This window comes from Mizuhopecten yessoensis, unplaced genomic scaffold (genome assembly GCF_002113885.1).
Source record: "Mizuhopecten yessoensis strain PY_sf001 unplaced genomic scaffold, ASM211388v2 scaffold25, whole genome shotgun sequence".
In the NCBI taxonomy this organism is placed as follows: Eukaryota; Metazoa; Mollusca; class Bivalvia; order Pectinida; family Pectinidae; genus Mizuhopecten; species Mizuhopecten yessoensis.
In genome coordinates, this window is record NW_018403340.1 from 144182 (window position 1) to 258822 (window position 114641).

Here is a 114641-nt window from a genome sequence, read left to right on the forward strand (position 1 = left end):
CCGTATGAGCCAAAACATACGGATTTTGATATCACCAAGCATTGATTCTCTGTTAAAAAGGAAAAAAGGAAACCGGAAATAATATTTCGAGGTTAGGTCATAAAAGGCGAAAAAGATCACGCTCAAATACAAATGATTTCAGTGTATTAGTCCATATAAAATCGTCTATAAAATACAAAAATGAAATAAAAACAATCAACTGCATTTACTATTTTTTGCGTGCGACGAACTGCGTTGCCACTCTCTGTCTTTCATACTTGTACTGTTGAAGTGTGCTAACACTTGAATGAAACATTAAATCACCAACGTTATTGTATGGTAAACACATTTGTCAGGTAGACACTTTCTGTATTTTATTTCGGTTCTTATTACAATACATTGCTAAATCTTGAAATAAAATGAAAAGGAATCACTTAAGAATCTTCTGTGATGAAATTTTGTCTGAGATTGGTTTCCTCTGACTTTCTGCAAACTTTAATTAATTGATAACATTTCACTGGTTTCATACAAATATGTTCTCATTATTTCATTAGCGTGTTCCCATCCTATCATATAATATTAAAGCTTTACATAGAATGTTTTCTTTAAGATTTTAGCATTACATTCATGTTTTAGGTGAGTTCTACATGTCAATAAAGCTTATGGGGAAAAGGACATCCTTATTGTATCGTATTTTTGACAACTTATCCAAATTTTCAATTTAAATCGGGTCTTCATTTATTGCTTAATCTTCTCAATTTCATTTTAGAATTCCATTGTCAATTCAAAATCTTGAATTTGGTATATAAATACTATGATACACATAAGTCGAAATGAAATGGACTATTAAACCCATTAAAATGTGAGGTATACTAAATTCATTTGAGGTTTACAAAGCAATCTTTATCACAAGGTTTTATAAATATAAATAAGTATTTCCGTAACACTGAAAACTGTGTTTGTACTGTTTTAACACTTACATGGTTCCTCTCTTCTCTGCTGCTCATGTGTTTACTAATTTTTCTAATGTCAATAGATGTTCTTACTTCTCTAACGACAGCATTCTTACTCTTGTCTAACGTTAATATAGTTACGCACTTGTCTATCATTTCCATAGTTATTCACTCCTCTGACGCTAACTTGTTTACTCACTCCTCTGACGCTAACTTGTTTACTCACTCCTCTGACGCTAACTTGTTTACTCACTCCTCTGACGCTTACTTGTTTATCTTACTTCTCTAACGTTAAGTTGTATACCCACTTCTCTGACGCTAACCTGTTCGATAACTTCTGTAATGCTAACATGGTTAATCATTTCTCTGACGTTAGCCTTTTTTAATCACTCCTCAAACGCTTACTTGTTCTATTCACTTCCCTAACGTAAAATTGATTAGTCACTTCTCTGACGCTTACTTGTTTACTTACTTCCCTAAAAATATATTTTTTTGCTCATTCCATACAAAGAGTATCGCCGAGGAGTTTTTTTAGGGCATCTCTAGGGCAGGAAAATCATACCCACACTTAGTAAGAAACATCTCTATGGTAAGAACATAAAACCCTTTTTGCTTTATTAAGACATTAAATTTACTGATGTAATAATGCACAATTAAGACATAGCATTCTTCCACAATCATTTGCATCATTACAGACCCGGACACGTTCGCTGTTCCACCTTAAACGCAAACGGTACGGAAGTGCTATGCAAGTGCTACGCAAACGGTACGGAAACGGTACGCAACAAGTGCTACGTAAACGGTACGGAAGTGTTACGCAGAAGAATGTTTTAAATTTTGCCATTTAGGTTGCATAATGGATGAGTGTGAAACAAACAGAAATGTCTCGTGATTTATAAAGATAAAGGTCGATCAAATATTGGTACATGTAATATATCCATCAAAAAGACCTGACGTACGCTAACAGATAAAAGCGACACACAGATAATAATAAGTTATGGTCAGAAGTATTTCCACCTGCTTACCTGCTTACCGAATAAAACACTAATTAATATTGACAGTAAGTAAACTTGTTACGTTTTTTAACGAGAAACGTAATAATTAATAAGCCTAATAATAAAAAACTGATATCATTTCAGATTCCTGTGTTAAGGATCCAGTACCTCTATTCCTATGTTTTATATCGTCTTTAATACTTCCATACACTTTTAGATTTTTCGTAGGATTTGGAGAACGATAACGTGCTTAATTATTAGTACATGCAAATACATGCATCGGAGATTTGAAATGTATACATGTTGTACAGTGTACAATGTCTATTCTTTAAATTTCATTCACAGATAAATAGTATTTTTTGTTATACATCTTTTATTTTATTATGAAAATGTATTTGATTCTTGTTTTAGTCTACATTGTACGTGTATATTGTAACGGGAGTTATTATATATATTTTTTAAGTTTGAAAGGCAAGCTCGTGCATGTAGGAACCTATTATGAATAAGAAAAATAATATGTACTATATATGTGTAATTTTTACATTCATAATATGCACCTCTGGTTTTAATAAGAATATAGGTTTTCTTTATCGATCATAAAAATGTAGGTATCTATACTGACTTTTCTACAGTTAAATCTTACCTGTCTGAATCCTGGTACTGGAGAAGCTATGACTGCCTGGCACACCCTGAAAGGTGTGCACTGTAGAGGGTATAGGGGTCTGATGTCAGATAATTATAACATAGGGACTGAGACCACAGTCAAACTTCAATATATCTACAATATGTATTTCTCAGGCGTGGATCAAGGAGTGTGCGGGCTTAGGGCGATAGCTTCCTGATCAGGGTCCAGGGGCAATTAGTCGTGGTAGAGTAGAGCAAAGTAAAAGGGTGTGGGTAGGGGGAGGGTTTTGATTTAATAGATACATGTATCACTCATTTATAAAAAAAAATTCATGTTTCATGTTCACATGTATATCTATGTGAGGATGCTCACAATCTCTAGTCTCTAGTTCCACATGAAAACGTTATTGGCATTGAGGGAAGATGATGTCATTTTCCTAAAATTTCCAGTTAAGGAGTCTCCATAATTAAGTATTTTTTCGTGAAACTGGTGATGGGGAATGGTACAGCAAACAATTTTGTTGATCTGTGCTCAATACATGTAAGTGTATAACTGCTACACTATTTCATATGTTGACATGCATGTACGTAGCCTCATCGCCAGGTTCAAGTTCTCTATTACTTTGAGTCGTTCGACTCACCAGTTACAAAGTAACAAAATTTGTGATATTTTCTTTGCAAATTACAAAATAATACTATTATACAACATTACACACACTCACAACACAATTACAAGTGCAACTATATCTATTTATAATAATTAGTTCTTCTCGAATTTGCAAATTTTATATATTTCCCTAAGTTCGTTATTTCTTTTGTATTTTTCACGCTCAGTAGTCCTTTCAATTTAAACATGCTTGGCTTTTTAATATAAAAAAGTTTTCAAAACAATTGCTCGCAAATCAGAATAAAATGATCTTCAACATCATCTAAATTACAAACATTTCACACTCGACGATTCATTGTATTGATATCGTCCTTTTTCTAATTTTAAGTTATGAGGAGACATTTTCTTTTAATTTCTTTCAGATATTCTTTGTGTGTGGGTTTACGCAGGTAGTTTTGTAGATCAAAATGATCGTAAATATATCTTTTCTGCACATTCTTTTCCAAAAATAAAATCAATAAACCTTTCTTTAATTAATTAATAATTTTTGTTGTCGTTTATATAATATTCCCAAATATACCCTAGGTCAGGTTAATCCCAGCCTCTGTCCACAGTGTAACTTGCTTAGGGCGCTAAGTGGTACTAATTGGTCAGCTGAAAAAGGTCAGTTATCTTTTTCATTGAACTATGCATGTAAGTTCATAAGGTACACTAGCCTGGAACCGATTGACTGATTTTTCACATCTTTATAATTACCACATACAGGGAGGGCACTCCTTTAACAAACTTCCTATAGACAGAGACGTATTGTAATATATACGTCTCTGCTATAGACAACAAGGAAGCACACTCAATTTTTTTAGGAACTCAGTCACATGATGACAATGGTGACAATAAAGTTATCTTCATAATCTAAATATCCTAAAAAGGGACATAATTTTTGTTTGCATTAAATTAGGAATTTCAAGTGAAATAACATGGAAAGGCAAAGCCTTTAAAGAGCGAAGCTTTTGTTGATGCCTGATATTTACTGATTCCCTATGAGATAATACTGCTATCAGAATGAGGCTAAATAAAATTTATCTAAATTCGGCTAGTCGAGGGATAACAATAAAACAAACCCTAATGAGATTAAGACCGACATAACAATAAGGGAGACCGGGGCAAATTCGGCCCATTTTTATTTAAGTCCGTTCTGGGAAGTATTGCAGCACGTCCGTTTTTGAACATTATTTAATTTTCCCTGTCGGATGATCGGATGGCCGAAGGAGCCCCGCAATGGGATAAGTTCGGACAGGCATTCGGGCAAGTTCGACCCCATTGGAGCTTAATTATGACGTTATAAAGCGTGCAACGTCAGATTTTACCTCCAATTTTAAGACTTTTTTGTGTTACATGGGCCGAAACTGTCGGACCAAAAGTGATATTTCAATAAATTCTTATCGTATAGCAATATGGTAGTGAGTGCTTGGCTTTGCTTTTATATATATCATTTGAAGCGGTCAGTGTGTTACACGCTTGACCGTAAAAACAATGCAATTCCGTTAACAGAAAGTTTGCATAACTAGAAGCGATATCATGATTTTCTTTCTACCCTCTCAAAAGTAATTTTCTCCTGTTTAGTAATTTTACATTAGAGTTTTCCTCGCCATTTTTTTGTGTGAATGCACAGCCAACTAAACTGCTAAGATCTTTAAAGTTGTACATATTACCTCAACAACAAAAATATCAGGGTTGGCCGAACTTGCCCCAAGATGGCCGGATTCAATCCCGGTTAACTGCCCGACCACGCGGGTTTTCTCCTGATACTCCGGCTTCCTCCCCCATTAAGAATTAAATCCTCTGCGTCCTTCCGTCAGGTCATATATAGAATGATTGAAATAAGGTGGGAAAAACTGTTTGGTAACTGCTATAGAAAAAACAGGCATATTACATATTTTAACACGATTCGTTTGCAACGCGTGTTTTGATTGAATACGGACCATCTTCTAATCTGCGATAGAATAATGATAAATCGTGTTAAGCTCCTCCCATAGCACTTAAGCCAAGCCCCGTTTCTAACCAAAACGATATGGCGTCTAGCTCGCCTCTTAGCGAAATCCCGCTGTTAATGCTAGCAGGCAACATAACAGAAACGACCGATGAAATGTATTTGTTGAATGTATTAAAAAGTTAAAAAGAAGCATTCCTTGTATCTTACTTCCTTTTATTATTGAAACGTTCGTTCCATCCGTGTGAAGGCATCTAGTTAGATCCGAAATCAAATGAAACATTTCACATACATGTACGTGTCGACGGTATGAATTTACACAAAATCTTCACAAATCTATACAAATAGTCACCGATTTTGTCGATAAGCACAGATTGGTATGCATACTGACATCGAAATGTAAGAGTTTGGTCAATATTAATCCAAATGTGCCGTATAAACTTTGGTAACAGGACGTTCACGAACAATCCAAATATTCCACCTCGTCAACATACAATTCGAGCGCTCGCCAGTATGGGCGGGGCCAAATGACCGACTTTTGAAAGCTTCTTTAATTTCCGATTGGTCAGTCCGCTGCAGAATGGCACGTCGCCAGTTCAGGTCACAGAGTACTTTACTACGTACTTTGTACAAGGAAATATATTGTTTCTAAACATATTAGCGTAGTATATTTGTTAGGGTGTGTTAGAATGGGGATAGTACGTTGTTTTTCGTGTCTATACTGGCAATTAGAACATGATTTTTTGTTTGAAACTCTCGACCTAACGGTCTCGAGTTCAAACCAAATTTCATGTTCTAATCGCCGGTATAGCCACTCAAAACAACGTACTATCCCCTAATTTGATGATAAGCCTATAGAAGTAAATGTATAAAGATGTTAGTTAAAAAATTGATATTAAAAAAGAAAACATTGTAATACTTTGATGTAACTGAGATTGGCGTTATATCGATATTTATTATTCCTGTTCCATCCTGAAACACCGGATTGAATTTCAAATTTTGTCTCTGTCACTGAGGGTTGACAGGTAATGATGCCAAATAAAATTAAACAGTTTCTGTCTGTTACTAGATATAAATCGGCATGTGTTGTGAAAAAGTAATACGTTGCTGAAAAAGGGCGTTGAACTCGGGTTTGTTGTCTGGACAATTATTGTTGATTTCGACATAAATTCATTATCCATTGGTTTTATTATGAGTGGTGATGCATACATAAATTATGTAAAGACTATAACCAGACTTTCAAAAATGTTAATTATTTCGTTCATAATCTCAACAAAGGGAAATCAAAAGCTGATGAAATGTTAGATGATGAAAAATAAATGTACACGTTGACTTATAACTATAGCTACATTTAATAATGTTTAAGATAAGTTATGATACATGATATATACATATATATGAAAATAATACTGTCTTTATCTGCCAGGGGTGACCCGGTTTGTTTCTTCATTATTCATTGTATGGATATTTCATAATACTGTGACCAATCAACATTTAATTAGTTATTATACCAACTCATGACATTCTTACTTTCATGGTTTCACATTGCACATGTATTTTAATCTGAATGTTATGGTTTAAATTTCATAATTGTAAAATCCATGGCCATGAATTGATCGAATCACTGACCAGTCATTCACACACATTTCATGGCCATTATCAACGTAAAATTCATGACCAGAAATTCTTACCAGTTTCCTATGTAAAATTCATGGCCGATATTTGTAAACAAATGCCCATGAACTACTACCAGTTATCTATTCTAAAATTCATGGCCATTATTGACATATCAATGGCCATGAATTAAACATGAAATATGATTGTAGCAGAAGTTCATGGCCATTAACCTAGCCTGAATCCCTTCCCTGATTATTTTCATAGATAATTTATTGACTCACGGTATATACATGGCCATGAAATTGATTTTCATGGGATTTCTAGTAATTCATGAGTACCCATGAAAATATAATTGACGAAATATTATTGCCCAATTCATGGTGTTCGGTTATTTCATGGCATTTTCATGTGTATTTCATGTATTTTCTGATGGTATTTACTTCATGTAGTGTAGGACATTTACAACTGCATGTACATAATCCATTAAACGTATCATCTAATTAATCTATACAGCATGTGTATGTCTGGTCTCTATGTTAGTATGGGTGTATGCCCTCTCTCCAAAGTAACTATGTGGCAATTTAAAAAAAAGAACATGCTACAATTTTATTTCTTTAGAATTTAAGCAGGTGACCGTTTATGCCACTGGGCCTCTTGTTATAAGCCACTAACAAACGAGGATAAAGTCATGTTATTCAAAATAAAGTGGGCGCAGTTATCAATATAGGCGTATTTACTGTATCTTTCGCGACACAGTGTATGTTCCTATAAAAAAGATAGTTCTTACATGTATATGTTTTTGCTTAGTCCTGGTCCGCAGTTTTAGGTCATAGCGTTTAAATCTTAAGATATAAGAACATATTTTGAATAATCAAGAAGTATTTAGCATACTGAAGTGAAAGGTCATTAAGGTTTTACAATGAGTGACCATGATCAACTTGCAACACAACATGGGTAACATTTACTAAAACATAAGCAACTTCATCTGAATAACCAAAACTGAACAACCACTAATTTTCGTGTGGTTATATCTGATTTCACAGAAATACCAAACAAGTGATACCAGGACCGTTTCCGTTTAAGCGGTTGAACCGGTTGGACCACAGTTGTTTGTTTGTTAAATAAGGTCGGACCTAGTAATCTGATGGTGCTTACGTACCCCGATTATATGTTGCAGTTTTCGGTGTCATACAGGTAACCTGATTAATAGAATTTTCTCACCTTGCGGATAAGACAGACAAATTTCCTCCTAATGGGTAAGATTCGTCAATGCCGATGGCTTCATTTTAAGAATCATACCTCAAGTATGGAAATTTTGAGCACATCATCCTCAGTTGGTGCGCTGTAATCGCTATTCGGCAGATAACTCATGGGAGCATTTCACCAAGGATTGTTTTTTTACCAATTGGCCAGATCAGGACCAGATTGTCTCCGATGAATCAATGTTTTTGATCGGCCCGACTGTCGACCTGAATCGCCTCCAATCGTCCCCTTTTTTGACAAGATTTAGTCCCGACCAATGGACTATGGCAGGGAGCCGAATCACGGACGCTCCTCGCGTGATCGACACGTTTCCGGGGCGCAAGTATGCGAAAGTACGCGCAAGTACCCGCAGGTACACGGCAAAGGCCCGATAGAGACCCGCTTCTCGCGCGCAAGTGAGCGATCTTTGCGCGTTGTTCGGCCGATCGAGGCCGAATGTAGGCGTATGCTGACGCAGGGAGCTGTAGGAAGCCAAAAGTAAACGGTCTTCGGACGATTTAAACGATCTTTGGACGTTTTTCGGCCGACTAAATTTGCCTGGATCGGCCGGAGATCGGTGTTTTTGGGGCCCGACTGTATAAATCGAGCCAAATCGAAGCCTTTCATCACTTTATGACCAGCCAGGGTCGGTCGTCCGAGGATCTGGTGAGGGTCGGATGCTTACACTCCGCCCACACTACGCACGACCCTCGGCGTATCAATGGTTACCAATACAGAAAGTGCATTTTTTGGAAATTTTCATGATATAAATTTACATTGTATTTACACTTTATTTTGATCGATATAGTCTACAGAAACATTTAGCGAAGTGTGAAATGCCGATTATATTCAGTTAGGTTATATCAGTGGCAGGAAAGCAGCTATTTGTGGCCAAATTGGCACAGCATACAGTTTCCAATGATCACTGTCATCAATGGGTAGGGACGGTAAATAGAGATGGCTAAGGTGTTATACGTCTGCTGTTCCGGAATTGCAGACGGCGTGTCACTGTTCATCGCCTACAGTATTTCATGCATAATGATTGCCGACCTTCATCCTCTCAATTGCACGTGTCTCATCTTTGTCACAACAAATTGTGCGTTAATGTCGACCATTTGTCTTTAGAGCCATGCAACATCAACAGAGATAGGAAGTTGTGTATGCTTGATAGAGTATGTAGAGGGCACCGAGGCAGTGAACGAACTTGCCTTGTATTGTAATGCACAGATCCATTCTGTGTGCTATGGTGATATTAAGGTTGGTCTGTAAACATGAGTGTGGTGTAAATGATTGGCACAGAACAGACAGAGATTTTAGTGATATTATTATGATTTCATTTTGTGTGTTAGCCAGGGTGCCCTCTACTTCCCTATCAGCTGCAGCAGGTCTCAGCTTTGAAAGTACCGTTCCTTCCGGTCCTTGGTACTGGTGCTGTATGGCATCCACCACTTTCTTTTGGGACCTCCTGATCTGGCCGGGTAGCACAGTTTTAAAAGGTGAGAAATTGGGGTCTGATGAGCTGCTAGGTCTTGGTTCAACATTACATGCAGTAGGTATACGTAATACTAATTTGTGGTCCCTCATTTTTGCAGTAGCAATTCTCATACTTCTTCTTTTGTGCAAGCTGTTTTTCCCCATCATTAATTCACTTCACAGTGTAGTTTATAGTTGTTTATAGTGTGTTGCTATGAACAAGTAATATTATGCCATTATTGAGCATTGATGACATCATAGATAATGACATTGATGACCTCACAGCTTTGATGACATCATATTACCTGTGATGTCATCAATTTAGAAACCCTCATCACAATAGAATCACCATACTTTTGTGCTATTTACATTACATTAAAATTACCTCCCTTGGCATTGTTTTGAAAAATGGTGCTCATAGTGATTGGTGCTTTGTTGATGTAATTTACAGTGAATTCATGTGATATTCATAGCAGAAATGGGTTTAAAACTATTGTTTACTGTTTAAACCACTTCTTTGATCATATTTTGACTATTATAATTGCAGGAATCAGGATGAAATTAGTATAAAATAGCATTTTTTAATGAAATAATTCCCATTTCTAAGAAAAAAAATAAAAGTTAGACATATTTGTAGTGAAAATGCACTTTATTATTTCAGAATGCAAATACTGATAATAAACCTCTGTGGAAAGTGTGAGGGAAAACATATTGCAGTGTAGCACACGTAATTATTACAATCTAAAATACATTACAATTTGCACATCTTGTGCTAAATTGTAAAGTAAAATTGCTAAAAAGGAGAATGCATGTTATTCGATCACGTTTATAGATAGAGTGAATACGGATATGTCGTTGTGTTCATAATTTCATTTTCTAGACATCTAAAGGGTTTTCAGAGTTTTTTCAGAACAAATAAGTGATGTATAAGGTAGCAGTGTACAGTAGAGGGTTGTGGCCATGGGTGACATTTTTGTTAAATGGCGAACCCCTGTAAAATGATATGTAAAAAAAATATAAAAATAAAACTGTACTAAAATTGGTATAAGCATGATGAAGTGGGCTATGTGAACTTCACATTTGTAAAAAAAAAATATGTTTTTGGTTCGAGAATAAAATTTTGGCCATAATCCAAAGGGGACATGAAAAGCTAGTTTTACAGGAGGTAAAATTTTGACAACAGCACACGACGCAAAATTGCAAAGAGTTAAGTTTGACAACTTTACTGGGACCCAGATACTTCTGCAACCAAATAGGTAATCTTTAATTTCAGATAGAACTTAGGAAAAAAAACTAGTTCTGGGGGTCACATTTTGGGTCAAAATAGCATTTTTTGGTCATTTTTGATGTGGTAACCATGGTTTTCACACAAGTGGCATACATAGAAAAAAGACGTTTATACACTTCTCAATGCTTTATATGTATTGTAAATATAATGTAGTTTACAAATATATATACATGTATATGTGTGTTGTGTAGGGTAAATCCGCTGTTTTTACATTTCCTCGACATGTGCCTTGTTTTTCAGAGTCGGGCCATTTCTACTGTACACTGCTACCTATACGAAAGCTCCAGAGGGCGGGCGAGACAAGGGGACCTTCAGGAGACCCTCGGACGACCAAGACGACCACGGGCCGACGGTTTTTGATCGGTAACTGTTCAGAACATGTTTAAAAACAGTAGCCGATCACTTTTTCGGTACCCGACCCTCGGAGGACTGAGGCGATCGCGCCAGATCTTCCCCCGAAGGTATATGAAAGTGCTCGACAGTGCTCGCAGGTTCCCGACTATTGTCGCAAAAATGCGGCCGATCGACGAAAAAAAGGATCGGTTACTATCGGGACCAAAACAATCCTTGGTGAAATGGCCGCTTCAAGCCGCGCTTTATTGACTTTGTGAGTCATATTATAGCTACGTTCAATGGACATCTGGACTGACGTGCATAGACTTACAGTCACAAGAGGATAATGTTCATCTCTTTTGGACAATCTTGCTACTGGTCATTCCAGGTTAATTAAGCAAATGACACAGATACTGTTTGATATGAACAAAGAAGCTTAAGTAACAGGATGTATTATAAACACAGCGATCGGTTGGGATACACTTAAAAGTAAGATAGCGCATTTTGACAAAATGATGTTTGGCCGTGAAACCCAGAATCAACTTCATCTGAAAAGGATAAGATGACATATGGTTCTGAAAAAGAATTAAATGGTAGGGAAGGTATTACTCGTCTGAAATTCCTCCTTTAGTTCACAAAAGACGGTTGTTTCCGTTTGAACGTTGCGGACGTACCAGGAGTTATCAGCCCGGATGGAAGCTGTCGAGTCTCCCGGTTCGAGGATGCAGATAAAGACTTATAATGTAAATGTCCTTACCCTCGCAAAACATTCACCACTCTTGTACGTTATGCATCACCCAAATTTTATGTACATGCAACGCAAGTAATTTGCGAGAGAAATTGTGTGAGGATATTCAAAAGTCATATCTACGGTGGCCTGGATTCAATAAGATTAATAAAGATTTCCGATGGAATAGAAGGGATCAATGCAAATAGTGATGAGTTCGTGACCGATAATGTGGAATTGCTTATTGATATTTCATCTTTGAATGATTCAGCGTGTCGAAAAGTAAACCATGAATGTTCGAATTAGCCATGCTCCTTTCGTAAAAAACAGCGAATGCAAATGTGGTTGATTTTGATATGATGTTGGAATGTCGACACGACCTCACAAGGGGCTTAGGAAAATAATACAGTTTAACAAGAACAATAGCTACAGAGTTCATGGTTTCATGATATCTGATCTTGATAGAAATTATCACACAGAACATATACGCTCGATCCCTATAGCATATGCAATGAAAGGATACAGTATGCCGACTGAAAATCTAAGATACACGTAGAAACATGGGTTACACAAATGCACTGAAACAGAATCATATGTTCTAGTGTGTTTATGTGATCGACAATGGTACATACTAGTTGTTCTTGATAGAGAAAACCAGTCCTTGAAATAGATTCTTAATAATTTTCCCGCTAAGGTCTATGCATTAGTATGTACTAACTTCAGGTTCTCCTTTGCCCATATGTTAAAACCTTTTTGGTGTCATACATTGGACATATGTGTAAATGTGTGCCTTAAGCCCCCTGGTGTCTGTGATGGACATAGGTGGTTTTTTAATAATACCTAAACAAAAATGTTCACATCTAAGTAGGCAAAGGATCATGGCGATTTTCATTATTAAACCAATTTGTTATATATGTTACTTGTATTATGATAACGATCAAACATTATTTTTAATCTCATAATTCAACAAGAGGCCCAATGGACCTGCATCGCTCACCTGGTATAAATCTCACACTTGTAACATTAAAAGTGATCTAAAATAAAGCTTCAGGCAAAATATCAATATTTTTTTTTATTAAAATTCATTCAAAAGAACCTGTTATTTTTTTTAAAAACATTTCACCCCTGTCATTGAAAGTCGAACAAAGTCATTATGTTGAACAAATTTTATAGCCTTTCATCTCAGGATGCAACTTGCAAAGTATCAACATCCTGGGACCCAAGGTTATTCAGAAGAGGTTGTTTAAAGATTTTAAACAAATTTGACCCCTGTGACCTTGAATATAAGTCAAAGTCATTCACTTTAATAAAACATAGTAGTCCTTGATCCCAGCATGCTATTGACCAAATATCAACATCCTGAGCATTTTGGTTATTCAGAACAAGTTGTTTAAATACTTTGAACATATATGCTCCTTGTGACCTTGAATATGATTCAAGGTCATACTTTTAAAGAAACTTGGTAGCCCTTGATCCTAGTATGCTACTGGCTAAATATCATACCCTGGGCATTTTGGTTATTGAGAAGAAGTTGTTTTTAACATATTTGACCCCTGTGACCTTGAATATGGGTGAAGGTCATTCATTTGAATAAACTTTGTAGACCTTCATCTCAGCATGCTTCTGGCCAAATATCATTACCCTGTGCATTTTGGTTATTCAGGAGAAGTTGTTTAATGTTTTTCACATATTTGACCCCTGTGACCTTGACTATAGGTGAAGGCCATTCATTTGAACAAACTTGTTAGCCCTTTACCCCAGCATGCTACTGGCCAAATATCATCACCCTGGGCATTTTGGTTTATCTGAAGAAGTTGTTTGATGTTTTTAACACATTTGACCCCTGCTACCTTGAATATAGGTGAAGGTCATTCATTTGAACAAACTTGTTAGCCCTTTATCCCAGCATGCTACTGGCCAAATATCATCACCCTGTGCATTTTGGTTATTCTGAAGAAGTTGTTTAAAGTTTTTAACATATTTTACCCCTGTGACCTTGAATATGGGCGAAGGTCATTAATTTGAACAAACTTGGTAGCTCTTCATCTCAGCATGCTTCTGGCAAAATATCATCACCTGTGCATTTTGGTTATTCTGAAGAAGTTGTTTAATGTTTTTAACATATTTGACCCCTGTGACCTTGCATATAGGTGAAGGTCATTCATTTGAACAAACTTTGTAGCCCTTTATCTCAGCATGCTACTGGCCAAATATCGTTACCCTGGGTATTTTGGTTATTAAAAGAGGTTGTTTAAAGTTTTTAACATATTTGACCGTTGTGACCTTGACTATGGGTGAAGGTCATTCATTTGAATAAACGTTGTAGCTCTTCGTCTCAGCATGCTATTGGCCAAATTTCATCACCCTGGACATTTTGGTTATTCAAAAGAAGTTGTTTAAAGGTTTTTTAAAACAATTGACCCCTGTGACCTTGAATATAATTGAAGGCCATTCATTTAAACAAACTTGTTAGCCCTTTACCCAAGCATGCTACTGGCCAAATATCATCTCCCTGGGCAGTTTGGTTATTGAGAAGAAGATGTTTAAAGTTTTTAACATATTTGACCCCTGTGACCTTGAACATGAGTGAAGGTCAATAATTTTAACAAACTTTGTAGCCCTTCATCCCAGTTTGCGTCTGGCCAAATATCATCATCCTAGGCTTTTCGGTGATTAAAAAGAAGTCGTTTAAAGTAAAATATTGACGCCGGACGACGGACGGACGACGGACGGACGGGTGGACGACGGACGCCGCGCCACGGCAAAAGCTCACTTGGCACTTCGTGCCAGGTGAGCTAATAATATTCTAGAGATAGTGTTGCATACAAATTAGTGTGAAGCTGTTTGTTGGTATTTTGTTGTTTATTCGTCGACCTAATATAAGGAAGGCACAATGTCGTCAATTTTGTGATTATACAGTAGGTTAAGAGCGGATACTTCAAATATGCCGTGTCTTTTATTGTCTTTTCAACATATAGAAGACACAAAAGTGTTACTGATACATTTGCGTCGTTTTGGTACCAAAGCCTAAGTTTGCGATAAAAATTATCCGGCACAGAAACTGTTCAGGAAATGGTACCGTTCAACAACGGCGACAGGGTGGAATACATTCTCACTGTATAGTAAAGGAAGTGATTGCTGACTCCCCACCTTATATGCAATAAAGAATTGATGATCAACAACGTAGAGTGAAATGCTGTTTAATTTCCCTCAAATTCGTTTATTCGGCAAATTCTCATTAAGTGCTAAGAAACTGGTCATGACATGGTACCAGAGTCGTAGGTCTGGCATATTTGATGTTCCTGAATGCCATCTGTATAATACACCTCCATCACACACGCATGCATACACACATAGGGAGATAGTAGCCAGGTGGCATAGAACTAGTAGTTCGCGCCTGATAAGGCAGCTCCTGCGAATTCCTCCAAAATTGTATTGATTAATGTATATGCTAATTGTATTAATTATATATCTATCTATTGTAAAGCGCTTTAGAGTGGCATATGTTAGCTAGATAGGGCGCTATATCAAATTTTGTATATTATTATTATCATTATAATAATGTTATCTTAGCATAATCTAATCACTCAAAACTTACTTAATTAGCAATCTGAGACTGTATGGATGTTCTCGCCTATTCCTTCCATATGGTGGTTGCTACAGGCGTTGAATTGTGACGTCACAGTAAATCGTTCTAATTAGTAGTAGAAGGAAATGTGAAAATCAAACACACACCTCACACGTTAATTTATCGGCATTGGATTGACAGATTTTTATGCGGTTTTCGACATTCTACATTATGGACCATATCGAATAATAATAATAATATATTCCTGACTACTTTCGTTCAGGGTACACTTAAACTGTATTTCAACCGCAAAAGGATGTCTATTCCAAGGTCGGGATTTTATCTAAAGTACGTCAAATTAAATTCAATATTAAAACGTCCACTTCAAAATAACTTTTTTTTTTAGTTTTGCTATTTTATCATATGCTTTAGGTGTTCTCCCTTTCGGTTGCGTAATATAAAAAATCCCCCTACCGCATTTTCTTTATCTAAAGTAGAACTTGTTACAACGATTTTCGTTGCGAATGTTGTCAACTCCAAGGAATCTAACGATCTCAAAAAGGATGATTTTTCAGATAACACAGCACGGTTTAACTATTGATGGTCTGGTAAGTAGTAAGCCGTTGCAGATATCTCGTCATATATCTGACAGTTTGTCAACGAAAGTATCAATAACGTTTTCTGAAGAGAAAAAATATTAGAACGAATGGCTAGAAGCGAATACTTTTTTAGTTCACTACGACAGGACTATATTATTCAAACAAGTGACGAAATTCTAGATTCCGTCATGGAAAAGGCGAAAGAAAAAAGTGTACGCACGACATTCTGATGAACAAGACTTGAGCGAGAATTGTATTTTATTTTCAGTAATAATAAAACCGATGATGTCGAAGTAGAAAACTCAAGGTCACATTGAAACCGATCGTACCAAAATTAAAAGAGGTTAGCATAAAAGTAAACGTATCATCTTCAACGCATTGAAGACACTGGCTAAAACAAGTCTTCAATCAATTTCAGAAGAGCACTGTTGTAAACATTCCTTAACTGCGAATCGAATATACACATGTCCATGCATATTTTGCTCTACTGAGCGATTCTTATCTAAATGATTCATAATAATATTAATAATAATATACAACCTTTGATACATCGCCCTATCTAGCTAGAGTAAGCCAATCTAAAGCGCTTTACAATACATAGAATTACAATTTATATCATCAAATACAATTAGCAATATACATTAATCAACACATTATTCATATAACGAGATAACACTAACTTCAACTAGAATGCCTTACTACGTTTGCACATACAGCATACTAATGGCTGATTTTCCGAATCTGGTGGTGAAATCATGTTGCGAGTAAAATGGACACCGGACATTTGTATTGAACCTAAATGATTTTTTCTTTTCTGAAGTTCGATACAAGTCCGATTACTCATTTTTGGTAAATGCACAGCTTAAAACTTATACTACGAAAACCCAACGTTAACGTATGTTACTGCTCTACAGTAGTAGCAACAAAAAGAAGAATAATGAACGAAATATGTCCTCTTCGTACATTTTGGAAACAATTTGAAACAACACCAAACAGTATGCCTAAATGAAGGAACCTGTGAGGCTTTTCGGAATCCAACTTCTGATACCATTTATAACATTTTTAGGCATTACACCCAGACACCATTTGTAACATTTTTAGGCATTCCAGTCTGACCCCATTTGTGATGTTTTTATGCTTCCGCTTCTGACACCATTCCTTCCTTTATCTGTTTTTTCCGTCGAAACTAAAACTAACAAGTGCAGTTCAAGTTAACTGAACATTTATTACAGAATCAGCAATATCTCTAAACTTCTCACCAAATATCTCATGTCTAACTTGCTTTCAATCTCAGTCTATCTTCCTAAAATCACAACCACTATCTCCACACTCCAAGAGCTCTATTGTTTAGGTCCTAGACTTCCACTTCAAACCAAGACATCTCCTCCCATCCACTCTCCATGTGCTCCTAAACCAAGTGTGTCATCTTCTCCTCCCGGAAGCCAATTACAGCCCCTTTTATAAGGTCTCAAAATAAACCACTCGCTCACTTAGTTTAGATACACTACATTTATATTTCCTATTAATACTCTAGTCTAAAGATAGAACCCTCCTAAAATACTAAAGGTAGATATCAGGATGCCTTTATCTAAAGATAAATCCTGGATATCCCATTGACCACTCCTATTTAAGACTCTACGGGTCACCACGACTTCATCTAAATATAATACAATCATGACACCCCTAACCTTCCAGCGACCTCCCATCCTTTTCTCTAAATATATCTCCAAAACTGACCTATGAACTCATCTAAAACAATACTGGTCCCTACTAAAGATATAACTGCTCTACTCTATGTATACATATACACTGACCAGTGCCCTAGCTATTTATACACATGTGTGCCGTCCACAGCAGCCCCTACACTCCTTTATCTAATATAGCCTAGCCCTAACTCCCAAGCTGGTCAGTGCTTGTCTAACTACGAATCAGTTAACCCTACTGATTAGCTACCTCTGTTTACAACACATTCTTACCACCAAAAGAATAAATCGCCACAAACCCTTGTGAATAAATGTTATAGTCCAAGATAAGTTAGCAGCCACATAAATACGAATTGAAGCAGACGGACGTTTTACGTCTTGTCATGGTACAATATGTCTGAATGGGCATAGTTTAATGCGTCAATATATACCTGCAAAAAACGCAAAGCTCAGTATGAAGTTCTGGATGCATTGCAAAGCAGCCGGAAATGGTAAACAAATGAGTGTTCGCAGAGGCTGCCAGTTTGACATAACCCTTAAAGGCGAACTTTAAGGGACAACATTTGTAGTTAAAAGACAATCATCGCTGTTGAACAGAAGAAATTATGCATTCTGTGACATTTGTTTTGCTTCGCTTAATCTGGCTTCAGTTCTTCCGAGACAAAGCACTTACTTGACGGGTGCGATAAGAAAGTTTGACTGATGCTGAGTTTTGTGCAAAATGCAAATCATTGGCCCGGAACTGCTGTTAACATGCGAAAAGGGGATGGTTTGCACGGATTTAGACGACGCAATCATGAGTGATTTCTGTGGCCTTCATCAAAACAAGAAAGAATTAAAAAGTCGTTTTGTACCTAATTAAGAACAACACAGGGACCTTAGTTGTTTTTGTACACCGGGAATTAATCAAACTCGTAATTGAAGATTCGGAAGTGTGGAGCACTGTTTGATGCAATAAGACAGAGTAGACTTCACGCAGATGTCCTTACGTACCGCAAGGAGAAATATTGCTGTGTCTGCTCCATTCGCTCGAATATAAGACGACGCAGTCGAACCTCATGTAGACTACGTAGGCGTTCCATTTCACCAAAGCATTGAACTGTAAAAGGAACGTGATGAAAGACTAGGGGCAACACATTTAAAAGTGTGCCTTTATGAATTAAGGTATTCCTTTCCGATATAATTACTGGGTACGCATAATCTCAAGATTCATTAAAAAAGAAATGCTGTGTACGGTTGTATTAGTTAGAATAAACACACATGATTCAACATGGTTTTAATAATGTACGTTTATCTCGAATGAAAACACATTACAATAATTTCATGCTATCAATTACGCAGCACATTATGAAAACTCAACAATTTTGTGACGTCATAATGCGGTAACGTTGTTAATGACGAGACAGTTGTAGACTCAATTTTGCGTCGTCAAAAGGTTGGCAGTCTAAGTGTTTTTACTAGATGGTTTTTTTCAATTAATGATTGTTATATTTATTTTGTTGGACATCTTCTTTGTGTGCCTCTGTTTTAGATTTATTAATTGCATATTACTCATGGTGTTTGAAGATACAACGTTGTTTCTTCTTGTGATATCAGTTCTGGTTCTAAATTTGTTGTATACTTCCTGCATGAAAAACTTAGGGGTGAAAGGCCGGATAAAATAGTTATCTCTTTCCGATGGTGCCGTTCACATTTCAAAGAGTCCGAACATTACAACTGTATGCACATTTCTGCGTTTTATTCTTTGAGTTGATTTATTTCCAGATATCGTTATGATTGGAGATTGTTTTTGTAGCACCATTAACGCATCTGATGGGCTTGTTTCTGATGCACATCACTGTATTTTGAGCTTATCCCCGTAGTACCATCTTGCCAGTGTGTCCGGATGAACTCCAAACTTGTAACACGTGATAATGAAATGATTGGTTGCTGTTACCTATAATTGAAATAAATTAAATTTCAAAACTCATATTTTGTCTGTTCAAATACCAGAAATATACAGATACAATAATAGTGACTGCTTATCACGCACCAACGCACGCACGCACGCACGCACGCACAAAAATGAAATCATATAAATATTAAAAATAAAATCAGAGCAGCTCCAATGCGCTTTCAACTCATCAAAGGATATGCTTATTTTGAAACAATCACGTTCACCAGACAATAACACAATATAGAAAATGATGACGTCATGGTGCAGTATAGCAACACACCTGTCACAAATATTACTTTTATCCATTTATCCAATGCTCTGTGCTGTTAGAGTAATTTAAACCAGATTTTGATATCTTGCTAATTATTTTGAATACTACATTGGACAAACTGGTTTTTAATTTTGACATAGCATTCCGCTTCATAAACAACAGAAAAAACGTGACCAGCTTGGATATTTCACTGTAAATAAACACTTGTGTTGACCTTAATTTGAATTTGTGCGGTTTGGACATTCCTTGATATAGGACTATTTACGTTTGGGACTTTCTGTGTGAGCCTTTCTGTGTGAGCGGTACGGTAGGAACCGCATCCTCACACGAAAATAGGTGATCGGGGAAAAAACATTACTACATTGTCGCTTGTAATTACAGATACATAAAGTCACTAATGAACAATGGAGCTGCACTATTACTACAACTTTAACTTTTCGAATGAAGACCACTAAAGTGTCATGTACCTGTCCTCGTTCAGTGATTAGTCATGAAAATAACTTCCTGAAAGTCAGAACAACAACACTTGATTCTGTCACCCAAAGCAGGCAACTCTGGATCATTCAAAGATCATCTAGAGTTACTACTTCCGGCCATGGACTACAGGAAGTGATTTCGACAGGTGAAGGGATTTACTGAAAATTCTTCATTATTCCTCAGATGTGAATACTGATTAGATGAAGACATTCCTCTTTCATTGGTAATCATAATTATCGATAGAATGAAGCTTCATGAACTTACTGTTGCCAATATTATTTGAACATTTTATTTGTCTATACCTATCGAGCTGCACGAGATTCACGAAGCCATATTGAGCTACACGTACATGTACACGTACGCACTACACATACTCTACAGTTAACTATATATAACAACTGTAACAACTATGGCTACGTCAGAATTGCCTCATAAAGTTCAAAAAGTATCGACACATTGAGTGCAGTCCGAGATCCACAACAGGTGGATGAAATTGTGAGACGACTGTTAGATAAAGACTTGTACAAAACATCTCTACAGTCTGCCCTCGGTACATGCATCTCGGACCTACAACTCCAGGTTAAAAGTAGGAAGCCCGTATGGACGACCTAGAGCAATATTCAAGGCGTAACTTCTTGACGTTTAGGGGTTTGCCGGAGTCTAAAGGGGAATATACTGACCAGCTGAAAATTAATGCGTATAATGAGATTCTATGCCTTATGATTGACAGCGCTGACATTAGCGGCTCTCATAGGGTAGGGAAGCCTAATCCCAATTACCCTCGGATATTACAAAAATTACAAAAGTTGCACATGTGAGTTTCTTTATGTGTAAGTGTCACATATAGGTTTTTGGCTAAGTCCAACTTAAATTCCATTTTGCTAGTGAATTGTAGAATTGTTGCAAGAAGTGTTTTATATAAGTCTGTATAATTGATAGCTGATCAGTTAAGATGGATATCTGTTAACCCTTTATGACTCATGTTTTGCATATAATTCTAAGTGTGTTAAATTGTCAAAATTCTATCAAAATTTCTAAAACAAAGTATTTAGTTACTAAAGTTACTGTAACAATAACAGAAATAGAGGTACACAAATTTCTTTTCAAATATATGTGAATCGTACGGGTAATAAAATCTATAGATATTGATCTTTAGAAAAATGAATAGTTTTAGTGGATTTTAAAATGTGATGGCGGATTGGTATAGGTTCAAATATCAGGGGGTGTTCACGTCCCACTTCACCTGTTTGGCTTGTAAGCTTCCGGTTGTCAAAAACAGACGTATGTAGCGCTCTTATATGCCACTAAACTCACCAAATAATGCCTTTTGAAGCCTTTTTCAGGTATGTATCTGTGAATCTAGACAGTTGTAACTAGTGTTGAACTTCAAATAGTAACGACGCTATTAGCTCAAAAGCTAAGTAATAACATATAGTAAATGATTTAGTTGTGTGAGTCCTGTTTTGAATTTTGACAACGCATTCCGCTTCACAGGCAACAGAAAAAACGTGACCAGGTTGGATGTTCCACTGTAAATAAACACTTGTGTTGACCTTAATTTGAATGTGTGCGGTTTAGATATTCCTTGATTTAGGAGTATGCACGTCGGGAACTTTCTGTGTGAGCGTACAAATTGTACGGTAGGACCTGCATCCTCACACGAAAATAGGTGATCGGGAAAACCATCACTTCATTATCGTTTTCTTTGTAATTACAAATACATAAAGTAACTAATGAACAATGGAGCTGCTAAAACTTTAACTTCTGTAATGAAGACCCCTAAAGTGTTATAAGTATACCAGTCATCGTTCAGTGATTAGTCATGAAAAGAACCCTTTGAAAGTCAGAACAACAACACTTGATCCTGTCACCCACAGCGGGCAACTTAAGATCACTCAAAGACCAGCTAGAGTTCCGCGTAAACGGGACCATCAATGATAACTACGGTCCAGGAGCAGCGCAGAGCGTCCTTATAGCAACCGCAACCAGTAGTAAAGGCCGTGTTAGGGCAGCGGCGACAGTAAGAAGTGGGCTTTCGTTCCATGCACGCACAAGTGTTAAGCCATTAGCTAGAAGAATTATTAGGTAATATGTGTTCTCGGGCCATACAATTGTATCAAACAGTTAACGATTTGGTAATGAGAAGTGCTTGAAATATGTTAATGTATGTGAGGAAGGGTATAAATGAAAGACTTTCAAAAAACTATTTGTTCTGTATAAATTATGTAACTGTAGAAATGGTTTTCTTTCATTTCTAATAATCTCATCGGACGCTAGTTCCGCATTAAATTGAAATTGAACAACTTTACAACTAAACACGCTTATCTGAAAACTGGGTATAGGCTGGTAGAAGAGTTGTCTTTATAATAATGAAAACGTGTTTCATTACATGAGCGGTATGATTATTACTTTGATAAATCCCGATTTTTGCCAGCGTCTTGCTGACGTCGTGAGCGGGCTCCTATCTGCCATTCCAATGTGACCATATTCTTTCAATGTATCAACCTAAAACAGACAAACAATATGTGTACTTTTCTATATTTGTTACAGAAACAAATTCTTCTGTACGGAAGTACAAAGTTTATCTTAAAGGCTTAGAATAGGATGTAGATGTACATAAAATATTCAAAATGAACTTCGATAAAAAAACTTATCAAATGAAACTTTGTCTTGAATAGAAGAAATCTCACTCCGCTTTGCAGAATAACAAATAGTAAAACACAGCTTATTTCTAAATTTAACTATCTTTTTACTTCTCTTTCTAACCGAGAGGATGAATACATGAAACACGTCTAAAGTGTACTATAATAATTTCTGTGGTATGGAAAGTGAAACGTGATGTTACAGTCCAACAAACAGGACTGTTGGAAAATGATTCCTTTTAAATCCCTCATAATAGCACAGAAGTTGACATAGGTCAGAATGATTTACAAAGGAGTGGCAATTAGAACATATATTATGGAAAATTATTTCGTTAAGTCTTCTTTAACAAATTTTGGAATTAATAAATTAACATGAAATCTTAAAGGGATCTTGGCGCCGCCACTCGTTCCATCTTCATAGCTTTCTCCTATTAGTTAGACTGAGTCATGCAAACAATAAATACACTTCGTGGTAACATTTGCTATAACCTTCAATTTTAATGCTGTGTGTGACAATTTTCTTTCAAAGTGAAGTTGTCGTTTGACCTACTTACTATTACAGTCATTAATGTGAAATATGGACAATCTAAATTTGAACTTTAGATACATCTGTCTTTTACTTTTTAGGAAATAGTGATCAAAACTGGAACTGTTGAAGTACAAGATGACTGCCTGACCACCAGTTTGTTTTTCTAATAAGTCTCATAATGAACATGCACAACTTTAGACATATGTAAATCAACATATGTTATTTGATATAGATCTGTCCAGTACTTCTTGAGAAATAGTGGAAACATTATTTAACTGTCAGAATTCAGTATGGCTGTATGGTAGCCATCCTGTTGTTTAGTCAGTCTTTAACATAACGGACAATGGGAACCGACATGTGAAATTAGACAAAGATTATTCCTGTACGTTTTAAGAAGTAGCTGTTACGAGCTCTAATTATCAAAATTCAAGATGGCCGCATGTTCCCAAAATTTTGTGTGCACAACAATGAACCATGGTGAACCTTCATATCAGATCCCTCCAATACTTTCCAAGAAACAGTGATAACAAAGTTTAACTCTCAATAATGAAAATGGTTGCCTGTCGACCATCTCAGTTTTCTGATGTTAGAAGAAATATCTGATAATGAACTACAGAAATCTTATGAGTAATATAATGATAATATTATTATCTTATTGGGAAAAAAGCCTACTTCACAAAAATGATATCTTATAATAATAATTATTATTTTCTACTATGAAACCATTTACATAAAATACAAGGTAGAATAGATATAAATAGCACATAAGCTATGCACATTTCTTCGAGGACAAATCTTGCTAGTTCACGAGAATCACTCAAAAAATGTGTTAATGTCAAAGATAGTAAACGGTGTCTTGAATATGTAAAAGCTCATCAGACGATCTATCATGGTCAACCCTCATTTACATTATTAATTCAAAAATAACTTAACTGATTGGTTTTTTTTCGCATAATTATAGTATAACTTAAATTAGGTTCATATGTATTTTTGAAATACATATGAAATAATGATAACAAAATTGAACTGTCAAATTTCAGCATAGCTTTATGGTGGCAATCCTGGGTTTTTTCTCTCGCCAAAAAAACAATATACATTATTAGGGACTATTTGAAAATTGCACAGCTATTAATCTCGTCTTTGTATTGCTCAAAATAATTACTCTTTACCGTATGGTTGTTGCGAGGAAGTTGTTTGAAACTTTTGACATACAGTCAAATTGCAATGTTTTGTTTCGAACTTTGCAGGACCATAGAGAACAGATCGGAAAATATGTATGTCAAATGTCAAATTTGGGAAAGATCTCTCCAGTACTTATAAGATATAGCGCTTTCAAATTTCGACTATCAAAATTCAAGATGGCCATCTTGGGTTTTAAATCAGTCTCAAAATTGGATATGCGTACCTAGGGACCATGGAAAACCATCATGTGATTTTGTTAAAACCCCCTCCAATACTTTCTGAGACAAAAAAGCTATCACACTTTAACATTCAATATTTAAGATGGCCGCCTGTCAGTCATCTTGCTTTTCCGATCAGTCCCAAAATTAGAAATGCATAGGAAAGGACCACGGGGAACCTTCATGTGCAATTTGAGAAAAATACCGGACGGACGACTGACCACGGACGAATTGGGATTCAAACAGCCTACCATCTAATGAGAACCACAGTGACAGTTAACAGTCTTCCCAACTTAAACATTTATCAACCTTTACACCAAGCAGTTTAGCAGACTGTACCAGGTCAAGCTCTGTGTTTTTTAAAGAGAGATCTAACACATAGTCATTTCTACTGTGCTTTTGTTTTGTAGATATAAGCATACAATTTGTTTTATCTGCATTTATTAATCTATTGCACATATCCATCTGTATTTGCTATTCTGTTCATTGATATTTATTCAATATAGAATATGATTATAGTCTAGCTCATGAAATATATATATTCTGTGTATTTTATGTGTTATTGCCAATAATGTTGATGTTATGGAGCAGTATATGATGACCCTAAAGTATTTTTAAATTCAATCTTCACCAATAAAACGTAATACTTTGATGTTTTAAGTTCAGAACATACCAAACTCCTTGAAACTGGAAAGTCTTCTCACCAACGTATGCATATTTATCGCCTGTCACACTGGTGGATTTTCTGCATTACTGTGTCATGAAAATCAAGTGAACCTTCATTGCTCAAACAATGAGCTTATCGGTATATTTAGTTATACCTTTCAATTTTATTTCAGTCTACTTTTTAGTGTTTTCTTTCCGCCTCGACATGTAACAATTAAATATATTCGCCTTCTTTAAAACAATTGATCGGACCAGTTGAAATCAAACTTGGTACTAGTGTTTCTAATGATTTCGTCAGCATGTGTTGGCATTTTCAAGTCTCTCATATTTGCTACCATACTAGTCCCATTATTGGCCGATACATTTTCAATTGTTTCTCTAAAATTACTGCATCGATATTCTCCAAAATTGAATTTTCACTAAAAAGTTGAAAATCATTTATTGCCACTATGAACGCCATTTTGACATTAAGCAAAAATGTACTTGGCAAACTTTTAAAGGGCCTGTTTCCAGTAATGTTAATTCTCCATAGGAGCCTGCCCCCGTATAATTTCTTATCCAGCTCAACTACTATTTTTTTCTTTTCCGAAGAATAATTTTACACCTTTCCGACACCCAGATTTCATAATTTCAGTGAAAATGTATTTTTATAAAGTTGTCAATTTCAGCATCAAAGACATAAGTTCGTAAATAAAAGAAGGTTATCTCGAAATTGTAATTCGCAACATAGTATAAATTTCTTTTGATAAATATTTCCAAAACATCGTGTTTATTCATAAAACATAAAAAAAANGTCCGGATCACTTGACAAGAGAACAGTTGCTCGGGCACAATACTGTCTTTTCAGAAGCATTTTTTGGAGATAAAGCCACTGCCATATTAGATGGCACCTATATTTATATCCAGAAAAGCTCCGACCACAAGCTCCAGAGAATGTCCTACTGTGGCCAGAAGAAGAGAAACTATCTCAAATTCATGAGCATCGCCTTACCAGATGGCTACATTCTGGACACAGTAGGACCATTCACTGGCAGCGAAAATGATGCTACAATTACAAAAAAAGTCATGGACAAGCTAGTTACTTGGCTACAACCAGACGACAACGTTGTCGTTGACCGAGGTTTTAGAGATGTCCTACCAGTTCTCGAAGCCTCTGGCCTCAATGCTAGCATGCCGTCATACCTGAAACCCGGTCAAAGTCAACATTCTGACGTCCAAGCAAATCTTGACAGAACTATCACCAAATCGAGGTGGATTGTGGAATCCTATCATGGTCGTCTGAAACACTGGACGTTCTTCCGAACGCAATTGGTGTCTAACAGCTTTATCAATGTCATCGAGGCTTTGCTTCGAACCGTCACAGCCTGTCTGAATGGTATTAGAGGACCGATCTACCAGAGATCTCCAGAGAGAGATGCCAAAGATAGGCTAATGGCTGAACGTATGAAGGACCGTTTGACAACACCGAATGGTTTAGCTCAGAGAGTCAAGACAGATCCGGATCTATCTAGACGGGCAAGGTCCGAGTTTGTCAAGATGGATGCATCTTCCGTACTGTTTCCCCGTCTCGATCTTGATTACTTGAGAACCATTACGTGTGGAACGTATCAGATATCTCTGGCTCCTGGTTACATCGCCGAACATTTAAGTGATGACGGAGACTATGAGGTGTGGCTTTACCAGCACTCCCCAGACCTTCTCCGATGTCAAATACATTCTCGACACAAAAGCCAAACGAAATATAACGTTTGGATACGGTTCACCGTTTCACCCGATGTTGAGGCCCCAATAAAGGACTACTACTGCCAGTGCCCAGTTGGAGAGAGAACGATGGGAATGTGTGCGCACATCTCCAGTATCTTGTACTACCTTGGGTATTACAGGACGCTGGAAAACCCTCGACCATTACAACCACAGGTAAAGAAATTCCGACAAAACTTGAAATAGTTTTCCATGCGGCAACGGAGTGCATATGTCGAAAGTATGTTTGGGGCTCGATATGAAAGATCCCCGTTACCATGTGACTAACCAAACTTATAAATATAGGTATTATACAATCGCCCGTAGCTATGAACACTCCCGTAAATGCGAAAAACAACCAAAATCATAAGGAAAACGTTTTGTTTGTTGTTCTGTCTATTTGTCAGCAAATGTCTTCAACCACGGGGACTTGTGAAGTAGCCATCTTAGGAATTTTTTTATGAAAACGTGTTTCTCTCACTTTTTTTCATATCTGTGTACATATTCTCAACATACCGAGCAAATGCTCTCGTTTTTTTGTTAATTATCTAAAGAAAGTCGAAAATCGGCAATTCAACCATAGGCTAATTCAACCCAACATTTGAAAATGTTCCACCGCTTACATTTTGATGATTTTTCCTCTCATCAATAGCATATTACGTACTGTTTAATAGGATAAAAATTGGTTTGCATCCAACGCCCATAAAAGGGTGTATTCTCTAAAAAACACAGTTTTTGTGTCTAAAATGTTATCATCGAAAATGGCATTTTTGAGATTGTTTCTTCCATAAAACAGCCAAATGGCGCGATGGAAACATGATTTTTTGTCACAATCATGCCATGAATGTATTCTTTACGGTGACCATCATTTGATTAGATTTTCATTAATATTTTACATAACATGCACATTTTATCAACACTTAGACAGCTTCTGAAAGGTACAACTTTGAGGAGCCATAAAAAACAAACCAAGTGACCTAAATCTTTATACTTTATAGATTTGTGACCACAACGGCATGGGCAATGCACCACCAACAGAAAATTTGAATCAGAGAAGGGGTCGTTTTGGAAACCGGCCCTTTGTAAATTGATTAGGGCATACATTATTGTTTTCATGTTGTTTCAATAAATCACATTGACCTTCATTCAAAGTTAGTGGAGTTAAATACATTCAAACTTCAATAAATCGAACTATGTAGATTCGAAAAATATTGGTTATGAAAACGTTGGAAATTACAACTTATAAATTGATGCAAAAAATAATTATATATAAACACGGGCACAGGCTTCGGAAATGTAATTGACAAACGAATAAATGTTGAATTGGAAAAAAATCACCACGCAAACTACAGCGTCTTAATATACATGTTGTTTTCATTACTGTAAATTCTATATTATAGATTTTAAGTTAAATTCCTTAGCTTGTGTTTAAGAATCACTTTAGGTCTTATATACAGGAACTCAATGATGTTCGATGTTAAATATTCTTGAGTCGAAGTTCCTATGTTTCGATTTTTTCTCTATAGTCCCGCGAAATTCGAAACAGAACACCGAAAGTGACCGTATTTAAAAAATCTTGTTTATGTAGTATTAGGAAGACGAGATTGGTGGCTATAAAACTTGTTTAAATCAAAAACCTCGACCAAATTCACGTTCATATTTAAGGAGGCATGGTTGTCTAGTGGTAGGACGCCGGGCTCGTGACCGAAGGGTTGCGGGTTCGAGTCACGTCACGGCACTGTTTTGTATCTTTGAGCAAGATACAATACTCCGCTTATGCCAGCCTACTCAGCTGTAAATGATGAGTACGTGGTTAGGCAGTGCTAGAATTGTTGAATACTATCTGTGAGCGCCGAAATGGCCGCACCGACTGTATGCTCCCCAAGGAGTTGATAAAGATATTGGCTGGTTGCAAAGGCCCAATAACCACGGATAATAACTTGTGAACCGCTTTGAGACGACCTGCGAACTATGCTTTGATAAAGCGGTATATAATAACTTCGAATTATACACAAGGTTCTTATATGTTGAAATCTTCAAACAGCTTCTTCTGAAGAATAATAAATCTTAGGGCCATGATATTTAAATAGTGTGTAGCTAGAATGCAAATGTATCAATTGTTTTTTAGATATACATGCGCAGTATAACTTTGGACTATATTCAAGAATTTAAGCAAAGTGTTGTGATTTAAAGGCAGCTAGTATGAATGAAGGGTTATTATGATTGTTCAAATAATGACCCTCGCGTCTTTTCGTGGCCCTAGAATGGAAGGCCGGAGTGTTAACCACTCGACCGATCCGCCCATAATGGTTTATCACGACTGTGCGTCAACCTCTGAGGTTCCATCATTGTAAGTGAAAAGAAATAAGAAAACAATATCGGAGGGGATACAATTTCAATTTCAAAAGAAAGTATGACGCCAGCACTGAGATTCAAATTAAATCGGCCTTGGCTGCGCTCAAAGTCATATGACGTAAAATATACGCGGCACGCAAAGAGTTAAATAATAACGTTGAATGAACAAAATATCATGTACATATTTCTCTCACCAAAATGAAATCCTCCATCAGGTAGACCTTATGATACCCTCCGGACTTGTTGTATATTTCACGACGCATAAATAGACCCTGGTCTCCGAAAGGAAGTTCTGTAATGTAATGAACATTAAGCTTACCATTACTCGGACTTCAAAAGAATTTCATTCATTCGATGTTATGCATGTATTTTTAAAAAACATAAATAAATAAAATAACGATATTTACTTTAATCAGACCGTACGCAATACTGTAAAAGTTGAATTTGTTTGCGGTATAGATAAGTTCGCGTTTACATAAATAAATTAAAAACAAATAAATGTCCACACCGAGATCAGTTTAAGGGCCACAACGCGAACATTTCCTCGAGCGATTTTCTCTTTTTCAGTTCGCGCAAAAATACTGCGTATAAATTAGCGTATACGCAATGAAAAAAACCTCGGGTTTCAAATTTGAATTGCATTTCTATAACAAAAAAATGTTTTGAAGATAAGTATGACTCATAAATAATATTTAAGAAAAAAGTTCAGTTTAACAGTGTTAGTTTTTATATATTTAGGATTTTCTGTAAAGGAGAGCAAATAATTGCTTTATGTTCATTTTGTCAATCATTAATTTTTGACAAATGTGACCTTGAGTGAGGACAAGTTGTTCTTATTTAAAAAAAAATAAACTTAACGAAGATAATATGAAAACATTTGTGGGATATTAAAGATATAAATCATTAACATTTTAGAAAAATTCAATCGGTTTCGATGCCCAAGTTGTGTAAATGAATAATTTCTCGGACAATAAACACATTTTAAGTCAATAATAGCTTGATTATTTACTTTACACGTACATAAGTAAATGATTTACCAAATAACACGGGGAAAATGACAGCTTTTTTTGCTCACATTGCTGGTCATAAGAGAAACACTTTAGCCACGATGGAAAGCAACGTACGTAACAAAGCAAAGGCAATGTGATAATGTCGTGCCACGCCCAGCGTCATGTCAATTTCGTGTGTATTGCTGAATTATATTGCGCAGTTCAAGTATTTTATAAACAATTATTGCCATTTTATATATATTGAAAAGTTTACACATTTAGTCTAAGCAACCAAAATTGTATTCGTTATGACTAATGAACAAAGTTCCTTGAATGGGGACGGAAAAACCGAAGGGCCAATTCTGATAGCATGGGGGACTAAAAATCCCGTCTCGTTGCCCTTCATTTATACAACTATGAATATCCTTGGCCAAAAGATGCTTAGACCAAATTTGAAATTATGCAGGACAGGAATGTCCGAACGTTGGGTACATAATTTGGGTTAAATAACCTCGGTAAGTCTCGGTTTTCGCCGAATGTTCTGTAACCACGAGTGGAATATTTCTATCTTGGATATATGCATATGTAATAGTCGTTGAAAGTACGCGATTCATTCCATCCAGACCGTGATACATGAATGAGGATAGATTTTATCGGTTAGGTTTCGTCACTCCATGCGCAAAGCTTTCCCAAAATTTCGCAGTGTGACATAATCTCTCAGTGTGAATGTCGCCACACTTTCATTACGACTTCTAGTTATTGTATGACATATTAGTTATAGAAAATAAGATATTCAACTCGAGATGATTTGGTGAAACTTAAATCAATTTTCCCATGACGAGAATGGATAAAAATACTGTTCAGGCATTACCAATTTTATACCCTCTCTACATTTTGTTTACCGTTTTTATTGAACTGTATCTGAGACGCCCTTTCTTAAATATTTGTTATTCATAGTGTATTCAGTAACAAAGGTCTTAATGTATCTGAAATATCGAAAAAGAAATAAATACATGCGAAAGTTACGAACCAGCGGGAGAACCACAGCGCCAGGACACGAATTTCTCCAACCAGTAGAGTTTTGTTCTCATTGATCTGTCTTCCGAGGAAACATCTTTACTGAAACAGTATTCGTTTAAAAAAGTGTTTCATTATAAAGGATTATAACTGGCTGTGGTAAAGCTTATTATGTAGCAAACTAAGACGACTTTTAACGCAGTCCATATTGAAGTTGTCTCGAGGTCGACCTATGATCGCATTTTCATTGCTAACGTTCTTTAAAACCGCGCATTGCTAACAATCTATTTGACTGTACATTACTAACGTTCTGTTTTACTGTACATTACTACCGTTTTGTTTTACTGTACATTACTAACGTTCTGTTTGACTGTACATTACTAACGGTCTGTTTTACTGTACATTAGTACCGTGCTGTTTTACTGTACATTACTCACGTTCTGTTTAACTGTACATTTCTAACGTTCTGTTTGACTGTACGTTACTACCGTTTTGTTTTACTGTACATTACTAACGTTCTGTTTGACTGTACATTACTAACGTTCTGCTTGACTGTACATTACTAACGTTCTGTTTGACTGTACATTACTAACGGTCTGTTTTACTGTACATTACTAACGGTCTGTTTTACTGTACATTACTAACGTTCTGTTCGACTGTACATTACTAACGTTCTGTTTTACTGTACATTACTAACGTTCTGTTTGACTGTACATTACCAACGTTCTGTTTTACTGTATATAACTAACGTTCTGTTTAACTGTATATTACTAACGTTCTGTTTGACTGTACTTAACTAAAGTTCTGTTTGACTGTACATTACTAACGTTGTATTAGACTGTCCTTTACTAACGTTTTGTTTTACTGTACATTACTAGCGTTCTGTTTGACTGTACATTACTAACGTCCTGTTTGACTGTACATTACTAACGTTCTGTTTTACTGTATATTACTAACATTCTGTTTGACTGTACATTACTAACGTTCTGTTTGACTGTATATTACTAATGTTCTGTGTTACTGTAAATTACTAACGTTCTGTTTGACTTTACTTTACTTACGTTCTATTTGACTGTACATTACTAACGTTCTGTTTGACTGTACATTACTAACGTTCTGTTTAACTGTACATTACTCAAGTTCTGTTTGACTGTGCATTACTAGCGTTTTGTTTGACTGTACATTACTAACGTTCTGTTTGACTGTACAGTACTAACGTTCTGCTTGACTGTACATTACTAACGTTCTGCTTGACTGTACATTACTAACGTTCTGTTTGAATGTACATTACTAACGTTCTGTTTGATTGTGCATTATTTTACCGTTTTGTTTGACTGTACATTATTAACGTTCTGTTTTACTGTATATAACTAACGTTCTGTTTAACTGTACATTACTAACGTTCTGTTTGACTGTACATTACTAACGTTCTGTTTGACTGTACATTACTAACGTTCTGTTTGACTGTACATTACTAACGTTCTGTTTGACTGTACATTACTAAAGTTCTGTTTGACTGTACATTACTAACGTTGTATTGGACTGTCCTTTACTAACGTTCTGTTTTACTGTACATTACTAACGTTGTATTGGACTGTCCTTTACTAACGTTTTATTTTACTGTACATTACTAACGTTCTGTTTGACTGTACATTACTAACGTTCTGTTTGACTGTACATTACTAACGTTCTGTTTGACTGTACATTACTAACGTTCTGTTTGACTGTACATTACTAACGTTCTGTTTGACTGTACATTACTAACGTTCTGTTTGACTGTACATTACTAACGTTCTGTTTGACTGTACATTACTAACGTTCTGTTTGACTGTACATTACTAACGTTCTGTTTGATTGTGCATTATTTTACCGTTTTGTTTGACTGTACATTACTAACGTTCTGTTTTACTGTATATTACTAACGTTCTGTTTAACTGTACATTACTAACGTTCTGTTTGACTGTACATTACTAACGTTCTGTTTGACTGTACATTACTAACGTTCTGTTTGACTGTACATTACTAACGTTCTGTTTGACTGTACATTACTAACGTTCTGTTTGACTGTACATTACTAACGTTCTGTTTGACTGTACATTACTAACGTTCTGTTTGACTGTACATTACTAACGTTCTGTTTGACTGTACATTACTAACGTTCTGTTTGACTGTACATTACTAACGTTCTGTTTGACTGTACATTACTAACGTTCTGTTTGACTGTACATTACTAACGTTCTGTTTGACTGTACATTACTAACGTTCTGTTTGACTGTACATTACTAACGTTCTGTTTGACTGTACATTACTAACGTTCTGTTTGACTGTACATTACTAACGTTCTGTTTGACTGTACATTACTAACGTTCTGTTTGACTGTACATTACTAACGTTCTGTTTGACTGTACATTACTAACGTTCTGTTTGACTGTACATTACTAACGTTCTGTTTGACTGTATATTACTAACGTTCTGTTTAACTATTTAACTGTACATTATTAACGTTCTGTTTTACTGTACATTACTAACGTTCTGTTTAACTGTACATTACTAACGTTCTGTTTAACTGTACATTACTAACGTTCTGTTTAACTATTTAACTGTACATTACTAACGTTCTGTTAAACTATTTAACTGTACATTACCAACGTTCTGTTTGACTCTATATAACTAACGTTCTGTTTGACTGTACATTACTAACGTTCTGTTTAACTGTACATTACGAAAGTTCTGTTTGACTGTGCATGACTAGCGTTTTGTTTGACTGTACATTACTAACGTTCTGTTTAACTGTACATTACTAAAGTTCTGTTTGACTGTGCATGACTAGCGTTTTGTTTGACTGTACATTACTAACGTTCTGTTTTACTGTACATTACTAACGTTCTGTTTGACTGTACATTACTAACGTTCTGTTTGATTGTGCATTATTTTACAGTTTTGTTTGACTGTATATTACTAATGTTATGTTTGACTGTACATTACTAACGTTCTGTTTAACTGTACATTACTCAAGTTCTCTTTGACTGTGCATTACTAGCGTTTTGTTTGACTGTACATTACTAACGTTCTGTTTGACTGTACATTACTAAAGTTCTGTTTGACTGTATATTACTAATGTTCTGTGATTCTGTAAATTACTAACGTTCTGTTTGACTTGACTTTACTTACTTTCTATTTGACTGTACATTACTAACGTTCTGTTTGACTGTACATTACTAACGTTCTGTTTAACTGTACATTACTCAAGTTCTCTTTGACTGTGCATTACTAGCGTTTTGTTTGACTGTACATTACTAACGTTCTGTTTGACTGTACATTACTAACGTCCTGTTTGATTGTGCATTATTTTACCGTTTTGTTTGACTGTACATTACTAACGTTCTGTTTTACTGTATATAACTAACGTTCTGTTTAACTGTACATTACTAACGTTCTGTTTGACTGTACATTACTAAAGTTCTGTTTGACTGTACATTACTAACGTTGTATTGGACTGTCCTTTACTAACGTTCTGTTTTACTGTACATTACTAACGTTGTATTGGACTGTCCTTTACTAACGTTTTATTTTACTGTACATTACTAACGTTCTGTTTGACTGTACATTACTAACGTTCTGTTTGGCTGTACATTACTAACGTTCTGTTTTACGTTATATTACTAGCGTTCTGTTTAACTATTTAACTGTACATTATTAACGTTCTATTTGACTGTACATTACTAACGTTCTGTTTAACTATTTAACTGTACATTACTAACGTTCTGTTAAACTATTTAACTGTACATTACTAACGTTCTGTTTGACTCTATATTACTAACGTTCTGTTTGACTGTACATTGCTAACGTTCTGTTTAACTATTTAACTGTACATTACTAACGTTCTGTTTGACTGTACATTACTAACGTTCTGTTTAACTGTACATTACTAACGTTCTGTTTGACTGTGCATGACTAGCGTTTTGTTTTACTGTACATTACTAACGTTCTGTTTGACTGTACATTACTAACGTTCCGTTTGACTGTACATTACTAAAGTTCTGTTTGACTGTACATTACTAACGTTGTATTGGACTGTCCTTTACTAACGTTCTGTTTTACTGTACATTACTAACGTTGTATTGGACTGTCCTTTACTAACGTTTTATTTTACTGTACATTACTAACGTTCTGTTTGACTGTACATTACTAACGTTCTGTTTGACTATTTAACTGTACATTACTTACGTTCTGTTTAACTATTCAACTGTACATTATTAATGTTCTATTAAACTATTTAACTGTACATTACTAACGTTCTGTTTGACTCTATATTACTAACGTTCTGTTTGACTGTACATTACTATCGTTCTGTTTAACTATTTAACTGTACATTACTAAAGTTCTGTTTGACAGTGCATGACTAACGTTTTGTTTGACTGTACATTACTAACGTTCTGTTTAACTGTACATTACTAAAGTTCTGTTTGACTGTGCATGACTAACGTTTTGTTTGACTGTACATTACTAACGTTCTATTTGACTGTACATTACAAACGTTCTGTTTGACTGTACATTACTAACGTTCTGTTTGATTGTGCATTATTTTACCGTTTTGTTTGACTGTATATTACTAATGTTATGTTTGACTGTGCATTACTAACGTTCTGTTTAACTGCACATTACTAACGTTCTGTTCGACTATGCATTACTAACGTTCTGTTTGACTATGCATTACTAACGTTCTGTTTGATTGTGCATTATTTTACCGTTTTGTTTGACTGTATATTACTAACGTTCTGTTTGACTATACATTACTAACGTTCTGTTTGACAGCGCATTACTAACGTTCTGTTCGACTGTGCATTACTAATGTTCCGTTTGACTGTCAGTTACTAACGTTGTGTTTGACTTTACTCTGCGGTCGTCCTGTTGGTTTAAGTATCATTGACGTCCTATCTGATTTATTTTTAAATGCTGACATTATGTTTGATTACACTCTGCTTATGTCCTATAACTGTTTAACTTTCCATTACTTACGACCTTCTGACTACTGATTTCCTGTTGCTAATTGATTTCACATTTCTGACGTTCTGTTTGATTTTACTTTTCTGACGTTCTGTTTGATTTCATATTGATGTATTTGTACTTGACCTCACATATCGACCTCACCCTGTTGAAGTTTTCACTTCCGATGTCATGTTTGAATGCACACTTTTGACTCTTTCTTTGGTTGGCACTACTGACGCCATGTTACTTTTGTTCTCTTTGACAGTATATTGCTTATGCTTCATAACCTGTTTCATCGTAGGTTGATGGTAATCTGTTAATGCTTCGCTGTTTATTGTTGCGGTCATCTTAACCTTACTGACGTTTTGTTTGATTTACGGTACCCGCATGGTCCTTTGCTCCACAATGCTAACGTCATATAGCCGTTTGTTGTCACTGCTGACGTTGTGCTTGACTTATTATTGCTGACAACATATCTAATCTCACACTGATGACTGAAGCGTTTTAATTGCTTACGTCTGTCGAACTGTTTGATTAACATTGCTGCTGTCCTGATTGATTTCACATTGCGAACACCATATTTAATTCACATGGCCGATATCCTATTTTATTCCCATTGCGGATATCTTATTTGATTAACGTTGGTGAGTGCAATGTGCTGAAATCCGTCTAATTCTACATTGCTGACGTTTTGTTTGACTTGACATTGTTGAGAACTTACTGAATTCCTGTTGCTTGATGCTTTACATTGCTTACATCCTGCTGTTATTTGACATTTCATTATTGAAGTCCTGTTTCATATTACTGTGTCTATTTCCTTTTTTACACTCCCGACATACTGTTCGATTTTACACTGCCAACATGCTATTTGCCTTTACACTGTCGACGCCCTGTTTGATTTTACACTGCCGACATGATGTTTGACTTTACACTGCCGACATGCTGTTTGGCTTTACACTGCCGACATGCTGTTCGACTTAACACTGTCGACATGCTGTTTGATTGTACACGGCGAAATGCTGTTTGACTTTATACTGCCGACGTATCGTTTGACTTTCCACTGTCGACGTGCTGTTTGATTGTACACTGCCGAAGTGCTGTTTGACTTTACACTGCCAACATGCGTTTCGACTTAACAATGCAGACATGCTGTTTAACCTTACACTGCCGACGTCATGTTCGAATCTACAATGCCGACATGTGTTTGACTTTATACTGCCGACATGCTGTTTGACTTCACACTGCCGACGTGATGTTTGACCATAAATTACAATTGTCGTGTTTGACTTTACACTGCCGACGTCTTGTTCGACCCTTCATTAATTACATGCCATTAGACTATACACTGCCGACATGCTGTTTGACATTACACGGCCGACATGCTGTTTGACTCTATACTGCTAACGTCCTGTTTGACTTTCTACTGTCGACGTGCTGTTCGACTTTACACTCACGACATACTGTTCGACTTTACATTGCCGACGTGCTGTTCGATTTTACACTGCCGACGTGATGTTTTACCTTATATTGCAATCATCCTGTTTGACTTTACACTGCTTACATGATGTTCGACTTTACACTTCCGACGTGCTGTTCGACATTACACTGCCGACGTCCTGTTCGATTTTACACTGCCGGCGTCCTGTTTGACTTTACACTGCTTACATGCTGTTCGACTTTACACTACCAACGTCCTGTTTGACTTTATACTGTCGACGTGCTGTTCGACTTTACACTCACGACATACTGTTCGACTTAACACTGCCGACATACTGTTTGACTTTACACTGCTGACATGCTGTTCGACCTTACACTGCCGACGCCCTGTTTTAATTTACAATTCCGACATGCTGTTTGACTTCATAATGCCGACGTGATGCTTTATCTTACATTGCAATCGTCCTGTTTAACGTTACACTGCTTATATGCTGTTCGATTTAACACGGCCGACGTGCCGTTTGACTTTATACTGCCAACGTGCCGTTTGACTTCCGTTGTGCTATTTGACATTACACTGCCGGCGTCCTGTTTGAATTTTGCGCTGCTTACATGCTGTTCGCCATATAACTGCCGACGTGCCGTTTGACTTTACACTGCTAATGTACTTTTTGAATTTAAACTGCCGACATGCTGTCTGACTACACTGCCGACGTGTTGTTTGACTTTACACTGCCGACATGCTGCTTGACTTTACACTGCCGACGTTATGTTTGACCTTACGTTGCTGACATGCTGTTTGACTTTACACTGCCAACGTCCTGTTTGATTGTACACTGCCGGCGTCCTGTTTGAATTTACGCTGCCCCTACATGCTGTTCGACTTTACACTCACTACATACTGTTCGACTTGACACTGCCAACATGCTGTTCGACTGTACATTGCCGACGTGCTGTTTGACTTTACACTGCCGACATCCTGTTTGATTTTACAATTCCGACATGCTTTTCGTCTTAACAAGGCCGACGTGCTGTTCGACTTTACACTGCCGACGTGATGTTTTATCTTACCTTGAAATCGTCCTGTTTGACTTTACACTTCTTACATGATGTTCGACTGAACAAGGCCGACGTGCTGTTGGACTTTATACTGCCGACATGCTGTTATACTTTACACTGCCAACATGCCGTTTGACTACACTGCCGACGTGTTGTTTGACTTTACACTGCCGACGTTCTGTTTGACTTTACATTGCCGACGTCCTGTTCGGCTTTACACGGCCAACGACCTGTTTGACTTTATACTGCCGACGTGCTGATTGACTTTACACTACCGACGTCCTGTTTGACTTAACACTGCTGACATGCTGTGTGACCTTACATTGCCGACATGCTTATTGATTTTACACTGCCGACGTCCTGTTTGATTTTTACAATTCCGACATTCTGTTTGACTTTACATTGCCGACATGCTGTGGGACTTGGCACTGCCGACATGCTGTTTCAGTTTACATTGCTGATATGCTGACTTTACGTTGCTGACATGCTGTTTGTCCTTACACTGCCAACGTCCTGTTTGATTGTACACTGCCGGCGTCCTGTTTGAATTTACGCTGCCGCCTACATGCTGTTCGACTTTACACTCACTACATACTGTTCGACTAGACACTGCCAACATGCTGTTTGACTTTATATTGCCGACATGCTGTTCGACTGTGCATTGCCGACGTGCTGTTTGACTTTATACTGCCGACATCCTGTTTGATTTTACAATTCCGACATGCTTTTCGACTTAACAAGGCCGATGTGCTGTTTGACTTCACACTGCCGACGTGATGTTCGACTTTACACGGCCGACGTGATGTTTTATCTTACATTGAAATCGTCCTGTTTGACTTTACACTGCTTACATGATGTTCGACTGAACAAGGCCGACGTGCTGTTTGACTTTATACTGCCAACGTGCTGTTATACTTTACACTGCCGACATGCTGTTTGACTACACTACCGACGTGTTGTTTGACTTTACACTGTCGACGTGCTGTTTGACTTTACATTGCCGACGTCCTGTTTGATTTTACACTGCCGACGTCCTGATTGACTTTACCCTGGTTACATGCCGTTCGGCTTTACACGGTCAACGACCTATTTGACTTTATACTGCCGACATGCTGTTTGACTTTACACTGCCGACGTCCTGTTCGACTTAACACTGCTGATATGCTGTTTGACTTTACACTGCCGACGTCCTGTTTGACTTAACACTGATGACATGCTGTTCGACCTTACATTGCCGACATGCTTATTGATTTTACACTGCCGACGTCCTGTTTGATTTTACAATTCCGACATTCTGTTTGACTTTACATTGCCGACATGCTGTGGGACTTGACACTGCCGACATGCTGTTTCACTTTACACTGCTGATATGCTGTTCGACCTTACGTTGCTGACATGCTGTTTGACTTTACACTGCCAACGTCCTGTTTGATTGTACACTGCCGGCGTCCTGTTTGAATTTACGCTGCCGCCTACATGTTGTTCGACTTTACACTCACTACATACTGTTCGACTTGACACTGCCAACATGCTGTTTGACTTTATACTGCTGACAGGCTGTTCGACTGTACATTGCCGACGTGCTGTTTGACTTTATACTGCCGACATCCTGTTTGATTTTACAATTCCGACATGCTTTTCGACTTAACAAGGCCGACGTGCTGTTCGACTTTACACGGCCGACGTGATGTTTTATCTTACATTGAAATCGTCCTGTTTGACTTTACACTGCTTACATGATGTTCGACTGAAAAAGGCCGTAGTTCTGTTTGACTTTATACTGCCGACGTGCTGTTATACTTTACATTCCCGACATGCTGTTTGACTACACTGCCGACGTGTTGTTTGACTTAACACTGCCGACGTGCTGTTTGACTTTACATTGCCGACGTCCTGTTTGATTTTACACTGCCGACGTCCTGATTGACTTTACACTGGTTACATGCCGTTCGGCTTTACACGGCCAACGACCTGTTTGACTTTATACTGCCGACGTGCTGTTTGACTTTACACTGCCGACGTCCTGTTCGACTTAACACTGCTGATATGCTGTTTGACTTTACACTGCCGACGTCCTGTTTGATTGTACACTGCCGGCGTCCTGTTTGAATTTACGCTGCCCACTACATGCTGTTCGACTTTACACTCCCGACATACTGTTTGACTTGACACTGCTTACATGCTGTTTGGCTTTATACTGCCGACATGCTGTTCGACTGTACATTGCCGACGTGCTGTTTGACTTTACACTGCCGATATCCTGTTTGATTTTACAATTCCGACATGCTTTTCGACTTAACAAGGCCGACGTGCTGTTCGACTTTACACTGCCGACGTGATGTTTTATCTTCCCTTGAAATCGTCCTGTTTGCCTTTACACTGCTTACATGATGTTCGACTGAACAAGGCCGACGTGCTGTTGGACTTTATACTGCCGACATGCTGTTATACTTTACACTGCCAACATGCCGTTTGACTACACTGCCGACGTGTTGTTTGACTTTACACTGCCGACGTTCTGTTTGACTTTACATTGCCGCCGTCCTGTTCGGCTTTACACGGCCAACGACCTGTTTGACTTTATACTGCCGACGTGCTGATTGACTTTACACTACCGACGTCCTGTTCGACTTAACACTGCTGACATGCTGTGTGACCTTACATTGCCGACATGCTTATTGATTTTACACTGCCGACGTCCTGTTTGATTTTTACAATTCCGACATTCTGTTTGACTTTACATTGCCGACATGCTGTGGGACTTGGCACTGCCGACATGCTGTTTCACTTAACATTGCTGATATGCTGACTTTACGTTGCTGACATGCTGTTTGTCCTTACACTGCCAACGTCCTGTTTGATTGTACACTGCCGGCGTCCTGTTTGAATTTACGCTGCCGCTACATGCTGTTCGACTTTACACTCACTACATACTGTTCGACTAGACACTGCCAACATGCTGTTTGACTTTATACTACCGACATCCTGTTTGATTTTACAATTCCGACATGCTATTCGACTTAACAAGGCCGACGTGCTGTTTGACTTCACACTGCCGACGTGCTGTTCGACTTTACACTGCTTACATGATGTTCGACTGAACAAGGCCGACGTACTGTTTGACTTTATACTGCCGACATGCTGTTATACTTTACACTGCCGACATGCTGTTTGACTAAACTGCCGACATGCTGCTTGACTTTACACTGCCGACGTGCTGTTTGACTTTACATTGCGACGTCCTGTTTGATTTTACACGGCCGACGTCCTGATTGACTTTACACTGCTTACATGCCATTCGACTTGACACGGCCGACAAACTGTTTGACTTCACACTGCCGACGTGCTGTTCGACGCTACAATCACAACATGCTGTTCGACCTGACACTGCCGATATGCTGTTTGACTTTACATTGGTGACGTCCTGTTCGACTTTACACTGCCGACGTGCTGTATGACTTTACACTGCCGACGTGCTGTTTGACTTTACACTGTCGGCGTGCTGTTTGACCTGACATTGAAGTCGTTCTGTTTGATTTTACACTGCCGTCGTCCTGTTTAACTTTACATTGCCGACATGCTGTTAGACTTTACACTCACGACATGCTGTTCGACTTTACACTGCCGACATGCTGTTCGACTTTACACTGCCGACATGATGTTTGACTTAATACTGCCGACGTGGTGTTTGACTTGACACTCCCGACGTGGTCTTTGACTTTTTATTGCCGACGTCCTGTTTGATTTTACACTGCCGACGTCCTGTTTGACTTTACACTGCTGATGTCCTGTTCGACTTTACACTGCCGGCGTGCTGTTTAGTCTAACATTGAAGTCGTCCTGTTTGACTTAAAATTGCTGTCATAATAGCTGTCCTTCAGTTATTTATTAAATTGACATGGATGACGACCCTTTTGACTGCAAATTGCTGTCGTTCCAGTTTGATTTCTTTTGCTGTAATGCAGATTTACCTTACATTGCTGATGTCCTATTGCTGTTTTAATTGACATTGGTGAAGTCTTGATATTAGTTGCCCTAACAATGCTGTTTGACTTTACATTGCTGACGTCCTGTTCGACTTTACACTGCCGACGTGCTGTTTGACTTTACCCTGCTTACATGCCGTTCTACTTTACACGGCCATCGTCCTGTTTGACTTGATACTGCCAACGTGCTGTTTGACTTTACATTGCTGACGTCCTGTTCGACTTTACACTGCCGACGTGCTGTTTGACTTAACCCTGCCGACGTGCTGTTTGACTTTACATTGAAGTCGTCCTGTTTGATTTTACATTGCCGACGTCCTGTTTGACTTCACACTGCTTACCTGCCGTTCGACTTTTCACTGACATTCCTGACGTTCTGTTTTGACTTCCGGTCGTTCAAATTCATTTTACATTGCTAACGACCCAGTTCAATTGCTACTGTTTACATCTATTTGGTTAAACATTCACATTTCTTAAGTCAGTTTGCTGTGTGATTTTACTACGGCAACGTCTTGTTTTTTACACATTGTTTACGTTCTGTTTGAGTTAACATTGTGTGGGGCCGCGGTGGCCAAGTGGTCAAGCCGTCTGATCGTCTTGGTTACTCTATTCCTCCACCACCGGGTCGCGGGTTTTAGGCCTACGTGGGGGAGTCGCCAGGTAATGGCCGCTGGTCGGTGGTTTTTCTCCGGGAACGGCTTTCCTCCACCACCAAAACCTGGCACGTCCCTAAATGCCCATAGCTGTAAATAGGACGTAAAACACAAACAAACCAAACCAAACCAAAGTTGACATTGTCGATGTCCTGTTTGGGTTTACATTGCTGATGGTCTGTTTGAGTTTACCATGCTGAAGTCCTGTTTGACATTTTAAATTACGAGTGTCATGCTTGACGTTTACATTACTGGCCTCCGGTTTGAGTTTGATTTGATATTGCGGACGTCATATTTGAATTTTACATTAATAGCGTCCTGTTAGAGGAACATTGCTGGCGTTTTGTTTGAATTTACAATTATGAATTGTTGCTTGACTTTACATGGCTGTTGTCTGGTTTGGTTTGACGTTATTTTTTACTTTTTGATTTTGCATTTTAAAAGTTCACCTTTACATTGTCGACGATCGCCTTTGCTGCACATTTCTGACGTCCTGCTAGGGGTCGTCTTAATATGCTTACGTCCTACTAGTGTTTTATTTTACGTTGTTGACTTTCGGGTGTTTTTTTGCTGATTTCATGTTCCACTGAATAATGTCGATCTCCTGTTTGATTTTCATTACTGAAGTCCTGTTTGACTTTTCATTTCCGACATCCTGTTCGAATTAACATTGCTGACCACCTTTTACTATTTTAATTTTGATTTATGAAATCTGTTTGTAGTGACATTTCTGATATCCTGTTTGATATTACATTGCTCATGTCCTATCTGATTTCACATTACCGACGGTTTATTACCGTTTTGCTTTACCTTTCTGACGTTTTGTTTGACTCTACATTGCTGACTTCTCGTTTGTTTTTACACTGTTGACGTCATGTAGAGTTTTACTTTACATTTCTATCGTCCTTTATCTGTTTAACACTGTTCGCGCCATTTTACTGTCCTACATGTACTTGCATTATTACTATACAAAATGTGTTTTGTAGTTTTAGTAACAGAGTTCACAGATTGCTTACTAGTAAATCGGCCTCATGGAGGCTTAACGATGACCAACTTTAATAAAGCTTCAGTAATCATGGACAGTCTTAAGGAAAAAAAATAAAAAACTATTTCTTAAGAAATTAGCTCGACATGAAATTAACATGACCAAATTAGAACGTGTGTAATTGATGCCCTTTTGGTAAGCTTCATTACTTGTATTCGTAGCTTACCTGTTGACCAGATCAAGTGCGAACCTGAACGCCCCAGCCACCACTCCGGGCCGTTGAAGACATCGGAAGGCAGACTCGTTATATTGTTGTGGTAAGATACTGTCGCCATGTATAAACATGATACATTCACTCCGAGCCTCGTTAGCCCCCGATCTTAGTTGCAACCCTCGACCTACAACACAGATCGCAGAAAACTCGGCATCACTAAACGAGTTGTAAAAGGGGAGGCCTAATATGCAAAACCACACGAACATCATATATGCTACGCTTGTTTTGAACACACAAACAGTAGTTGTAAGCTTTCGAAAACGTCTGTTTCTTTTATTTGGAATAAGATTTATTAGTAAGGAATGAATAATAAAGGCTAAGTTTGTTTTAAACACAAACAAGAATTGAAACCTTTCCTTTGTCATTGCTCTTTGCCAGAAGTGTAAATGACCGATGTATCGACATTGACAACAACTCACTAAGCCACAGCAAACCGAATCAATAAAGTTAGCTGTCAAAAATCATTACCGATATTTCAGGGAGTCATGGGACGGGAAACATATTAACCCATTTTTGGGCAGAAATAGGGAGCCCAGTATCATCCAAAGTTGCTAATTTATTTAAGGAGCATCTGGAGCAGGAAGACATCACAACTGATCCGATGGAGTGTCGTCCTGAACTATTGAAAACATATGTTGAAGATTTCTTGGAAGAAGTCAATGAAGATGAGGTTAACAGCCAATCAACTCACCATTACCAGGTAGATGATGCACTATACACTGTACAGGCTCCATGAAAAGTACATCAGAATAAGAACAAGATGAGAAAAATCTTTGCTTGGCAACCCTTATCGTAAGAAGAGCTGACGGTTCCATCATGTTGCTGGTATACATAAAACAACACACACAGATCATTACCTCAAAAACATTTGGACAAGGAAATTGAAAAGCGACATATAAAACAGGCCCTGACAAAATGTTGATATCCCGAAAAATCGATAAGGAAAGAAGAAAAAGCAAATGAAAAATAAAAGCAATCCAAATGACCCCTAGAAACAAAAGCGTACAAACACAGAGAGATAAAACTAACGGCATGGTCACTATTTTCTACATTAAAGGGTGTCTGAAGCATTTTCAAGAGTGTTGCGCAAACACCATATTAGCACGCCTTCCAGTAGCTATTAATTCATCCGAAAGACAAATTGCCGAAGGAAGACCAAACAGGGGTGGCCAACCACATTCAATATAACAGCTGCAATCTTACATACATCTCGGAAATTTGGGACATGCCTAAAAGAACATCAGAGTGACGTTGAATCCATGAAACAGCAAGTCTACACTAGAAATACAAGGAAGACATCGGAAACACAATACAATATATCAGCCATTACAGATCATGCAAACACACACAACCACATCATAGACTGGAACAACTGGAAAATGTTTGAATGGATGAAAACTGGAAAATCAGAGAAATAAAATAATAACTTTGGGTTAGGAGGGAAGGGGTATCCATGAACAGAAACGAATGCCCGGGGCCACCAGCTGAGTCATCTTTATGACCTAATTTTAAATAAAAATAAACTTTATTTATTTTACAACAATTATGATATAATTTTATACAACTTATATTAATCACTCTTGTTGGCCCGAATGTTAGCGCGCGTAGAGTCTTAATGTGGGAGGAAACCGGAATACCCGGAGAAAACTCGCTTATAAGCACAGCAGTGGTCACGTCCGTGTTAACTCGCTGCCTAACCCGATACCTACCCTGACAGACCTACTCAAGCAGCTCCAAGAGACAATACAGAAGTAGGAGACTGTAATCACCCACCAGAAATTTTCTTATTATTTTATTAGTGAAAAATGTGCCCCACTTGAGGAAGAACAGTGCAGGTTGTGTGCTCCCCTTGACAATAAAGCAGGCTTGGTTGATGACAAAATAAAGGAGCTAGAACAATATGGTAGACGGAATACACTATCGTGTCACAATGTGTCCCTTAACGCAGATGGGCAATGATTCTCCGACGCAAAAATCATTGAAATGTGATGATCAAAGCTCAATGTGAACATTGGGAAAGACGATGTATTCAGATCGCCTGTTATTGGGAGAGAAACCCATGATGGTAAATATCAGATGATCTGCAGATTCCGCAGCTGGAGCGTTAATAATGAAGTTTTTAGGACAAGCGCAACCTTAAACACAACCGGGGAAAATTTTTCTAACCGAAGACCTCACAGAGACCCGTCAGTCCATAGTCAAGCTACTAGCAAGGGCCAAATGGAGTAAAACCATCGATACCTACTGGACCATGGATGGACGAATCTTTATAAAAACCTTAACTACCGCTGACAGAATTCTTATTTATCTCATCTGTTGTAGAGGATGCTGCGATATCTGACAGTCACTTAGTTACATGTACCCTTCCAGTGTAGCAAGCCAGACAGGCATGCATAGCTTGTTTCTTGGGTCCCATAATAAAACAATATATATGTCAGTCACATACAAAACTTTTCATGGTTTCGCTTAACAATTATCAAATGACACAATTAAAATAACTGCACATATATATATAGTCAGAATAAACAGCACTAGCATGCATAGTCACCAACTTGAAAGTGACGATGTTGAAAATAAAAGAGAAAAATATATCTCCTTATTCCCTTTTCAATTTTGCTAGATAATTTAATAACTGTAAACGTTAACGTGCACTGATGAGTATAACGAAAAACAGTTATGAATATACATGTTTAAATACATAAATAGATTTACAAAGAACACATACATTAAATGTATTTAGATGTACATATTTTATGTGCGCGAATAGGAATAACTGGTAAGTCTGGATGTTCCACCATTTATAAATCAACTCCGGTCAACAGCATGAATTTATATAACAGTATCAACCTGCGGAAAGTCGATAAGTAAAACGTTTTAAATTATAGAAGTTGTGTGTACATAACAAGTTAAAAATACATTTTCATGGCACCCGATATACGAGTGCCATGATAATGGAAATACCTCATGAATGACTACAATGTACACACAATGCCTATATTTTCTCTTAATATTTACTGTCAACATATAAAATACAACATGTACTGATCTTGTGGTGTATACTGGTGTACCTGAGTACTCAGTTTTATTTCTGTTTTAGCCATATAATTCTACACCTATGCTTCAGAGACCCGAATTGACCAATCAAATAATAAATGACTGTTTAACAATATGTAGTTACCATATGAACGTTGTTAGGTTTGTTAATTTTCTTTCCTATTTTTAGCACTCCATCCGGTCACAATTGACTAATTGATAATACCTTTTTTTTTTTAAATTTAGTACATACCCTGGACCGTTTTTATTACCGAAAGTGCGTTTCCGTTGCGTTTCCGCTTAGTCTGCGTTGCGTTTGCGTTGACCGTTTGATGTGCGTTTTAACTTTAGCGTTGAATGTGCGTTGAACATGCGTTTTACTGGTTACGTAAGAAAACGATCGATGGCTATGTACAGGTTATTTTAAGAATATGTGAGTGCTGAAATGTTTTTTATATCCCAGAAAAAAATAGTTATATGCATAATAAAGCTTTCAAATTAAAAATATATATATATTCAAATAAAATAGATCAATACATGAAATAATCGTTCGGTAGTTTAGCAATGACTTACATTTATAGTCGAATATTTGGGCAGCGTCGTGCATGCATGCATGTCTATACACGTACCTCATTTGGTCAGTAAAATTATCAGTAGAAAATAATTGAGTAATTACAGACCCAGGACCGTTTTTCTTGTCCGTTTAAACGCAAACGCAACGCAAACGCAACGCAAACGCAACGCAAACTCAACGCAAACGGAACGCAAACGCAACGGAAACGCAACGGAAACGCAACGCAAACGCACACTAACCGTTTGGTTAAACACGCTCCTAAAACGCAGTTCATAAAAGACCAATAATGGACTTATATTTAGATGTACTTGCTGGCGGAAGCGTGTCGGTCACTGACGCTAACTCTGACCTGTATTAACCTATACAGCGCTCGCGTGTAGTTTGCACAGCGGCAGATGCAGATATACTTATAGGCAACATTTTCCTCGTCAGAACCAAAAAAACAAATTGGAATGACGATTTGTCCGCTGATTTTTGGTGAATATTGATAATTCGTTTTGAAATTACACTTCTAATGGCATCCGTTTGGAACTCAACAGTACATTACATTTAACATATAATTAGTTAATCTACACGACGCCGAAACACATTCCTTTTTATGAATTCATAAGATTTAAAGTATATTTCATGTTGGTGGTTTCTCACTAATCTTTTTAACTTCTATATTTCCCCCAAATATTATTTCAAGATGAAGTTACGGGAATAATCTTGAACAATGGTTCTTCGACATCAACAATACATATGGATACGTCTAGTGGGTAGTTGGCATATTCACTTGGCTGATATAGATGGGGCGTCACCTGGTCTGTCTACCATCTGAGTACTTTTCTTTCAATTTTTTGTCTTTATTCAAAATTATAAATGTTCAGAGAAAACATATTTACAACAGTATACCATATCAAACATAATATATATGGAGTACAAATCATTATACTTTTTAAACAACATTTTGATAAATTTGCATCAATTTCTTCAATGTTTAACATTGTTTGTATTCATTAGTTCTGAACTTTAAAATATTCGAAATTACAAAGTAGTATTTGTATAAATACAACTTCCTTTCTGCAGACAGAAAGGAACATTTTAACAAGTAGTGAAATTCGTCACCAATGTCTTGGATATGTGCATTTTCTTGTTTCGGTAATCAACATTATTCCATCTTCCAGTTTCCACTATAAACTTATGATTACTAGTTCTAAATTTACACAATAAAACTCGTTAATTGTCAGTCAACAATTCTAAATAATTTTCAAATTACAATTTAAATGCTCTGTAGCACACTAAGAGGAATTAAAAAAGTCATTACTCCAGTTTTGTAAAAACTGCTCATTTAATAATTGCTGTCTTATAAGTTTTACCCGTAGCGGGTAACTATGTTCCAAAAACTGGGAATTCCATATATATACTAGTCCACATTCATTAAAAATACTTTGTATAAATTTCAAGTAGGGAATTAATTTGTTTTCATTATTATAAACATGATATAGCACATTATACAAAACAATATTCAATTTACTCTCTTTAGACTGTAGCATTCCTAACCAATAACTAATCATTCTATTTTTATTTCAATCAAAAGGGAATATGTACCGAGTTCACCATAAACCATTCAATTCGGTGTATTCTTTTTTAACCCTAATATCAATTTACAGAATTTTAAATGAAAACGTTCCAAAATCTGAGTGTTTATGTAACCCGAGACTTCACATCCATACAGCAAGATAGGTTTTATTATTTTATTAAAAATATCATAAATACATTTGATAGATAAGTTCAGTTTTCTACTTTTCTTTAAAACATCATACATAGCTATTGTGAAGTTTTGAAAATTATGGTTTTTGGCATCATTGTTTTACTAATATTTACTTTTAATTTTCAAATTTTACAGTATTCGCTAAAACTATTAAACTGATTTTGTAAATCATTAGGACTATAAGAAATTAAAATGGTAGCATCTGCATATCAGAGGATAAAAGTGTAATATATATGTGAAAGTCGGTTTCAATTTTACTATTGATACATTTAACACCCTTAATATCATTTCGAATCATAAAATCTTCTACATCATTTAAATATAGACTGAAAAGAAGGGGAGATAAATTTCCCCCTTTTCTCAATCCGATTTCACAAGGGAAATAATTTTATTCTTGACCATTCAATACAATTTTAGATTTATTCCTTGATACAGTTTATTCCAGACACCATTTCGCTACACTTTATCAAACGCTCTTTCGATGTCAATAAAAAACACAATAAAACTTATTTGTCATCATATTTGTTAGAGAAATGAATGAGTGTAGCACACAAATATTATCAAAAGTAGAATATTTTTTTCGGAAGCTCTTCGATTTTAACATATGCATGTAATGTTATAAGTGGCATATGTGTTCCTTTTGGGGCGGTTTGCCGTTTGGGGTTTTTCCTTGGGGGCGGTTTGTCCTGAATGACCTCTGTTGACGTCATACTGATTCAGATGACGTCACGAGGGTTGTCTGGAGGGGTTGTCTGGAATGCAGGAGCAGTAACATCTGGGTCGTGTTGAAATAATTTAAGTGAACAATGTCTATAGTTTTAAGATAGAATTGAAATTCAACATAGTTGTAATGATATATGTAGCCCTTCATCCAAATATCATCATTCTGGGCCTCATGGTTATTCAGAAGAAATCGTTTAAATTTTCTAAACAAATCTGACCCCTGTGACCTTGAATATAAGTCAACGTCATTCATTTGAACAAACTAGGTAGCACTTCATGCAAGCATGATAATGGCCAGATGTCATCATCCTGGGCCGCATGGTTATTCAGAGGATGTCGTTTAAAGATTTTACATATATTTGACCCCTGTGACCTTGAATGTAAGTCAACATCATTTCTTTGAACAAATTTGTAGCCCTTCTTCCCAGCATACTACTGACCAGTCATCATCACCCCGGGCCTTTAAGTTATATAAAGTCGTTTAAAGATTTTAACATATGTGATCCTCTGACCGTGAATATGAGTGAAGGTCATTAATTTTAAAAAAACTTGGTAGCCCTTCATCCCAGCATGCTACTGGCCAAATATCATCACCCTAGCTAGGCCTTTTAGTTATTCAGAAGAAGTTGCTTAAAGGTTTTTAAAAACAATTGACTCATGTGACCTTGAATATGAGTGAAGGTCATTCATTTGAACAAACGTGGTAGCCCTTCATCCAAGCATGCTACTGACCAAATAGCATCACCCTGGGCACTTTGGTTATTCAGAAGGAGACGTTAAAAAATTATAACATATTTGACCCCTGTGACCTTGAATATGAGTGAAGGTAATTTATTTGAACAAATTTGGCAGCCCTCCATTCCAGCATGTTAATGGCCAAATATCATCACCCTAGGCCTTTTGTTTTTTAAGAAGAAGTTGTTTAAAATAAAATATTGACGCCGGACGCCGGACAGACGGACGCCGTGCCACGGCATAAGGTATTCAGGTTGAGGTTGCAAGGATTATTAATTGGTTACCTTCTTACTCAAGTAGAGACTCATTGTGTCTTACCGCTTTACTTTCCCCTACAGTTTCCGATAACCTCCGTATTGCTGAAAATTACAGTATACCTTATTCCCGACTTCAATTAACAAAATCGAAGTGGTTTATGCACATTTCTTAACCAAACACGACCCTCATACGACCAAAACCGACCTTCATACGACTGAACACGACACTCATACGACCGTCATAAGATATTCATACGATACAACACGATTTAACCTCATTTAACACGACCCCAATACGACCACTTCATACCACCAAATACGACTGTCATATGATGCCCATACGTGGGATATGTAGTATATAAGCTGCATTGCAACAGCATTTCTGTGTCAGTCTTCACAATGTTCAACAACGTACAAGACCCGCAAGAAGCAGCTTTGGAGGAGGAGGAAGTACATCTGGTAGCTTTGGCTTTGATGGTGAGGGGTTGGAGGCAGCGTAGGCGTCTCAGAGTGAGGTTCGGGAAGAGATTCTGGGTTCGACCATGGTTGTTGAGGAGACCTATGTATGGGCAGTATGAACACCTAATGCAAGAACTGTATCGTGAAGATATGAATACATTTACCAACTTCTTGCGTGTCACTCAGGAGATGTTCATGGAACTAGAAGAACGCGTTGGTCCTCGTTTTGAAAAAAGTACACCTTCTGGAGAAAGGCACTAGAGCCTGGGCTTCGCCTAGCTATAACACTGCGTTATACAGCCACTATTACCGATTACTTCAATGTGGTTTTAAAGTGCTTGCTAATACCATATCTACGATTGTCTACGGAACATGTGAGAGTATTGCACAAGAGGACACAGAAGAGGTAATGCCGACACCAAAAACCCAAGAAGCTTGGAAGGAGGTGGCTGATGAGTTTTCAACGAAATGGAACTTTCATAACCTGGTGAAATAGATGGAAAACATGTAGCTATAAAATGTCCACGAAATTAAGGCTCTTTCTATTATAACTATAGGGGATTCTACTTTATCATACTCCTCGCAATAGTTGACGCTGCATACAAGTATCTGCAAATGGTAGTTGATCAGATGGTGGTGTCTTCAGGGACTGCGACATCTATCAGGAACTGGACCAAGGCACTGCAGGTCTTCCAGAACCACAACCTCTTTTCAAAACGAGGAAGATGTAACATGTAACATGGAGATGAAGGTGGAGGTGGTGATGATGGAATGTTGAATGTTGATGGCTGCTCAGATGGCTGGATGTCAGTTTCAGTTGTTGTTTTTATTGTTGTTGGCGATTTTGGTGGTGGTTCAGAGGTTTCAGCTGGCTCATCTTGTCCCTGGGTACCGGGTGGATATTCATCCATGGTTGATGGTGAATGATGTTTCCCTTTCGAAGGTTTTGCTTGGAGGAGCTTCCGTTTCTGCCGCCTGAGGCTGTTGAATGAGTTTTCACTTTCAGGGGGTTTCCCACGTTCTCACTCAGTCACGTGATGGGCGTTTCCGGTCGTATGACAAACGTATGGATTTCGTGTTCAGGCGTATGGGAGTCGTATGAAAGGCGTATGAAAGTCGTGTTGACTGAACGCGACTGAACACGATCTGCATACGACTGAACACGATCTTCATACGATTAAACACGACTGTCATACGACCTTCATACGACCTTCATACGACTGAACACGACTTTTCAGCTCGGCTTTAAATCGTGTTATACATGTTTGCATTGCAAAAAATTATAACACAATTTAAGCCGAGCTGCGACGTCCATACGACCGCGCGCGACCGACCACGACTTAACACGAATGAGTGCGCGACCGTCATACGTTCTAACACGATTTAAGGAAAAACGTTAAGTCGTGTTCATTCGTGTTCAGATTCGTGAATGTGAGATAGGGGCTTTAAATTCTATACGGTAATAATACATTTTCCTATCTAGTAAACATATTCAAAGCAAAACAGTCGCTACAATTTATTCTAAATACAAAAAGATTTTCAGTATATTTTCTTGCACTCCAACATGTTTACCAATAAGTCCCATTTAGTAGATACATGTATATGATAATGTATTTCATTATGTATTTCTATATTGCTGTGATATTGCTATGGCGGGTACGCATACAGCGGACGACACTATAGCGAACTATTAGGTGACGTCATAGTTTATGACGTCATAATATCTACTTCAAATAAACAGCCTGAAGAATCTCATTGAAGAGATGAATGTACGAAAGACTCATTGTTGAGATATTTTCTTTTTAGATTATTTCTTCGTCCGTAAAGATCATTGTTCCTGCTTTTATGATATATATATATAAATATATATCTATTAAATCCAATATAAACATAAATATAAACATAATATGCCACCTTTAAAATGTGTATTAATATATTGTAGGGAAAGGGCTTAATATAAGATGTGCTCAAATCCCATTATATATAAATTACAATAAAATATGTTTAATCTAAAATGAAACTAAGCATATCAATACATTCCTTCATTATTTTTTTGAAGTCACAGAGTACAGTACCTGGTGGGCTGTGAATAAGTCTGATCCTGATAGGGGACGTCCGCCCAAATGCAGTGATGACGTCATGGGTGTTGTCGGTACTCCCTCCGTCACACACGAGAACCTCTTTAATGCAATTTATGTCACTACAATTCTGAAAGCATTGATAAGAGTCCGAGAGATGACTTGATGAGGAAAAGCCAATGCAAAAACAGATTGCAAAAACGGCAAACATCAAGTTTGAGATAAAAATATTTGTATTCAAATGCTAACAGTATTGTGTTATTTTCGCCGGGTCGTCCAAGGATAACACAAACTTACTCGAATAACTTATTTATTGAAAACGCTCTGTTTCTTTTGCATGCACAATCAAACTCGAAAGACATCATCTAATCAATTTGCAACTGTGAACGCCTCTGTTGATTCATTGAATTTTCATCGAAATTGAATCGAAGTTTCTCTAGAGTTAGGTGATGAGAATACAGACAAATAACGGAGTAGCAGGTCACTACGCAGGAATTCGTTTTATTCGCTATAAATTGTAAGACAGGAAATGTACTTTTTATCTATTTTACCTAATAGCAAGACCCCATTTTTCTTCATGTGTGCGAGAAAACGTATTAGGAATGAACGAACCGCGACTGAACAGAGAGTTGTCCAACGTACATGTTTTCAGACGGAGGTTGTTTCTATTGGAAAAGATTTCGTCTCAGTAATTAAAATGAATTAACTACTTTGATAATTAAATATCGCTTCTTTTTTGCATTTCAAAATTATGAAATATACACAACGTTTATATATATATATATATGGGGTATTTCTGTAACTATTTATACGATATATTGGTGTTTGACATTTTACTTTCACTTAGGGAGTTCACATAGCATATATTTTATTTGAACAATAATGCAACAACGCACAGGTTCAAAGTGAACATAAAGGAAGAATCTGATCATTTCAGAAATTTGAATGGACAATGATATACGACATAATGGAATTAATGTTGTAGATAGCGTAATTTAAGAATTAAAAAAACATTTTTTATTTTAATAATATGATTACACGTAGTTCAAAGTCAAGATATTTAAGAACTGTATTTAAAATATAATAACCTGGACGACAGATTCAAGAGTTTTCCTTATTCCAAAAGCCTCGTTTAGGACAGGTATGACGACACTCCATGAGCCACCTGCAATTTCTGACCTTCGGACCCCAACCTCTTTCTCAAATATGTGCATTTCCAGTTCTGTGTCCTATATATCAAAAAGAAAACGTATTATTTCGATGGCAAGGGTTTCGAACAAATGTCGAAATGAATTTTACCCAAAATCTAGCCTGGAGTTTATGTGCATTGCTACAATTAGCTCGAAGACATGTCCAGGCCCTGCTATGCTACGCTTTTAAACGACATATGCATTACCTCGAACAAAATATTAAATGAAACAAGCAAAATGTGTTTAACATGTGAAACGTTAAGAGGTTTACATCAATGATTAACTTCACAATATTCGTTTTTGTATATTATGGTTGCATATTTTGACCGTTACACAAATCTCCCTTATAGCTCCAGTTAAAAATCTAACATAAGAAAGAAAGAGCAATGTCATGATACACATGCACACCAGATTGGAGCAAACTCGGACTCTATCTAAATTTCTACCAATCGAATGCCGGTATACGTTGGTCATCTTGTCCAATCAGAAAACAGATGTCGCAGTGCCATAATACACCTACGTGTTAAATGTGATCGAAATCTGACAATATCAAAAGCTCGGACAATCAGAAACTCGTTTACGGTGGCCATCTTGCCCAGTTGGGTTCGAATTGCCATAATACACCTACATGTACCTACGAATGAGATATGGCGCAAAGAGTACGCTGAACACCTGTTTCAGTTCAACGCATTGACATGGTCTAAAACACGATTAATGACCATACATCTAAGAATAGTATTTGTACGCCCCCTGTCGGATCAGGTTTGTTGGTCAATACATATATACTAATTGAAAAAAAACAATTGTTAAGCATTAATTTAAATGATCAATTAGTGTTTATGTTTTATAATTATATAATGTTAAAGGTAGTTAACAAATATGTGAGATAAATAGTATGGTTTAGGTATTAACGAACGACATTGATTCGAAGTCTATTAATAAAAGGCAGACAAATCGGGTGTCCGTTCTGTTATATCGGATATCAAATTATATAAATCTAAACTTGCAACTTCATTAGTTTTATACAAATTTAATGAAATTTTGTCGTAATGTTTGGTTTTAATTTCGTATATCAGAGGGCAGAATTTTAGCCGCTGGGCGAGTTGTCTACAGTTTTGTTGTTGTTTTGACGAAGTGACGTCTGTACATTTTTTATATAATACATATTGCAAAAGTTTAAATACAACCCGTTTCGTCTCTCGCGAACGCACACTTGTCCAGGTTTTTTTCTGAATTTCTAGTCAGTTAATTAATATAATATAATATAATATACTATTTTTAGTTAAGTACATTTATATTTTTTAAACATTCTTTTCACATTTTTCACATAATACGCTTTTGCAGTGATACAAAAACTGTAATAATCATTTGATGTCAATATTAACTGGGCTTGTATAGATTTCTGATTCTATTTGTAGTAATTTTCTGATGACATTTGTAATGTGAGTCCCCTTCCAGAATCGGAATCAGAAATTTGGTAGATATGTTCTAGACATTTTGCACTGTTGTACTACTGTTTTTGTTTGACGTTGTTTCGCATATGTTGTGAATACTAGAAATTGTAGGATCATTTCTAATATATATCATCTCGGTACATGCCATAGAGGAAGCGACCTATGTGGGAACCCCTGCAGCACCTTGAATTTCCACGCTGTGATTTTGTCTTCCATTAGCGGAGATTGATATCACAGTCATATATAATTAAGTATAGTAGATCTGTTCTCCTGGCACTTAGACCAATGAGTCATGATATTACTACACATCTTTTAGAGGATTATAAGGAATCAAAGTAGGAAAAGAACTTGCGCACAAGACGTGGGACACGGACAGGAAAGGCTGCTGTTAGGCGAATACCAATTGTTATCGGGGTTAAATTAAACGGAACCAGCGGTTGTACCTGTTCTGTCATTGCTGGCGATAAACATTTTATTTTGTGTATAATTTACAGGCCTCCTCCATCTAAACAGAATGCTTTTTGATGAATGTTATACCTTTTTAGACCACCAAGTTGTTGTACTACAAGAGATTCTTATCACGGGTGATCTAAAGTTCCACTTAGACGATCTATCTAATGTTGATGCTCGCCAGTTCTCTGGGCTACTAGATTTCAGGGGTCTGATTCAGCACGTGACAGAAGCTACACACATTCATGGCCACACACTGGATGTGGCCATAACGAGGGAAGATAACTCAGTCATTGATGGAGCAGTTTCAGTGTCTGATCCATATATACGTGATCATCTTGCTGTCCACGCATCACTGAATTGTAATAAGCCAGATCGTGCAAGGAAAGAGGCGAGCTTTAAGATTTCAACAATGACATCCAGTCTTCTTCCGCCCTTCAATCTACTCAAGGGGGGGGGGGGGGGGGGGGGGGGTTGATGATCTTGTTGAAGCATAAACATCTGGTATAGAAACCCTTATAGAGAAACACGCACAGCTGCAGACTAAGGTGATAACTGTGAGACCGAATGCCCTGTGTTATAATGAAAATCTCCGCGTAGAAAACAGAACCGTAGAAAAGCAGAGAGACAGTGGCGACCGACCAAATTAACCGTTCACCAACAGATTTATAGGGAACAATGTCGGCTAGTTGGTTCACTTCTCATTCAGTCAAAGAAGGCTTATTATTCGGAAAGAATCGAAGTATGTGGTAAGGATCATAGACATTTTTTTAAACTCACCAAAAATCTAATGGGCCAGAAAGGTGAAATTATCCTACCAAACTGTAATTCAGAAAAAGACTTATCACACAAGTTCAGTGATTACTTTCTGAATAAAATCAGCTCAATCAGGACAAATTTTGCTGAAGTGAACTCTTCTGCTGACAATGATATTTCTGTCATGACTGCTGAAATTGCTCTCGCCAACAAACCAGGACGAGTTGCGCAATATAATCATGACCTCGCAATCGAAGTCCTGTGAGCTTGATTCACTGCCTGCAAACTTATTAAAGCAATGTCTTGAAGCACTGCTTCCTTTGATTACCTCAATCATGAACAAATTAGAAGGTTGTGTCCCGGCGTTCAGAGGTTAATCTCCATGCAAACAGTCTCCATGACAACATGTAATCGGCTTACCGCATGGGACACTCTACTGAGACGGCCCTCCTACGTATACATAATGACACAGCTTCTGCCTTGAATAACAAGTGCAGAGCGGTGCTTGTCATGCTGCATTTGACGTCATCGACCATGGCATACTTTATAAACGTCTGTAATACTCTTATGGAGTGACTGATACCGCGCTATGCTGGATACAGTCTTATTTGAGTGAAAGACGACAGTGTGTTGACATCGGATCAACCACCTCCCATGACAAAGTACTAGATTTCGGGGTTCCTCAAGGGTCGGTGTTAGGACCACGAAAATATTGCCTGTACTCCAAACCGATTGGAGAGATATGTCGTCGCCAAAGTCTTCGCTATCATTGCTATGCTGACGACACACAAATTTACAGGGCCATCAAACCACAGGGCAGTTGGGATACAGTTTCAGAAAATCTGGAAGCTTGTCTGACAGATATCAGTACCTGGATGAACTCCATTATGCTAAAGCTTAATCAGGAAAAGACGAAACTAATGGTCTTTTCCCCAAAGTGTCATCAAACAATGGCTCTCCAGCTCAAGGTCGGTGCCAGAACTATTGAGACTGTCCCAGCTGTTAAAAACCTAGGGATATACTTTGATAGTTCAATGAACATGGAGCAACAAGTGAACGCTATTGCCAAAACATGTTACTACCAGATCAGAAACATCGGCTGTTAACGGCAGTTTATAACTGAAAATGCATGCAAGATTTTTGTGCATTCACTCGTTACCTCTCGGTTGGATTGTGGTAACGCCCTGCTCTGTGGTTTATCTGACAAACTAACTAGTCGTCTGCAGAGAACAAGAACACTGCAGCACGGCTGGTTACTCGTACTCAAAAGAAAGAGCACATCACACCTGTGCTATATTCATTGCACTGGTTACCTGCACGATATAGGTCGCAATACACAATTTTGGTGTATACATACCAGGCACTGAATGGAACAGCTCCTCAGTACCTACAGGATTTTGTTACCCTGTATCAGCCGTACTATGACCTATGGAAACCGGTGCTTTGGGAGGGTGTTGGGTACGTTGTGGAAAAGCTTACCATCTGCTATTAGAAAGTCAAATACCCTGAAAAAATTCAAGAGGGACATCAAAGCTCACCACTTCATGCCTGCATTTTAGGATCTCTGCAAAGACGTCTTGTAAATACCACCCTTTATTTGTTCAATTATGTGCACATTGCTTGCTTTAATGTTTAAATGTGATTGTAACCTTTGTTTTTGTTTCACAATAATAACTATTACTATTATCCATATGTTGTAAAGCGCTTAAGAGTTATTTTACAAATGATATAGGGCGCTATATAAATGTTGTATATTATTATTATTATTCTTACATATATAAAATGCATTGCATTTTAAGGAAATGTACACTGATATAAACGTTGTCGTTATCAAGACACATTCTTTAAATTACTGTAATCATAAATTATAGAAAAGCATATTGCTAGCACGTGCATAGTAGGAGTTGGCTTACCGGCGATGCTACTGGTTTCTTTACCTTAGAATTCACACGGGGCTGGCATTAACAACGACATTTATCTGGATACTATGGATCCAATATCTATTGTTGCTAGCCCCTTTTGTATAATGGTATAAAAATAGCCAGACCACTATATCACAACTGATCACTGGTCTATACTGTAAACCAAGCAAATGTTGGTAGGTTGTACGTAATAACTCGCATTTAGTGAGAAATAGCGTTAAACTGATATCGCATTAACGAAAAATACATGTCACACAACACATGGTTGAAATCGGGTAGTAAAGCGAATGTATACCAGTTAAGTTAGACAGTTTCGAATATCTGTCAAACTTTACTTTTCTGTATTTAACGCTGAAAACATCTGTTGATAACCTGTAAGTTAGTAAGCAGCCGTCTATTACAATTGCTCTTATATGACACTTTCGCTGGAGGGCGCGCACATTCTGGTAGCAGATAATTCTTTAGAAGCATAATTTGAAAATGAAAATACTCCCTTTCAAGAAAAGTCTCAACAAATAATTTTAACGCATTAATATTTTTTCCAATGGCAAACAGTTAAGATAGTACAAAATATTGGTAACCTTTCTTTCGTTTGTTGATTACCACAAATTTTCGAACAGCGGCGCTGAATTCAAGCTTTATTCGGCAGTTGTTTGGCTAAACAGCTTTTTTAAAGCACGTTTTATCTATTGAAATGTGTTTAACTACGTATGAAAGATGGTCGCCGCAACCTCTGATTGACCACAATTGTGAACAGTCGGTTCTAATGAACCTGCATTAATATCGGACGGCATGTGTAGATGAACAATTGCGCATCCACGAAATTCAGACAACTTGCTAGGTGGCATATACGCCACCTAGCGTCAGTTCCTTGCTTGACGCTACACCCGTTAGTCAAGAATTCACAGCTCCAATGGCTTCGGATCTAACGAGGGTAATTGAAAAACTTAACATCATGTGAAAGCGAGGATTATTCGCGAAGTGGTTTTCTCGCAGGACAACGTGGATTACAACATGGCGCGGCGGGCCAATTTAACACCAACCATGAGGTCCGAAGAACGAAGTCGCCCGGTCCCACCCCCAAATATGGTGCTTCTGAGGACATAAAGGATATTTCGCTACTACAAACGACTCTGTTTCAAAGGTAAAACTGTCCGTTGATCTCCGTGTGAGTGAATCAGATCGAGATATAAAGCGAGGTAACCAACCGTTTGCTAATGTTGTTCAAAAATGTGGACTCTATGCTGAAACTTCTACTGACAATTAAAGAAAACGAGGTGAGTGATGACATTTTAACAGACCTATGGAATGTTCAAGTCGCTCATATTCGGTATTTACAAGAGAAATTTTCGTCAATTCTTGTACAGGGTCAATTCAATCCGGAAGTAGCTGGTCTATATAGAACAATCTAGAAAAACACGACCGGGTTCTGATCACGTGCTCTTGATATTTTGGAAAATGCTACGACGATCTCGGCCGCAAACACCCGTGGTCAATCTTCTCGCGGACGGGGATCATACGGATACGGACGAAATTTTAATTAAGAGAGGTGGACGGTCAATATTTTATCATCGTGGCGATTTCAATCGAACTGATACACAGACCCGACACTCCTTAGAACACGTGGTACGCTCATGTACAGCAGCGGTGAGTTGTAAACATTGTTCATGTTGTACAATGTTTTCACATTTACTAGCTGTGTGAATATAAGAACACGTGTACTTTTAGCTCAGATTTTAAACAATAACATTACTGCAGAGTTGTGTTTCTGAAAGTACAGTTACTTGGCCCATGTAACAAAGTAACTCAGTGGGTTTCCGAAGGCATTACAATACCATTTAGTAAAACGAGCCAGAAACATTTCCTCTCCAAAATCAGGTACTTACCCCTTCTCAGGTTCGATTTGTGAACGATTGCTGGTCAAGCAGTTGATCAGTTTAGTGGATTGTGCTCCATATTGTGTCTCTCCTATCGGATGTGTCAGTAAAAAAAGGAGGAAATTTAGCTCAGGCTTATTACAGACCTTAGATTGTTAACCTCTGGTAGTGTCACGCCTACGTTTCGGTATTAAGATGTCAGGGTGTTACCCCAGGTAGTACGAAAAGGGGACAAACTTGTAACAATAGAAAACGGATTTTTTCACATTCCGGTTCATAAATAATACAGGAAATATTTTGGTTTTGCTCTAAAAAACTATATTATGTATGGACGTCCTACCCTTTCGGTTACAATCCAGCCCATATTACTTCTGTAAAATATTACGCCCAGTGATTGAACATTTCAGAACCCTGAATATTCGTCTTTTAGCATATGTTGATGATATTTATAATTTGTGCAACATAATTGCACACCGTGATTTTGTATTTGATACACTCAAAACGCTTGGATTCCACATTAACGAGGAGAAATCTTGTTTAACTCCCGACAGTACAAAGGAGTTTCTTGGATATTTAGTTGTCACAGATAACGACTCAGCAATTCTCAAGGTTACAAAGGCGCGTATAAAAAAAGTGCGTGCAGATATACGATAAGCGTTATCTAAGCCGTCGATACGGGCTCGAACCCTTGCTCGTGTGATTGGACAGTGTGTCGCCACGACAAAGGCAGTATTACCCGGTAAACTAAAATTGCGCGAGGCATATAGACTTCTCCGTACTAAGACAAACTGGGATTATATTTTTGTATGGTCAGAATCAGCACGTTTTGCTAATTAAGTCAATTAAACAGGACAGTATCATGTGACGGACAATATTTTGATTGTTATACGGGGATTAATCAGTTGATCAATGTTGTATTGTTTTACTTGCATATCAACATGCAGCGTAATTATGTTACAATGTGTATTAAATTCGTCTTAAGAGTCAAATGGTTTAATTATAGTCACGCCAGTTTGACTTTAAATAGAGTTATAATGTTTCATATTTTCTCAATTCCTTAACGTGTTTAAATCTCACTATAAGGCAATTGTTCATAAATAATATGTTTTATTATTTATTTATTTGTTGTTGTTCCCCTATTTGACGTAGGTTTAGGTAAAGCGTAGTCAAGGGAAACAACTCTAACTTACTTCTTGCTAGGCCACCTAGCGTCAGTTCTTTGCTTGACGGTTTTGCATATACATCCACTTGATTGTTATTAAGGATTAGGGATTTCTATTTCGGATGGAAATACCTATTGTTATTGTTATGATTTTTCTTCTTATTATTATTATTATTTCCACAGATCTTGTTAACACTTTATCCTATGAATGAACAAAGATATAACGTTCATATTTCAGTACATTATAAAGGTCAACGATCTCATGACACTCTAAGAAAATCATGGTCATAAATTTAAAGGTCAAGGTCACAGATCTATAAATAGAGATTTTTAAAACGTTTTTCGAACGTCTATAACCTCAAACTGTTTGTTGTATTGTGATTTTGTTTCCATATTTCATGTAGATCTTGGTCGGGGCTAACTTTTTTCTATGACATGTTTTCAGAGAATATGTCAAGTTCGAGGCCTCGCTACGCGGTCAAATAAAGGTCAAAAATTAAAATATCAAAAAGAGTTGTTTTCCTACTGATCGTAAAGAGCACGATCTCAGGAAGGTATGTGATAAGTTTCATGATCATTGCATGACAAATGACGACGATATGCCACTTTGAAAAATGTTCATTTTCCCGCCCAAATTCAAATTTTCAAAAAAGTACACTTTAATTTCTTCTCCTCCGTTTTCCTAAGGCCTACAGTGTTGATATTCGGCACATAGCATGTATCCTTGACTACAAAATGAACACATATCGTTGACCTTGACCTTCATCCAATGTGACAGGGGTCAAATGATAAAAAAAACTTAAATTTTCAAATTCTTTCAAAACAATTTTTTTTTACACTACACCTTTAAGATGGCCCTCTTAAGAGGGTATTTTTAAAGTTTCAAGGTCAAATCATCATACTGCACATTAAAAGATAAAAGGACAGATGATTTCTTAAAGAATGGTCAAAATGCTTTCGTCAAACTGTACAAAGGGAAGTGTAACCATCATCAAACCTACTGTTGTTTGGTGTAATGTGTCCAAATAACAGAGCTGTCATTCACCAGGACTATCACTGTGTGTACTGAGGTTTGGTGTCGCTTGGTCCAAATAACAGAGCTGTCATTCACCATTGACCCAGGACCATCACTGTGTGTACTGGGGTTTGGTGTCGCTTGGTCCAAATAACAGAGCTGTCATTCACAACTCAGTAAGTAACGTCCCTACAAAGGGGAGGGAGACAGGAGAAAGAACACTGAACAACTTTCTATCAATGCTGACTGTTCAGAAATAACTTGACCCTATGGTAAGGTTGGTCAAAGAAGGGAAGCGAAGGGGAGCGAGGGGAGGCGTTCGTCAGTCCGAGAATATATCTTTGATCAATTTCCTGTTGGAAATCCCGTGTTTTGATCATGATCAAATCTAGTTGTTATTGTTCCGTTTCTTCCTTATTAAGTCACCCCGAACGAAGTCGGGTGACTTGTTGTTATTGTTCCGTTTCTAACTTATTATTCTTATTATTATTACTCCCCCCTAAAAAGTTTCCGCGTTAAATCTCAGGAACTGCAAATGGGAATCTTATCATACTTTGCATATATAATCAGTACAATTTGTAGTTGTGCATCTGACTCTTATTTTTCCGCGTCATCCATCCAAGACGGCCGTCGCTGCTCTGATTGGCCGAAATCATATCCAATAATAACATTCATTCTATTTGACGGAACTTAATGAAACTTGGTGAAAGGGATGATAACCTCACAGCGCTCGTTTTCGACAAACAATATTTCACTTTGAATTCAAAATGGCCGCCAAATCCAGGCTTCTGATTGGTCGAAATTTTAATATCGTCCAATTTCGATTAAAGTTAGTATGTAGGTGAAGTATGGCACTACGAACAAAACTATCGTGTTTGTTTTGTAAAAAAAAAAGATGACTGCTATTTCCTGGCCTCTGATTGGTCAAAATTCCAATATCGAAGTCATATCCAGTAATAACATCCGTTCTATTTGATGGAACATAATGAAACACGGGGAAATAATGGGGGAAATGATGATAACGTCACAGCGCTCATTTTCGACAAACAATTACTTGACTTTGGATTCAAAATGGCGGTTAAATGCAGGCTTCTGATTGGTCGAAATTCAAATCTCGTCCAATTTCGATGAAATTTAGTATGTAAGTGTAATATAGCACTACGAACAAAACTACGGTGTTTGTTTTGTTAAAAAACAAAATGGCTGCTATTTCCTGGGCTCTGATTGGTCAAAAATTCAGCGCAAAATCATATCACCAGTAATAACATTCGTTATATTTTATCAAACATAATGAAACTCGGTGAAAGGGATTATAACGTCACAGCTCTCGTTTTCGACAAAAAAAACAATTGATTTTGGACTCAAAATGGCGGCCAAATGCAGGCTTCTGATTGGTCAAATTTTTAATATTGTCTGATTTTCATGAAATTTGCTATGTAGGTATATCATGGGACACCGGTCACTTTAATTTCCTACCTCAGTTTCACTGTTCGACAAAATGGCTGCCATATTCTGGCCTCTGATTGGTCGAGATTTTAATATCGTCCAATTTTGATGAAATTTGGTATGTAGGTGTAGTATGGCACAACTGCGGTGTTCATTTTGTGGAAAAACCAAATGGCTGTGTCCTAAGCTGGGGAGGGGAGACTTCCGCTATTGCTCGCAAATGCAATTCTAGTTCTTATTATTATTCTTCCGCCGCTTTTATCCGCGCTTAACTACAAATGGAATTCTGTTCAAACTTTGCATACATAATCAGTACGATATGTGGTTGTGTATCTGACTCTTATTTTTCCGTGCCAACCATCCAAGATGGCTGCCGCTGCTCTGATTGGCCGAAATCATTTCTAGTAATAACATTCGTTCTATTTGATAGAACATCGTGAAACCTGGTGAAAAGGAAGATAACATCCCACCGATTGATTTCGACAAAAAATATTTCATTTTGGATTCAAAATGGCGGCCAAATGGAGGCTTCTGATTGGTCGAAATTATAATATCGTCCAATTTTTATAAATTTTGGTATGTAGGTGTAGTATGACACTACCAACACAACTGGGGTGTTCGTTTTGTGAAAAAAAATAGCTGACATTTACTGGCCTCTGACTTGTCCAAATTAAATTCAATATGTAGGTATATATCATTGGACACCGGTCACTTTCGTAAACTGAGTTTCGAAATGTTATTCAAAATGGCGGCAAATGCAGGCTTCTGATTGGTCGAAATTTTAATATCGTCCAATTTTGATGAAATTTGACATGTAGGTGTAGTATGGCTGCGTACAGGGAAGGGGTGACTTCCACTATTGCAATTCTAGTTATGTTTTGATTTGTATGTGCAGCTCAAGTAAAGGGCATAGGCAATTGTTTATATCTGTTGTTGTTCCCCTTTTTGATGTAGGTTTATGTAAAGGAGTTATCACCATATAAATGTTGGAGAAGAAAATGTGATGTAGGTATACCTTCCTCGAAATTCCAAGGATTACTCTGACTAACATTTTCTTCATGATGATCACCTCACGACTATCTCATTACGAATTCGAATGCGGCTAGTTTGTTTCTTGTATGTATATCAAAAGAATCACCCGGCAGCGTAATGTTAAGTTTGACTGGTTTTGAAGTCAAGTGCCGCTCCTCTGTAATCTGCAAAGGTCAACCTAGCGATTGGTTACCTTTTATATCATTCAAATAAATAACCTCGTTCATTCCATTTCGCCATGACATATTCCAGGGGTTTAGATAAAGTAAGTGAACGTAATTCCTACAATTTCGAGGATGCAATTATGTATTTATGTGTAAAGGAAGTTCGGCTATAGTTAAACGAAAGTCTGTAAGTATGTGATAGCGATTTAGTTCAAAATATAAATGACTGACGTGAAGCATTTATTTCAAACTTCATTTTAGAAATTAATATAACACCCAGTATAGTACGATATGAGGTGATCCACACATCCAAAAGTGAAGGTAGAAAGTGGAAGTGAGTGTTGACATTTCGCAGGATGTTGTGATTGGTCAGAAAGCAGCACATTTAAAACTAGTTTTCATTTGATGTAATAATAGGATCGCTTCATTTATGAATCAAATATAAAGATCTGCAGTTAAAATATTTGACGTTAAAGGACAATGATGCAAATTGCGGTCAGTAGGCACAACAGAACAGTTCCAAATTGATTCGAGCAAACGAACATTAATGCTTGTTTAAAAATGTAAAAAAACCACATTTGATTTATAACCTGATAAGTTATCAAATCGAGATATATATGCAACTGTATACGGATGTGTGTTAATGCTATCTAAACAAAAGCAAATTATAAATTTGATGCGTATTATTGTTTTGATGACCACGTGCTTCGTATACGTACCACATCACTTAGGACCGTTGCCAGAATCCCAAGTTTGGCGCCACACAATTTGGCGTTCCTGACCTGTTGTTGAAACACCTTACACGTACCCCATTCAATGTTCTCAAATATGGTCGCTACAAGAAAAAGAGTTAGCCCATCAACGTACCATCTTCAAAAGCTTTTTATAAGATTGATTTTTCCTCTACTTTTCTCTTATGTGCTGGATTGAATCATGTTAACAGTAAATGCATCTTGTGGCAACATACTGCTGTGTATAATATTGTTCTTTCAAACCAAGGTTGTCGTTTGAACTACTGACTGGCAAAGAACTTAATGTGTAGAAAGGGGAACCTTAATTTTGAATTTTTGGTAATTTAAAAATCAAAGGTGGCTGTCTGGCGACCATTTTGATTTTCTAATCAGCCTCAAAAGAAGTATGCGCAACTCGGGACCTATAAAACTCAACACATACAATTTAATGAACATCTGTCAAGTACTTCTACAGAAATGATAACAAATTGAAGTCAATAGTTCCAAAAAATAATATGCATAAGTAAGGGCCATGGGGAAACTGACGTGTATAATTCGTGAACGATCCCTTCAGAAATAGCGCTTACAAATGTTAATTATCAAAAATTAAAGATGGCGGCCATATAGGGTTTCCTATAGATGCATAGTAGAGTAGTATCATGTGGAATTTGAGACATTACTTTCCGATCAGTCCCAAATTTCGGTATTCGTAACTAAGGTCCATATGAGAATAATCACTCAAGCGCTTGCTTGGAAATAGTGCTTACTTACTTTAACTCTCAAAATTCAAGTTGGCCACCTGTCGGGCATTTTGTTTTTCCGATCAGTTCAAAATTTCAATATGCGTTGCTAGGGACCATGGACAACCTTTCTTTGAGATAAAAGAACGATCCCTTCAGGATGTTTTGAGCAATACCGCTAAAGGGAATTGTATAAGGACAGGTGGACGGAAGACGACGGACCTTGGACGAACGTGATGATGGTGGGAAAATGAAATGACAATGCAAACAATGGCTAGTTTGTATTCTGCAATTTATAACATTCTCTTAAAGAACGGAGTATAAGCCTGCTTACTCATGCAAGTACATATCCATGCTGTACCTTTAAGTATAAAAGCTGCTATAGCAAAACGAGGGGCAACAACAGTATTATAATATCTTTAAATGGTCTTTAAATAAAATTCAGTTTTTTTTCTCTCTTTTCCCTGTGTGTAAGATAGAGCTGCCAAGGGTAAGAAAGGGTTGTAGGAAATTTCTATCTGACACTCCATTTCACGTGAGGGCTCAACAATGACGTGTCGTCACGAATTTGGAACTCTCCGATGTCGCAATGCGGAAAAGGCGACGTAAGGAAATTAAAACCTTTAACGAAATATTTAATGTAAACGTTAGAAAGGTGAAATTATTTTTTCTGCGCAAATATGAGATATGCTAAATCTGGCTGGCTGATTAGTTTTCGTCTAAAAAGCTTACTTGAAAAATTGACATTTTCAAAATGGTGGCCAGTCCAAACGCATTTTCATGGTTTCTGAGCTTATTTTAGTGGTTGAAATGAGTGAAAAATACTCGTTCATGCTAAAGAGTGTGAAGATAGGGAAATTCCACCCGAGAGATTTTCAAATTTGGTAAAACCCGAGGCTTACATAATAATAATATTAAACAGCATTTATATAGCGCCCTATATAATTTGTAAAATTACTCTAAGGCGCTTTACAACACATTTCAACCACTCTTTCATTCCAGTCCCATCGGGATTTTCAAATTTGGCAAAAACCTCGGCAAAGCCTCGGGTTTTACCAAATTTAAAAATCCCTCAGATGAATTTTCCCTATCCTACACCCTTGAGCATGAAAGAGTATTTTTCTCTCATTCCAACCACTCTCTCATTCCAATCCCTCGGGTGGAATTTTCCTATCCTACACCCCTGGACATGAAAGATATCTTAAAGAAATATTTAAAACATTTAATGTATTGTCTGCATACAAATGTAATACATATTTGGCTGTTGTACAGAAAAAGGGGATACTTGCCTTGCAAGTTTGACAAATTCCTTGTCTGCACTGTCGTTATAACGTATTTGCTCATATACACTCAAATATGTATGTTTCAATATACACATGCATACAGGTCTCGATAGTTATAACGACAGTATAACTAATCCAATATTGGCACTAAACAAATGCTCGTTGGAGAAGCAAAGAAGTTAGTTGTCAAATTTTCAGTGCATTCCGACCCTTTTTCAAGACTGAAACATGAACACTTACATATAACAACATATTACAAAAATAAACGGTCCCTATAAAACAATAAGACAACATAAATGCATAAACAAAACCTATCTATCACTTATGAAATATGCTGATGTTAGTTTAAACAGCATTTATACAATAATCAGGCAATAGTGTTATATACAAGTTGTTTCAGGTAAATTAAAAGAAAGAGGTGAATAAGGGAAGTGAAAAAAATATATAAACGTAATTGTTCGTGTGAGCACGGCGTAAAAAAAATCTGCAGCCAATTGAAAAAATATGGAATTTTTCTAAACTATCTTAATCAATTGGAACTATTTTTAAATTGAGGTGTACTGTGCAGCTGATAATGCTCTACAAAAGTTATTTCAGCATCACACGATGAAAAAAAAAAAGACTTTTTTTCAGAAAAATACTTTCAAGCTGATATTCCAATTTTCGACCACCATGCTGTGATTAATAAAATAGAAATGTTTCTTAAAAAATAAAAGACATATATTATTGAATTAAATACACATTTAAAAATGTAATAGAGATCCCCATACATTTAGGATTAATGATATATCTGTATTGTTGACGAGAAATTTCTCAAATAAACGGAGACATATCTTGAATGTATTAAACGATCAATTAATTTCCATACAAAACCCATAACCCTCCACGCTATTAAGACAGCTCCCCACCAAAGCCATAGTGAGGTATTAAGAAGTAAGGCATTCAGAAACATGTCAGAATGACATGAAAGTCATCCCATCATTCTGTATGATCATTTTCCGATAAATCATTGACCAAGCTACAACGGACATATTTCCACCTGTCAATCAAAATGATAAATAATGACCAGCTGTTAATACATACATGCTGTTCATGTAACCATGCCAACACAAAGAATTAATAAGAAAGTATGTCGCAAATATAACGTTAGCGTTGACTGACACCTCGAATACGGGGAGATCTGCGCGCTGACACGGTCATCTGGCATGGGCAGAACAGGTAATTGGAATATAACGATGTTGTTTTCACAACAATAAGTTTCAGCAAAGATTCAATCTTATATACGGATAAATCTTTTGCATTTTTTGTTATGAAATACACTTTTCCAAGTAGTTTTCTGATCGTCTGCAAATCCGACTAAATCGATCATCGATATCGGCAGAATGTGTACGCTTTAAGGCAGTCACTCAAACAGGTCTGACGAGGACCGCCAACAGCCGAATTCGCGAGACATGAAGAACACTAAACAATTGTGATTTCAGCAATTCTCCTTTAAAAAGAAAGATCGGAATGTATCTGCGCGCTGACACGGTCATCTGGCATGGGCAGAACAGGTAATTGGAATATAACGATGTTATTTTCACAACAATAAGTTTCAGCAAAGATTCAATCTTATATACGGATAAATCTTTTACATTTTTTGTTATGAAATACACTTTTCCAAGAAGTTTTCTGATCGTCTGCAAATCCGACTAAATCGGTCATCGATATCGGCAGAATGTGTACGCTTAAAGGCATTCACTCAAACAGGTCTGACGAGGACCGCCAACAGCCGAATTCGCGAGACATGAAGAACACTAAACAATTGTGATTTCAGCAATTCTCCTTTAAAAAGAAATATCGGAATGTATTTGGCTGTTTTGAACCCGTTAATGTTTATTTTTCAAACTCAAACTTTTATCATTATCGGTTCAATTCGCATGGATCACCTTGTAAATTCCTGCCGGTTAATAGTATCACGCGACCTTGACATCTTTGCGGTAAACAAACTTGCTAACTTCGCCACTTTACCCGTGTCGTTTTGTCACATTCCTACTGTCAAGATTGAAGAGTTCATCATGATTTTACCCAAGAACGGCATTTTAACCACAGAGTGATAAATGCGATGCAATTCTTCGTTATGTTTCCTGATGCATGGCATTTATCAATTTACAACGTAACGTCCTGAAAAGTTGGGCCTACTTTACTCGAGTTTATTTATCTGATTCTATCGTATACTATGACTTAACCTTGCATCTTTTCGTAATTGTTAAATTGGCAATAGAATCAGGGATTATTCAACGAAATCTAGCAATTTTATTGCTGCGAGCATATTTAAAAACATTTCCGAAAATCCTCGAAAAATGTACGAGAATTGGTCGCGACCAAGGACTGGTTTTGGATTGTTCTTGAGTATCGTGTACACCCGTTTCTTGACAATTCACTTTTCCTTAAATAGTGCGCGCTATACTCAAATATTAACGGTAGTCGTTGGTCAGACATAAACTATCTAAATCAGTCACAATTTATTATACGACAGTTTACTCGTTCGGGAACCTCAACGGTGCCTGATTCATATTCGGAACATCTTTAGGTTATATGTTATTCCCGTGGGAAATTTGGAACGCCTTTAGGTTTTATCCTATTCCTGTTTAGAAAGGAAATCGGTATCTGAGTTATCCAAGAGCTTGTAATTAGGGCCTGGTATATTCTGACAGAAGCAAAACATTTAACAGCCCAAGACAACAGAGGTCGAAATCTGGGACTGAAACCGAAATTAATAATCCCCACTGGGGTCCCCCAGGGGTGACTAAAAAGAAATTAGAAAGGAACGAAAATATATAGATCTTAAATATTGCAGTTAGATCAGCAAATTCAAACACAAATCAACAATTCTGAAAGGGGTCCCACTTTAGTCATCTCTTACGAATCATGCAGTAAATCACGGTAGGTATATATTCATTTTCCAATCCCCGACCCGATGGGGTCATACATACATTTTTCGGATGTTCATGATATACGATATATAACATATATCATCTTTTTCTACACATATACTTCCTGGCTGTGCTTCAAAGATTTGTGTCGTTACTACCATATGTTTAGTTTAGATGTATAGATACAATTAAACACATATTTCATGTTTATGTCTACACATATTTCCCGGTTGTAGACAAACGTTTATTTACACGGTGAATATAATTTCCCGAATACATACACATATATTTGCACGCTGATCGATGGAATCCCACCAAATAGTAACCACCATCCTCTGCTTGTCCTAGTACCATATTTTGGTCCTCTCGCAGTTTGGTGAAAGACTCAAGTAATTCATGCTTCGTAATTCCTGGGATGTCTCCTCCTGTTAATGAGAAACTTGTGGTATTAACTAAAAACGTAATCACCATATTACAGTTGTTTCTTTTAAATATGTTGATAGATAATGTACTCTTTTACTCTTATATACAATATCAGGTCCAGTGTTTCACCCTGGGAATAAGACAACAGTTTGTACGACACCTACAGCCGAACTCATTTGTGGCTGGAACTTATCGGTTGTTATCCACCGATCAAATCAAAGCATCGAATCTCAGATTGCAACTCTGTACTCGTTTATTGCAAATGGAACTTTTTCATTTGGGCTTAAACTCTCGTAAAATATTTCCATGCGCGCACTGCATGTGTAAATTTTTATATGAAAGATGAAACTGTATGTGTGATATTGCCTTTTTATTAGCCAACTATCAGAATGTGGACTGTTCAAATCGTCGTTCCATCATGGTCCGTCTGTCGACCGTCCTTAAAAACAAGTCTTGCTAGTTGAGCGTGTTTCGTTTTGAAGCTGATCGGAAAAACAAGACGACCAACTGGCAGGCATCTTGGTTTTTTGAAAGTTCAAGTTTGTTTTCACTATTTCTCAGTAAAAGGCCTTTCTCATATTTTACTTTTGTTTTGTTTTTTGTCTTAAGTTGTGCATGCTTCATTTTGAGACTGATCAGAACAAGTTTCAGGGTTGCTATTTATCAAGAAGTACTTAAATAAAAGAGTCTATCTTATAAATACAAATAACATATAACACAGCTCTTATACATACCAATGCTTTCCACAGAAGCTCTCTTAAATACCATTACAAATACAGTAGCTCTCAAACTCTCAAAACTCCCAATACTATAAACCGTAGCCCTCAAAACTACCAATACTTTAAACCGTAGCCCTCAAAACTACCAATACTATAATTCGTAGCTCTTAAAACTACAAATACTATAAAACGTAGCCCCCAAAACAACGACCAATAGCATAATCCGTAGCCCTCAAACCTACCAATACTATAAACCGTAGCCCTCAAAACTACCAATACTTTAAACAGTAGCCCTAACAACTACCAATACTAAAAACAGAAACCCTCAATACTACCGATTATATAATCCGTAGCCTTCAAATGTACCAATACTTTAAACTGTAGCTCTCAAAACTACCAATACTATAAACCGTAGCTCTCAAAACTACCAATGCTATAAACCGTAGCCCTCAAAACTACCAATACTTTAAACCGTAGCCCTCAAAACTACCAATACTGTAAACAGTAGCCCTCAAAACTACCAATACTTTAAACAGTAGCTCTCAAAACTCACAATACTATAAACCGTAGCTCAAAAAGCTACCAATACTTTAGACCGTAGCCCTCAAAACTACCAATACTATAAACCGTAGCCCTCAAAACTACCAATGCTTTAAACCGTAGCTCTCAAATCTACCAATGCTTTAAACAGTAGCCCTCAAAACTACCAATACTATCAACCGTAGCCCTCAAAACTACCAATGCTATAAACCGTAGCTCTCAAAACTACCAATGCTTTAAACCGTAGCTCTCAAAACTACCAATGCTATAAACCGTAGCTCTCAAAACTACCAATGTTTTAAACAGTAGCCCTCAAAACTACCAATACTAAAAACCCGTAGCCCTCAAAACTACCAATCCTATAAACCGTAGCTCTCAAAACTACCAATACTATAAACAGTAGACCTCAAAACCTCCAATACCTTAAACAGTAGCTCTCAAAACTACCAATACTATAAACCGTAGCCCTAAAAACTACCAATACCTTAAACAGTAGCTCTCAAAACTACCAAAACTATAAACAGTAACTCTACAAGCTACCAATGCTATAATCATAGCCCTCAAAACTACCAGTACTTTTAACAGTAGCTCTCAAAACTCCCAATACTATAAACCGTAGCCCTCAAAACTAACAGTACTTTTAACAGTAGCTCTCAAGACACCCAATACTATAAACAGCAGCTCTCAAAACTACCAATACTTTAAACCGTAGCCCTCAAAACTACCAATACTATAAACCGTAGCTCTCAAATCTACCAATACTTTAAATCGTAGCTCTCAAAACTGCCAATACTTTAACCCGTAGTCCTCAAAACTACCAATGCTTTAAACCGTAGCTCTCAAATCTACCAATACTTTAAACAGTAGCCCTCAAAACTACCAATACTATCAACCGTAGCCCTCAAAACTACCAATGCTATAAACCGTAGCTCTCAAAACTACCAATGCTTTAAACCGTAGCTCTCAAATCTACCAATACTTTAAACAGTAGCCCTCACAACTACCAATACTATCAACCGTAGCCCTCAAAACTACCAATGCTATAAACCGTAGCCCTCAAAACTACCAATACTATAAACAGTAGCCCTCAAAACTACCAATACTAAAAATTCGTAGCCCTTAAAACTACCAATGCTTTAAACAGTAGCCCTTAAAACTACCAATGCTATAACCCGTAGCTCTCAAAACTACCAATGTTTTAAACAGTAGCCCTCAAAACTACCAATACTAAAAACCCGTAGCCCTCAAAACTACCAATACTATAAACCGTAGCCCTAAAAACTACCAATGCTATAAACCGTAGCTCTCAAAACTACCAATCCTATAAACCGTAGCTCTCAAAACTACCAAAACTATAAACAGTAACTCTACAAGCTACCAATGCTATAATCATAGCCCTCAAAACTACCAGTACTTTTAACAGTATCTCATAAAATTACCAATGTTAGAAATGTTGCTTTGTTAACCACTAATACAAAAAGAGTAGCTCTCATTACTGCCAATACTATACGTTTAAGTTTTTTTAACTACCAATACATAGAAAGCAACTTTCAAAACTTTAAATACTATCAAAGTAGCTCCCATACCAATATTATAAACCGTAGCCTATAAAACACACCCTACCTGTAACCTTTTATAGCAGTGTGTATACGCTCCCTATCGATAGGCGAGATCTACACCCTACCTGTAACCTTGTATAGCAGTGTGTATACGCTCCCTATCGATAGGCGAGATCTACACCCTACCTGTAACCTTTTATAGCACTGTGTATACGCTCCCTATCGATAGGCGAGATCTACACCCTACCTGTAACCTTGTATAGCAGTGTGTATACGCTCCCTATCGATAGGCGAAAACGTCACGGTCGAGCGACATACAAAATATGTAAAAAAAAAAAAAAAATACAAATCGCTCCCTCAGTCATAGCTTGTCAAAGGAACCAGTCTGTCTTGAAATGCTGCGTCACACTTAATACGTACATTGTTTGTGCATAAAGTAAAATGTTGATAGCCCTCCAGTAGTACTTCATGGGATTAGCGATTACAAAATGTAACTGACAAATCCATAATGTCCTCCTGTCAACCATCTTTTTCTCGCTATCATTCTTAATATTTAACATGTGTAACCATGAGGTATCTTGATGGGAAATTTTAGAGTAATAAAAAGAGACAAGACACTTTAACATTCAGTATTCTAGATGGCCACCGATCAGCTATTTATTTAGATGGATCTCAATATCAAACTTGAATAAAAAGGATAAAGATGAAGCTTTTTGTGATTTAAATAAAAAGAACGTTCGAGCGGTTAAAAAGAAATAGCGAAAAACCTGCCAAAAACTAAGATTTCTCCCTTGCAGCCATGTTGTTATTTTGATAAGTCTCAAAATCAGCCCACAACTGATGACCACGGGGAGCCAACACATTGTATATTTGAAACCCGAGAAAGATCGTTCATTTCTTCTAGCGAATTGTAGGAATTCTATAAGGACATATATATAGCACACTTTCTAAACATATCTCTCAGATTAGCACGATCTATTATTATTATAAACCTTAACTCTTATACTGACACAAATTGACCATCATAGTTACTCATTCAATACTTTAGATAATAGACAATGCATAGGCATAGACAATTATTAAATATTAATCAATTTAATTTTGACCGATGATGACGACGTTTTCTTTGCCCTGTGTGAACTTCCTAAGTACTGCAGTCTTCATCTTGTTGCCAAGGTCTCCATCAACCTGCTCCACCCACACAAGCCCGGGGATGTGGCGCCGCCGCCATCCAAGCCAGTACTCCATGTCCTCTGGGGATCCGCCCCGGTACTGAACCTCTACTTCACAGCCTCCGGACAGCGAGGAAGTGGACATAAGGTCTGACAGCGTGTCCAGTATGTGATCAGTCTGTGGAATAAACATGATCTAGGGTAAGTAAGTAAGTTATTTTCCATGAGCCTTACGGTAGATCCATGAGCCTTACGGTAGAAAGACCATATTGGACGACGGCTTGCTAAAAGTGACATACATTATACGCAGCAACCTAGAAATATCGGACACATTTATAGAGACACGTAAGGAAGTGGCATATCATATACAGCAACATGCATCTATCTGACATATTATACACCCTAACCAATCTTTCTGACACATTTATAGAGACACGAACGCCGCGACATATTTTCTTCTTGTAATTTTGAACTGTATCAGACATTTTTAGAAATACCAATGCCGTGATATAGTAAACGAAGAAATCTATAACTTTACGACTGATTTATAAAGACACGAACGGCGTATTATACAAATCAATCTAGAATTTTCTGACGTATTTACAGTATTTCATAAGATGCCGATATCTCCTTCGACAAGATGTTAGGAACAAAGTAAGTCTCCTTTTTTCACATCAAAATACTGTGCAGAACATATTTTTTTTTTATTACAAACACAATATATACATACATATCCCTTAAAACTCAATGATTCAAATAAAATTTCGCTTTCTGGTAAATCTGTATTGGCGATGAGGGATTCTCAGCTGATCTACTAATGGCCAATTAAAACCCAAGGATGCTGAACTCGCCGCATTATTTTATAAGGAAACCATTCTTCCAATACCGTATGCACTATCGGATCTTACCAAATTGAAGACATGTACAAAGGACAGCAAATTAATTAACATGATCCCTTATCACAAGAAGAAGAAGACGAAGAAGAACATCGAATATTACAACACAGCGAGATAGGTCCAAAGAAACCAACTATAGCAAATTCCCGGGTCCCTGTGCCTGAAACCACAGGTAGTGACCTTGTGGTCTTTACCTTCGAAATAGCAATAGCCGCAGGTAACAGGGGTGACCACACGTTTAAACAATAATAAAGGTAAGGCGAGGTAAAAGCAAAGACCAGATGATAGTTTGGATTAATTCACTATCATTTAGGATAGTAAAAGCAGTGCTGTTTGTGCAATATCCTTTTCAAAATGACGGTCAAGAGAAAGCAATAAAGAAACTTTGGTTCAAGGCTGTTTTAAGGAGGGACTTGCATAAGTAATTAAGACAAATGAAAATTTGTAACTTGGGGTACAGCACGGAAAAAATATTATCTAAGTCCGTGGGTACAGCAATGAACATGATTAAGCGTACATATTGTAACAGGGTGCATATAATTTATACATGTATGTCGTGTTGATACATATAGCTAACGCTCCGGCTTCAATATCATTCATATAAATGCTGATTCAGTTCGCCATGACAAAGGGATTCCCAACAAAGTAGTTCCGGCTAATAGGTAAATACAACATTCCGTATTGCACATGTGTATGTCATGGTCTGAAAATTGCCTGTATTACTATAACAGGATTCAACAGGTATGTGATAAAAATCCGTTAATGGTCTACTATGAACTGCGTTTTAGGAGCGTGTTTACTTCCCCTGTCACACCTAGCCGCGTTGCCACTGCGATTGCACGGCGTTGTTAAATTTCCCAGAGCGCCGTGAGATTGCAGGGGAAAATTGATATTTTTCATGAAGATAACGACGTCACGGCGGTCTCACGGCGACCTTGGCGTTTCTACGGAGCTCCATGGCGTTCTACCGCGTTCCTACGCAGTTCTAGTTGGCGATTGTATGCGCTCCCATGGCGCTCTCACGGCGCTTCCACTGCGTGCATCGAGTGCCATGGCGCGTATAAGCGCGGTAGAGACGCAGTGTCATCTCAGAGAACGCCGTACGATCACCGTGCAAGCGCCACCGATACCCATTGCGTTCGCACTGCGACCTCTGAGCGCGCCCGCGGCGATCCTGTGGCGTTGTAGGAGACCTAACTGCGCTGCTACGGCGACCTCACGACGATCCCACTGCGCTCTTATCAGAACGCCGAGCGACGGCGTTTGTTTTGGGCATGCTCAAAGTGGGCGCCGTCGCTCGGCGTTTTATGCGATCCAACCGCGTTCACTGGCGATGCCACTGCGTTGCATGCGATTCCACTGCGCGCAGATCGATGATCTGGATTTGTCTTGGACGCCGTGGGAACGCGGCGCTAGTGTGACAGGGGTTTTACCAAACGGTTTGTGTGCGTTTGCGTTGAGTTTCCGTTGCGTTTGCGTTGCGTTTGTGTTGCGTTTGCGTTGAGTTTCTGTTGCGTTTACGTTGCGTTGACGTTCCCTTTCCGTTTCGTTTGCGTTCCATTTACGTTGTGTTTGCGTTTTGAACGGACAAGAAAAACGGTCCAGGGTCTGATACCACTGATATACCTGTTTATAATCACTAACTATAGACCACTGATATACCTGGTTATTATCACTTACTATAGACCACTGAGATACCTGGTTGTAATCACTAACTATTGACCACTGAGATACCTTGTTATAATCACTAACTATAGACCACTGAGATACCTGGTCAAAAACACTAACTATAGCCCACTGAGATACCTGGTTATAATCACTAACTATTGATCATTGACATTATACTTCCTCGGAGATCAAGTGTACTTCCGTTAAATATTTGAAAGATATTACCTGTATGATGTGTTTGCATAATTGAGACTGGTAAGTTTCGAAAACATCCTCATGATGGACACCGCTTTAACAAATTATTCGTAGTCATGACCTTACGTGTAGAGATATGATTTACGAAATTATATAAAATGTAGTTGTAGCCGGTTTTAATTGTACAAACTATTTTTAAAATTGTGCCTTCTCCAATTTTTACCCTGATTCTTTATAGCAACAATAATCTCTTCATTAACAATAGGACCATTGATGACATTGATAACATATTTATACAATGCATAGGTGTTTTCAACATTAATTTGGCATGTGATGTTTTAATTGAGAAATATTTTATATTCTTAAGGATTTGTAAATCTAAGATTCTTCATTTCTTTTTCTTTTTTACGTACGTCGCTTCTTATTGCTGGATATACACCAACACACGAAGCGTATAAGTGAACGAGCGTCCGACACAACTAAACAAAGCCACTTGACTTAATTAAACCGTCTTGTAGAAAAATCAACACAACACAACACCAACACAGATGCAGCTCCGAATGATTCTATGCTAAAAAAATGAATAGTCAACATCTCTAATAAGGAGCTCACCTGTAGCGAGAAAACGTTACTCGCTAAGGGTATGCACTATGCCATCGTTCCCGATAACATCCCAATTGGTGATTTTGTTATAGCCACAGAACAGGCATGTAAGAAACTAAGCTATGCTGAGGCTGATCAACTGGGATCCCAGGTGACGGGGATTTTGAAATCCACAAAATTACCAACAAGTAATAAGAAGAAAGAAGAACGGGTCGCACTTCAAAGATTAGGCAGATACAAATCCATTACCATACTACCAGCTGACAAGGGGAAGGCAACAGTTGTCATAGCCACCGACGATTATGAGCCAAGGTCACAATAATGCTACAGGACAACAAGGCATTCGAACAGCTGCAGACTTATCTAACTCAAAGGTTTAAAAGGCGTCTCATAGCCCTCCTGTCAAAATTAAAACAAGAGAGCAAGATTACCGAAGGCCAATACAGATATCTTTATCCCACAGCAGAGAACACTCATAGAATGTACTGTACAACCAGGATCCACAAGCAGGAAAACCCACTGAGGCCTATTGTGGACTACACTGGATCCATTGAGTACAATGTTTCCAGATCATTAGCAAAGATTCTTGGACCGCTAGTGGGTAAATCGGAACACCATGTAAAGAATTCGAAACATCTAGCGGAAGCTGTCTACCATCATGATTCAGGAAGACGAAGAATTCATTTCACATGATGTTGTCTCTCTTTAACAACACACCCATTGACGACGCACTTAAAATCATTCGGAAACGCTTAGAATTAGACAGATCATGATGCATAAACACAAATTTCCAGATTCAGGACATCATGGATTTTCTGTAACTTGTGCTGACAACAACATATTTTAGTTTCCGAAACAAAATCTATCAACAACGCTTTGGCACTGCCATGGGTAGTCCAGTGTCTCTCATTGTAGCCAATTTGTTCGTGGAACATTTGGAGCAAGAAGCAATAGGCACTGCCCCCATAGAATGCGAGCCTAGCTTATAATAACGACATGTTGACAACATACTTGAGATAATCAAGAAGGATTTGACCAAACATATCAACACAATAGATGCCACTAACAACAACAAATTTACAAGCGAGGAAGAAACCAACGGCACAATGCCCTTCCTAGACACTCTACTGGTAGGTAAGAAGACGGCCCCGTGAAGGTTATGGTCTATAGAAAAAAAGACCCATACGGACCAATATCTTAACTTCGAATCTCGCCATACTTTACAACAGAAGTTAGGCGTCGAATGCACATTGTTCAATATATGTGATACAATAGTCACAGAACAACAGGACAAAATACAAGAGCAGAATAACATCACTAGGGCAATGAGAACATGTGCTCATCCGGAATGGGCCCTAAAACGGGTACAAAAAACAGTGTCAAAGTAAGGGGAAGAACAATAAAAATCAATCACGGATAAGAAAAAAACCAAAGTTCAAGTGGTCATCCCGTAAATAAAGGGTATATCCGAAACAATCTAGAGGATATGTTGCGGCCATGACATAGCAACAGCCATGAAGCCCCACAAGACGCTTCGTAATATTTTAGTACACCCTAAGGATAACACACCTAAAGAAAACGTCGCAGAATGCGTATACAAAATCGGATGCAAAAACTGGAAGGCGATTTTGGGTCCGCCTTGGTGAAACATCGGAAAGATACGGAAACCCACGAAGGTAGGAAATTCACCAGATCAGAAAGGAAGCAGTCGGAGTCCCAGATAAATAAATCGACAATCACAGACCATGCCACACAGAACAAGAAGCACAGAGGGCCTGTATCGCTCAACTGGATATCTAAGCAATCATGGCAAAATCTTCTCCAAATGAGATCCAAGGAAATATGCCAGACCCCGATGCCAATTCTTGTAGTATGTCTGTATTAGATTTTTCATGTCCAGCAATTTAATGCATGGTTATGGGGTGGGGATCTCAACCGTTACAAAGTTATGACCCACGGGTTAAGTCTGCAAGGGTGGGGCAGACCCTGGAGTCAATTCTAATATCATGACTGCATTCGTCTCTTTATGTCCAACAAATGTATTTACAGTTTTGGGGTGAGGTCCTAACCATTTCGAAGTTATGACCCAGAGGTTAAGTCTCCAAGGGTGGGGCAGACTCCAGGGCCATCCTGGAAGCATTTTTGCATTCATCTCTTTATACTCAGCAATTGTATATATGCATGGTTATAGGGTGGGATCTCAACTGTTTCAATGCAGCTGTGACTTAGAAACAAGGTCCCTAGGGGTTCGGTCAGACCCGAGGGTCTATTCTAATACCATGACTACTTTTGTCTCTTTATGCCAAGCATTTGTATATATAGTTCTGGGGTTGGGATCTTAACCGTTTGCAAGTTATGACCCAGGGACTATGTCTCAAAGTGTGGGGCCAGACCTTTGGTCATCCTGGAAGCAAATGTGCATTCTTCTCTATATACTCCACAATTGGGCCCCGCTTCTCAGCCCCCAGGGGGGGCCATACCCACCATTTATACAAAAGTGGTTCCCCTATACCAAAGGAAGCTTCAGACCAAATATGGAACATTTCATTTCATTCCTACAGAAGAAGAAGGAGTTTAAAGAATTAGCTATATTTCCCCTTTTGGCCCCCGCTCCTTCGGGCAGGTGAGCTAAACATCATGTGACTGACTTGGAAAACTCCAAAGCTTTGGACAGAGAGAACAATCTGTTCAAGCGGCAGATAAAGGAAGCCATCTGGATACGCCGCAGAGGAGGGGGCTCAAAGACTCTGGCACATCTATGACCAAGTATTAAACAAAGCGTAGCTGAATCGAGTCATTTCGGTACATATATTAACTATTGTACATACGCTTACAGTGTAGCCGAATCGACATAGACTGTTGTTGACAACTCGTACGCATTCTAAACCTTTATGTGCATACGCTTCACTGATCATTTGTCTGATGAAGGTGACAGTGTACATATCGTACTAGTCATCGAAACGTCACATAGAAACTTGTTTTGGTTGTGTTAAAAGAATTTTTCATTTTCCATACTTACCAACCTGGAGAAAATGTTTAGAAATAATGGAACCGGGGTTAGTTTTTTCAATATGAAAATGGAATCGGGAAGCCGTTGAAAAAAGAACCTACCTCAGATTTATTTGTACGTACTCGTTGAAAATGGACCCCGTTGAAAACACTATTGATATTGCATTATTGAGATTTTTTAATGAGGTCATGTGACCTTTTTTTGTAAAACAAAAAATGACCTGTACTAAAAACATTTTATTGAGTTCAGAAATTAACCAAGTACCAAGCATGGACGTTTGGCCTAATTAGATCACGGTAACCTATTGTTTGAAATTTGTCCTACATTATAAAGATTGTCATTAGATTAAACAATTCACATCAAACTGTTGTTTGAAAAAAAATGATAACTGTGACCTAGTTTAAAAAATTTACTTACATTATCAAAAATAGGCAGAACTCAGAAATACACATTTAATAACAGATGTTAGACAAAATTTGGTCACTGTAACCTGATTTAGGAAATTTGACCTACATTATAAAAACTTTCTATCGGGTTCAGGAATTAACATCAAATCGTTATTAGACTTCCAAATTCGGGACGTCACGTGCAATGGGGTGTAAGATAGAAATTTCCTACACTCATTTCTTACCCTGGGCGCTATATCTTACACACAGGGAATATATTGATTATTTTATCCCCAACCTATTAACAGAAAGAAAAAAAATGGTGAATATTTGTTGTGCTGTGTCAATCTTTCAATATAATGTATCTTCTGAATGTAAGTCTAAATAATGTTTGATATCATAAAATGGAATATCAAAACCAGAATCCCCTTTTCTTGTGGTGATTTTTGGATAGAAACCGGTTATCGGACAATTTTGAATGTACAGAGTTGCCTAGAAAACGTAATGTTGATTACATAAATATTCTCAAGGACTTAATATTTCACAAGTCAACTGTGATTTCGAATTGGGAACTTGTCATTTCCCGATTGATTGTTCTAGCCAAATTGTTCTCATCCAGTTATTGCAAACCTATTTCTTTGACAATTATGAGGATATCGCCATTTCAAACTGCAATGTAATAACATTAAATGCTATAGTGATATAAACTAATCATTATAGTGATACCACTAAAATTGGATAAAAAGTGAAACGATCCCCTATACGGTTTTACGTGCCACTGTAAATATACATTTTTTTGAATTTTGAACTGCATGTGTGGTGGATCACGGCTCCACTTTGCCGTCATGTAGTCTGTCCCCCATTTTAGACGTTTTGACTGTTCCCGCCGCCATCTTGGGTTAGAGGTCAAGTGGTTAAACTTTTGTTAACAATATGGCGGTGCTTTCACTCGTGGCGATTTAGCGCTGTTGAATCTTTACATTTTAAGGACGTATTTGCCTATAACAATGTTTACCATTATGAGGAACAGATGCAAACAACTAAGTTACCTACTATTCCGTCTAAATACGACATTATGAATCCTTATAATTCGCAACATCATAATTTTACAAGCGTGACCCCTTGGCCTGGTAGGCCAGAACTACGGAGGGCTTGACGACGAAAAATGCGGAATTCATCAATATATAAGTTTTATATAATCAGACTCACTTATTTTTCTTATTTTTCAAAAGCTTACCTATCGATACTTGAAGCTTTGTTGAACGACTTCAACAGATAAAGCCCAAGAGCGAGCAGTTCTACTGCGGATGACAAAACGAGCATATATGAGTAGCTGCGATAACGTATCTTTCTGACGACTTGATAATTTTTTGTATATATTGCGCCAGCCGGGGCAGAGGAGGCCGGGTATTGATATTAGTACTTGTATATGAGGTGTTAACCATATCTATTTGCAAAGTGCTGAACCGTTTATTTTATTTCAAATCATTTTATTGTCAATACAAACAAAGATAATTACAGTATTACAGAAGAAATATAACAGTACATGTACAGTATTAACAAAGGGATAAGACAACAGGCTAAGCCTTATAAGTCTTTTTTTCTATAGATAACCAGTATCCGATTATTTTAGTTTCGTTAATAAAATATTTAAGTTATTGGTGGTAGATAGTAGGACAATAAAGGAAACATGATTTATTAACTATAATGACTGTCATACTACCATTTTTAATTGTTATATTTTATACTGAACCCATTATATGCAGAAAGATGACTACCTACAGGCTACTGCTCCTTTACAGCTGGGCGAATCCATGTATCCCCAACATTGTCATGTCCTAGGATATATATATATATACATTATACACACATTGTGTCACAAATATCATATATGTTTTCAGTATAATGCACTTCTTGTGCAATTATAAATTCAATTGGCTTTGTGTTTCCTGCATTTAGCCTCACCGCTTAATGTGATAGACCAGTGTGAATGTAAAATATTACAGATCACACAATTTCACATGGGCATTAATCATAGATTTATCAAATCTTAATTAGGGCTTTTCACCAACTGGTGAAAAGACTTACTGATTTTGTTATGTTTCTTATTTTTATTCTTCTTCTTCCGTACTTTGCGGAGTCTGTATATTTTGATTGCTAAAAGATAGGTTTATAGTCTAATAAGTATGTTGTAGGCCAAGGTCTGAAGATGTTTCAGGTACATTTCAAAAATAGGTCAAAACCCAATATGGCCGCCATGACGTCATAGGTTAAAATCTTTAAAACCACTATAGCTCGAAAACCGTTGTACAGAATTTTATTTGTAGATAATTTCCATATATACAAAATGTTTCAAATAAAACAGCTCGCTGTTGGGTCAAAGGTCACACTTTTTAAAAAACATTCATTTTTCGTTCCTTTTTTTAAAGTCTTCTACATATCGTTGTAGAATGTCATTTCAATGAATTTGATTTCTTTAGTTTTTCTGTAACATTTACCGTTTTACGCGATTTTGAAATATTTTCCTTGATCTTTTAAAAATATCGCAATATGTTAAAACTTGTTTTACTCCAATATCAATGACAAATATTTTGTTTAGTTGTAATGGAAAAGGTTTCCCCAGATGTCCTCTAACATTTGTAAACATTTTCAACTTCATTGAAAACACAAAATGGCCGCAATGACGTGATATCCGATTTTTAATTGGTGAATGTATTTAATTAATCTTTGGATATGTTTTGTAGAATAGCAAATAAATATTTTTTCTCAGGAAACGTTTTTCTGTCAAACATCAACTTCCAGTTTTCGGCAGGGATCAAAGTTCGAAGGTGTAATTTTGTAAAACAAACTTTAAAAAAACTTCTTCTCAATAACCAAGTGACCCTACATCATGATATTTGGTGAATATCATGCTCAAGCAATGGACTATCAAGTTTAATAATATAAATGACCTTGACCCATGTTTAAGGTCACTGGGGTCAATAATGTTAAAATCTTCAAAATACTCCTTCTCAATAACGAAAATGCCATGAGCGTTGATTTTTGGTCTCTAGTATGATGGGGAGATGGGCTACCAAGTGTATGCACAATAACCACCATTAAAGGTCAATTTGATAATATGAATTACCTTGATCTATGCTTAAGGTCACTGGGGTCAATTATGTTAAAATCTTCAAAAGACACCTTTTCAATAACGGAAATGCCAAGGGTATTGATATTTGGTCTGTAGCATGCTAAGATGATGGACTACAAGGTTTATGGACATAAATTACCATCAAATATCAACTTCTAGTATTTGATAGAGGTCAAATTCGAACTTGTAATTTTGTGAAAAAATGTCAAAGATACCAGAACTATTTGAGAATTACTTCCCTTCCACCAGTTGTAAAATCGTTCACCTACAAAAATATAACGTTAAACACCTTTTTTGTTCTGCTATTTTGGAGTACTGCTAAAATTTCTTAATTTGTTTTATCTTTCAACATTTCAAAATTTAAAAGTCTTTACCTCAATGGTGTGGTATAGGTGAAAAGCCTATTGTTGTTAGCTAACAATTTCTAGTATTAATTTGATGTTGTAATTTAGCCCAAGACATATTCAATAAACGTTGTCTTATTAACAGTCATGTCATTTTCAAATTTGATTTTCTTTTGAAAACAAATATTGAGATAATTCCACTTAATTTCAATTCCTGCTTTGAAGGGAACTTGATGGTCCTCCATTTGTTATGTGTGCAAATTTGAATTTTTACTTGTAGCAGCTTAATTCACAGGTCAGTTAGAAGACAATCAGCAAAGGGAATCCTTTGATTGTAACAGTTCACATTTGGTCTTCATCTTTGTAGGGGAATGTAAATCATTGTGCCAAAGTATCAGCAATTTTCCAAGATTTACACCATATTTCACACCATCAAAGAGAGTTATATCTGCCAAGGTTTTCATTTGATGGAATTTGATGTAATTTTATTTCATACGAGATATGGCGGGTTATTCTGTGAAATAATATTTCACTGCAATTATTTTGTATGGCAAAGAGTAGTACAAAAGTAAGGGCTTTGGGCCAGGGTCATTGAGTGCAGACTTTATATAATCCTATAGTACCCCCGGCAACCCCCTAGTGGCACCCCCTTTGGTAGGGGGGTACCGATCGACGTCACAGAGGGTTCGCATATTTAGTGCAGCCATTACACCCTCTAGTGGTAGCCCCCATTCTATAGGGGGTACCGATCGACGACGTCACAGGTTTTCCCTGATTGCATCACGTTTAGAAATATCAAAACCGGTTTCAACTGGATCGGTGATGTTCTGGAACCTTCCAGCACATAATACAATAACAACGCAAATATAGTCGCGATGGAATGAACGTAGGTCGGAGAGCCATCCCACATCCACTCTTACGAAGATTGCCTACTCTAACATGGACAATATCAATATTTACATCTATATGAGAGCCATCTACCACCCGTAATACGGTACTAGAACGATATGTTTATATGTACGCTCTTTCCCATAACATGGGGTCTTGAAATTTTCTAGGGTAGTTCGTTCTCATACAAATCGGTTACATCTGATGCGCGTATCCAGGATTATTTTTTAGGCCAATTTAGCCATTTGACGTAGTGTTGTTTGCTACGACCCTTTCCTCTAGTTTTCGATATTGTTTCTACCTTCCACATGTCATCTTCCCTTACGTCAACTTTCTGTAGCTCGGACTGATAGAAAGTACCTTTAATTTCATCACCATCGTAATCCGTGACTCTGTACACAGGTAAGCCTCCACGTAGTATATTCCGAGATATGGTAAATATCTCCCCCGTCCATTTTTTCGTCGTATTCCTGTGTGAATGGATTCCTGAGGTGTTTGGCAATTTATCCCCTACTTTAAACTTGAACGGTTTACGAACTTTTTTAGTTTTTCGTAAGGTCGGCTCTTTCTTCGGCCAGTACATCCTCCACCAGACAGATGTTTCGTTATTTTTGTTAACCTTAGTTGGAGCTGTCCCTGTGGTTCTGTGATGCGTCTTGTTGTAGCTGTCGGCGAACGTCTGGAGTTTTGTCAGGTATTCGTAATTCCTTATGTGTGTAAAATATCTATACATTCTTGACTTGATGGTCTTGATAACGCGCTCGGACACGGCAGCCTTGGTTCCGTTCTGGGCATAAATATGCTGGATGTGGTATTGATTTAGGAGAGAGTTTACTTCCTTGGATTTGAATTCTTGCCCCTTATCGGTGCGAATCCTGCTAGGTTGTCTCCCCTCGCTGAGAATCTCACGACGAGCCTTTGTTAACTGGACACCGAAGAGTAATCAACAACAGCAGCAGCAGCAAACATCCTACATAGACATTATGAAGCAGACGGTATATGGTGTATTTACCCAGCAGCAGCAGCAGCAGCAGCAGGATTTCGTTTTTAAACACCCCTTCACTGCAAATTATCGGGACCCAAGTCTTGTGGAAAGACTTACTTTGTCAAGTTACTGCTACAAAACTGCTTGACCAAAATATCCCCTCCTCCACAAAGGATTGTATGGCTCTACAAACGATGACAGCCCCTCTATGACGTTATCAAGGCAATCGTTATACCAGAGGTTGAATTTATTCAGGGAATACCGCTGAATTTAGACCAGGATTCCTTCCTGAATCCAGGAGTGAGAAACCTTGCCATCTTGGACGATCTGATGTCGACAGCAAGCAAGGACCCTCGCATTAACGAATTGTTTACGGAGGGAAGCCACCACAGAAACATGTCTGTCATTGCCATCAATCAGAACCTCTACTACAATAAAGACCCCACACAGAGGCAAAATTGTCACTATTTAGTATTGTTCAATAATCCCATCGATAAACAGCAGATCATGACTTTAGCCAGACAGATGTACCCTGAAAATGTTCAACACCTGATGAGACATTTCAAGGAAGCCACCACCAAGCCGTGCGGATATTTCTCGTAGATTTGAAGCCATCAACACCCGAGTCATTACGCATGCGCTGTGATGTGTTTTTTGGACAGCCTATAAAAGGGCAGAAAGACCAAACCAAGGATCATTTTGAGGCTGACACTCCAACCGAGCGGACGTATTACCAGCAGCAGCAGCAGCAGCAATACAAGAGCTGTCCTTAGAAACAGAAGAAATGCTTACCTGTGACGAGTGTGGTATTGTATTTTAAGACATGCATGATTTACAGAGACACGTGATAAAATGGTGTTCGGAAAACGAATCCCTTAAATGAAAACGAGAATCTATAGACAAAGAAGATGAGCCTAAACCAAAAAGGTGGATCTCATATGAAGATATGGAGTCCGGCGAGGAAAATAGATATACTGAAGAACACGAAGCTTTCGATAGCATAATGAATGAAGTCAGGTCTGCAAACGAGGAGAAATGGAATCAAAAGTAGGAGAAATACGTAAATGAAGATATGTCTGAAGGCAGGAGAAAGCAAACGAAAAGATGAAATCTAAAGACATGGATCTATTTAACGAAAAATACGGGTCAGTTATCCGGTACATTCTTCAGTTACAAGACGGATTGGTTCACGAGAAAGTCATGGAAGATGTCGTAGAATTCTTTGACGATGGTTATAATGATGGCAAAGCGATCAAGATTGCACTCAAAAACAACCGTCATGTCTAGGAAGAGATGTGGGAGAAGGAGGAGGATGTTAATGAAGAGGAAGAAGAAGAAAACTAATAAAGGAATCAATACATCAGAACGAACCTCATACAACGTCAAGAACTCGATGAAGAAAGATGTCTGCTTGGGAAGGTTATTTAAGAGACAATTACGATCCTACTAATGTTGGGAGTTTCTCTGGGCCTGATAAATTGTACCGATACGTGAGGAAAGCTAGAAAATACGTCATCAGTAAATACAAGATAAGAAAATGTTTACAGCGACAAGAACCGTACAGCTTTCAGCGATCCATCCGAAGACCATTCAAACGAAACAGAATCTTGGTGACAGGAATCGACGACCAATGGTCTGCCGATCTCATTTTCACTCTTAAAAGTTTCAGAAAGAAAACAACGGTTATTCCTACGTTCTCGTGGTGATAGACGTGTTCTCAAAATTTCTATGGATAAAACCTCTAAAAGACAAAACAGGAAAATCCGTAACAAAGGCTCTTCGTGAGATTCTCGGCGAGAGGAGACAACCTAGCAGGATTCGCACCGATAAGGGGCAAGAATTCAGATCCAGGGAAGTAAACTCTCTCCTAAATCAATACCACATCCAGCATCTTTATGCCCAGAACGAAACCAAGGCTGCCGTGTCCGAGCGCGTTATCAAGACCATCAAGTCAAGAATGTATAGATATTTTACACACGTAAGGAATTACGAATACCTGACAAAACTCCAGACGTTCGCCGACAGCTACAACAAGACGTATCACAGGACCATAGGGACAGCTCCAACTAAGGTTAACACAAATAACGAAACATCTGTCTGGTGGAGGATGTACTGGCCGAAGAAAGAGCCGATCTTACGAAAGACTAAAAAAGTTCGTAAACCGTTCAAGTTTAAAGTAGGGGATAAAGTGCGTTTGTCACATCTCAGGAATCCATTCACACAGGAATACGACGAAAAAATGGACGGGGAGATATTTACCAAATCTCAAAAGATACTACGTGGAGGCTTACCTCTGTACAGAGAAACGGATTACGATGGTGATGAAATTAAAGGTACTTTCTATCAGTCCGAGCTACAGATAGTTGACGTAAGGGAAAAAGACATGTGGAAGGTGGAAACCATCTTGAAAACTACAGGAAAAGATCGTAACAAACAACACTACGTCAAATGGCTAAATTTCAAGACCCCATGTTATGGGAAAGAGCATACATATAAACATATCGTTCTAGTACCGTATTACGGGTGGTAGATGGCTCTCATATAGATGTAAATATTGATATTGTCAATGATTGAGTAGGTAATCTTCGTAAGAGTGGGTGTGGGATGGCTCTCCGACCTACGTTCATTCCATCGCGAAGGGAAAAATGAAATGTTGTACATTATATTTGCGTTGTTATTGTATTATGTGCTAGAAGGTTCCAGAACATCACCGATCCAGTTGAAACCGGTTTCGATAGTTACGTGATGCAATCGGGGAAACCCGTGACGTCGTCGATCGGTACCCCCCCCCCCTATAGAATGGGGGTTACCACTAGAGGGTGTATTGGCTGCACTCAATATGGGAACCCTCTACCAAAGGGGGATGCCACTAGGGGGGGGTGCCGGGGGTACTATATGATTATATAGGAGACTGCACTCAATGACCCTGGCCCAAAACCCTTACTACTGCAAAGAACAAAATGGCATTGTTAAATAAATTTGTTTGAATGACTTGCCATACCTCACAATAAGAACAAGTCAACACATATGTAGGAGAATATATTTATATGATTATTATCAAATGATTTTTCAGTATTTGATTTTGTTTCAATGGTAATATAACTAACCCAGAAACATCTAATGGTAAAGATAACATTAACTGTTCAAAATTTACAATAAATATGGGTAAACTGCAAATGTCTCGTTTAACCAGACTCTTGTTGCCTGCGCAAGCTACGCCGAATAGTGAGTCTGGTCAAACCCAGTGCTTTCGTTTTGTGACATCATAACGAGGCTTACCGATATTCTGGTAATTTTGTGCATAGGTCAAAGGTTGACACACCCTTTTTACTTTTGAAGTCAGAATTTGAGTGGCCCAAAATAACATTTAATATTTTAATTCATGAAAAAATTACCTGTATATGCATTCCTGAAGTATCCATGTTTTCACTATTAACGAGAAAAATGTAAGAAAATGCTTCAAAAAGAATTGGACATTTTACAATAATTCATGAAGCTTACAAGGCTATTGATACAAGTCAAGCCAGATTACCTGAGTGAGAACTTGTAGGTGTTTTCAATTGTGTACAGGTAAAATCTCACTTGCTTTGCATGCGTTTTTCCAACTTCACTCAGCCTTGTTGGCTTTGTGCTTAGTTATGATTTATTCAATGGAAATATATGGCATTATTCTGGAGATTTGACCGTTTTCTTACATTGTTCTCGATAAAAGTGAATACAAGGGTACTTCAGGAATGCATGTATAGGTATTTTTTTTCATTAATTTCATTATTCATTGAAATGTTTAATGGCGTTGACATAAAGTCCGGAAACGAAAGTAAAAACACTGCCCTCTGGTGATGGTAGTTTTAGAGTACTCTGTTTGACCAGACTCTTGAATTACAAGTGATCAAGCATCTGGTTGAACGAGACTATGTTCGGATTAGCTTGCGCAGGCAACAAGAGTCTGGTTGAACGAGACTACATACTATCCCTACTCGCGTCAAGCGCTTCAGTGGCGACCAGACGACCATTAAAGGATTCCCGTCCCAGCCAGATCAAAACACTAAAGAATTACACTGCCGTTTTTCAGTGTTAGAGTCACCTGCCCCTGATTATCATTTCGAAAATGTTGTTATCTTCCCGTGAATAGATTTCGTTTGAATAACGTTTCGACTACAGAGTTGTGTCCCTTGCGTTGAAAATCTCCAATCGCGAAAGTGACGGCAAAAAAGCTGTCGTAACGATGTAAACAACGTCGTGGCAGTGATGGCCGACATGCAAGCCCGACGTGAAATCGGCCGTTTTAAATGTAAACTAAACGCATTTACTGACAATAACAACAACAACGATGTCCAATATCAACTGCTAGACCATGACTATGCGACGAAACAAAGTGGCACTCGTTCACACATTGAAGAGACGCTGGCTACTGAGGCCCCTACTAAGCTTACTGGCAATTTTACTGATGAGCCGACACCGACGTCCGATGAGGATCCCTCCAGTACTAGTGATCAGGAATTCGAAAACGCCAATAACTTGTTAACCTTGTCGCAGGGTAGACGAGTGGTTGAACTCGCGATGTTATCTGAATACCTTGACCAGAAAGGTTGTAATAAATGCGGTACTAGGCTACGGTTGTGCAATACCAAACAGGAAAGACATTTTGGCCTGGGAAGTATTTTATACATCACAATAGTCAGGATTGTATTCTATATTTGTTATTAAATGTATATGCCCAATAGGCCTTTATTTCAAGATATTTTTTTATATTACATACAACAGTGTTATTTTTACAATGTGATATTTTGTACCACAATATCGTATGTTGTTATTTGTACATACTGTAAAACTTTATTATTGTTGTATAGTGTGATATGTGTTAAACCACAATATATGTTGTTATCTGTATATACTGACAAAGTTTATTATTGCTATAAAGTGTGATATTTTTTATACACAATATGGTATGTTGTTATCTGTACATAATGTGAAAATTTATTATTGTTTTGTTCAGAATGTAAAAGTTTATTATTGTTGTATATAGTGTGATGTTTTTATACACAATATAGTATGTTATTTGTTGTGTAAAGTATATGTGAAACTTTGTTATTGTTGTTCATTAAGACATTTTTGCTATGACACAGTAAAGTACATTGTTTGTTATAATGTTATTCATACACAATATGCAATTTTGTTTTATATTGGTTTTTACATTTGAAGTAATGTATTGGTTGGTAATGCCTACTGTATTATATTCGTATATAAAAGTGCTGTATTGTATGTCGAAATTGTATGACTTTTAGAATTTTATTTTTCGAAGGAATAGCCACTACCTATCTTGTAATTTATAAAAGTGTGATAACACTTTTTTTAAGAACATTGTTATGTTTTATAATGCAATCAACTATATAAATTATTAGTGCCAAAACATGCATTGGGTACTGTATGAAATTGTGATGTTGTTGTACCTTTTTACCCAATAAACTTGAAGAATTACTATTGGTACAAATGTAAGAGTTGTCTCTCTTTTTTGTATCTTTATAATTTTTTGTATAATAAATAAGTCCGCAAGATATTTATTTTTTGTGACCTATATTTTCTTTTCGTTGTCTTAAACGTGTTGCATTGGTACTCGGAATTTTATTGATTCATGTAACGGGCATTTTTGTTTGTTTTAGTATTATTGTTAGAAAATTACTATTTTTTTGTGTTTTGTTCATCAATATTGCCATTGTTACTACTTTTATGTGTTATTTATCTAATAAACCATTGTTGCATCAGATAAAATGTATTTTGTTTCATTTTATTCCATTGAAAAAAAAAAAACGAAATTTCATAATATCCCCAAAAATCTGAAAAAAAATACCGCAGATTTGGGTTATTGTTCAGAAATGATTCGGTTATGCAATAGCGATGTCGTAGAAAAAAACACCAATGCCTCATTACATATTTAGGCGGAGGGACGGGGATCCTTAAGTCGGACATTGTGAAAAGTGTCCGAGATTACCCGGATTTCCACTATGTTCCGTCAGGGGGCGATGTACAATCTAAAGCGGTACGCCGTGTTTAGACTGTAGAAATCCTAAACGATGGATATAAATTAGGACACTGTAAACTGTATAATACGACCCATAAAATAGGTCATTTCGCTCATTCGGCGTAAAACCCTACAAGGTTAGCGCGGGTAAAGGAGGGAATCCGACAGTGCTATATGGACCTATACTTAGGTAGGAATAACGGGATAAGCGAATCTTGAACTAATAATCAACATCTGTTTATCTGACACAGCTAATAAGGTAATAATAACAATATCCAATCAATCAAAACAATAAACATAAACAAATTTAATTTAATTACTGATTCAAAAAACAAAAAACATTTCACTACTGGTAGATATAGGAAAGCTAAAACGTATGGGTTCTGGCCACGTGCGGAAAGTTCCGTTTTTAAAAAGGACGTGTATTCTACTCTACAGCAATCTTATACCTTATCGAGCATAATATTATATATATACAATGTATGTACAATCTGAAGCGGTACACCGTTTCTAGACTGTATAAGCCTAAACGATGGACATAAATTAGAATGTTAAGTAGGCATATCTGCTAAAGAAAGCAAGATAGGTGGATGAAAACGGCAAATAACATCTATTTGGCGGTTGCGCCCCCCGGGGGAGGCCTGGTGGTATACGTGCTGTTTTATTTATGTTTGTTCGGTTTTATTCTATATACTTGAACACTCATAAGTACATACTAATCCCTCCCCCCATTTCGATAAATGCCACATAATATAACGAATGTGCGAACTGAGGCAAAATGATAAAACTGTCGACAGAGAAACCCTTGACAAATTTCTCAAGTGCACTTTGGACAGTGTCAAAATGATGGGTAGTGCCGTGCAAGATCTGAGCCAAAGGAGGAAGGAATTGATCAGACCTGACCTCAATGCACAATATGCACCGCTGTGCTCGTCATCCGTGCCAGTCACTACATACCTGTTTGGAGACGATCTCCATAGATCCATGAAGGAAATGGACGAGACCAACAGGGTGGCACACAAGGTGTCAAGGGAAAAAAGATATGGTCACCAGTACGGAAACCAGAGGTACCGTCCTTACCAGGCTCCACATAAAAAGTATTATGAGTCGGAGCGTGGCGGCTACAGTGGCCGAGGACATTACTTTTACCGAGGGCCCTACAATCAGGGCCGTAATCATACAAGAAGTCAAAAAACTTCAGGAAGGGGGCGGACAGAAAACAGTAACAACGCTGAAGACTGTTGAGCCCCCGAATGCACAGGTAAGTTTACCTGCTATTGACTGGCAACAATTTTTAGCCAAAAATATGACAACAATGTTGTTTAAAGTTGAACATTTTCAAGCTGGGAATGTAAAAAGTTGCATTACTTACTGGGAAACACGCCAAACCATTAGGTAGGGCTGTAAATTGGTAAATTAGTCCCTCAAATTTGAATCGAAGAAACTTTTGAAAATGTTCATGAACGGGAATGGAATATTATGCATCCTTTCAGTCATGTAGCAACCTTTTGAAACAAGATTGATTGCGGTTTTCAACGTTTCCATTTTGAAGTGTCTGCATAAAACAGACTCATTCAGATCTTTTAAATTGAGAATCAATCTAAATGTACCATCCTTTTTTGGCCTAGTGAAGATATTTGAGAAAACTTCACCCTGGGCTGATTAAAGTACAACTAAAAGACAATATGATGTATACATTGCCAAATGGATGGACTACGCAGGTGGACGGAGTATCGATCCCTTTTCACCCCCTGTGGGAACTATTTTAGACTTTTTGACAGAAGCATATCACAAAGGGGCAGGGTACAGCACAATTAATACTGTGAGGTCTGCACTATCATCCTTCATTTCTATAAATGGACAGCCATGCGGTACATTACCGATTATTAAAAGATTTGTGAAGGGTGCGTTTCAACTAAGACCAGCGTTACCAAAACATCAGGTGATTTGGGATCCTCAGATTGTATTGGAACATATAAAAAGTATAATTGTTAAGGATGCTACACTGAAAATGCTGTCTATGAAAACAGTGGTGTTGTTGGCATTGCTTTCAGCACAGAGGACACAGGCATTGCATTTAGTGGATATACGAAATGTGACATTAACTAAAGACAGTGCTAAAATCCGATTCGGGGATGTATTAAAACAGACCAGACCTGGTTTTCACCAAGCAGAGCTCCTTTTGCCAGCCTTAGCGGAACAGGAGCTGTGTATAGTCCACACACTTTCTATTTACATAGAAAGAACCAGGACGATACGCAAAGACACTACTCAACTTTTCATAAGTTACCAGGAACCACATCGAGCAGTGTCTAAGGCCACTATAGCCAGGTGGATCAGATGTGTCCTTGGTAGTGCAGGGGTGGATATGACTATCTTCACCCCACACAGCACGCGTGCTGCAGCCACCTCAGCAGCTTCAAGGGGTCATGTCCCCATTCCAACTATTCTGAAAACAGCAGGATGGAATTCCACTAGTGTTTTTGGAAAATGTTATAACAAGCCATTGGTACAACAAGCAGGACTGTTACCAAGTGAGAGTGTCCCTGCCCCATAGATATTGCTCAGTGACAGTACTGCAAAGAACAGTTTAATGTAATGTATATAGTGTATATACCTTATTATCGTGTGAAAACTGTAATAACTCGGTCCTAGACCTAAAACATTTAATATGGACAATACATGGTATACATTTACTTGTGTTTCATTCATTATGGAGTGACAAGAACTGTTTACAACTTTATGCGACTGTGCAGTCGATATCTCGTTTGTTTTACATACATGTAAATGTATTATGTGTTGAGTTTATTACACAGGTTAAATTGGTTTCTGTGTTTTTGTCGTTTTTCTGGTTCTATTTTACCAGTTCGGAAACACTCTCTTTGAACATCTCATGTGACCCCTAGTACCGACAGAGAAGAGAACAGAATTATTGAATTAAATGAGACTTACCTGTAAGTTGAAATTTGATGTCAATTCTGTTCTCTCCTCTGCAGGTACATGGGGGTTACACCTCACCCTTTTTATTACCCTCCCTTTGTCTTTAGTTTATATATGTTGTGGAGGTTTTAACTCTGGGACGTTTGAATAAAATATCTCTTGATCTTTTTAGTTATTGCCAGAGTCTGGTACACTGGTTTTAACCAGTGCACATTAAGTGTTTCCTCACTTCTTTGAATTATGACTGTACGCATGCGCACGCATCTCTCATGTAACCCCCATGTACCTGCAGAGGAGAGAACAGAATTGACATCAAATTTCAACTTACAGGTAAGTCTCATTTAATTAAACAATTATAAACTACATTTTGAATACAATTTTTTTAGAAGAATGTATTTTTTTCAAAAAGTGATTTCCCCAGATTTGGGACTTGGGAAAACCATGGTAACCACATCAAAAAACGCCAAAAAATGCAAAAAAAACATGACTTTTAACCCAAAGTTTGACCCACGCAAGTGGTATTTATTTTGTTAATACCTGTCTTAAATTAAATATCACCTACTCGGTAACATAAATACTCACGTTTTAGCATAGGTCGTTCAACTGGATTTTTCACAATATTTACACATGTGCTGAGTACAAAAATGTGAAGCCCACATAGTCGTATTCATCATGTATATGCCAATTTTAGAGCTGATATTTTTTAAGTTTTGATGCATGTAATATTACAGGTGTTATTCATTGTACAAAAATATCACCCATGGCCACCGTACGCTACTGTACACTGCTACCTTTATTTTAAGTGACGAAAGACGAAGAGCGGATTACATGAACGGACAAAAATAAAACAGCACCTGCTTGACTCTAACCACTAACCACTAACACGCAGTCCGTCGGATGGGACTATAAATGGTGGTCCATGTGAGAACTGTCCAATCTTGCACGAAAAAGATCCCTCTGAGTTTTTCGAAAAAGAGTAGCCGCGTAAACGCCGGTACTGAGGATAGGGTAAGCTTAAATTCAAATTTTCGGCAGTTAGAACTAGGGTCTCTTTATTAAGACATTTAGAAGGACTTTAAAATTATATATACAAACCAAATTTACAGAATAGTTAGGAGCTGGTGTTAATGTTGTCGGCTTTCTACCTCACTACCGGTCCAGACTTGGTTCTGTCTATACGACTAGTGTTAGGATAAGGCAACATTAGACCTAGAAGCCGTCTTACAAAAACTAGACTTATACAGTAAATACATATAGGACAGACGGCTCCTTCTCTCCTGTCTCCCTCTCCTATCCCTTCACTCCATACTTTATCCCTTCTACTCATTTTCCCGCCTTTTCTTCGTCTGCTGGATAACTGAACTACTCGGTAGTGAAGCGGACGTAAAACCTATCAATCAATCGATCAATCTTCAGCATCCCATTCGTTCGAAAGAGAAAAGTTTGTTTTTTTAATTTATTACACCAAAAACAAGACCAAGGTCTGCAATATTGTACAAAATACCCATCGGTTGAAATCACCAATGCCGGCAATGGTAACAATTGTAACGCTCATGCAATTTATCAGAAATATCGCCATTTACACTACACTGATCAACAGGGGTTTGTTACAAATGTCTGAAATACACATATTCTATAGACCTACTGACAGATATGTTACAGACCTACTGATATGAGTCACAGCACACATAAACATTTCAGACATTTGAAACGAACCCCTGTGCTCCGTCGCAAGATCACTCACTTCAAACGCTTTTAGTTTCATGCGTCTCGCTGCCATAGTTTCCTCAATTTCTGACGACATGATAAATAACGAGGCTGTTGTTAAAGAATCTACCGACTGTAGTCAGATTCCCATACAATCGTCAAATAAATTCACGTCTGGATTCTTCACAAAATGAGCAAATAAGTACTATAAGTATAAAATGAAGATTTTAGATAATTTAGATAATCCACGTGAAATGATGAAATTTAATGATTGTACTGATTATATACCTTAGAAATTCCAGGTATCTACAGCAGGAGATTCCTCCTTTTCATCGTCGCTATTGTCATACAGTTTTGTAGATCCCTAGAGATAGATTGGCATATATCAGCTAAAAGCATTTGTTTGCAAGTGAAGTTTATGGATGGACACCATCGTATAACTTTGTGTCTTCATACTTTGTGATTTTGTTTTGCGATTTTGACCATGTTTTCCTCGATAGTTGATTGATACCCTTCTTATGTCATTGTCAAATTTGAGGATCAAAGATTGCGTGTTGTGTTCAGTGATGATTGTGTTAACTTGATGGAATTGATGTCAGTTTCATGATGGACTTGTTGTTCTTGAGCAATACTGTTGTTAAATGTGGTTGAATAAATACAATTGCTATCATGACCAGGTACATCATATGCGGAATAGTTTTGATTTCGATTAGAAATGGTTGCTGACGGTCGCATATTATGCAATCTGCTAACAAAAATAAAAGTGGCGAAAATATAATGTTTCTAATTCTCTTCTTTGCTGATATTCATTAAGCAGAGCAAACTAATGTGTTCACTTCAATGTCCAATCAAAATGCTGTTATGATTTACACAGTTGAACGGAATTTACAAATTTCAAGAGTTTAAAGTTTATATTTATCTAAGTATCAATAAAGATATTTTACTGTACAAAACTGTACAGTAATGTTTGTCTTTTTTGAGTAATTTTTAATTTTGTTGCATTAGATGAAACTAGATTCAATCTATTGTACAAGCAGCAGATCTAGCTTTGAAATTCCACAGTTTTAGTTGTACAATCTAAAGGTAATATCAAAAATTTGGATCAAATATCAACAGAAACGACTCCCAAATGGAAGAATTTAGAAGAACTATATAAAGTTGACGTTCTACAATAAAAGCAGAAAAAAAAATAAGAGTAGTGATACTGAAAAATCCGCAATTTCCCTTGGAAAGCTGTCGGTGACAATTCTATTTCATCATGTGTATCTGTATCTGGAGCAAACGACCCATGAACTTTGACCACATCAATGATCTGGCCCCAGTTTTACTAAAGGTCGTAACAAGTCCACACAAAAATGCGGGATAAAAAAACACCACATGTATGTGAACCACCTCACTCCAAAAGTATTTGACCGATCTTTTTTTAATTAACAGCAAAAGAAAGCTGAATAATTTTTATAACGACCCAACTCATTTTAATTGCAAATAATATAATTTAACTTGTGTTATTTTTGTGTCAAAAAGAGTAAATATCAGCATTATTTTTCACTGGAACGTAAATCATTATTGCGAAAGTAGTTGGTGACTGCTCACTGTTTTGATTAAATTTTATAAACCATCGATTATATTTTTTTAAACAATTAATATCAATTAACAGCTGAGTAATTTCTATGTTAAGTAGGCCTGATTTGATTTGCATTACTTGGAACGATAGCGATGTCACAGATGAAATTACTCGTCTGGTAACGAAGGACACGTGTTGTTAAAAAACGTAAACAACCGGAAATGTTAAACGCAACAAAAAAACTATCGCCTGCATTCGAGGATCAGCTCATATAAAAAATACTTCATTTTGAAATTTACAGCGATAGAAAGTTGAATAATTTTTTGATATGTAGTACTAATTTTTATGGCAAAAAATAACAAATAACTTGTGCTGTTTTTGTGTCAAAAAGTGTCAATATTAGCATTATTTTCACTGGAACGTGCTTTACGAAATGTGATTTGTTGCAATAGCCACCAACACAGCCGAAAGGCTAGACAAAGTGGCAACGATAGCCCTGTCCCTGAAATAAAAAGAAGACCTACTAAGTTATCAAAACACTTCAATCTCGGCGAGATTGTCGACATGATTTTAACGCTAGTGCGCAAGCGCGGGCTGATCGAGAGGGGCTTTAACACAAAAGCGACGTGCTATAGAATTTTGACTGTCGCCAGGCCCCTCTATATACTGTCCCTGAACAGACAGAAGAGATCGAATCTTCCGGGATCGGAGTCAGCCACTCGATATTTTATCCAACGAGGAATTAATCAGCCGCTACCGCTTTACACGGGAAATTATTCTGGAACTAGTCGACGGTGTGAACAACCACGTGTCCCCTGTAACAGGGAGGTCACACGCAATCCCTACACAACTGCAGGTATGTGTTCATAGGTAATACTAAAACCCGGCACAGTCCGGTATCGCAATGCACCACCCGAGGGGATATGGAGTTGCCACAGGCAACAGAATCAATTCTAACATAATTAATGTAATGCTAAAAAAATGGTATCAACATTTTTATATTCGACAGAGTTCATTACACTTCATTTTAGTTATATTGGGAAGATAAACATACCAACACCACAGCTAAGATCAACCACCGAAAAGAAAGTGTAGGCGAGAAAGAAAAGAAAAATATAAGTGTATTGCAATGGGGCAGCATCTATTTTATCTCTTCCATGTGCCCAAGGAACACAGACGAAAGCCCCGATTCTGCAGGGTCACTCATTAAAGGTCACTTTTACGAACATGTAGAGGGTTCGGTTTAATTTTGTTTAACGTCCTATTAACAGCTAAGGTAATTTAAGGATGTGTAACAGCAGGTATATTATTTTTTAATTCCGGGAATTAATATCATTTAGGCAAATATTTTTCCTTATTTCGCAAGTTCTTTCCTCAGCATTTTTCATACAATCTGACTCAATTGAGGAACAAATAACACCATTAAATTGACATCTTTTGACTGGTTCTTTTTGTGAGTTTTTTAATGAAATTTGTCTTTACCATTTGTCATTCATTTAATGATTTTGGCTATGAATGCCAACTATCCCATGAGAACCAAGCGACCTCGTCATTGACCCTGCTTCGTACATACTCGGGTATTTCCGTCCTAGTGGGAATGACCCTCGTGTGTTACGACCGATTATCAATATTTAGATGGAAAATTTGTATGTTTAGAAAGTTTTCAGTATCAAATTATCTATTTCTTTACAAAATTTAAGCTGATTTAATCGATGGTAATACAGTTTGTCGTCTAATCACATTCTCACGCACTCTTCGGCGCCATTTGCTTGTGACATTCATTGTTAGCTTTTTGATGACCATGTCAATCATTTCTCTTTTCGATACAAAATGAAAGGAACTGTGGAAATAAACACGCCCAGTGTATTGAATATGGTCAATATTTTTTTTTAAATCGTTGTTTCGAAAACACAATTTTCCTGCTACGTTACATCACGGACTAAGATAACTAATCTAATTCCGTGGTTACATTTCGCTCAATTATTTGATTAGGCATATTTACGGGCTCCATGGACCGGAAGAGGTCACCGGAAGTACGAAAAGTTTCTAGGCTGTAGCTGTACTATTCAGTGATGGAATCAGTTTGGTTGGATCAGATCTATTTACACGCACATGTTACCGGTAAAGATGCCTACGGCACCCGAGAGCTTCGCTCTTATAACTTTCAGCTCAGAGTTCTATTGATAAACTTTAATTACCCTATAGACATATCATACGCAATTGTATTGATACTGAGTTGTGAAATAAAATTGAATTTTTTGTTAAAATTTCAAAGTACAGACACATCTAGCGTAGGGATATCTCATAATAACATTTTTCCTAAAAGTCATTGTCGATGGCATATTGAAACGATTCCGACAATTCATATTAAATAATCGAACGTTCTATGCCAAGTAGTCAACATGTTTACTTCACTTTTCCACTTATATAGTTATGTTTACTGAAGAAACTTTTGCCATACTGGCAGTACGTTGACCGGAAATGGATCATTCAGCTTACGGAGATTTCAAAACCCACTACAAAGGACAAAAAGACTAAATTATTTTCGATCAATAAGGATTGTATGAAGGATCATACCTGAAGGTACATGTACATTGTACACTTTTGGATGTCATCGGTTTGCTGTGTTGTGAGTGTGACGTGTTTTGCGTGTGACTGCTCTGTTTTATCTGTCTCCTTTGTCAGACGTGTTATGCATCTAACTGGTCAATCGGAATAATTGAAATGATTGGCCCGTTAAAGCTTCTTTTAAAGTTAGTTTTAGTCGGACGACTTATGACCCTTCAAGATATAATACGGTCTCCATTGAGATGGACAGTAGTCTCGACTCACCTTGAGAGAAATCATCCACAGCTAGTAAATAGTAAACTATTATCTCGGTAAGTGTGTTGCGTTATTAATATATCTTCATTAATTTAATAAATAAATTATAAACGCGTCGCGTTGATTTAATTTCAATTGATTATCGGTAATGTATGGGTGTTACTATGTATGATACTATGTTGGGTGTTACTATGTATGATACTATGTTGGGTGTTACTATGTACACATGTATGAAACTATGTTGGGTGTCACTATGTATGAAACTATGTTGGGTGTTACTATGTATGAAACTATGTTGGGTGTTACTATGTATGATACTATGTTGGGTGTTACTATGTATGATATTATGTTGGGTGTTACTATGTACACATGTATGAAACTATGTTGGGTGTTACTATGTATGAAACTATGTTGGGTGTTACTATGTATGATACTATGTTGGGTGTTATTATGTATGAAACTATGTTGGGTATTACTATGTATGAAACTATGTTGGGTGTTACTATGTATGATACTATGTTTGGTGTTACTATGTATGATACTATGTTGCGTGTTACTATGTATGATACTATGTTGGGTGTTACTATGTATGATACTATGTTGGGTGTTACTATGTATGATACTATGCAAATATGTAATTATAGTTTATACATGTAGGTTTAGGATCTACATTGCTACAATAAAAATATGAAGTAAGACTTGATGTGAAACCTCTCACAAAACAAAATATGTATGACAGATTACGTTGTTTTACCATGAGCAGTTGACAGTAAGCTGCGCCCTCAGGCCCAAGGGAGGGGATGAGCCTCGTTTTGGTAGTTCCTGGCCGGGGGTAGCGGGAGAATATAACGATACAGTCCTTGCACGTACTCCTGTACTTCCTACATCTGGCCACACGCCTTAAATGGTTCACCACTGACCAGAAGTGGCAGTTGACGTAGGTGGTCAGAAAGGAAAGCAATAAGTATGAAAGTCCGATCACAGTGTCCACTACATACAGCAGCATGGTCAAGTGTTCGATGAAGACTTCACCAAGAAGTTAGATAACCAGTATTAAATAAACACCCGTGCGATTACACAACAGCACGATACGAAGTGTAACGGTACATGTATGAGTATGTGTACTGTACTCCTCAAGAGTAACGCTACACATGTGTACACTGTGAATTCTTATCGACGGGTCGATGTACAAGTATGACCAGGGATTGTAGGCTTAAAAGACTTGCTCAAGCCATATTTATTTTGTGTGTTACACGACACGGCATTGTGTGTCATTACACGTTTATTAATACTTTATTCATAAAAAATACGCTAAGTGAAAACCACCATACCTTAGCCGTATTCCTAGATCTTGAAAAAGCATATTATCTTATCTGGCACGAAGGGCTACTAAAGTCATTAAAAGAAGTAGGTATAACAGGCAACATCCTAAAGTTTATTACCCATTTTTTTGCAGGACAGGAAAATACAAGCACGGATAATTAATACCCTATCAGATGAACATACTTTAGAAAACGGAGTACCACAAGGTAGTGTAATCTCACCTACTTTATTTAATATATATATTAACAAACTAGACTCTCATCTAAAACTAAAAAACTACAATTCAATCCACGCACGAATAGGACAATTTGCTGATGACACCTGATTAAACATAACAGACAATGGTAAAATAATTCAGAGAACATTAGATACCATACAAGAATGTCGAAAGAAAAAACGGTAGCCATGTCATTTTCTAGAAGAAATAACCAACCAGATCTCTATCTAGGTAACAACAAAATACAATATTAAAACAAACGAGAAACCTAGGAATGATATTCGATCCAAAACTATCACGGGTCCCACACATTAACAGTATAAAACATAGCTGTAAAAGGACACTAAACACACTAGTATTCGTATCCGGGAACAAATTAGGATCAAATAAAAATACACTTCTCACACTCTATAAAGCTTTAATTAGGTCACAAATAGATTACGGATGCCAAATAAATAATTCAGCTTCCGATAACGCACTGAAAACCCTAAACATAATCCAACATAAAGCCTTAAGATTCCATCAATTAGTCTACATGTACTAGCAGAAAGCGGTGAATTACCACTAAAGTTAAGAAGAGATAAATTAATTCTTAAATATTGGGCTAGAACTCAAACATTAGGATCAGACTTCCCGCCCAATCATATAGTACAAGACACCAAATATAGAAATAAATTAAATGGTCATAAAAAACACAATTTAGTCACGTGACTAATGATTTAATAAAAGAACACAAATTAGAAAACATTCAAATAGTCGAAATATCACTTAACCCAACACCACCATGGTTACTAGGACAACCAAATATTAGCACAATTATTTTTAACGCGAGAGATATAAAAAAGAAAACCCAACATCAGCTAAGGCCATAGCTTTATCTATTATCGATGATAAATACAAAAACCTACCGAAATACTATACGGACGGGTCTAAAAACCCTAAGAACAATAGCGTAAGACTAGGTATTTATCCGTAAGACTAACAGATAACTGTTCTGTATAAACAAGCGAATTAATAGCCATATGTCTAGCACTTAGCGGTACTTCTCATAGACAGTCTATCTTCACTACAATCGATAGAGAGAAAAAACAGAACAAAAACGACCGAACTTAATTCAGTCAATCAGTTTGCCTCTGCCAGTCTAATAGTGTATTTTAGGAGATTTGCATGGGATAGGTTTTGTGTGGATTGTAAAAAGAATACGTTCTCTAATTGGGCAGTTAGCTTATCTCTTAAATGTAGGCCTGTGTATTACAAACTAGAATATATATGGGATATAGGGTGTAACACCCTCTAGTATAGAGGTCAGCGGTCAAACAGTTTGCCTCTGCCAGTCTGATAGTGTATATTTAGGAAATCATGGGATAGGTTTGGTGTGGCTTGTAAAAAACTTATGTACGCTAGTTGGGCAGTTAGCTTATCTCCTAAATGTAGCCCTAAGTACTACAAACTAAAATATATATGGTATATGGTGTAACACCTTCTGGTATAGAGGCCAGGGGTCAATCAGTTTGCCTCTGCCAGTCTGATAGTGTATATTTAGGAAGTTTGCATGCGATAAGTTTTGTGTGGCTTGTAAAACGATTATGTACGCTAGTTGGGCAGTTAGCTAATCTCCTAAATGTAGCCCTGGGTACTACAAACTAGAATATATATGTTATAGGGTGTAACACTCTCTAGTATAGAGGCTAGGGGTCAATCAGTTTGCCTCTGCCAGTTAAGCAGATTTGCATGGGAAAGGTTTTGTGTGGCTTGTAAAAAACTTATGTACGCTAGTTGGGCAGTCAGCTTATCTCCTAAATGTAGCCCTAAGTACTACAAACTAAAATATATATGGTATATGGTGTAACACCTTCTGGTATAGAGGCCAGGGGGCAATCAGTTTGCCTCTGCCAGTCTGATAGAGAATATTTAGGAAGTTTGCATGCGATAAGTTTTGTGTGGCTTTTAAAAAGATTATGTACGCTAGTTGGGCAGTTAGCTTATCTCTTAAATGGAGCCATGGGTACTCCAAATTAGAATATATATGGTATATGGTGTAACCCTCTCTAGTATAGAGGCCAGGGGTCAATCAGTTTGACTCTGCCAGTTAAGGAGATTTGCATGGGATAGGTTTTGTCTGGCTTGTAAAAAACTTATGTACGCTAGTTGGGCACTTCTGGTATAGAGGCCAGGGGTCAATCAGTTTGCCTCCGCCAGTCTGATAGTGTATATTTAGGAAATTTGCATGCGATAAGTTTTGTGTGGCTTTTAAAAAGATTATGTACGCTAGTTGGGCAGTTAGCTAATCTCCTAAATGTAGCCCTGGGTACTACAAACTAGAATATATATGTTATAGGGTGTAACACTCTCTAGTATAGAGGCCAGGGCCGGGGTCAATCAGTTTGCCTCTGCCAGTTAAGCAGATTTGCATGGGAAAGGTTTTGTGTGGCTTGTAAAAAACTTATGTACGCTAGTTGGGCAGTCAGCTTATCTCCTAAATGTAGCCCTAAGTACTACAAACTAAAATATATATGGTATATGGTGTAACACCTTCTGGTATAGAGGCCAGGGGTCAATCAGTTTTCCTCTGCCAGTTAAGGAGATTTGCATGGGAAAGGTTTTGTATGGCTTGTAAAAAACATATGTACGCTAATTCGGCAGTTAGCTTATCTCCTAAATGTAGCACTAAGTACTACAAACTAAAATGTATATGGTATATGGTGTAACACCCTATAGTATAGAGGTCAGGGGTCAATCAGTTTGCCTATGCCAGTCTGATAGTGTATATTTAGGAAATCATGGGATAGGTTTGGTGTGGCTTGTAAAAAACTTATGTACGGTAGTTGGGCAGTTAGCTTATCTCCTAAATGTAGCCCTAAGTACTACAAACTAAAATATATATGGTATATGGTGTAACACCTTCTGGTATAGAGGCCAGGGGTCAATCAGTTTTCCTCTGCCAGTTAAGGAGATTTGCATGGGAAAGGTTTTGTGTGGCTTGTACAAAACTTATGTACGCTAGTTGGGCAGTTAGATTATCTCCTAAATGTAGCACTAAGTACTACAACCTAAAATGTATATGGTATATGGTGTAACGCCCTCTAGTATAGAGGTCAGGGGTCAATAGATTTGGCTGTGATAGGTTTTGTGTGGCTTGTAAAAAACTTATGTACGCTAGTTGGGCACTTCTGGTATAGAGGCCAGGGGTCAATCAGTTTGCCTCTGTCAGTCTGATAGTGTAATTTAGGAGATTTGCATGGGATAGGTTTTGTCTGGCTTGTAAAAAACTTATGTACGCTAGTTGGGCACTTCTGGTATAGAGGCCAGGGGTCAATCAGTTTGACTCTGCCAGTTAAGGAGATTTGCATGGGAAAGGTTTTGTGTGGCTTGTAAAAAACTTATGTACGCTAGTTGGGCACTTCTGGTATAGAGGCCAGGGGTCAATCAGTTTTCCTCTGCCAGTTAAGGAGATTTGCATGGGAAAGGTTTTGTGTGGCTTGTACAAAACTTATGTACGCTAGTTGGGCAGTTAGCTTATCTCCTAAATGTAGCACTAAGTACTACAAACTAAAATGTATATGGTATATGGTGTAACACCCTCTAGTATAGAGGTCAGGGGTCAATCAGTTTGCCTCTGCCAGTCTGATAGTGTATATTTAGGAAATTTGCATGCGATAAGTTTTGTGTGGCTTGTAAAAAAATATGTACGCTAGTTGGGCATTTTGCTTATCTCCTAAATATAGCCCAGAGTACTACAAACTAGAATCTATATCGTATAGGGTGTAACACTCTCTAGTATAGATGCCAGGGTTCAATCAGTTTGCCTCTTCAAGTCTGATAGTGTATTTTACGAGATTTGCATTGGATAGGTTTTGTGTGGCTTGTAAAAAAATATGTACGCTAGTTGGGCAGTTAGCTTATATTTTAAATATAGTCCAGAGTACTACGAACTAGAATATATATGGTAGAGGTTGTAACACCCTCAAGTATAGAGGTTAGGGGTCAATCAGTCTGCCTCTGCCAGTCTGATAGTGTATTTTAGGAGATTTGCATGGGATAGGTTTTGTGTGGCTTGTAGAAAAATATGTACGCTAGTTGGGCTGTCAGCTTACCTCTTACATATAGCCCGGAGTACTACAAACTAGAATATATATGGTATAGGGTGTAACACCCTCTAGTATAGATGCCAGGGGTCAATCAGTTTGCCTCTTCAAGTCTGATAGTGTATTTAAGGAGATTTGCATGGGAAAGGTTTTGTATGGCTTGTAAAAAACATATGTACGCTAATTCGGCAGTTAGCTTATCTCCTAAATGTAGCCCTGGGTACTACAAACTAGAATATATATGTTATAGGGTGTAACACTCTCTAGTATAGAGGCCAGGGGTCAATCAGTTTGCCTCTGTCAGTCTGATAGTGTAATTTAGGAGATTTGCATGGGATAGGTTTTGTGTGGCTAGTAAAAACAATATGTACGCTAGTGGGGCAGTTAGCTTATCACTAAAATATAGCCCAGGGTATTACAAACTAGAATATATATGGAATAGTGTGTAACACCCTCTAGTATAGAGGTTAGGGGTCAATCAGTTTGCCTCTGCCAGTCTGATAGTGTATTTTAGGAGATTTGCATGGGATAGGTTTTGTGTCGCTTGTAAAAAAATATGTACGCTAGTTGGGCAGTTGTAATTAGCTTATCTCCTAAATGTAGCCCTGGGTACTACAAACTAGAGTCTATATGGTATAGGGTGTAACAACCTCTAGTATAGAGGTCAGGGGTCAATCAGTTTGCCTCTGCCAGTCTAATAGTGTATTTTAGGAGATTTTACCTTTAAACAATAAATAAGAAAAAGATTTGCATAGCTGCAATCTGATTTAAATCATATGTTACATGGCTTCGTTAACTTCGTACTACGCCTGAACATCTGAGTGTGCCGCGGTCAGGGTCACGTTCAGGTGACCTTGATATTTATAAATACTTATTAACTTTTGACCAATCAGAGACCCTCTTTCAAAAGGGCGCTCGCAGTTGTAACAAATATGGCGGACATTGATGAGAATGATACGAAAGTTCTGAAGTTATTTGAGATTGACCGTCTGAAACCCGAACATAAAAAGATATTCGAAGCTTTATTAGCGACCAAAGACTGTATGGCGGTGTTGCCTACGCAGTTATTACCCAATGGGTACGTTTTTCTTGGCGTCGTAGAAACGTCAGTTCCCGCCGCCATATTTGTTTTCGAAAACTAATCTGTTCGATACCCCTCGCTATTTATCTATCAACCATGATATTCCGATTCGCTGGCAAACTTTTGCCAGCGCGCCTCTGATTGGTTCATCTAAAGGTCATTTGAACGTGACCCTGACCGCGGCACATTCAGATGTTCAGACGGAGCCATGTAACAGATGATTTTTATCAGATTGTGCATAGCTGGTTTGCATGAGTATCATGGATGACTAGACCCGATGGATTTTGCGAATGCAGTGGATACATTTTTTAACTGTTTTTTATGACGCCTAGTGATCATATAATAAAGAATTAATAACATTTTTTCTCTATCTGAGGGACAGATGACATTATAGTGGTTTATTACTTCTTTCCCACTTGATTTTAATTCGGACACAGCAGTTTTTAAGCACTCGTTAGATTCGTGGAAGTCCTGATCTTTTAACAAATCAAATTTCTTCGAGACAGGGGGAGCTTTCAAATACCTGTTAAGTCCGTGACGAATTCAAGCGTTGCCGTCTTGTAAAGGCTCCCATCCTGTTTCCTTGCATCGAGATAAAAATGACCCAAAGCCTCGTATAATCTTGGCTTCGAGAAGTCCTCAAAATCTGTGTCTTGCTCCTTTTCGCGTAAGTATGCTCTGAAGGTTTTGCTTGCTGAATTGTTACTTCTCTTTGTGTTTGTAGGTATAAGTGTAGCCCGTTTTGTCTCAATTTCACTCTCCGTGTGGCTTGCAAACCGTTTCGCCATATTGTTGATTGTTGACATTAGCAGACGAACGTTCTCCGGTGTGTTCGAATCGAGTCTTCGAGTTATCTCCCTTACAACAGGCGAGCGTGCTCTCATGATTCTGACATAGCTTCAGGTACCTTGGCAATTCGACCAATCACCGCGCGACATTTTCCTTTGCAGTATGACAATAAGCTATATTACACAGTTCTTGTAAAAGTCACAACCATTTTTTGGGTTAAAAACATATTTTGTGTGTTTTACGGAACAAACTAACTTTATTTACTTTGCAAAACTATGTTTATTGTAAGCATATGCTTATGTTATACTATCTTTATATACCTGTCAGGTGTTATACTGCCTGTACTAGTGATATACTATCTGTATAAACCAGGAGCGAGTTCAATGGTTGTCTTACTGGTTTGAAATACTTGTTTTACAAACATGCCTCTTAGGAGGCTATTTGTTTAGGTAAATAGGTAAAACCTACATGTATGTAAGTGCAGCCTATTAGTCCTCTGTTGCTCTCTCCAGAGCATCCTTGAAGGATTTCAAGGATGGTACTCGATCTTGATATATATGTCTTAGTGTTTCACTGAGTGATGGTTCTCACAAAGAAGGAGTTTGAGCTACCTTATTGCCGACAATCAACCCAGTCCAGTTCCACTATATTCCTCCCTCCTTTTTATGCAGTAGCTAGTAATCAGTTGACAATGGTGGAACAAAGTACAATTTATACAATGCTTGACCATATCAATATATTTGTTTTCTTTATTGGTCCTGTATGCACTCACTGTACTCCAAGTTTGGCTCCACCATGGTCCTCACTCACTCACTCAACAGTTGACTGTTGTTTTTTAGACCTGGGTTAAGTAAATGCCGAGATTCCTCATGTAAAGCCAAGATATTGACTTTCATTATCTTGTCAATTTGGCAACAGAATCACAAATCTAAGCTATTTTTGATAACCAGGTATGTACATGTATGAACTTGAAGAAGCTTGCACCTGCAGGAAGTACATGTACTGATAGTAGATGTATTTTAGGAGTATTAAACGGTCCATGTAGGTCCAGTGTAGGTCCATGTTAATGTTAAAGCAAGGGGGAAAAGTCCAATCTAGGTCCATGCTATAGAATTGGTCCAGTGTAGTTCCATGCTAATGTTAAAGCAAGGGGGAAAGGCCAGTATATGGATAATGTTAAAGCAAGGGAAGGGGGGAAGGTCCATGCTATGTAATTGGTCCAGTCTAGGTCCATGTAATAAACCGTCCATGTGAAGTCCATACGAGTTTGTATCAAACCAGTGCGCGACCTACATTATAACCGCTTGATACGTAGCAAGTTACTCTCACAGCCTGGTCAGCTTTGTAACCATACGCAGCATTTTAACTTTTAAAAAAAATAACAAGGGACAAAATAAAAAGAACTTTCAATACAATATACCATTATCTGTAACAACTAAACGAGTGACCCGACCGTCGATATAAAGATCAAGCTATGACAGAAAACGGAACACCTAGTGAAAAGACGAAGTCATGACAATGTAATCGGACCTGAACGACACGGTGATACGAGCCAACCCCAATTGAGCGTGAAAGAGGTCATATCGAAATTGTTTGTATGTGCAGGATGTGTGGGAGGGTCAACCTAACCAGCAAGGACATGCCTGTGTCATGCTTGATAGTGAAGACATAGTAGATAGATATTTCAAAGAAGCCCTGTCAACCGTCAACCATTTAGAAGTTGAAAAACTGTGGCGTCAATTTACTATTCAGTCCTGTATTCCTTCACACGTGTTACAACAGTTGATGGAAGAGAAGTGTTCGGCTCTGAAGACTATGTGAAACAACATTTCAGTGGGAACATTCTCAAGTTTGTGAAGAAAATAGACATTGTCAGACTGAGACTCTTGTACACTCAAATCAACCACTAAAATGGCGAAGAAAATGGACTCTTTATTTAATTTTGTGTATGCTTTTTACTTGTATCAAGAATCATTTGAAAATGATGTTATAAGGCATTTTATACAGGAAGTGAATCGATGGAAAATTCAAAACGACACGAGAAAAACGATTATATTTCAAATGTGTCTAGCTCAGAATGGAGAAGTAGGGAACTAAAAAAAAATGCGACGTAGAAAGAAGATTAATGAAATCCTTCAATCTATGCACCAGTTAGAAAGTCGCTTCATAAAACCATAACGACTATCATTTGTTATTCATTTATGTGGAGACTTTTAAGACAACAGCTCGAGTATGTATTCGTTAACCCATGTATTGTTATTAATATGTTAACTGATTGTCTGTCTTGTCTTTATTATATTGTAAACGTGAACATTTCGTCAGTACGAATATTTAAATAATTAAATTGTGTGTAAACGAACATGCTTTTTATCATTAGTTTTATATTTTAACAAATCCAGATGTCTTCTGAATGCGACATATGTAGATCAGGTGAGAAATAAAATTTCCAAATGTGTGAGTTCAATCATCACCATAGCCAAAGGCTAGGACTAGTAGAAACAGCAATGTCTATGAGGCTATACATAGTATGCCCAATTAAAAAAACCTTTTCTAATCAACAATATATACACAACATTGTATCAAACATTAATGAAAACAAGTTTAGCTTATCATAAAGTATTTTGGTTTTGGTTTTTTTAAATATTGACAAAAAAAAGGTTTAGGATTAGGTTTTTTTAATGTGAATTGATAAAGTAAAAATTAGTTTTCTTACTTTAAAA

At 37.4% G+C, this 114641-nt stretch overlaps 1 protein-coding gene across 1 annotated transcript; it reads right to left on the bottom strand.

Annotated features, from left to right (window-relative positions):
- Positions 1-18942: 18942 nt before the first annotated feature.
- On the bottom strand, positions 18943-105565 carry LOC110451009. The gene is made up of 11 exons (XM_021499213.1): positions 105181-105565; positions 77200-77443; positions 73134-73277; positions 67903-68018; positions 55804-55944; positions 54713-54845; positions 45056-45227; positions 31734-31822; positions 29909-30006; positions 22792-22887; positions 18943-19634 (listed from the first exon to the last, which is right to left on the bottom strand). Exons 1-11 carry the CDS (start codon positions 105430-105432, stop codon positions 19533-19535), a joined length of 1587 nt encoding a protein of 528 aa, XP_021354888.1. The 5' UTR covers positions 105433-105565; the 3' UTR covers positions 18943-19532.
- Positions 105566-114641: the final 9076 nt, after the last annotated feature.

Bases quoted from the DNA above. Each gene is read 5' to 3' on its own strand.
- LOC110451009 (XM_021499213.1), bottom strand. From the start codon at position 105,432: ATGCTGCTGTATGTAGTGGACACTGTGATCGGACTTTCATACTTATTG. The intron at 45,228-54,712 runs GTACTGTACTCT...TCTGTGTTGTAG, and splicing joins ACTTATTCACAGCCCACCAG to GTCGAGGGTTGCAACTAAGA. The intron at 19,635-22,791 runs GTAATAATCATA...TTTCAATTATAG, and splicing joins AAAAATCGGGATTTATCAAA to GTAACAGCAACCAATCATTT.